Source organism: Rhineura floridana, chromosome 3, assembly GCF_030035675.1.
Source record: "Rhineura floridana isolate rRhiFlo1 chromosome 3, rRhiFlo1.hap2, whole genome shotgun sequence".
NCBI classification, from domain to species: Eukaryota; Metazoa; Chordata; class Lepidosauria; order Squamata; family Rhineuridae; genus Rhineura; species Rhineura floridana.
The window spans coordinates 116,340,508-116,484,686 of record NC_084482.1 but is presented as its reverse complement, the minus strand read 5'-3'; the positions used below and the strand labels follow the sequence as shown (position 1 = coordinate 116,484,686).

At 42.4% G+C, this 144,179-nt stretch overlaps 2 protein-coding genes and 1 non-coding gene across 4 annotated transcripts; 2 read left to right on the top strand and 1 right to left on the bottom strand.

Moving 5' to 3' along the window:
* Positions 1–53,600: 53,600 nt before the first annotated feature.
* MRPL22 (mitochondrial ribosomal protein L22) lies at positions 53,601–79,006 on the bottom strand. The gene is made up of 7 exons (XM_061617466.1): positions 78,403–79,006; positions 78,244–78,289; positions 70,608–70,743; positions 67,676–67,741; positions 66,073–66,150; positions 63,306–63,375; positions 53,601–53,881 (listed from the first exon to the last, which is right to left on the bottom strand). The coding sequence occupies exons 1-7, from the start codon at positions 78,425–78,427 to the stop codon at positions 53,670–53,672; spliced, it is 633 nt and encodes a 210-aa protein (XP_061473450.1). The 5' UTR covers positions 78,428–79,006; the 3' UTR covers positions 53,601–53,669.
* On the top strand, positions 55,245–55,316 carry TRNAA-CGC (transfer RNA alanine (anticodon CGC)). The gene has a single exon. It is a non-coding gene; the product is annotated as a tRNA-Ala (tRNA).
* Positions 78,291–141,755, top strand: GEMIN5 (gem nuclear organelle associated protein 5). Of its 2 annotated transcripts, none has more exons than XM_061617464.1 (28): positions 78,291–78,830; positions 80,979–81,133; positions 83,955–84,136; positions 87,222–87,373; positions 90,656–90,772; positions 94,125–94,257; positions 94,549–94,711; positions 95,643–95,855; positions 97,392–97,477; positions 105,305–105,387; positions 108,684–108,820; positions 112,979–113,052; positions 114,958–115,139; positions 116,776–116,915; positions 117,547–117,718; positions 118,091–118,321; positions 118,990–119,097; positions 120,549–120,677; positions 121,122–121,217; positions 122,110–122,247; positions 122,505–122,652; positions 124,089–124,208; positions 127,591–127,801; positions 129,361–129,618; positions 130,396–130,558; positions 131,893–132,424; positions 133,747–133,843; positions 140,976–141,755. In XM_061617464.1, exons 1-28 carry the CDS (start codon positions 78,662–78,664, stop codon positions 141,141–141,143), a joined length of 4,557 nt encoding a protein of 1,518 aa, XP_061473448.1. In that variant the 5' UTR covers positions 78,291–78,661; the 3' UTR covers positions 141,144–141,755. The 2 variants fall into 2 exon arrangements, with proteins under 2 accessions (XP_061473448.1, XP_061473449.1); XM_061617465.1 differs by having other exon boundaries at positions 78,293–78,830; positions 118,094–118,321; positions 140,976–141,754.
* Positions 141,756–144,179: the final 2,424 nt, after the last annotated feature.

The following is a 144,179-nucleotide window of genomic DNA, read 5'->3' as shown; positions in this document are numbered from 1 at the left end:
ATTCTTTTAACAGAAGATAGTAGGAAATTGATCCTGAGATATTGTTATGGGTTTGGGGGTTGAGATAGATGATTTCTCTGAGTCCCCTTCCAGCCTCTGATTTGGAGCCATGCACCTGGAGCTGGGCTCTGTAGCTGAGTGGCCTGCTCTGTAGGTCAGATGAGTCTCTTTGGTTACCCTAATAGAGTGGTCAAGTGGGCTAATGGGTCTGCCAAGGGCCCATTAGTTGGTGAATGAGATCCTATTGTTATTGAAACTCTTCAGGAGAGTCCCCCACCCCAGGCCCTAGGAGAGGCTTGTGTTTTGAGTTGAGTCAGAGGAAAGGCTGGGAACTGGAGACATGCAGAGAGGCTGGCTCCCCGCACCATGGCTTTAGGGTGCCTCCTGTAAGCCTGGTGGAAAAGCAAGATATTGGGCTGCTGATGCTTTGAACCCCTCCATCTTAAGCTCAGGTTGGAATGTGTGTAAATAAACAAACCATATTTCATAAAGACACCACAGACTCCGCAGCCTTCCAAGGAAACCAAACCCTGGGTAACCGCAGGGATCCCTGGAGATCTCTCACCGCTTGGAGACTGGGGTGGCACACAACAATATTTTGCATGTAATCAAAGCGTATCTTCTACTACTGAAGTGTGGCTCTTCCCCAGGTACAGATGCAGGGTTCCAAGGCAATTGCCTATCCAAGCAGTAACAAGACCCTGACCTGCTGAACTTCAGCAAAGTTGCTTTAACATGTATTTTTCACACATAGAGAAACTGATACTGGGTTGGTGGCATGACAGTATCATGATTTAACTAGGTTTAATGTCTGCTTAAGGAAATTAGAAGATAATTTCAAGTTATCTTTGGCGAATGGGTAAGCTCTATCAGTTCTCATAATGCTAAGCCAGTGGACCATGGGTATTGTTCTTAAGATATAGTGAAACCAAAAGAAATGAGGCTTCAGACTGTTACAAGAGGCATGAATAACAATATCACTTTGGGGAATGCATTGAATCTCCCCATACATTCTATGGAACGGGGTGGGGGGAATGGCAGAATAGAGATGCATGATTCCGCTAGGACAAGTTCACAGTGTGCCCCAAATAAGAGCTGGAGCCACATGCTGCCATAATATTGCACTTAATAAAGCTTTGCAAAAGAGGCAGACTACAATAAAAATTGGGTGACCTTGGACCAGTCACTGCCTCTCAGCCTCATGAAAACCCTATTCATAGGGTCGCCATAAGTCGTAATCGACTTGAAGGCAGTACATTTACATGTTATAACACACCATATCTAACTCGAGGTGCCACAACACAGCAAAAGTCTTGGAAAATTGTCACTGGAGAGCAAGCCCTTTAATGCAAGAAAAGACAGGGAAAATGTTGACCTTTCATTGAAATGTTGTGAGGCGGCTCTGCCCTCCCTACCCCACCATGTCACTTAAAAATTGCCCAGAGTCTCAAGTCCTCCATCATGTTCCAGTGGAAAGGTCATGTCTCCCCTTCAATACACAAGCTGAGAAAAGAGTTCCTTCTGGCAAGGAAAAGCAGGGGGAAATCCAGGAGTAGTTAACTCTGTGACAGCCCATCTCCAAACTTTGCAAAAAAAAAGTGTTAAGCACCTCGAGTGCCTACCTGTCTTGTGAATGGCTGCTTAAGAGCCACCTGTGAAACAGAGCACAGCTGGGTCAAGACCCTTAACAGCTGAAATGCTGCTAACATTACACCATTCCTCTGCACTCCCTCACCATCTCTCTGAAGATGCTTGTGAGACCAGAAACCAGTTTGTAAATAGCCATGTAGATAGAACTGAAATATTTATTTTTAACATGTGCCTTTGTCATTTTGCCTGTGTTAAACCTTCTTTCAACACACTTCTTAAAATTGGCTGTTGGGGTTCTCATATCTGTTGGTGCTAGACTCAGAGGGTCTGTTCTCTCCCCTAGCTCATTTGGCTTCATGCTACATGTGTGTGTCTGTGGGATTTCCCTGAGAAAAACAAGCTCCTCTGCAGAGTGGCAGGAGTGGGCTACATGCTCCCACATCCTGTTCCTGACATTAATCACCCATAGCCTTGAGATTTGTCCTTTCTTCATCGTATGAGGAAAAGGAGGGCTGATGGCATCAAACTTCAGTTTTGAGAGACCCCAGAGCTGCTGTTTTCATGCACGGAGAAAACCCATAGCGTCTCTGTTACAAATGGTTCTATTTTTAAAAAAACAACACTTTTTGCCTGTGGGCCAGATCAGACATGACATTCAGTATTTGTTTACATATTATGTGAAGGGTGGCGGTTGGTTTTTAAAAATGCAAATACCATCTGCTGAGGGAGCTGATAATCAGGATCTCAGCAGACATGGAGGGGCAAGTAGCATCCCTTCTTCCTCTGCTGGAATCCTGAAGACAATCAATCTCAGAAGCTGCTATTTGCACTGAAAGAAATTACCTGTTGATGTCAATAGGGGGTTTCCTTCCAGTAGCTTCAGAGCAATGGTTTTCTAGAAAATAAGACTATAGCAGGGTTAGATTCCCCCATCCTACTACCTGTGGAGATCCTGATCATAATCAGCTTTCCAATCAACAGAAGGTATTTATTTTTATTTTTTTTAAGTTCATGCTAAATGCAAATATGCATTTAACATCACATCTACTTTGGCCTTGAAGCAAATGAATATGTTCCTCCATAGAATATGGAGTTTTCTTTTTTTAAAAATGCATCTTTCACTAAACTGGCTGAAGTAGAGTTTCTCTTCATAGCAGAGAAATTAAATTAAGGATATGGTCAGTCAGCAAAAATGGGATAATCAATCTCACTGTTGTATTACAGACAGAGAGGAATCACTGTGGAGGACAGCTTAGTGCTATGGTTTCCTGCCAGTATGCACATCTGTCAAAACATTTAAGTCAAAACAGTCATCCAAGCAAAGAGGGTCAATACACTGTTTATATACTAATGAGCCAGAGTTTTATATATGGTGGATGCCCCTTCTGATGTAATTTTTGGGACAACCTTCCACAGTGATCAAGGAACTGGAAACAAAGCCCTATGAGGAGAGATTGAAAGAACTGGGCATATTTGGCCTTGAGAGGAGAAGACTGAGGGGAGATATGATAGCACTCTTCAAGTACTTGAAAGGTTGTCACACAGAGGAGGGCCGGGATCTCTTCTTAATCTTTCTGGAGTGCAGGACATGGAATAATCGGTTCAAGTTACAGGAAGCAAGGTTTCGGCTGAACATCAGGAAAAACTTCCTAACTGTTAGAGTGGTACGCTAATGGAACCACTTACCTAGAGAGGTGGTGGGCTCTCCAACACTGGAGGCGTTCAGGAGGCAGCTGGACAGCCACCTGTCGGGTATGCTTTAAGGTGGATTCCTGCATTGAGCAGGGGGCTGGACTCAATGGCCTTAGAGGATCCCTCCAACTCTATGATTCTTTGAGTATTTAAGCAGCATCTTTGTGAACAGGAAAGTCAGGGAGAGTCTTAGTACAGTGGACCAGACAAAGATAGCCTCAGGTCTTGCTCACACTCATAACTTATTTAGACACATACTTCATTATTCTGCATTGTACTATTAATATGGTAAAAAATAAATTTGCATATTTGTCCTGAGGCAATCTATATTCCCAACAATACACTCACAAAGACCTTGCCAATATAATATAGCCCTTGTATTCTGCTATGCATACTTAGCTGCAATGACAAAACGTAGCACTTTTCATAATGACTTACAGAATAAGAGTCTACTTCTGAACTAGATCAGGGACTTATTTCAAAATAACAGAAGTGAGTCAGATAGTATATTATCAAATAAAAGCCATACCAGTGGGTTCTCAGATATTCTTGGTCTAAGAGGGAAACTATCCTATACACTTGGTAAAATATCTACACATTTAACATCATACCTTTATTTTCCAGTTCAGGAGATAAGATCTTGCTACCTGGAGCCATTTTGATGAGTCTCAATCTCATAGCTCTGTTTTTTTCTTTTTAATTTTTTTTATATTAAGAATAAATATAAAAAACAGATCAAGGTACAGCAATACAGTACAGAGTAGTGAAACAAATTCATGTCAATATCTAACCATATAATATTTTTCCTAAGCTGTCGCACATCACACTATCACACAGTGTCATGTGGGAGTGGGGGGTGGCTGCAGGGTGGCAAGCAAGGTGAGAGTGTGAGAGAAGCAAGGATGGCTGAACCTCTACTGCTGGGAGTTCCACAGTAGGGCCTGCCACACTACAGGCTTAATCCCTGGTGAAGGCCAACCAAACTTCAGAGGCATGGGAAGCCATCAAAAGTGCCCCATCAGAGGATCTCGGTGATCAAGGTGATCATCCATGTCCCCTCTCATATGACACTTAGCATGGCCAGATGCCAAGTGGTCCCAGGCTATGGTCTGAAGGCAGGGTCAGGTGTGATCAGTGCCTGGATGGGAGACCACCTGGGAACCATATGTAAGTCTCCTTCGGTTTCTATCATGAAAAGAAAGGTGGGGTATAAATTTAATAAATAATAAAGTTGGGTAGAAGAGGGGATTTCAGCGGGTGTACGTTGCAGAACATTCCGTCTCAAACACAACCATTAAAGATGCAGGAGCCCCTGTCCTCATTGGTACCAAGCCACCCTCTTGACACTACAGTTTGGGGAGAGGAGGAGGAAATAATTATATGGAGATTTCCCCATGACATGGGGTCTCCCTGTGCTTCCTGACATACCTAGCACTAGAAATAAAGCCTAAAAGTGACATTTTTTTTATTTCTACAGCCTCCTGATCTGAACTCATTTGCAGCCTGTCACCTGAGGGCCAAACTACACAGCCATTCAGGAAAGGGGCCTGGCAATCTGTCACCCCCCACCTGCTTTTTCACTTCCATTTGCGCTTCTCAAAGCACTTTTTCAAATTGGAAGAGTCCATCCAGCTACTGTTACATATGCTTGCATGTATGTCATCTGCTCATTCAAACCCTTACACAGCTGAAGTAAGCCCCATTGAGTTGAATGGTACATTCGCAGGTTAGTGAGAATAGGATTGAAACCTAAATTCTAGATCTAGGACACAGCTGGAAGATGCCACTGGTTTTTCCTACACTAAAGATAGCCAACTTTTGGACACTGGCTTCAGGGGATTTGCTAATAATCCTCTATTCTTTTTATGTGTGAAATATATTACAACCCCTCTGAGGACTGGTGTGATTTTTGAAAGCCCCTTCCCCCAAACACACATCTTTTAGATTTTCAGAAAAGATCAAGAGGCTGGAAAGGGAATGAAGTCAAAGGCAGAATCTATTCCAAGCATCAGCCATGCATCAGCACTGCAAAATAGCTGTTAATTTATAGAGAAGAAATATGAAGCTTCTTCTTCCAGAGCCATACATCAAAGCTTCCTCACACTGATACCCATTGTTATATGGCCTTCACAGTATAAGCCAAATGGGATTTCTTCCTGGGCTCCTTGGCAAGCATGAGACATTGTATGATTTATTCTTTAAGCATTCAAAATGCTATGGACATTAAAAATTTATTGTGATCTTATTACTTTTTTAAAAAACAACAACAACAAAGTAAATAAGTGCATCAGGTAAAGGTTAATGTAGCAAATAAAACAGATACAAAACAGAAAAGATGGAACCTCCAGATCAGCTTGCTTGTTAACTTAGGTATGAAGAAGGTTGTTCAGTGCATCTGCTGCTGCCCCAAAAGAAAAGAACCTGTTGAACGTGGGGTGGGGGAATCAGTCTGACAAGGGAGAGATGCAAGATGAAGAGGAACAGAAAGAGCCCTTGTGTGCACAAGTATCTCTCCAGCAGTACAAATAAGTCATAGTTCATCTTTTCTTTTTTACAAAATAGATGAAAAATAACGAATTCCTTTGCCTGTTGATTTCTGTCCAATTCATCCTTGTCGAACCAATGAGGTAGACAATCTCCATCAACATTAATGAGGGAACTCTTTGTGTCCACACATGCAGAATAAAGGGGCAAGAGACATATATGAGTAAACAAGAACCACAACTTTATTAACATTAACAACGCATATCATTAGTTGCGTAGGAACTGGCTGAGAAACTGTCATGGGTGCCACACACACATATAGAGCAACCACACATATGCACACACTCTCCCTCTCACCAGCAAGTGTAGTTGCTTTTTTCCAAACCTAATGGGTGGGTGTGTTTCTGAGGAGGTTTTTTGTCTTTCCAGAAGCAAGACAGACACATGTATAAGGTTTAAACAGGTTGTTTTTCTTAACAACATCCACCATTACTGGTTACAGTAGAAACAAGGATGAAAAAGGAAAAGAGAAACTAAACTCACAACTAAGGAAGGCCACTTCTCTTCCTGGGCTTAGGTACAATACCCAGTAGTATAGTGGCAATTTCAGAACTGCAGGGTCCTTTTATATGAGTCACAGTCACACGCTTCCCTCCTCTTTTTGCTGCTGGGTTGAGAATTAAATTCTTGTTATTGCCTTCTTCCATAATAACAGACATTCCTAGGAGCCAATAAGCATGAAAGCCACAATAAGCATGTTAGCTACTGAGAAGAGTCTTCTCAGTGGCTGACTCGCCTCCTTTCTCTCTGATTGGCTCCAATCAGTAGGAAATGAAAAGGAAGTATGTTATGAGACTCTTCTCAGTGGCTAGCACACCCCATTTTCATGCAAATTGGGTCCTAGAATGCTGGAGACTTAGGGACCCTGCTGGGACCTTGCTCCCAAAAGAGTAAAGGGTCTAAGACCCCCTGAGGCCCTGGATGACTACACCCCTGATAATAACCCTTTAGTGGCTTTTGCCTCTCAGTACAGTGGGTATCGATAATAAGACTGTTGCTTGTTCCAACAGGGAGGAGAAGGATGTGATCTTTCTGGAGAGTGCAGGTGGGGAGGCAAGAGTTATCCTTTCCTCCACAGCTGCAGTATCCACGAAGATTACGTCCCCATCCCCATCCACCCCCTCACCAACAATTAGGCTTGGAAAAAACCTTCTGTTGAAGCTAGTACAAAGCTTTTTTCAAATCTTACTCAGGAGGAGGATGGAATCCAGCGATTCCCAGGGAAGATTATTGAAAAGTAGCAGTAGATGGCATAATATTCATTTTATCAGTGTCAGCAGACAGTCATAGAGCAGTGAGCTGCCAAACAGTAGCGGTTAGCATGTTGGAATTTAGCTGGGGAGACCTGGGTACACAACCCTGGTCAGCTTGGTCCAGTCACTGTCTGAGTCTAGCTTGCCTAATAAAGCAATCATGTGCAAGGCCACCCCCAGTGCCAGATGTATGCTAAGTAAGTTACAGTTCAGGGCCTCAGCTTATGAGAGGCCTCTAAATGCAGAAAATTTATTAAATCTCACGTTTTATATAATTGGTTAAAAATAAAGGAAACAGGAAAAACAAGACTATCATTCTGATAAGACAAAAATATACTTAATGGCTACACATTTGTCATATTGTTTATAAATCTGTGCAGAAATATCTATAATAGATTCATATATGCTAATAAATTATAAGGTTTTTCATTTAAATGTATTTCATATTCAAATAAACTTATTGCAAGATAATGCGCTCTACGTTGAGCTGCCCTTGAAGACAATTCGGAAACTACAGTTAGTCCAGAATGCAGCGGCCAGATTGTTGACGCGGACAAGAAGGTCCGCTCATATTACACCCGTTCTGGCTCGTCTGCACTGGCTTCCTATTTGTTTCCGGGCTAAATTCAAAGTGCTGGTTTTGACCTATAAAGCCTTACACGGCATGGGACCGCAATACCTGGTGGAGCGCCTCTCCCAATATGAAACTACCCGTACACTGCGCTCAACATCTAAGGCCCTCCTCCGAGTACCATCCCATCGAGAAGCTCGGAGGGTGGTGACTAGAAATAGGGCCTTTTCGGTTGTGGCTCCCGAACTATGGAATGGTCTCCCCGATGAGGTGCGCCTGGCGCCGACGCTGCTATCTTTTCGGCTCCAGGTGAAAGCCTTTTTATATTCCCAGGCATTTTAATGCGTATTATTATATGTATTGTTGTATTTTGCTACTGTTTGATTATTTTTGTTTACCTTTGCTGGTTTGATTCTATTGTTTTATTGTATTTATATATTCCTGATTGCTTTATTTTATGTACACCGCCCAGAGAGCCCTTGGGCTTAGGGCGGTATATAAATTAAATTAAATAAATTAAATAAATAAAATTGCAAGATATATATTTTAGTTAGAATGTTAGGTTTTAGTTGCACCCTCACCTATGTTCTAGCATATATGCAAACATAAAAGTTTATTATTTCTATTTTCTTTATCCCTGTTAGGATAATGCACCTTTTTTTGTAATGCTACAGGGACTTTTAAACTTGACATAGCTTAGGGCCTCAGCATGTCTTATAAATATTTTTAGAAATAAATAATATCCTCTGTTGTTTCAAAGCAGGCGATAGGTATTTGGAGTAATGAAAATTAACATGCTCTCAATTAAAAAAAAAGTCTGGCATTTATTCTGCATTTCAATATAATGATCTTTTGTTTGTCCGCTGTGTAAAAACAAAAACAAAACACGAAACCTTTATGCCATCACAAGATCTGTATAGCATCAGCTAAGAAGGAATAATTAACGAAACCCCATTTTCTCCTTTGCTTTTGAAAAGACAGATTGTCATTTCCTTCTGAAGAGCTTTAAATTGTAAATGTTAAGAATCTGATGCTTGGAAAGGAAATCAGTCATAATAATGGAATGACATTTCTAAGCCAAAATGTATTTTTTCTACCATGAGGTCTTTGGACAAGAAGCTCTTCTGCCTGGCCTGGGGTCTCCATTAGGAAATCATATGTGCCAGGTGACAAGATCGTGCTAAATCTCCTGTGTTTTTATTCACTTTATAATCTTGGCATGTCAGACTTGATATAACCATTGGTTTTGGGCAGTAAACAAATCATCATCATGTGCCAAAGGCATATCAGATGGAGTACATCATTTTACCAGTCAGTACGTGTCACTAACTTCACATCTTGTTTTGTCCCCCTCAAATAACAGCATTTTGTGATATGGTGTATGGATTGACATTTTTATTTTATTTGTATTTGTTTAGCAAGATTTACATGCCATTCAGTAAAAAAAAAACACTAAGCAGTTTGCATAAAATAGTATAAAATATTAATTAGCAACTACAATAAAAACCGTCTTAGAAGCAGTAGACATAGGTCCAAAAGAGGGCTTTTTCAATTGTGGCCCCCATCCTGTGGAACTCCCTCCCAAATGATCTCCGCCATGCCCTTCTATGATGAGCTTCCACTGGACCTTGAAGACCTGGCTCTTTAGGCAGGCTTTTGGGGTGGGTTAGATTTTATCTTCATTGTTTTTAGATTTTTAATGCCTACATATTGTATGCCTATGTTGTACGTCGCCCAGAGTAGCTGGACAGCCAGCCAGATGGGCAACTAACAAATTCAATAAATAAATAAATAAATAAAAAATAAACTAACTGTGGCAAGTAAGCTACGTGATCAGATCTCACAATTTATAATTTTTTACTTAAAAGCAGCCATAAAGAGCCTCTTAACTGGACTGGAGAGGAGCACTGGAGAAGAGCACTGTGTCTTTCCCCCATCTAACTCACCCCATGCTGGTGGGTTAAACAAGTACCTGCACTTTTCACCAACAGGTAGGGGTGGGTGAATCTGCCGGTTTTAGTTTCTTATTTTTCCATTCTTAAATCCAGTTCTTCACATTTCCACAACAGTTTGTGGAGGAAAAATTGTTACAGCCCTCATGAAAATGTATCAGCATTTATCAGAAAATGAATCAGTGTGAATTTCTCCTAATGTACACATTTTTGTATGCAATATTACCTATATACTTATTTTTGCAAAGCAGATTGCCCTAATATAATACTTTCTGTATGTTACTTTCACTAATACAGGCATTTTAATGCATATTTAATGCACGATAGGGAAAGCATGTGTTTGCTACTGAGAATAGTCTTCTCAGTGACTGACTCATCTCCTTTCATTCTGATTGGCTCCAATCAGCACAAAAAAACAAGGAAACATGTTGTTAGCCAAGTGTGAAGACTCTTCTCAGTGGCTAACACACTCCCCTTTCATGTCAATTTGCTTGTGCACAGGGACCCTGCTGGGACCCTCTTCCAGAAAAAGTAAGGGGTCTCTGACTCCCCACAACCTCAGATGGCTGCACCCCTGAAACTGTCTGAACCAGGTACATTCACAGCCTATAGGCCAATGCACAGCCATCTCTGATTCGAAGTAATCATGTCACCAGTATTTTCAACAGTTACCTGTAAGACTATAGCCTCTACTGCCGTCTTCTTCAACAGCCATAGGTGCCATCATATTTGCACATCTAACTCTTATAACAAGGGTGGAAAAGTTATTTTTTAAAAGTACAAAACGTATAAACAAAGATTATTAAAATAATATTTAGAACAAGCATAGTATTTTTTTTATCTGATAAGAGTGAAAACAAGGTAAAAGGTTCCGCCCTGTCTTGACAAAGTTAACAGTCCAGTCCAGTGAGAGATAAATAAAGTTCACTTTCTAACAAATTAAACCTTCTGGAATTCCTCCTTTGCCCTTCTGTAATATGTCAGCTTGACTACAAGAGCAACTATCTACGCACATTTGTACCAGTACATTCTAGCTGGAGAGTTCCATTATTTCCATTCGGAGGCAATGTTGATTTTTGCTGTGGCCAATGAACAACTGAGCAGTTGAAAGACATTATCAAGGACAACATTCTTAAGTATTGCAGAAGTATACTTTTCAATTAAAGAGAAACGTTATTACCTATTCTCTCTTTAATTGTCTCAAAAATTTGTCTCCAAAAAAAATCAGTGCTGAAATACAAATCCAAATCATCTGCAGCACAAATCAGTTTGGAAATTGTAAAAATGTTTTAAGCAAGTTGCCATCTGTCAAGTAGCTATGAAAATGAATCCCCGCTTACCTGCGCAGCATGGATAAGTGGGACATAGTTGCAAGGAGGGAGCGATGCTGCCGCTGCCATCTTCATTAAGGGCAATGTCGAGTGTCGCAGCATTATGCGCGCGCGACGTGCGGTAGGGAGGGGCCATGGGCCTATTTAAGGCCAGGCCGCCCCTCCTACCTCCTCTAAATCACTATATCTTAAGTGAGCGATCCTTTTGCATTCCAAGTGTTAATTTCAGGCTATTTGTTCACTTTGAGACAGAAGAGGCATTTACCTGAATTGGTTAGGAATTGAAGGTTTAGCAGATGATAATCGGATTGATTGGGCAATAAGAATAAAGTGGAAAGCCCGATTTGCCTAATAGAGATCCCTCATATTACAGGATCTTAGACTCTTATTGACATGGGGGCTGCCTTTTAAGGTCCAGGCAGACTCTTCACCCCTTTACTGAGGATTGTGGCACCAACAACGAAACATCATTACCTGGAATTACATTTTAGTTAGGACTTCTGATATCACTACCTGGAATTACATATAGCATGCAACGGTTGCATTGGCTCATCTATTTTGATATGTGTTGGAAAACCTGCTATAGTGCAGCCACATATTGGTGACAGCAACACATCCTCAGCATCTGCTGCTCTTGGATTTATGATATCATTTACTAGAAAGGGATATAGGATGTTAACTTTGCGTTTTGGACATCTGTTATGATAGGTGTTTGGAAGCCTACAAGGGGGAGGCTGCTGCAGTGGGCCAAATATGGGTGGCAGCACCATATCCTCAGTATCTGTGCTTTGGGGAACTGGGTGCTTACTCATAAATGTTTTCCTTTCTTTATGTAAAACAGGGAAATACGAGGCCAGTGGCCCTCACAGCGGTGAGGAGAAGCACCCAGCAGTAGCTGCTCAAGGAAAGCATCCCTCCCCTGTTAAGCTCGAGGTACTGGGACCTTGCTTGCAGACTGCCCAGTTCCTGGGGAGGTTTGTTTTGTTATGGGGTTTTCTTTCAGGTTCTGGATCCCATATTGTAGTCTTGGGGCTTGCCTTAAGGGCCTGCACTCTTAAATTTGTCTTGGGCATAGATGCAATGGCAATCAGTAATGGCTTCCTACCAGGTAGTTAATGCACTGCCTATGGGAAAGTATGACATCTAATCTGTTTTTTCATCTACTATGGGGATACAAGGGGATTTATAGCTGCTGGATTTTTTGCCTTTTCAGTCAATTCTATGAGGTAGAGCATTACATATGGGCTGCTCTATTTCTCGCACGGAGCTCTTCAGCTCCTTCCTTGAAGGGGCTGTCAGGGGACAAGAGGGTAAAAAATTTGGGTGCATGTTAACACCTGATGTCACAGATTATGGAATGGCTATGTAGCTGGTTCATCTTAACGGCTATGTCAATGGACAATCCTGCCCGGTGTTAACCTTCCTGGGCATACCACCTAATTCACCACCAATCATACTCATGTGGTCAGTCAGTAATGGCTTCATACCAGTTAGTCAATGCACTGTACTATGTACTTCTTTGGAGTTTTTAGGGGCCAAGAAAGTGTTTCTTGTCTGCCCTCCAGGTATTGGAGGTCTTTTCCAGTGGTTTATGAGGTCATAGCAGGGCTTTCACAGCCGTACTACAGGTTCAGGGTTGTGGCTGTGTAATAATTTAATGCTTGTTGTGATCAAATATTGATCAAGAAATTAGAGCCAAACTGCAGGTTACATTTTATATTCTGGCCCAAATCATTTGGCCTAGTTTTCCCACACTCCTGGGGAAGAACAAACTAACGCTGTAGAATTATGTGACATAGCTCAGGGCTAGAGCATCTGAACTACAGGCTGAAGGTCCATAGCATCTCTCGGTAGGGCTGGGAGGTAGAACTGGAAGTCTGTGGATGCATCGGGGGTTTTATGCTGGCTGCAGGCTTGGACTTATAGTCAGTGAGGCTTGGGAACTCTCCCATCCATTTTAGTGGAATAACATGGTCATGGGACAGGTCTGTGACTTCCTCCTATTTCAGAATGGTAGGGTTATGGCCCTTGTCTGTTCCTTTGTCCTCTAGTGCCCAGGTTTTAATGTTTTCTTTTGGGGCATGGTAAGGTAGAGTATTGACACTGTCTTATTGAGGTGCTGTCATGGACTCAGGTGGAGCGGTTCAGCTGTGCTGTGCAACCGCACATTGGGAGATTGGGGAGCGGAATCAAAGATGGCCATAAGCCGGTCTGTCACCCCAGCATGCTCAACAGCTATCAAAATGCAGGAGGGGTTTTTCCCAGGACTTCTGGGCCGGCAAGGGCTATGCGCCAGAGTGGCCTATTCAGTGAGTCACCTGCTGGGATTGCCTAGTGAATGGCTGGAGACTGGGCCTCTCAGTCCAAGCACTTCAAGGTAAGCTGGCGGGACGTTCCTTCCTAGTAAAGGCTGATGATTTCCCCACTTATTCCAGGGACTTTAGAGTCCGCTGTATCTAAGCTGGGTGGGCTAGAGAACACCCTGCCACCCCCAATCCCCGTTGCCCTTTCTCACGGGATGTTTTATTGAGTATGGTGGGCCAGTGAAAAAAGTATGCTCCTCAAGCTATGCAGCCAGACTATTCCAGGCGGCAGCCCTTACGCTGGTTTTTGGAGCTTTTAGGATAGGAGAGGTGGTGGCCGGATCCAAGGGAAATTTGTCTCGACGGGCCCTCCAGCAATCAGATGTCTCCATGGAAGGGAGTTTTACCTGTATATCAAAGGAGGGGCCTGAGCGCCATAAAACCATTTACTCCAGAGTACAATACCTAACTGCGCCAATGAATAATTTGCATCACAAACAGGACGCCCACTCCACATGGATCTTTTTCAAAGGGGAATAGTTGTGTGTGTGTTTTAGCCCAATACAGAGTCCTACAGCATGCATAGGCTGATTCCCCCACCTGTCTAGACAGCTGGGGTAAATCTGCTGTCATCCCAGGTGATGTAATCTAAATATAAGGTGCTCACTTATACTGTGACAGACCAAGGCTCCAAGTAGCTCAGTACAATTTACTCTGGCTGGCAGCAACTTCCCAGGGTTTCAAGACCAACATATTTCCCAACCCTGTTACTAGAGAGCTTTTAAATGGAGAAACCAAGCATTGAACCTGAGACCTCTAGTTTCATACATGTCAAGCATCTGACCTATTACCCCTGATTTACCCCTGAGCTATGGCCCTGAGCCCTCTGCATGACTGGCTTCCTGCTTTCCAAGCAAGGGGACCTTATGTTGGGGAGATATATTTTTAGGGATACTCTCCATGTTACTGGTTGCATACTACAGTGTGCAACTTGGTAGACACACTTTTTATTCTTTTGTACTGCTTGTCAAATTCTGCAGCTACCTCCAGTTTCTGTTGCATACCTCAGGTTTCTCTTTGTCTCCAAGCAATGCACTGCCGTCTTCCCCATGGTGAGACCTTTCATTGATTTTTACCATAGGCCTCAAACCAAATACACAATGCCGCTTGCAATTTTTTAAAAAAGAATCTCACTCCAAACCAGTAACTCTATGTTTAATCAACAATATATTTATACACAATTTCCTCAAAGCACTTATGGGTTCTTAGCTGTGAAATAGCTGTAATTACCATCAAAAGTATGCATGAATAATATTAGACGCTCCCTTCACTTTTTAATTTGGCCAATTTGCATGAAAATATTTCCTGCTTTCCCACTGTATTTGCTTTATCTGAATGTGTGCAGTTTGGCTAATGCCTTCAGTGCCACCTTTTTTCCTAAAGAACAAAAGGATAACAGCCACCTTGTAATCTATAGCAAAACATTCCTATCTGGCATCCATTTAAAATTTCTATAGAGGAACAGATTGTCCCTAAAGTTATATTTTACTTACTGGGAAACAGATTGACTGCTTCTCTAGACAGGTACTCATTGAGATGATCAAAGGCTGTTTTAGACGTATATGACAACATCCAAACCAGCTGCACATACCTATCATTCATAAAGTAGATTCATGCGAGTTCCCAAGTTAATTTCATCCCTGAATGAAAAGTCGTTCTGCACCAGTAGTCTGCAACAGGCTACATGAAATAGATTTATTTACAATACAGCAAGGCCACAATAAGTGGCATTCCAACAGCTCAAGTTGGGCAAACCTTCCAGGAGACACTTTGCAATCTTCAGCCGAAGTTCACTTTAGTAATAAACAGAGAGTCAAGAATGCAATTGTTCTTATAACAGAAAAACAGTTCTATACAATTGCCAAATTTATTAAACACATTTGGGAAATGGGGTAAGCAGACAAGATGGAGAAATCTAAGAAGCTAAGAACCACTGCACTCCTTGCTTTTGGTCCTTGGTGTTTGTTTATTTTATTTTATTTGCATACCTAATTACAAAATACACATTATGGCATGTCTCTGATCAATGGCACATTGAACAACACATAAAAAAGGGTGGTATACATGGAAGCAATGTGTGATGAGACATGACTCACAACCCAGAGGCCATGCACTGTGTGAATGAAGACACGGTGAAGGACAAGGCTATGGCTCCATCCTTGGGAGAAGAACAGCCAGGAAGGTCTTTAGGATCCACCCAATCAGAGGAGAGAGTCTTGCTGCCCTCCTCTCATTCACATGAGAAGTCTCCCAAGGCACTCCTTTCCTCCCTAGCCCTGCAGAACCCTTTAACATCCAGCCAATTCCCTTTTGGGAGGCACACCTTACTGCGCTACAGGTCTAGACTAGGGTTGCCAGGTTTTTGGCCTGAAGCTGATCCTGTATCTTTAGGAGAAGAGAAAGTCAGCCAAGTGCAGGTGTTTTTGCAACTCTGTAATGAGAAAAACCACAAGGCGGAATTCTCCCTTTCCTCTGCACAACTTTTAAAGATACAGAAGACCTCTTGGTTGCTAGGCCTGGCCTCCAAGAGGTCTTCTGTATCTTTAACAGTTGTGGAGGGGGGGGAGAGTTCCACCTTGTTTTTTCCCATTACAGAGTTGCAAGAACACCTGCACTTGGCTGACCTCTTTTCCTAAAGATACAGGATCAGTCTCAGGCCATGAACCTGGCAACCCTAGTCTAAACAATGCATATAAGACTTCAGTTGGAGCTAGTGTTTTCAGAAATAACAGCTTGCCACCTGGTCCTGCAGGTGCTCTGGGTGCCTTGAGCTCCAAGCTCTCATAGAACAGGATACCATGACTAGGAATGGAACCCCAGAGTTCAGTCCTTTGGTTGGATCCAGATAAGCTTCCTCCAGAGGAAGTCTTCCTTTGTTGGAGGAAACACCCACCTTCGACAGATGAAGCCCCTCCGGATCCATCCCTCTGACCAGCTACTTAGACCAGCAGTGGCCAACTGGCAACCCAGAGCCACAAAATGATTTTTACAGGGGCCAATCCAGGTTGGAAGTGACTGACTTGACCAGCACAGCCTTCTTGAACAACTTTGCTCAGCAAGATGTTCTGGTTACACAAAGTTGGTGGCAGTCTTCCCAGCACAAAATAAGAGGAACTGACATAGCTCAGTGGTAGAGCCCATGCTTTGCATGCAAAAGGCTCTAGGTTCAGTCAGGTAGGGCTGGGAAAGACCCCCGTTTGAAACCCAATTGGTGTAGACAACAGTGAGCTAAATGGTCCAATATTTGTCTGCTCCCCATGTTGACAGAATGGACCTTTGAAACTGAAGCCCTGGAGGGCTAGTGCCAGACAATGTAGATTATGCTCAGAGAGATGAACCAATTATTAACTCGGTATAAGGTAGCTTCCAATATATTGTTGGGAAAGGACATCACAACAGCCTCTATATGATCACAAAGGACTCTGGGACCCTCTCATTTAGCATAAGGAAAATGTGTCATTTTGAAGCTCCAGGGTATATATGAGACTAGTGATATTTTGGTCAGGGAGGAATCTGGTCCCCATAGAGCCTGGTTGGGAGTGTTAGCTTCAAAAACTCAGCATCAGCTTAGATAGTGTTAGTTCATTCATATGGAATAAAAACATTACAAAAAGGAATTTTCATGCTATAGTCCTAATTCCAGTTGCTTGAAAGTCTAATCCCATTTTGAAAGGGTTTAATTGTTATTTGAAGCATAATATTGCTCTGCAAAATATAATAATAACAATAATAATATCTTTTTCTTAAAATAAGAGGCTAAAATGATCTGGTATCCATTATCTTTGATGGGCAAAACTCATTTGAAATTGGGTCTTAGACTATTAATTTGGAGCTACTGGACTTTGGTCTTTTTAGAAGAACAGATTGATTGTTCCATTGGTTCACAAAGTCTCATTCATGCTATATTGACAGAAGTTGTCCTATTTTTCTTCTTGCAGCTCAGCTCCCCATGAACTATGCTCTACAGAGGCAGTAGAGAGCAAATTCATTTCTGCTGTCAACACATCACTGGTTGGGGGGGGGTTGCACACAGTACCATACTAACTGTAGCTTTACAGATAGATTGGCTGGTTGCCACTCTTCCACCTTACCATTGTGCAGACAATGCAAGATGGAGAAATAAGTGCTATTTACAACCGTGTCATCATTTTAGAGAGTGAGAGCTTTAAAAAAAAAGTAGTTTGTTACTGACTAGGGATGACCTAAATACACTAACTGCTTTAGCCAGCAAAACTGAGCTGGAAATCTCCCCAGAACTGACTTCTGATTTTCTATGTTGCCCACATCAGCCAGAAACCCCATGAAATCAAATTTAGATATGCATCTTAATAATGAATATTTTATTATAAGAACAATAATGTTGTTATCGTTAACAATAATAACAATTGTTCAAACATTTCAGTTTTCTGGAATAGGTTCAATAAGAGAGGAGATTGGTTCTAAATCTGAACAAATGTGTTAATATGGGGTATTTTCTTTGCATACCTTACTTTGCCCAATGCAGTTTGCCAGTCTGCAGTGCCAAGTCATGCAAGATGGAGCTTGAGCTTGGCAAAAGAAACAGCTGGGTTTTTTTTCTTCTCCCATAGAAGACTATGTTTTCCATTATTCATCTAAATAAACTTCCTGGAGAGGTAGCAGTTTTGATTAGTACATCCCCACACATATTGAAAGAAAACTCCAATGCAGAAAGTGAAACTGCTTTGCAGCTTCTACAGACCATGTCTTAAAGGTCTTTTACTGAAATAGAGTTGCTCTGGTTTGATTTGTGATTCATTTTCTAATTTAGAGACCAGAAGGGCAGTGTTGTTGTTTTTGCTATTTCCCATGGGAGAGTGCTTTGAGGTATGCTGTATGAAAGAAGTCAAAATAGGATAGGTAGAAGATATTTTCTGCTGCCTTAGTGATTTTATTTTAAAAAGTAATGAGAACTTGTAGGGAATGACTGGATTACGGACTCAGGGCTAAACCAAACCCATGGGTGTTACAAAAAATGTGCATCTGCCTAGTTCACCCTGGGCTCCTACTGGGAGGAAGGGCAAGATTAGACAGATAGACTTACCTCTTGGTATGGTATCACAGTGTTTTGCATTTCCTTGTCCTTGCTCCAGATCCTTGGCTACCATTGGCAGAGAAACACAGAAGCACCTTGATACCGTGACAGAAGTTCCACTATGTGAGCTACATATATTGCCATGGTTTGCACATCACGGTAACTATGGCTTCTTGGGATCACACAAATGTGCTAACTCCCAGAGAGGAGCTCACAGCTGCTTTGCTCCTCCCTGGGCGTTTTAGATCAGCACACAGCAGCTGCTAAACCCAAGTTTGGTTTAGCATGTCATGCAAATCCGGGATTGTGGTTCACATCAAATCATTTTTTATTCCAATCAAAGAGCAGCATTCAAGAACAGCATAGAAAATATCTATAATATAAAATAGAATAAAAATAAGCAAATAAGAAAATATAGAATAAGATAACATGTCATTGGATAAAACAAGATATAGATATCTGCACAGAAATATTACAGAAATTCAGTTAAAATTTGTTGTTATTATGTGCGTTCAAGTCGATTATGACTTATGGCGACCCTATGAATCAAGAACCTCCAATAGCATCTGTTATTAACCACACTATTCAGATCTTGTTAAGTTTAGGTCTGTGGCTTCCTTTATGAAATAATGCATCTCTTTTTTGTTCTTCCTCTTTTTATACTCCCTTCTGTTTTTCCCAGCATTATTGTCTTTTCTAGATGGTAAACCACCTCTGAATACCTCTTTGTTGCGCTGCAGCCAACTCAGAAGGGACAGGAAGGGGGGAGGCATGAGTTTCAGGCGCCTCCGCAGCCAGAAGAAGCAGAGTTGGGGATTGTTGTGTCTGAGCAGGATCGTGTGGGAAGGGGGCAGCCTGCTCTCCAGCCAGTTCCCACGAGTAACGCCCTTTCCGAGGAGCCGAGTGCACCGCCCCCAGTTGATGCAGAGGACTTGTGGGGGGAAGCTTCAGAGACAGTGCCAGCTCCTCCTTTGCCAAGCAGTTCCCAGGAGGATTCCAGTGTGGCACCGCCCCCTGACCTCGAGCCCGTTGCTCGGGAGCAGGTGTCTTCAGATGAGCCGTTGGATGCGCGTCCCCTGTCTCCTCATTCCCGTTGCCGTGAGAAACGGACAGGGCAAAGACAGGAATTACGAAGGAGTCAGAGATTACGTTCGAAAACATTTCCTATATAAGCCTGCCGCTCCCAGTGGGGGGTCGTTGAGTCAACTTCCTTCACACGCTGCAGAGCATGTCTAGAGTATAGTTAGGGACTCTAGTGAGTTAGCATAGGGTTTCCTATGAAGCGCAATGCCTTTGATGTATCCATTACTCTAATAAAATGAGATTTACTTGCACACACACTCCAGCCTCATTCTTTCGGCTCTGGACGGGACACTCTTACCACAAAAACCCTATGAACAGAGTATCCAAAATTAAAATCTACTAACTCCAAAAAGTATGGTTATAGAGTGGCTAAAACTACTTCTTGACAGATTTTACATGCTTTGTTGTTATGTGCCTTCAAGTCGCTTATGACTTATGGCGACCCTATGAATCAGCGACCTCCAAAAGCATCTGTCGTAAGCCATCCTGTTCAGATCTTGTAAGGTCTGTGGCTTCCTTTATGGAATCAATCCATCTCTTGTTTGGCCTTCCTCATTTTCTACCCCCTTCTGTTTTTCTCAGCATTATTGTCTTTTCTAATGAATCATGTCTTCTCATACGTTCCATTTCTTGCTTGAAAATTTGTAACTTTCCCTGGTTCATGCTTCTCACATTCCATGTTCCTATTGTGTGTGTCGTACAACTTTGGACTCTCCTTTCGCATCTGTGCACATCAGCCTCTGGGCTTCCTTTCAGCTTTGACCCAGCTGCGTCATTAGTCACAGTGCTACTCGTACTTGTCCTTTGTTCTTCCCCAGTAGCTCTCTGAGTGCCTTCTGACCTGGGGGTCTCATCTTCCAGCACTATCTCGTGTTGCATTTTGGATACTCTGTTCATAGGTTTTTTGTCGTGAGAGGTATTGAGAGGTGGTTTACCATTGTGTTTCTCCGAGTTTGAATGCATCTTAGTCTGGTGTCTCAGCTTTGACCATTCCACCTTGGGTGCCCCTGCTAGGAGTCTAGCCTCTTGGTCCATACTCCTGATGGCATTGCTCTCAGCATCTTCAACACTCTCAAACCCCCTCACCACGTTAGTGCTACAGCACAGAATTTAGCTACATTGAGAGAAGTAGCTGCATTTTGATTGGAGAGAAGTAAGGAGACATAAAATGCATCCAATCCTCCTGGCAGTTTCAATATAAGGGGTTCAACAAAATTGTTGCGTACCTCTTGATAGTAGAGATAATACAAAAGAACATGGGTCACTGATTCAACTGCTCCAGAATCACAGGGACACTTGCGATCACAGTAGGAGATATTTAAGTTTCTTCCCTCTGAAACTGATGAAGGGAGAACATTAAGGCACACCAGTGTAAAGGCTCTACAATGCTTTTAGACTGAGAGTGTTTGTAGGTAGTTTGCTGATTTATTGCGCTGGAGTGCTCTGTCTGTTAGAAAATAGATGGAAGGTAAGCCTAGGTCTTGTTGATGTTCCACATCTGCCACACATTGCCTAAGGGTCACTCTGACCATTGCAAACCCCAAAGAAATAAGATGTTCCAAAGAAAAACCATATAGCTGGAGCTTTAGAGACAGAGTTTGCTTCCATACTGACTAGTCATCTAGTAGAGTTAAAGGAAAGAAGATTAACTTCAGCCAGAAGTGGAGAGCTGCAAACCAAATCATGGATTCAACTCTCTGAAGCCTAGCCTACAGTTGCAGGGCAGCATTTGAAACACAGCAAGGTACTTGTAGAGTAGCCCTCAAAAATGTAGCGTGAACTGCTTCCAAAGTGGTGAAGTTAGGATAGGAGTCAAGTTGTGCACTGTATAGAAGCTGGGTGAGTGATTTGGCCTCAAAAAAGCTTAACTGCAGCTGGTACTTAATGACCTCCTTTGGTGTAAGGATCATGGCTCAGGTCTCTCCTCCTTAACGATCATCTGTAGCCAAGCACATACTCAGAGGCTTACCACTTATTTATAATTGCATGACATGTTGCTCAAGGCCTGCCTGTCAATAGTTCTATTGTTCAGCTTCATATCTATCCAGGTTCTACAAATGCAAATGCAGGCTTATTTGTGCACACCCCACACTGGTTCAGGAACTGCAGGGGCAAAAAAAGTGCTATGTAGGCAACCATGTGGACAATCAAATGAATCATTTAGTGAAAGGGGGCACAAGATTTAATATCCTGGCCTTTTCTTTGGGCATCATTCCTGAAATAGAATGAACTAGTAAACATTAGTTATGCCCAAATCTCATTGGGATTACTACGCTCATTAGTCCTACAAAGTTTAATTGGATTTAGGCACATTATCCTTTACTAGGTTGCACCCCATTTCGGCCATCCTCAGTGCTTTGTTTCACTGAGTATCAAAGGGAGTTGGCGAATGAAAACACTCAAAATCTAAGCCCAAAGCCAAAAGTAAGATGCAATTTACATATGAGCAAACCTGAATGGGAGTGCAGTTAGCTATGTTTTTGGCAGCATTTCACATTTCAGGAGGAAGAGGGAGGCCAAGGTAAAAGATTTAAATCAGGGGTGGGGAACCTGTGGCTCTTCTGATGTTGGACTACAACTCTCATAACCCTTGACCATTAGCCATCATTCTTGGCCATTAGCCATGCGAACACATGGAAGCTGTGTCCAACAACTTCTTCACACAGTAGGGTTGCCAGGTCAGAAGCATCCCAAAACCTGAGATTTTAGAGGCGGGCCCGAGTGATGTCATGGGGCGGGCCCAAGTGATGTCATTAAGCATGATACATTAAGCATCAATCACAGTTGCTTGGAGCATACAATTAAAAAAAGATCTGATTGGAAATCAAGCTAGAAATCTTAGCTAAAAGATGGAGCCTGGGTAGGGAACATTTAATCTAGCCTACTTGCTTTCGGCAAGAAGGGTTTAAGTGCCTTCAGGCCAGGCCAGTCACCAGAAGGCCACTGTAGGAAGAAAGGAGCCTAGTGTTGTGGAGATGTTAGATGGGAGCATTCGGGAGTAAAGATGGATGCCCCTGAAGGCTGCAATTCTAAACACACGTACTAAGGGACTAAGCCCCCATAGAACTCAACAGGACTTACTTCTGAGTAGATATAGTTTGGATTGTGCTGTTGGTAAAGCTTGACTAGGGATCCTCTGCAAAGACCTCCATATCCAACCAGGGTTGGCAACCCCCTGCCTGGAATGCCCTGCCATTATCTTTTAATGTGGCTACTCCAAACTCCTTTACAGATTTGACCCTTCACTTCAGAAAGAGGTCTGAGAAATGAGTAAGAGTAAGAAGATTCTCTACCCTTTCTGTCTGCATAGATGCCCTCATCCTTCCCCTGCACCCAGCAGAAGCTCTGGGCCGGACGGGACACAGTGGCATCTCATAGAGGACACCCTCCCCTTTCCTGGGGTATATGATTTGTCCTGGCCCAGAGCAGATTTTGGGGTTGGCACCCCAGTTACTTATTTTTTCCTGTATGTTTTGGTCTGCTTTGATTTTGCATAGATGCCCTCATCCTTCCCCTGCGCCCAGCAAAAGCTCTGGGCCAGGAGGAACGCAGTGGCATCTCGTAGAGGACACCCTCCCCTTTCCTGGGGTATATGATTTGTGCTGTCCCAGAACAGATTTCGGGGTGGGTACCCCCAGTTACTTATTTTTTCTATGTGTTTTTGTCCATTTTGATTTTGTATTGATGCACCCGTGCATGCCCGGTTCCCAGCTGAAGCTCTGGGCCAGACGGGATGCACTGGCATCTCATAGTGGACACCCTCCCCTTTCCTGGGGTATATGATTTGTCCTGTCCAGAGCAGATTTTGGGGTGGGCACCCCTAGTTACTTATTTTTTCCTGTATGTTTTGGTCTGCTTTGATTCTGCATAGATGCCCTCATCCTTCCCCTGTGCCCAGCAGAAGCTCTGGGCCAGGTGGGATGCAGTGGTATCTCATAGAGGACACCCTCCCCTTTCCTGGGGTATATGATTTGTGCTGTTCCAGAGCAGAGTTTGAGGTGGGCACCCCCAGTTACTTATTTTTTATGATTTTATGACATCATTATGTATTTATGATAATATCAGAAGCCTGATGATTTTGATTGCATAAATGTATTGTTATTCTTGATGGGGAGAGTCCACCAATCACAGTGATATATCTTACAGGGTATCCCAACATATATTTTGGGGTTCAGAGACATGTTAAGTTTGGTTTGAAGTTGCTGTAGTTGTCAACTCTTCTTTTTTAGTGTTTTGAACTTTCAAGCAAATAAGGAACTGGGAACTAGGAACCAACTTCAGCGTCATATCAGTTAAATAGATTAAACAGTCACGGAGGGGCGGCTGATGTTTTGGTGTATATCTCGGGAACCAGACCACCTAGAAACTTTTTTTTTAATTGAACCTGAGAGTCTGGAGATTAAGCGGTGCTAGTTGGAGAGCCGGAGGGGCCCCCAAAAACCAGAGACTCCGGCCGAAAACCGGAGATCTGGTAACTCTAGTGGCGAGATGCAGGAGAGTATGAGTTTACCAGCCAGCGTTACCTGTTCATGTGTCCCAATGGATCCACCCTAACTCAATTGCAATGCTGGTCTCATGTTTCGGGGGGCCCTTACAGGCCTGTGGTGAGATGCAGGAGAGTATGCGTTGCATTCCTTTTAAATTGGAGCGGCAGCGGCCGCCGCCCTCATGCGCATGCGTCCAGATCGTATTCTGGCATATGAGACAGTGTTACCTCCTTTCCTGTGGAGCCTTGGAATTAGAAGTGGGGGTCGCCATAGCCTCTGCCCTTGCCCCCAGCATTCAGTGAGCCTACCAGTGTGCTTTTGGAAAATTCCAGGTGTTTCAAGCTCATAATGCTCGGCCTTTTGTTTGGCCAATTCCTGTATTTCATCTGCTGCAATTTATGCTTTATTTAAAAGGGCAAAATATTTCTGTTACAACTATAGCTGGACACCTCTCTGCACTGGCCTTTATTTCCAAGGCAAGAGAATTGCAGGATCATTCTGTAGATTTTAGGGTCAGAATGGTCCTTCAGGGTTGGTCGCGTTCTGCCCACAGGTCCACTGACCGGAGGAGGCCAATCATGCCTGATGTCCTCCTCCAGATCCTGCCTTTGTTTAATTCTATGTGCTCACCCCAGTATGAGTCACACCTTTCGCCGCAGTAACTCTGACAATGTTCTATGGTGTTTTTCACCCTAGTGAAGTATTAGTTTCCTCAAAGCGTTTTGTGTCCTATCGAGCCTTCTGCCCTGGCGATTGCACGTTAGGTGCTGATTTAGTGAGGTTCTCCCTTCGAGTCTCTAAGACTGATCAAAAGGGCCGTGGCAGTATGGTATCTTTACACAATTGCCAGGTTCCTGAATTGTGCCCTGTTTCTGCAGTGCATCAATGTCTTTCAGGCCTGCGGGCCAGCGTTATCTCTTTATACATGCGGATGGTTCTGCCCTGACTCAGTTTCAGTTTTGGGCCGTTGTTTGGCAGGCCTTGTTGGCCAGTGGTTGCGATGCTGGAGTCTATGGGCTGCATTCCTTTTGGATTGGGGCTGCCACGGCCGCAGCCCTCCTGGGCATGAGAGTGGATGATATCCAGTCCAGACGATTAGCAGGTGGCGTTCTTCCGCTTTTAAGTCATATGTCAGGTATTAATCCTAAAGTCTTTTGTTGTTTTTGTTTTTCCTTAGGCGTGCTGAGCCTTCCAGTCCCTCTGAGGATTGTCCTCTGTGGCCATTCTATTCTAATTTGGGCCCACTGGAGGGCCTTCTCGTCTCTTGCCGGGACGTAGCTGCAGCTTTCTGCTAGTGCAACAGTTAGCTGGGAGGCTCAGTGGGCTTGCTGTGGGATGCATTGATGCCTTTGGGGAGCCGAATCATGTCTTCGGCTGACTGGCCCTTTGTCTTGGTAGTTCATTTGGGGGAGAATGACTCGGTGCAGCGACCAGGTATGGATTTGCTGCTCAAGGTCACTCAGGGTTTCACTGGGCTCATCCAGTTGTATCCAGATACCATTTAGTATGGTGTGATATGCTGGTGAGTAGAGTGTGGAGGGGTGTGCTGCACCCCAACTGGATTGATAGGTCTTGAAAGTGGGTAAATGGACAGGTTGGGGACCTAGTTTTGTCTCTTGGGGCTTTCATTCTTCATGATAGGATTCAGTTTCATTCTCCACATTTGTGTGAAGACGATGGCGTCCATCTCTCGGAGTGTGGGTGTGATTTGTTATTGGAGGATTTTAGGTTGGGTTTGGGAGCTTTGTTTTCTTTGGGTTGAGGGGACCAAGCTTCAGCTGATCCCCTCTTGTGGCATGGAATTTGGGCAGGTGAGGTAATTGGGGTTAAATTTGAGGCGGTTGAGGCATTCTGGTAAAGGGCACTCCCTAGAGAACCATCAGGCTTACTGTCTGGTGTGGATCTGGGGAGTGTCCTTGTGGGACCGGCTTGCGCATCAGGGTGAATGCCTGTACGGCGGGGCCAGGATGTGGAGATTGGAACCACATACCTGACTCCAATAGCAAGGAGGGAAAAGTTTTCCCACATCCTTGACTGGGTGTTACAGTCCGATGTGACTGACTTGTCTTCTGTATTGGAGGGTCTGTTCCCTCACAGCTAGGTTGAGCCTCACCTGCCTGAAGTGTTTGAAATCAATTAATTGGTTGATTTGAATTTGATTATGTGTTATATTTTAATAAATATAACATTATTCCATATATGTGTCACGAGTCTTCTTTGGTGTGGTGGCAAAACAAATAGTCCTTAAAATATAAAACTTTCAGTGCTGAAAAGAGGGGGGGGAAATATTCCCAATCTACACACAGAAGGCCTCTAAGACGCAAGTATCTGACAGAAGAACAGATGGAGAGAGAAAACAAAGTAATCTATTCAAATCTAACTACTCTCACAGAATAAAGAAATGCAGGACCTGATGAGACGCCGATATGCTCCGAAATACAGTACAAAGAAATAATAGCTCATCTTGTTGCTGGTGGAAAGAGGCAGCAATTTCCAATTTTAAGGGTAATTCATTGAAAAATAAACCAGACTGTTGCAGTCCAGTCACTTATTTCTTTCTTTCTTCTTTTTTCTTTTCTTTCTTCCACCTCTGCATGTTTAGGCCATGATTTAGATCCAAGTTTAAAACTATACAGGAAAGACTATAAAGCCATTCAAGGGGCAGAGTGGAGGTAGGGAGAAAATAGGCACAGAAAACGCAAGTCAAAAACACAATTACCTGCGTACAAGTAAACAGGATCACAGGATTTTGCCTGAAGCTTTCAGAGATGTGAATGTAGCATGACAGAGCCTGAGTGGACATGATGTATAGCTTTCCTTTGCTCCCCCATGGCCCACCCATCTCACTATTGTCTCTGATCCCATGGGAGGGGGGGGAGGGTGCACACCATAGAAATAATATCTCCTTCCATCACAGTAGTTTGCAAACTGTATTCCTAAGAACCTCTGATACTTATCTGAGGTCTTAAATAAGAGGATTGGTGATGATAAACAAGCAGCCTTAAACACCTTCCCCTCCAATGCACAGTTGCCAGTCTCAGCCCTTCTCATGATTTTGCTCCGGAAACCTCTCCAACCCACCAGGCTTCCATGCCAGATGTTCAGGAGTTCCTTCTTTGGATACGCACACACATCCCTGCCATGAGCCAAGATGGTGGCAGAGGCTTCAGCCCCTTAGGGAAACCTCGGCCTCCATCTTGATTAAGGGCAGTGCTGTGTGCTCAACTGCACAACAGCTGAGAAAGGTAGGTAGAAGCAAGGGAATGATGGGGGCTCCAAGTTCTCGCCATGTGATCCGAGGCAAAGATCCTGCTGCGAATCACGGAAGGGGGGTGCCGGGGCCTGGGGCAGGCTTGCGCCCAAGGACCCCAGCATGTCTGGGGCTGGTCCTGTAGACAATCCAATAATTGTTAGGTCTAGGACTGCCAGATCAGAGCATCCCAAACCCTGGGATTTCAGGGGCAGGCCATAGTGATGTCACAGAGGCAGTCTCAAGTGGTCATGGGGTGAGTCCTACTGATGTCATTAAGCATGATACATCAAGCATTAACCACAGTTGCTTGGAGCATATCACTAAAAAAAAATCTCTGATTCGAAATTAAGATAGAAATCTTAGCTAAATAAGGGTGTTCCCAGGTCCAGCTGAAGTGACAGGATCATTCCTTCTCACCTGCTTAGGAAGCCTGGTTAGGGAACATTTAATCTAGCCTATTTGCTTCTGCACTCAGGAGTAAAGATGGATACCTCTGAAGGAAGCACATTTATAGTTTCCCTGTTTGAGTAAGCCACATTGAATACACTGGGGCTTACTTCTGAGTAAACATGCATAGGATTGCACTATTCCCGAACTATGGAATGCCCTCCCAGACGAGATACACCTGGCGCCTTCTCTGTTATCTTTTCGGCGCCAGGTAAAAACTTACCTTTTCGCCCAGGCTTTTTAAATTTTGTAAATTTTTAAATATTTTAATTTAACATTCTAAACTTAATATGATCTTAATTTATAAATCTCAATGGCAATTTTATTAATGTTTTATAATGTTTTATGTTGTACTATATATATATATATATATATATTTCCACACTTGCTCATATTTTAATTGTGATTTTATTTGTTGTACACCGCCCTGAGAGCTTTCTGCTATAGGGCGGTCTAGAAATGTAATTAAATAAATAAAATAAATAATAAATATCTTTACAGGTTATGTAAATAATAAACATCTTTGACAATCATGCTTATATGTATTTCTTCATACTATGTCCTGATAAGTATTTGATTTTTTAAAACCTTTTCCCCCCTCAACAATATGTTTTAACCCTTTTTATTTAAGATATTTTTAAAGAATGTTTTTAAAGTTGTTTTGTTTTGATGTATTTTAAGGTCTGTTTTTATGATGTTTTAAAGTGTTTTTACTGTTTTTGTTTGCCACCCTGGGCTCCTGCTGGGAGGAAGGGCGGGATATAAATTAAATGATGAAATAAATAAATAAATTTCACACTATGATAGTACATTATTTACATTTAAGTGTGCCCATATTTCTGTTGTTTTCATTCTGAGGAGCAGGTTAGGCTGAGAGATGGTGAGTAGCCCATGGTCACCAAGTAAACTTTGTAGCTGATTTCCATTTTAAAAATTAATTAAAATGATTTGCATTCAGACAGAGTTTATGAAGTAGATGTGTTGAATGTGCTTTAAATGAATGGTGTGGGCCTGCCCTACGTATGATGTGCATTTATTAGTGAATTTAAAAAATTTTTAAGATTACCCAGGGGCTGCAGTTAGTGCAGAATGCTGGGGCACGATTGCTGACATGAGTGAGGACCTATCAGCACATAATACCTCTGCTCTGAAATATGCACTGCTTGCTGATTTGCTACCAGGCCAAGTTCAATGTGTGCTTTCCATGTGACAGACGCCACATAGAACTTGCTCTGCTGTTGTAAGAAATCAGTCCTTTAGTGTGGCAGCACCTATGCTTTGGAACTCCCTGCCTATTGATATTAACAGGTGCCTTCATTGTACTCTTACATTCATAGAAGCAACAACAGTGGTTCCATGCACTCAATCTCCTTAAACCCACTGATGATGCACCTTGTTGTTTGCATGATGGTTTGTTTCTTGTCCAATAGTGGTAAAAGAGAATTCACATTCTGGGAAGTGTGGCTTCAATTGCTGTTGTTCCCAAGCTACTGCCTGGAAAGGTAGACCAAACCATGTGTGTTTTCTCTGTGTCAGTTATTACTCACTGGAATTGGATTGGCTGTCAAAGTGAGTTTATAGCAGCCCACAGGATAGACAGAAAAGGTTAGAGAATCTTCTTAACTCTTACTCATTTCTCAAACCTCTTTCTGGAGTGAAGGGTCAAGTCTGTAAAGAGGTTTGGAGCACCCATGTTAAAAAGCAGGCAGGGCATTCCAGGCAGGGGGTTGCCTATCCTGGTTGAATATGGATATCTTTGCAGAGGATCCCAAGTCAAGTCTTACCAACATCACAATGCAAACCATATCTACTGAGAAATAAGTCCTATTGAGTTCTATGGGGCTTAGTCCCTTAGTGTGTTTAGAATTGCAGCCTTCAGGGGCATCCATCTTTACTCCTGAGTGCTCCCATCTAACATCTCCACAACACTAGGCTCCTATCTTCCTTCAATTGCCTTCTAGTGACTGCCCTGGCCTGAGGGCACTTAAACCCTTCTTGTCAGAAGCAAGTAGGCTAGATTGAATGTTTTATTTATTTATTTAAAATATTTCTATCCCACCCTTCTACCCTATAATAGGGCACTCGGGGCGGCTTACAAAAATATAATCAGACATGTACATAATAAAATTGTAAGCAGTAAAATCACAAAAACATTAAAATAAATTAAAATACATAAAATATAATTAAAATTCACTAATAGGCAAAAAACCTTGCGGTTTAAGAACATACCTATAGCCCACAGCTATTCTATCAAACTTTAAAAAGCAGGGAAATTGGGCGGCTATAGTAAATGCACCAGGGGAGCAGGATACCTGAACTCCTCTCTGAGATATTGGACTGCCCTACAAATTGGTCAAAATGCAAACACCATTTGGGTTGGTCTTTCACAGTCCAATCCACTTCCTGTGTAGCTTGGGAGAATTTGGTAACATGTGCCTCTGAGCATATGGTTAGTGGTGGCAACACTTGCCATCTCCAAAGATAGAGAATTATATTTTTGTATGTTTGCTGGTGTTCTTCTTACTTTGCTTCTTTCCTGTGTTATTAATGTTTCTACAGAGAATCTACACTAGAAAATTTTATTTCCCTCATTATTCATTCCAGAAATCTGTGTCAAATTTATTTTTATTAATTTCAAAGCCTTTTTATTGGTCAGTGTCATATGATGGTGAAGACAGTCTTTTGTGTTTCAAATTGGAGGTTATGTTCTATTTCTATTTTGGGTGCATTAACAGTGGAATTTGGACCTGCAGTTTGATGAAAAATCAGACTGATTCCAATATGTTGCTACTTCAGCAATGACTCCAGCTGTTGGAAAAAAGAGGATGCATGTTTTCAGCCTGCTATGTTTAAACCACTTCATTTAAGGCAAGGTGGGCACAGTCAATTAAAAACATAGAGCACACCTAGCATTTTGCTAGAATATATTTCACCTCCCACTGTTTTATCTTGTGCAAATTGACACACTCCTGAGGTCCACTGGAGACTATTCTGCAGAAGTCAGTGCCATTATTCCACAATTACGTTTGGAGTTTTTTTAGTATAAATTTTGCAAAGAGTTGCTGTACTTCACATATTCACAGAAATAGAAACAAAAAAAAATGCTTTCCTATAGAAAACGTCACTAAAATTGCAAAGGAAATCAGACATATTCAAAGTGACCATCTGAACTATATCAACTGTCTTAATAATGTTGCTTCCTCCCTGCTAAAACAAGATCAGCACAGCACATGTCTTCTTTCTATTATTTGGGCTGATTGCAGGTGTTGCCACCACTCACCATATGCTCAGAGGCACATGTTACCAAATTCTTCCAAGCTACACAGGAAGTGGATTGGACTGTGAAAGACCAACCCAAATGGTGTTTGCATTTTGACCAATTTGTAGGGCAGTCCAATATCTCAGAGAGGAGTTCAGGTCTCCTGCTCCCCTGGTGCATTCACTATAGCTGCCCAATTTCCCTGCTTTTTAAAGTTTGATAGAATAGCTGTGGGCTATAGGTATGTTCTAAAACCGCAAGGTTTTTTGCCTATTAGTGAATTTCCCTGCTGTTTAATCCGGGAGGTAAGAAATGGGATCCTGTCCAAGTTTACTGAGAATGGATGGATCATTTGCATGCTTATTGAGTTCAATGGGATTTACTCCCCTGCAATCACGCCTAGGATAGGTGAAACTGACCACAGAAGATGGGGAGGGAAGGAGGAGGAGGAGGGAGGGGAGGAAATGCAGAGGGGAGGACTGGGAGGGGAGGAGGCAGGATGGAGAGGGGAAGAGAAGGACAGGTTTGATAATTTGCATGTTTATTACATTCAGTGCGATTTACTCCCGTGCAATCATGCTTAGGATAGGTAAAACTGACCGGGAGAGGGAGGGAGGGAGGGCTGGAGTGGGCAGGGGAGGAGGAAGGGAGAGGAGAGGAGAGGGGAAAAGCAGGTCTGATCATTTGCATGCTTATTTTCAATGGGATTTACTCCTATGCAATCTTGGTTAGAATAGGAAACACTGACCATGGGGGAGTGGGAAGGAGCGTATTGGAGGGGGGCAAAGGAAGGTGGAGGGGAGAGCAGGTTTGATCATTTGCATGCTTATAAAGTTCAATGGTATTTACTTCCGTGCAATCATGTTTAAGATAGGTAAAACTGACCATGGGGAGGAGGAAGGGGAGGAGGAGGAGGGGGAAGGGGAAGGGGAAAGAGGGGATTGGAAGGGGATGGGGAGTGAGGGACAAAGGAAGGGGGAGGGGAGGGGCAAGAGGAGGGGATAGGAGGAAGGGGAAGGGAGGGTGGGTTTGATCATTTGCATATTTTTTTAGTTCCGTGGGATTTATTTCTATGCAATCATGTTTGAAAATGAAAATGGACTGCCTTCAAGTCAATCCCCACCTATTGCGACCCTTTAAATAGGGTTTTCATGGTAAATGGTATTCAGAGGTGATTTCATCATTGCCTTCCTCTGAGGCTAAGAGGCAGTGACTGGCCCAAGGTCACCCAGTCAGCTTCATGGCTGTGTGGGGATTCGAACCCTGGTCTCCCAGGTCGTAGTCCAACACTGACCCAGGGAAGGGGCGGGGAATGGGAGGGGAGGAGATTGGGTGGGTGGGCACTTGGCAGAAGGGAAGCCCCTTTCCTTTCCAAAAGGAAAACATTGTAAACAGAATCATTCTTTTTCAGGCTTTCCCCCACCTTTTTATTCTACAGCAGACACATGTAGCCTCCCACCCAAATTTAAACCAAAGCTTTCCCTGGCCACATCCACACCAGGCCTTTATTTCACTTTGGACAGTCATGGCTTCTCTCAAAGAATCCTGGGAAGTGTAGTTAGTGAAGGGTGCTGAGAGTTGCTAGGAGACGCCCTGTTCCCCTCACAGACTTTCAATCAGAGTGGCTGACTGTTAAACCATTATTTCAGGGGAATACTCTCGTGGATGTATAATACATAAAATACTGATAAAATCAGTGTCAGGCTGTACCTTCAGTCCCTCCCAAAGGCTCTCCGGAACAAGATCATTTTCAGAAGTCTATGGAAAACCAACGGGGAAGGAGCAGAGCGAACTTCTTGGGGTAGAGTATTCCAGAGCTTGGGGGTCACAGCTGAAAAAGCTCTCTCCCATGTGCCTGTCAATCTAACATCTTTCACTCCAGGCACACAGAGGAGACCAGAGGCAGATGGTCTTAAAACCTGGACAGGTACATATGGTCATAAGTGGTCCCTCAAGTACATTGGTCCAAGGCTGTTTAGGGCTTTAAAGGTCAGCACAAGACTTTGAATTGGGCCCGGAAACAAATTGGGAGCCAGTGGAGTCGATAAAGCACAGGGGTGATATGTTCACTGCACTGTGCTCCAGTTAACATTGTGGCTGCTGCATTTTGAACCAACTGCAATTTCCAAACCATTTTCAAAGGCAGTCCCACATAGAGTGCGTTACAGTAATCAAGCCTCAATGTCACCAATGCATGTGTCACTGTGGCCAAGTCAACTGCCTTCAGGAACAGACACAGTTGGTAGACCAGTTTGAGTTGGCCAAAAGCACTCCTGGCTACCGCAGCCACCTGTTATTCAAGCAGCAGGGCAGGATCCAGGAGGACTCCCAAACTGTGGACCTGCTCCTTCAAGGGGAGTGCAACCCCATCCAGAACAGGTTGCAACCCTGTCCCTGATGCAGTTTTTCGCTTGACCAACAGTACTTTCATCTTGTCTGGATTAAGTTTCAGTTTGTTAGCGCACATCCAGCCCATCACAGCCTCCAGGCACTGGTTTAGGATGAGCACTCCTACCTGCAATCAGGTGGACGGGAGAGAGAGAGCTGAGTGTCATCAGCATATTGATGACATTGTACTCCAAATATCCAGATGACCTCTCCCAGAGGTTTCATAGAAATGTTAAAGAGCATGGGAGACAGAATGGAACCTTGTGGTACCCCACAGGCCAACGGCCAGGGGGGTTGAGCAGTAGTCTCCCAGGACCACTGTCTGGGTCCTGTCTGTCAATTAGGACCAGAGCCACTGTAAAACAGTGCCTCTCAAATGTTCCCTCCCTAGGCTCCCTAAGCAGGTGAGAAGGAATTATTCTGTCACTTCAGCTGGACCTGGAACACCATCTTTTAGCTAAGATTTCTATCTTAATTTCCAATCAGAGAAATGTTTGTTTGAATTGTATGCTCCAAGCAACTGTGGTTGATGCTTAGTGACATCACTAGGGCCCACTCCATTACATCACTAGAGTCCACCCTTCGACATCACTAGGGCCCGCCCCTGGAATCTCAGGATTTGGGATGCTTCTGACATGGCAACCCTAGCTGACAGAGCTATGCATTGTCATTCATAATGCTTAATAGTATTACTATTACTGTTATTACTATCATTACAATATAATTACTATTACTATATAATAATAGATTTATATACACTTACATGCCATAATGGCTTTTAAGCAGTTTACAAGCATAAAATCAATGATAAAGTCCATACATAATTAAAATACATAATAAAAAAATCCACCAAAACTTTTTAGAAAAAACATATTTAAAATAAACATTAAAACAAACCTATTAAAATCTTAACAAACAGTTAAAAAGCAATGGCTTTATCCAAATGCTGTGTTCAGGAAAATCCTTGCCAAACAGGTATATCTTCAAGAGCCGGAGGAATGCCAATATCATGGGGCCTCTTGTGTTTCATCAGAGAGGGCATGCCACAACACTGGCACCACCAGTAAAAAGCCCACCTCTGTGTTACCTTAAGTCAATAATCATCAGGTTGTGGCAAAAACTAGCCGGGTTCCATTTGCTGATCTTAATGTCCTTACTGGGCATTTTTTAGGTAATCTGTTCCAGAGTTATTTATGGCTTTATATGGAAGTAGCAGGACCTTCAAACTGGCTTAGTGGCTAATAAGCAGCCAGTGCAGATTCCTTAGCGCTGGTGTGATATGTGCTCAAGATGGAGCACCACTCACCACATGGGATGTGACCTTCTGCAGCCTCCAGACCAGCTGCAAGGGAAGCCCCACACTGAGCACATTACAATAGTCCAAGCATGTTTACTAGGAAATGGTATACATAAATAGAAATATGAATTGTGGTATACTGAATGTATCTCAAGGGTCTAGTAATGGAACAATCCAGTTTCACCTCTGATACATGCTTGGTGTGGTTTAGTTCTACTTGATGTAGCTCTCTGTATGTATGCTCGAGCAAGTGGAAGGCTGCTTGAGCTGTTCTGCCTTATTGAAAGATAGATCATACCACACATACATCAAAAGCACATCGCTTCCCCCAAAGAATCCTGGGAACTGTAGTTTGTTAATAGTGGTAAGAACTGTAGCTCTGTAAAGGGTAAACTACAGTTCTCAGGATTCTTTGGAGAAAGTCATGTGCTTTACATGCGCTTTAAATGTATGGTGTAGAGATGTGACTGTTTCTCAAACTACTTGAGTGCTGACCTAAATGCAGAACCTGCTGGGAGCAAAGATGCCTGAGTAAGTACTGCACCTCTAGGACCAAGAGGCAAGGATTTTATATTTGTATATTATTTATGTAATACAAAAGTTACTCGTTTCTCTTCAAAGAACCAAGACATATTAATATAAATACAGCACAGGTCTTATACCCTCGGTAAAAGGTGGTAAGATTCAAGTCCTTGCATCATGGTAAGCTGCAAATGCAGAATCTGACTGTATATTACAATTAGAAAAATAAAGGTATTGGAGGTAGGCTTGTTAATACCTACTCCATTTTGAAAGATCTTGCACAGCATGAAGCAGTATGGCTCCTGCTCTCAAGCTGTTCTGTTATGTCTGATTTATGACATGACAGCCCTTGTCCTAACCCATAACCTTGAGCTTGTAAAATGCACAGGGGGAAATTTACTAACTACAGCATTCATCTTAATGCCCTATTGGGAATTACTGTAGAGAAGGAGAAAAAACTGAGAGAGGTACAAGGTGTGCAGACACCTTCACCAGTAAATTATGAAGAGCAGTCCTCTAACAGCCAGTATCATGGATCATGTAGTCTATTTTATCTTTCATTTAATTCAATCTTTATTTACACAGGCAGTGTACGGAAAGAAGGGATTGTGTTTCCATCTTCTGAAGCAAATAATGAGAAAACGTGGCACTCATGGACTAATCATCCAGGTACAGAAGTACCTTAAATGGTTTTTGTCCCATTCTTAGCAGAGGTTCAATGAAATATATGTATGCACACATGTATGTGTTCATTCACACACATACACACTTATGAGTTGGATGTGAATAAAATGAAATAAAATTAAAATTTCCAAGAAATTATTAGAATAAAACAAGGTATGTGGTGCAGTGTTTACTCAGAGGTAAGCCCCGCTGTGTTCAATAGATCTTATTGTGTATAGAATTATATACCAATCACTGAAGTAGCTAAAAAACTAAAATAAAAGCAATAAATAAATGTAAAAACATCTTAAAACATGCTGTCAGCAATTTCAGTGATAACCAGCTGGAAATGCAACTCAAAAGGTTTAAACTAGTTGGCAATAAAGATCAAGTGAAAAGGCTGAGTGGACTTCTCTACGGATAGGTCCAGAAATTGGGTAGCCAGTTTGTTCTGGATGAGGTTCACCATGAAGGAACTGGTGTGTAGCTTGGGGGTTCTCCTCCATTCAAAGTTGTCACCGGAATTAGATTGCCGTTTATTGGGAAAGACAAGGTAGTGGAGAGGTCAGCATGGTGCAAACGTACCAGCAGAGCCAATGCAGTACTCCTGCTAGTGCCTTTGTACCACCCCACTGTCTTTGCCACCTCACGCCTTTCCCTCCCAGTAAGCAGCACTGACTCACCTGCTAGGAGGTTAGGTAAGTGCCACGCTGTCCACTACTGCTGTCACTAGAGGACCAGGTGTCAACCACCCATTTCATCCTCCCATTCTATAACAAGACCAATACTTCAGCAGGATCATCAGCTTTCTCCTCTGGAAGATCCCCCAGAACATTCAGGAATCCACCAGTCTCTGAGGGTAGACCATCCAAACAGATCTACCACCCTTGCAGAAGGGAATTGCCGCCACCAGTCCAAATTTCACCAGATGGTGGTCAGATTATGACAACAGGATGTACTACACCATCACCCCTATCTTCAGGCCAGTTTTCACATCACTTGGGGCAAAGATTATATGAACAGAATGCCCTGCTCAGTGTGTTGAACTGGTGACTGTTTGAGACAGCCCCATGGTTGCCATAGAGACATGAGGTACTGAGCCTGACCAATATATATTTTGACTACAACACAGGTTATGGAACTCTCTCTCAATGGATGTTCATATGTATCCCACATTACACTGGTCTGCAAAGACCACTTTTATTTCATTGTGCTTTTGGTTTGGAATTATCTGTCCTCTAGTTCGTATTGTTTTATGGATATTCTATTTTGCGCTGTGTGCTTCAGGGTTTTTTTTTTAATGCATTATATTTTGTTTGATTTTAAGTTGATTTTAAATTGTTTACTTTGTAAGCCACTTAGGAGGCCCTCAAGTTGAAAAGCAGCTAGAAGTATTAATGTAAATCAACACCAGCTCTTCATGTGAGGGCTTGTATACAGATGTGTATACAAATATGGCAGCAAACAGAATTTCAAGCTGTACTTGCTGACGACACCACTGGCAGGCTTGTTGACTGATGTGCCAGATCTGAGGAAAATCAGCAAAGAGGTGCTTAGGCAGAGATTATTTTCCTCAGTGAGAGACTTCTGAGGTAGACTTCTGGGCAGACCATAGAGGAGAATGCACAGCTGTCCTGTGCCTGCTCTTTTTCTATGGCAGCCTGCCCTTTGTATAAGGGCTTGAATTCTTGTTGATGCTGTCAGCAGAATATAAAATCAGGCCTGTTGATGCAGTGCACACCCCTGAGATATTCTGGTTCTTATTTGAGTGTTAATGTTCAACATATCAGTATTTGGCATCAGTTCCAAAGATTTACATTTTGTTGTTGTTCTTTCCCTCCTTGTAAGTTATATTTTCCCTAGAAAAGGCTCCAAGCAGTGACTTGGGTAATGACCAAAGCTGCTTATTATTGTTATTATAGGCGCACTTTTATTTCTGCTTATTGAGTAATTATTTTAAATTACACGTGGTTGAAGTGCTGCTAGATTAATGTGGCTCAGTAATCAGGATTTTGTTCTTGAGTGAGCCAACTTTACAGGAAAATATTTCTAGAGAGGCTTACAGCATAATCCAAACCCAAGATCCACCAGGATGACTGCCTTTGGAATTGGTGGGTCTTGGACTGTCCCCGTTCAGCTGGAGGTATGTCAGCATAACTCCCTTCTCTCGGCTCAGCCAGGGAATGGGATACACCAGCAAAATTTCTTCAACCTGGCTGAACCAAGGCTATGGTAAGAGGTGTACTGGAGATGCAGCTGGGGCAGGACAAAGCAAGGAGAAATGTATACCTATGCCAGCTCTTTCAGCTCGTCAAACTTGTGGAACTTGCACTGGCAAAAAGGACGGAGGAAGTCAAACTCTATTTTTAAAGATTTGTTTTCCGTTTGCCAGGTTTGGGCTGGCTCACCTGGTAGTACCCTTGCTCCTGAATGGAGTTTGGGATAGGGCTAACTTGCACTAGTTTAACTTAAGCTGACATAAATTTCTCTGGCTTCCTATATTTATTATTGTTTTGCCTGAGAGTATATGGTGAAGGATGTCATACTTGAACTCTATTGTTCATTGTGGATATTTGAATTGAATCCTGTAATCAGGGGAGTAGTTTTCTAGGGTCCCAGGGGGTCTTAGACCCTTCACTTTTTTGGGAGCAGGGTCCCAGTAGGGTTCCTATGTCTCCAGCGTCATATGAGCCAATCAGCATGAAAAGAGAATGTGTTAGCCACTAAGAAGGGTCTTGCAGCATGCTTCCTTGACCTTTCCTACTGATTGGAGCCAATCAGAGTGAAAGGAGATGAGTCAGCCACTGAGAAGACCAGGGCAGGTCCCAAAGCGCGGCCAGGTCAGGCCCTGGCCGAGGGCCCCTGGAGCCACAGAAGCCCCTGAGGGGTCTCTCAATAGGATGGGGGAGGAGTAGCGCTCCTTTTCCATTATCTGCCACAGATCACAGAGAGGGAGCTTCTTCTGCCCACCTATCTCTTCTATCTTTTGAGGCTGCTTGGGCAGCACATGCAGGACTGCCATTAACCAAGATGGCAGCTGAGGTTTCCCTAAGGGGCTGAAGCCTCCGGCGCCATCTTGATTGAAGGCAGCAATGCGTACGCATAGCAGCCCGTGAGCCGCAAGAGACAGGAGAGACAGAGACAGCGGGCAGGCGGAAGAAGCTCCCTCCCTGTGAGAGACAGGTAGGTGCATGTGTGTGTGTGTGTGTGTGTGTGAGCATGTGTGAGCACGCACATGCACGCTGGGGCCTGAGGCAAGCTGGTGACCAAGGGCTCCGGCATGTCTGGAGCCAGCCCTGGAGAAGACTCTTCTCAGTAGTTAACATACTCCTCTTTTATGCCGATTGGCTCCTAAGAACATCTGTTCTTGTGAGAGAAGGCATTAACAAGGATAGAGAAGCAGAAAACAATATTCAAACCTGGCAAGGTTATTCTATAATATTAGGTTGTATGATCTTAGAAAGGGTGTGGCCATGAGGGGGTGTAGCTGTGACTATCATGAACGGACCCTGCACTTCTGAATCTGGCACTATACTAAAGGAAAAGGTGTCCCCGCAATTATAGTGCGAGTCGTTTCCGACTCTTAGGGTGACGTCTTGTGACGTTTACAAGGCAGACCGTATATATGGGGTGGGATTGCCAGTTCTGTCCCCGGCATTTCTTTACCCCCCAGCATATGCCGGGTACTCATTTTACCGACCATGGATGGATGGAAGGCTGAGTGGACCTCGACTCCTTTTACCGGAGATTCGACTTCCTCCTTCCATTGGAATCGAACTCTGGCCGTGAGCAGAGTTTCGACTGCGTTACCGCCGCTTACCACTATGCGCTTATAATATTGGGAGAGAAGCAAATGTTGGGGGGCCCATGAAGGACTGAAGGAAAGAATATAAATATTTTAATAATAAATATTTAATAAATAAATATTACATATTACCCCCTTCTTAAAACAGCTACACTAGTTGGCAATTGTTTTCTGGGCCCAGTTCAAGGTACTTACTTTAATGTTTAACAGTGCAGTCCCATACCTATGTACTCAGAAGTAAGCTCCATTGGATTCACTAGGACTAACGCCCAGGTAAGTGTGTATTGGATTGCAGACTAAAGCCCTAAATGGCTTGGGACCCAAATATCAGGAAGGACATCTTCTTCCATATCCATCTACTCATGCTCTAAAATCATATTAGGTACATCGAGTGGGGGACTGAGAAAGGGCCTTTTCAGTGGGGCTCCTTGTATGTGGAACTCTATCCCTACTGTGGTGCATCATTTGTAGTTTTAGATGGCTAGTTAAGATGCATCTTTTTGGCGGGAGTTTGGCAGAGGAGGGATCTGATTGCTTTTAGCTGCTGCTGTTAGTAATTTTTTTTTAGGGATTTTTCAATGTTTTTACAAATGTGTTTTTTAAAATCTACAGTATTTGCCTGTTGTAAACTGCCCTGTGGCCTGTGAAAAAGATGGTAGATCAGTTATCTAAATAATAAATAAATAAACAAAATGTGAAATGAACTGTCTGCTGTACCCTAGGCTTACTTCAAGAAGGGTTGAAAAATGTGCTGTTTCAGCTGATATTGAAACCATGGCACTCAAATCGTAACACCTCATATACTACAAAGATAAATAAAGAGCTTATATAACGTTTTATCATGTTTGAAGAGTGTTGCATACATTATAACCACCTGTCAAGTAAATTGGTATTATTATTCTCATGACTGTTGGGCTGAGCAAGATTTGATCCCAGGCTACCTGATTTATAGCTCTGTCTCTTGGGACATTTTCTACAAACATATGTAACAAAATCCAATAGCCACTGCAAAGCAGTTTTGTGTGAGGGGGCACTCTGAAGCAGACAAGCTGTGATTTTGCCCCTGCACCTACACACACACACACACAGAGAGAGAGAGAGAGAGAGAGAGAGAGATCTGCTTTTTCTCTGCAAACTTAGGGTTGTCCTCACAAGCATTCATCTAGAGAAGGGGAACTGAAGTGTGAAAGCAGCTGGTATGTAAAAGGTTTTACACTTCATCCTGTGTATGTGTACTCATACAGTTTTGGTTTCCATGAGAAACCTGCAACTCTGTGCCCCTCAGTCATGCAGCTACATTCATTTTTAAGTGTGCTCTCAGTGTGTTGAGAGTGTCCCAACATAATTCATTGGCGTAGAGTTTATTTCCCACTTGTAAACAGACAACAAGGCTGAGAGACTCAGTGATGTGGCCCCGGCCACCAAGTGAGTAAACCACCACCTCCTCCATTTGAGGAAAATGCCATAGCACTGTGATAGAGCACCTGCTTTTCATACAAAAAGGTCCCATGTGCAGTCACTGGTTATCTTCAGGTACGGCTGGGGAAGACCTCTGTCTGAAACCCTGGAGAGCCACTGCCAGTCAGTGTGGTCAACACTGAGGTAGATGGACCAACCATCTGATTCAGTATAAGGCATGTATGTCCCTTTATATCCTAGAAGAATTTGGGACAGTAAAGAAAAGCAAGGCATTATGGGGAAACTTGGAACTGAGAACAATTTACAAGTTGCTGTTGTTTTCTGACTCTACAGGCAAATGTATGCAGCTCAGGCTGAAGGTTGCCACAGGATCCAAGCAGTGCTTTGCATTCTGTCATCTGATCCCTTAGGATTCTGTAAAGCTGTGCCCCTCCACTCATGGGAGGCTCTTCAATCCATTGGAGGCTTCTGTCGATGGAAAGGGTGTGTGATTTTGTTGATTTCCCCTTCCCTCTCTAGCTCACCCCCAGATCTGCTCCAGAGGGTTGGGGAACTCTCCAGAATAGTATGGAAGGTAGTACAGAGGGCTGTGGTAGAAGTGAGGGATTTTCAAAAATCACCTTGCACCCCCTTCCACTCACAGAAGTCAACGCTGCAACAAAAAGGCTTCCATGTGTGAAGGGGCACAACTACTGGATAGAACCTGTGGCATCATATGCAAGATCATAGAATCATAGAATAGTAGAGTTGGAAGGGGCCTATAAGACCATCAAGTCCAACCCCCTGCTCAATGCAGGAATTCAAATCAAAGCATTCCCGATAGATGGCTGTCCAGCTGCCTCTTGAATGCCTCCAGTGTCAGAGAGCCCACTACCTCTCTAGGTAATTGATTCCATTGTCGTATGGCTCTAACAGTTAGGAGGTTTTTCCTGATGTCCAGTCGAAATCTGGCTTCCTGCAACTTGAGCCCATTATTCCGTGTCCTGCACTCTGGGACGATCTAGAAGAGATCCCGGCTCTCCTCTATGTGACAACCTTTCATGTACTTGAAGAGTGCTATCATATCTCCCCTCAGTCTTCTCTTCTCCAGGCTAAACATGCCCAGTTCTTTCAGTCTCTCCTCATACGGCTTGGTTTCCAGTCCCCTGATCATCCTTGTTGCCCTCCTCTGAACCTGTTCCAGTTTCTCTGCATCCTCCTGGAAGTGCGGAGACCAGAACTGGATGCAGTATTCAAGATGAGGCCTAACCAGTGCTGAATAGAGGAGAACTAATACTTCATGCGATTTGGAAACTATACTTCTGTTAATGCAACCTAATATAGCATTTGCCTTTTCTGCAGCCACATCACACTGTTGGCTCATATTCAGCTTGTGATCAACGACAATTCCAAGATCCTTCTCACATGTCGTACTGCTGAGCCAAGTATCCCCCATCTTATAACTCTGCATTTGGTTTCTTTTTCCTAAGTGTAGAACTTGGCATTTATCTGTTGAATTGCATTCTGTTGTTTTCAGCCCAATGCTCCAGCCTATCAAGGTCCCTTTGAATTTTGTTTCTGTCTTCCATGGTATTAGCTATGCCCCCCCATTTTTGTATCATCTGCAAATTTGATAAGCATGCTCTGTACCTCCTCATCCAAGTCGTTAATAAAAATGTTGAAGAGCGCTGGGCCCAGGACCGAGCCCTGTGGTACCCCACTCGTTACTTCTGCGCAGTTTGAAAAGGAACCATTGATAAGCACTCTTTGAGTACGACTCTGGAGCCAACTGTGGATCCACCTGATAGTTGTTCCATCCAGCCCACATTTAGCTAGCTTGCTAATCAGAATATCATGGAGCACTTTGTCAAAAGCTTTGCTGAAGTCGAGATATATTATGTCCACAGCATTCCCACACTCTACAAGAGAGGTTACCCGGTCAAAAAATGAGATTAGTTTGGCAGAATTTGTTCTTCATAAATCCATGTTGGCTCCTAGATCCACCCAAGCCTTCTTCTCATTCCTTATAGCCTAAATCACTGTCATTATATACATGTGTGGATAAACATGTAGTCACACGAAAATTTAGTGATTGGTGTCAGACTAAGTGTAGAGGGGGAAGCACAGGGAAAATGCCATCAATAGGTGTCTTCTCCATAGACATACCAGCTCTCAATATTAGGAATATAGGAAGATACTTTCTATCAAGTCAGACCATTAATCTATCTAGCTTGGCATAATCTACACAGACCGGCAGAGTCTCTCCAGAGATTCAGAGATCTTTCCCAACCCTACCTGGAGATGCCAGGGATTGAACTGAGATTTTCTGCATGCAATGAATGTGCTCTACCACAATTTGGCCCTTCTTGAAATTGTACTAGATGAACTAGCGCCTATTGAATTACATATGCATTAACAGCTGCACATGCATTAATTAATAACTAGAAAAAGGATTTACATTTGATCTACAAGAAGTAGTACTGAAACTCTTGTACATCTGGTGGCTACTCACTAGAGCAGATGTAGATATATGACCTTTCTCTATGGCTGAGCTTTCACATTTCCTTTCCAGACACAAATGGTTTATATCCTTGGATCCTGTTACTGTCAGTCACAGATATGAGCTGTAATCAAGTAAACCAAAGACAACTCTTAAGGCCGGTTCATTTACCCAAAAAATTCAGTGCTAGCTGCCAAGTGAATTCAGTGTGCATTAGAGCTTGCTGCACAGCTGAGTGACTATCTGATTGCTCCTTTGTGTGGCCAAATTGATTTTCAGCCCATGACAAAGTGTGTGGAAAATACAATCAGTATCATTACCAGCTGAAGACCAATCTGGCCATGTGTTGTGCTATAATGTGCATTGGGCTCTCTCCACAGCCAAACCCAGTTTTCAGCTACTGTGCTTATTGGCCCTTAATTAGACAGGCTCACTAAACTTGAACTGGAGTCCTCGAGTACTGCTCATATCCAACTTATTTGGGTTGTAGCTATGATAAGCAATAGAAGCATCAGAAAAGCAGTTTAAAGACTGTCAGTGTGTTGTGGTCCACCCACACCTCCTATGGCACCCATGAAAGGTTTCAGTAAATATCCTCTCCAAAATCCACATTCAATACAAGAGAGAATGTTTGCTCTTCCTGCTCAATTCCTGTTTGCGCTGCCTCAGTCTTTCCTACATTGACCATGCCCCCTTAAACAGGACCATATTTCACTGGATATCAGGACTGGATGCCCACCCTCCCATCTGTTCCAAACAGAGGAGAGGTGAAAATAACTCCCTGGGTGAGAGCACAGTAGGGGCTGATGTAAGTGCTTTTTTATCTATTGATTGCAGGGGGAGTTGAGACCATTTTGTAGTCTTCTTTTTCTGCTCTTTTAGATGTGCCACATTTTATGTTATAGCATGCCCCACCACAGCCATTTTGTAACTGGCACCCATGGCACTTTCTCAAAACTCCAAATATGCTCACTGGCCCAAAAAGACTTGCAACCCCTGCATTGCCCCAATGCATTGTCCTTTCTACCCTAGCTACCTCATTGGGTTGTGGCAAGAATAAAATGGGATAAGTCTCATGTATATTAATGTAATAAATAACAATGATTACCATTTAAGAATTAAAATTTGGTGAGATATCCAAACTGCGTCATAGTAAGAGCAGACTCACTGAAATCAATGGTCTTTTGATTTCAGTGGGTTTAGTCTGAGTATGACTAAAGCTAAACATTCTTGATCGTTGTTTCAGTTGGTAGGAGATTAGCAGTGCAATCTTATGATGTCTACTCAGAAGTAAGCCCCAAGTTGAGTTGGACTTCCAGGTAATTGTGTTAGCTACAATTTGGTACGCACATACTTGGGAGTAAGCCCATGCAGTACTGAATGCAGTATCTTGATCCTTTTATAGTATTTTAAAGTTGGAAACAGACTTCAATGGAAGTTTCACTGTATTTAATTTCTCCTTCCATTACGCTTCATTATACCAAGATTAACCTACAGCTTTAATCTGTCCCTGCTCAAAAGCTAGTCTGCCTTCACGCATGCTTGGTCTTCAATTTTTGTATGATCAGCAGATATAGATAATGCTGAATCCACGTTGTTCTCTGCATCTGATTAATACAATTAGTATGTAGTAGAGACCCAAAACACTGACCCCAGTGGGATCTTTCTCAAAATAACTCCTTAATTGGAGGTCACGCTATTAATAATCATCTTCTGCTAAAGGCCTGTTGTTACCATTCTTAGTGGAGGACTTTCTTCCATAATTAGGACTCAGATACCCATTTCAAATCAGGTATGTTAATAACCAGGAAATCAAAACAGTAGGAAAACTATCTCTGTGTTATATCACTCTACAGCCTGAATTATATCACAAGGGAGTGAAATATCCAGAACAAGATTCAGGATAGCTTGTTCCCTTGAAAGTTCCAAGTCTTCCCCACCAACTGTCTGGCTGAACTGGCTATGCTTTGTCATTGCTGGATAAGTTCTGTAATTCAGTTCCTCATTTTGAACATTACACAGGAGCATATTCATCAGGAGGGCAGACCATGTGTATACATCCCTTATATTTATTGTCTATTGTCTTTATTTATATCCCAGTGTGATCACTGAGATCTGGAGGGGAGTCTCTGTAGGTGGTACTCCATGGCTCTGATGCATGGCTTGTAATGACTAGGAGCCATGTTTTCAGTGTAGCGGGCCTAAGCCTGTGCAACTCCCTCCCAATGGAAATTAGAAAGGTGCCTTCCTTGTTGAACTTCAGGCATATGACTAAAACTTTCTTTGTCCAGCAGGCATTTTAAGGTAGTGTTTGGTTTTATGTTTGATTTTATTGTTCTGTTGTTTGTTATATGTATACCATTTAGAAATGCAAATGATTCAGCAGTATATAAATGTTTAAAATAAATAATAAGACAAAAAAAAATTCTCAAAATGCAGTTGCAAGATTTTGGACCGGGACCAAAATCTGTGGGAATACGTCTCACAGATTCTTAAACATCTTCATCAGTCAATGGATACACTTCTGTGCACAATTTAAAGCACTCATGTTTACTAGTAAAGCCCTGCACAGCTTGGATCCAGGATACCTGAAGGAATGCCTGCCTCCACATCAGCCTGACCATACACTGAGATCATCATCTGGGGCCCTCTTTCAGCCTCAGAAGTGAGTGGATGGCAGTTGGAGAGAGGTCTTTCTCAATAATGGTACTCCATTTATGGAATTCTCTGCCCAGGAAGGCTCATCTACCACAGACTTTGTTACCTTTTTAATGCCAGGTGAAGACCTTTTTATTATTATTTTCCAAGGTTTCTGATTATTAAACCACAATGATTTTATTACTGACAGTTTTTATTCCTTTTTTGTGCTTTTAAATTTTGTCTTGCTACCTTGTCATATTTTTCTTGTGTAAGTTGCCCTAAAAATATAGCACATTTTAAGATAATAAATACAATAAAAATATCTAATAAGGGATGTTGTCACATGCTAAGAGGTTCCCATCCTACCACATGCAAGATTCAGGAAGCATTAGCATCCAAACTGTATTTCACTCATTTGAGTCCCATCATCATTCCTAGGCTTTTCATATTACCATTTTAGACAACTATCAGTCTTTTCATGCCTTGTATATGCAGGCAAACCCACAGGGCAGTACCTATTTCATTCAGTCCATTAGGTTTCATTCTTGTGCAATGGAACTCTACCCCCTCTCCCTGCATGCACCCTCCCTAAATGTGCTCTAGAGGGCTGGGGGAACCCCCAGGACAGATTTAGGGGGCATGTGGAGAGGAAAAGGAGGGATTCTGTTGTGCAAATGCAAATCCTTACACTAACTGAGTTATGTAGTGTCAGTTGATACAACCACATTCTGGTAAGTACATACAATTTACAAAATAATCGGATTGTGTTACATAAATATCTTTGCCATGTTGAATATTTAAATGTTAGCTAAACTATGGGTAATAAATTACTGGTTGGTAATTCTGAACTGACCAACGTAACATTTGTAAGCTTCTTTACATAATATTTTGTGTTTTAGCTAATATTATTTGAACTCCAATTAACATTAAACTATTTGTTAACTGCATTGATCTTCCCTACAAAAGTAAATCAGGAAGTATGCCACAGGTAGTTTACATATTTCCTTTTTATTGTTTTCAAAGATGTACCAAAGTAACAATTTTGCAACCTGAAGAATTTATATGTATCTTAGACAATTGTGTTCTCTAAAAGTATGAATCAAAAAATAAATTCCATTGGCAGCAACACATATAAACAGCCAATGTTTCATGGGCAAGTGTCAAACTTGTGATAATGTTTATTTGAAACTGGAAAAAAGGGTTTTCTGGCAAATGATCTATGACCAACGTAATGTGAGAATTCAATGGCAGAATTTTAAGAAGAGGATTTAATATTATCGAACAAATTTTCACAACACATTTTCAGCAATAAATGTTCTTTTCAATTTCCTTGTCTCAGACTCAACAATAACAAAGTTGCCAATTGACACCAATACCCCAATGGATGTTTCTGTGCTTTCTTTCAGGATAATCACAGTTCCCATAAGGGCATTATTCCCTGTGTTTGTGGTGTTTATTTTAAATTATGTGAAAAATTAATTTGTGTTCAAGACTTGCCTTCAACCTTCTACCTCTCTGATACAAGGCAAGAGACCTTCAGCTCCTGAGGTAAATTTTTGTATCTCTAGTTGAAGGCATTTTGGGGGTTGCCAACCCATCACCCGTAGGTGCAAGGGCACCTGCAAAGCCTTCAGTGGCATGCCCAGCAGGAAGCCCAGAATCCAAACTTTCATTTTTTTAAAAAAGTAAGTATCTAGCCCTCCTGGAAAGAAAGTTATGGTAGAAAATGTGCATGTACCCTTCAGCTTGACTATGTTCTTATTTTGTGTTATGCTACTCCCCCATGGCAGCCATTTTAGGATGGGTGCCTCTAGCACTCTCTCAAAATTTGAAATGTGCCTTCTGGTTCAGAATGATTGGTGCCCCTTGGCCCCACCACCTTAGCTAAGGAGAGCCAGTCAGGACAGACTTGTTTCCTTGATACATCTGAAAGGACTCTGGTAGAAACTTCTACATGCTTCAAGAAAGTGGGTGGGGGTCTAGTAGAGAAAATCAGTTCTACATTTTTGTAAACCATACTAGGTTGAAGCTTACTAATAATCAACCTAAAAGATTATCTAATTACTAAAAATATTAACATGTAATTATATTATATTTCATCTCTGTCCTCCCTGCCTTTGTTTGACTTGTCTTTTAGATTGTAAGCTTCTTGAGGGTAGGGACCTTTCTATATTTGTTAAAACTTTGTAAGATGCCCCACACTGATAGCATGGTACAAATGATATGCCTAGTAATTATTAAATTATGACAGTCTTAAAAAAGGATTTAAATGACACACATAACACATTTATGCTATGTTGCACATTGGGATGTTATGTTGGTAACAAGAACTGTTGCATGTAGAACATATTTCAGTTAACATTTCATCACATTCTCTTAATGCTTACAAACTCGAAGAAGAGAATAAAGTTAAAACTGAAAGATTTTTCTTTTCATTTGTTGAGGTGGAAAACAAGTGTATGTTTCTGTGAGCAATGTAACACACTCAACCAACATGCTTTATTTTCTTAAGCTCATCTGATTTTGTTCGTAACACAAAAATTATTCTCAGTTTACCAAATGAGAAAGCAAAACTATCAATACAATAAAGAGTCATTAGCCTATTGAATATTTTCCTAGAGAGGTCTATAACTGAAATCTGGGGGGAAAACAGAGGAATTCTGGGTCATCTTGCATGTCATGATTCTTGTTGTTTTACTCATGTGTAAAATGCCATTTTGAAAAACTGTTGCCAGATGATAAAACTTTGGAAAATTATCTGAATCATTTTAGACCATGTTAATTATATATGAAAATGAAAGAATGGGCCTGTAGATTGACATTTTCATGGAATTACCCAGTTAATCAAACCTTATTTGCCAAACTGATGACTAAAACTACACTTTTTAAATGCATAAGAAGCATTTTAGACAACTTTGTTCCCTTGACTAGAGGATATTAAGAAATGCTTTAGGCTAAATGGGTTGGGTAATCTGATGGAATATGATCCTGTTCCTCTGAAATCACATCATACTGAAATTTCTCAAAGGTATAAAGATATGGCAATGTAAAATGACACGAGAAAGGTTGGAGCTTCCTATTTTCAGTTTTTTAAAATGTATGTAAAAATACAATTTGAGGCAGAGATATACTTGTTAGGTGAAGGAATTTGAGCTCTAAGGACACACCCTGAAAGCCAATTATTTCCATCCTCAATTTGCTGCTGGAAGGATCTTTGGCACCAAAACCGGTGGTGGGGATAGGAGGATTTGGACTCTAGGGACATACATCAGAGGGCAAATATCCTCAAACTCCTCAATTTCATGCAATCTTTTTTGTGAAAAGGGCAGGTCACCTTGTTCCTAAAGCAGGAGTGGTTAATCTGTGGCCATCCGGATATTATTAGCCTCCAACTCTCATCAGCCCCAGCCAGCATGGTCAATGATCAAGCATGATGAGAGTTGGAAGTCCAGCAACATCTGAAAGGCCACAGGTTAGCTACCTCTGCTGTATAAGACCAATAGGCAAGAGGAGTTGGAAACCTTTCACCTAGTGGCTGATTGTGTTGGCAAAGTGGAAAGTGAGCATCAGACAGCACAATTCCCCCATTACTATACTCTTAACATTTTTAATTTTTTAAAAAAATATATATTTAAAATAAAATTTGTTAAGTTTTTCCAACAGTTACAAAAGTAACAATATAAGGGGGTGAAACACATGGTACAACTCAAAACATAATCACTCAATAACATTATGCCCAATGTGTTCATACTGTCTTCTGCTGCTGGGGATAGTTTGGGGTTGTGAAGAGCTTGTTTCCACCTATTTTCTTCTGCAAGGGCAATAGGTCTCAAATGAATCAGGTGACTCAGTGGAATGCAAAACAGGTCCCTGCAGTCAGTAACAGACTGGATGAAAGCTAATAATTCAGCTCACTCAAGATGAAGGTATTGTTGATTGATTATTTGATGGGCTTTAGAGTAGTATTCAATTTGTTCCTGAGGTACAGTAGGGCCCGACTCATATGGCGGGTTACGTCCCGGACCCCCACTGTAAAACAAAAACCACTGTAAAGCAGAACTCATTGAATAGAATGGCGCGCGATACCTGAAAACTGCTGTAAAAGTGGAACAAGCGCTGTATTAGTGGGACTTTAGTCTAATTGCATCTAATTGAGACCGCTGTATTAGTGAATCACCGTAAAGCGAAGAGCTGTAAAGCAGGGCCCTACTGTACTGAAGTTTCCCTAGGATCAAGTATGCTACTTGCAGATGCTTTAGATAACCAAATAAAACCCATGGCACAAATTCCCCCTCATGAACACAGGTAAGTCCTGCTATGGCTTTCCATGGCCTAGTAACATCTAAACTGGGGACGGGGAAGGGTTGACCTTGAAAGCTATTTAGAAACAGAACATGGCAGCTAAGTTACTAATTGGTGCTGGCTATTTGGCTTGCCAGTATTAAAATATCTTAAACTGGCTTTCAACTAGTCTCTATTTACAATTCAATACTGGTTTTGACTTATAAAACCCCACACAGCTGAACCACCTCCTAGCCCATATGAACCTGCCAGCTTGTCAAGAGCTGCATCAGAAGCTCTGTCCGAGCGATGGGGCCTTTTCAGTGGTGGTGCCTTGGTTGAGACTTGCCTGACAATGACTTTGGTTTTTGACAGCAAGTGAAGGTTTTTTAAAAATAAATTGCTTTAATAATTGGGGGGAAAAAACTGGCAGTGAAGATTCTGTCCCATCATTGTCTTCCTCCTGTTTAGGCAGCAGAAAATCCCACTTTGCACCAGGGCTGTGGAGTCGGTACGTCAAATCTTTGACTCCAACTCCGACTCCTCTATTTTTCTACTGTCCGACTCCAACTCCACCCAAAATTGCTTCCGACTCCACAGCCCTGGAAAGGGCTGTAAATGTCTTTTTAAATTGGAAGCTCTCGTAGGAGCATTTGTATTGCTGCCTGAATATGCGCTGATCTTGGCATCACAGCATTTGTCTTCATCTGGGTCCTGTGTCATACACTGGCACACAAAATGTTTTCCATCTTGAGTTATGGTGAAATGCTCAGCTACAGCTGACTTCATGGGAAGCTTCTTTGACATTTTGAATTTATATTTTTAAAAATATGTCTATCAAAATTTATTTTGAAGCCGGAGTCGGTACATTTCTACCGACTCCACCCAAAATTGCTCCCGACTCTGACTCCACAGCCCTGCTTTGCACACAGACATCCTGCTTTACTGATTCACAAAATGGAGGGCTATTTCAGTGTCTATCAGAAACCTAGAAAGTAGCAAGGGAATAATTCCTTCCCCCTCAGGCTTTCAGAGGTTGGATTGGTTAGGGAAAATGAAGACGACGTAGGGCAGCTGACAACTTTGTTGGGAACCAGTATCGAGCTTGAGGTTGCAGGCAGGAAGCAAGGAAGTAAATAGAAGAGAGGGTGGTTCTGGCATGGAATATAAAAAGCTTACAGTGGAGGGATGAGTTCCTGCTAGATGCCCAGCAAGCTCGGTGGGAACAGGGTGAAACAATCTGTGCTTGTTCCCGCTGAAGCCTTTTTCACATGCTGCCTTTGGAGAACTAGTTAAGTCTGAAGGGAGTGTGAAATCCTCAAAAGTCAACCCAGGTGCTAATAAATACAGCAAATAAATTTCACTACATACAGTGATCCATTCCCTATAAGCCTGCTGGTATGATTACATGAAAAACTAAAAATAGATCATATTGCTTCTTCATCTAATACAGGGATGGGGAACCTTTTTTCAGATTGACAGCCACATTCCCTTCCAGGGTTGGGGGAGGGGAAGCAGAGGCAAAAGCAGGTGGAGCAACAACTGTCACTTTTACCTTCGTGTGATAGGCTAGTTTCTTCACAAACTCATCTCTATCCTTCGAGACAAGCAAGAGGCATTATCAGAGTTCAAGGGCACATTCCAGCCTTGCAAAAGGTTCAAAGTAGGGTTGGTGAAGGGTATGCCCTGGGGAGACGGAGTGTGGCTGAGGTGGGGATGTGGCCTGGGGAAGAGTCCTGAGGGCCAGATGGAGAAGCTTGATCTCCAGGCCTGAGGTTTCCCACCCCTGACCTACAACAAATGGTATCAATATCCACTTTGGAATGGGAACAGAAGACTGCTCTATAATATACAGCTAAGAACACAAAATGCATACACAATAAGTTGTTTCCCATCAAAAATAAGGAACTTTATAAGCACCAGTTTCCTTTTGTAGTTTAGGTGCACATGCTCGGCTATCACTGCTAAGCATTTGATTTCTTCAGAGATTAACTGGCTTGCACACATATCAAGGAGTCTTAATGCAACTGTGAGTGCCCAAGGGCAACTTTAAAGGGTTGTAAGTTTCCCATATTTCTTTATGTACTTCCAGAAAATGAGCAGTAGTGCCATCTGCAGTCCCATTTTACTGAACTGAAAATTCATGTCATTGTTTACTGTGCAGCTGCCCAGGATCATTTTTCCCTTTCTGTGATGCATGAGAATATATCAAAAACAATCATCACACCAAATGTATATTCCCTCCAATTTACTGTCAGTGAACAAAACTGACTGCCCATTCTATATTCTTTAATGATTTATTATGTAAAACAAAATGAAAGAAAATAAATAATGAAGAAAAGGTAATTCTAATATTGGGCATAGTTATGCCCTGCCAAAGATTTGCTTGCTTCTTAAACATGGCCAGTTTGTTTATGTATTTATTTCATTTATATCCTACATGTCTTGATGGAATTCAAGGCAGGGGTACATAAGGTTCCCAGATGGTCTCTCATCCAGGCACTCTGCATACTCACCAACTCCTTAACTATGTCATGCTTCAGACTATGGTGCCTTTGTGACACCCAATCCTTGCAAATTTTTATCTCTCTGCGACCATACACCCTTTGTTCAGCCTGGGAAACTTTAATGAAGTAGATCTGTAATGCTGTGTTTCAACTACAGGGTGGAGATCTAAAATAGCTACAAACCCAAAACACCATTAACTGAACTAGGACAAAATCAATTTCCTGACCATCATTCAAGTGCTTAAAAGCACTTCTGTCAGTGCAAGCCCCCTTTAAATTGCTATCCCATTCATTTTTTTCTTGCATTCTCAGCATATGCTAAACTGTACTTGCAGCCTAAAAGACCAAGAAAGACTATTCTCTCAGTAAAAATATTATTTATTATTTATTATTTTTAAAACTTATATACCGCCCGACTAGCAATAGCACTGGGAAAGAAATAGTACTGGGAAAGAAAGAAAGAAAGAAAGAAAGAAAGAAAGAAAGAAAGAAAGAAAGAAAGAAAGAAAGAAAGAAAGAAAGAAAGAAAGAAAGAAAGAAAGAAAGAAAGAAAGAAAGAAAAACCAGACTGCAGGTTCCTCAACAGAACCACTTGCTCCCATTTTCTCATGTATGATCCGTGAATGAGGCAATGTACTTGTCTTGCCTAGCGCTTGCCATTCTTTCCTAGTCACCATACACATTTTATGTCTCTAGCAGAAGTCTGAGCACAAGTAGAAAATTATTTCGAACATGTACTTTATTTACACGGTTATCAAAAAAGAAAAGAAAAAATACACAGTGGGGAATATTACAATGAGTTAGTAATGGTTCGGCTACGAAGCTGCTGCACATACTCCTTAGCTTGATCAAACCCAGTCATGGGTACCTCTGGAGGTGGAGGTGGGCCTTCTACTAATTTCACAAAGTAATGACACTTAACTTTGTCCATAATGCCAAAAAAGCCTTTGCCATGGTAGCGGATCCTTTTCAGATAGTGCCCTTTTCCAGAGAAGGATTCAGCTAGAAGACATAAAAGTTAAAATAAATGGAGAATCCAGACTAGAAAATAAATCTAAAGAAGCCCTCCACAGAACCTCTCATTCACTGGATGGATTAACAGACCTACATTCTTTTCTTAATGTGTCACACCAAAAAATACGTGATTCAGAGCCTAAGTCAGCTACCAAACCACTGACATGATCCGAGGACAGTGTCTAAGATTAATGGATACGTCTTGAAACACATAATAGCTGCAGTCCTGAATGAATAAAGCAGGCTGCAGAGAAGGCTTTAATAAGAAACCAGTAGCCTTCCCTTTCCCACCAAGGGATCTCTGCACACTGCTGTTGGGCCAAGAGTGTTGCACTTATGCCACATGAGACTACTGTCCATTTAGTTTAGTATTGTCTATGCTGTCTGCCAGTGGCTTTCCTAGCCCTATCTGGAAATGCTAGGGACTGGACTTGAGGCCTTGAGGCAAAGCACATGCTCTACCACTAAGCTATGGCCCATTCCATCTGTGCTCACTTGAGAGCATTCCACAGCCTGCTCTTGTCCAAGCCCTGCATGCAGCTTTGCACCTACTCCTAAGAGAAACGGCTGTACATTGATGCCTCAAGGGGGAGAAATGAAGGTATCTCCATTTAGAAGGATGGCTCTGTCAAGATATAATGCATTTGACGCACAGCAGCACATTGAAAAGGGAAAGGGGGGCACCTACATTCACTTCTTACCAGAGGTTGCTCTGCACCAGAGTTCCCCAACATGTTTTGATGGAAATTGTGTTCCAAAACATCAGGAGGGTATCAGCTTGGGTAAGGCTTCTCTATACACTCCTTTACTTGCACAAAGTACTACTGGCAGCCATTATCATGTGCAAAATGTAAGACAATCTTCTGCTTTTGGGATCTTATGAACAACTATCAAAGGATTGGGTTGTGTTTTTTTGTCCCCTCAGTTTTAGAAACATAAGAAAGCATTCATAAGTACTTACTGTACACAGTAAATAAATCAGTCACAACATTTGGTACAAGGCAAATGTATTTTATACAGACACCTCCCCGCTAAAGTGGGAGATATTAGTACAAGTCTGCAATGAAATACAGCTCATTAATCAAAGGCCTCCATTTCTAAAATCCCTGTAAACTGTCTGCAACTAGATGGTGCAAGGGCCACTGAGAGTTCCATATGTGATGTGATCACGTTGTGAGATAGCCCATCTCCATACCATGTCACCGGCTGCTTCTTACTGGGACAGAGAAACCCACAAGGTGGTGTCATTAAGTTACTTGTTTCGTTTTACAAGGTGAGGGACAGGAGATGCAGTGGCAGCAGTGAAGGACTTCTGCTTTGGTGGCAACCAGGCACGTATAGGAAAGGGAAAGGGCCATAGCTCAGTGATAAGAGCATCTGCTTCGCACGCAGAAGGTCCCAGGTTCAATCCCTGGCATCTCCAGGTAAGGCTGGGAGAGACCCCTGTCTGAAACCCTGGAGAGCCACTGAGCTAGATGGACCAATGGTCTGATGCCGTATAGGATTGTGGTCTACTGGGGCAGTTTCCAGGAGACCACTTACCACCTGCTACTGTGACTAGGCGGACCTTGGTCTAATCCAGCAAGGTGCTTAAGTTCTTATGCAAGAGAACATACTCAGGATCACTTAACGCAAATTAGTTATGCTTTAACCATTAAGGAAATCCTGAGTGTGTAACTCTTGAAAGTAAATTTAAACAGGCTGGTATCCTAGGAGAAAGAAAAGATGCCAAGGGAAGTATAAAGTCAGCCCATCACGGCCTTAATGCCTATTTCTGGCCTTAATAAATAATGAAAATATGTTTGGCAAATGTTAGAGTCTTTGGTGCCCAAACCATAGAACAGTGTACTAATCCTGTTTATCAAGGCCTACAATAAAGCCACATGTAAATCCTTTAATTTCAGGATTTTTTTTTATTTAGGCAGACTGCTAACTTACTTTATTAAAGAAATGTGCTAATAACATGGCATAGAAGAAATTATGCACAAAAACAAAGCAACAGAACTTTTTGAAATAGCTGAAAAAACAGGACCTGAATAAAAAGAATGAATGAAAATTACCATTGCCTATTAATTACTCATTAACAGGTATTTCAGCAAAGTATTTCTTCTAATATTATAAGATTAGTCAATCAGAGGTTTTTGTGGGGGGAAACCCACCCCACCATTTTTAAAGCCTTTTCCTGGAAAGCTTAATTCACTAGGCTGGTCAGTCACTTTCCTCTAGAATGTCCACTTGAGGTGCTATGAATCATTATGAAGTAATATTTTATTTCCCCCTTTGGTAGAAGCCATTTCTATTCTGCTTTTTGTAATCATAACTTTAAAAGAAAAATGAGCTTCCTATGGCAGCAGCTTCATAGGAGAAAGTTAAAAGGATCAATTTAATATGGAGAAGTCAGAAAGCTATATCTAAATGCCAGATCTAAATGCACTTAATTTAGAACCTTTTTACCTCAATTAAAGGTTGACAGATGGCCAGTTGCTGGAAAGTGAAGTGTGAACTGCTGGCTAACCTGCCACAGCAAAATGAATTACTGTATAAACTACTGAAATGGGCTGCTGATGAAAAATAGTGCATTATGTTTAAGACCAATATAGAATAATGTTGTTTTTCATGTACACAAATGCTGGGGCAAGTAATGCTCAACATGTATGTTGAATTACTTTTAAAAGGTCTACTCTACTTTTTATGTAGCTATCAGTAAATGAAGTTGCAATTTCTACAGTTGGTTATAGAAATTGCTGCTATCTCCAGCAACGCCAGGAAATTAGATTATGTTTCTACTGTCTTGGGGAGCAATCCTACATCAAGGAAGCCAGCATATCTTAAGGGCACCATCCTATAGGTTAACTTAAGCTGCCTTAAAGTATGCGAGATCCTAACTCTGTTTAGGAGCCATTGGGAGGGGAGAACACCAGCTGATCCAGCACAGCTTTTTCCCGGCTTAACTTAAGCTAGATCTGGAGGTCCCATAACCAAGCTGAATGAAAGCAGGATATTGCGTAAGTCCCTCTGCTGTTGGTCCCACACCCACCATACCCCTGGAACATTCCTTTTTTGGGGTTTATGCCAGCCTTAGCTGAGCTGGGTAAGGCTGGCTGAGCCAGGATGAGGGACTAGCCCATCTAAGCCAGACCCAGCCACCTCAGCCAGAGATCTGCCACAACTTGTATCCCCTTAGCCCAGCACAAATACCAGTGAGATTGCACCCCTGGAGATGTCATCAGGTAAATCTATTCTTTGCCAGAACTTGAGAAATGAAATACATTTGATACAATGAACCTGGACTTCATCAAGAAAATGACTAATATGCCACGAGCTGCCTTTGAAAATGGATGCATTCAATATCACTTGTGTAGTCTTGTTTATACAGGTCATCAGTGCACATGACGCTTTACACATGGTGTTGATTAACTATTTTCCCAATCTAAACAAACAGGTAACAACGAATGGTACAGTTTGTACTTACCGTAAACGGTGTTTCTTCATGGATGACAAGAGGTCTCCACATGGGTACTATAGCTCCCCCTACAGCTCGAAGACAGGAAATGCTTCAGGAAATGTTTTTTGCTCCTCCCTTCTTCTTAGGCTCAGTTTTCATTCTGGTAAAGCTCTGCCAACAGCCTCAGCTCATCACAGAATATATAACACATCGAAAAAACACAATAGGTGTAAGAACATGGAAACAGTTAACCAGTCTGGAAGAGTCCCAGAAATGTGTGTAGTCGTGGCACCCCATAATATCGTCCCATATAGCCAGCCAGGTTAGGGAGGGCCGTGGAGACCTCTTGTCATCCATGAAGAAACACAGTTTACAGTAAGTACAAACTGTACCTTCTCTCATGGATGTCAGAGGTCTCCACGTGGGACGTACTAAAGCTACGACCTAGGGTGGGTCAGGTGGAGGCAGGACCTGTTGGAGAACTCTGCGACCAAATGAAGCCTCCGCTCATGCACATAGGTCAATTTTGTAATGCCGAGTAAAGGTAGATGGGGATGACCAAGTGGCTGCCCTACAAATTTCTTCTATGGAGGCATTAGTGGAGAAGGCCGCCGAAGTAGCGGCTGATCTGGTGGAATGAGCCGTAAGGTTCAATGGAGAAGGTCGGTGCAGAGCTTCGTATGCTAGAGATATACACACCCTAATCCACTTAGCCAAGGTTTGTGAGACCTTGTTTCCTAAAGTAGGCAGATGGATGATACAAACAAGGAATCACATTTATGAAAGGACTCAGTTCTAAAAAGGTAGACTTTCAGAGCACGCCTAACATCTAAAGAGTGCCACACTTTTTCTCTGGGATGAGAGGGATTAGTACAAAAAGAAGGTAGGATTATTTCCTGCTGCCTATGGAATGGTGAGTTCACTTTGGGAACAAAGGCTGGGTTAGTTTGTAGCACCACTTTATCTTTATGGAATGTACACAGATGTTTTTGCTTGCAGTTCAGATACTCTGCGGGCCGAGGTGATAGCTACGAGGAATATCAATTTGAAGGACAGGACCCTGAGAGGAACGGATGCAAGCGGCTCAAAGGGAGGTTTCTGAAGAGCGCTGAGGACGGTATGCAGGCTCTATGATGGAAATCTATGCAGTACTGGAGGACTTAAGGCAACAGCTCCTTGCAGGAACTTTTTGAGAAGAGGATGTGCAGCCAGAGAAGTATTGCTGGTAGGTAGCAGGATGAATGAGAGAGCCGATGTTTGTCGTTTTAAAGTATTTGGCCGCATGCCCTTTTTCAGATCATCTTGTAAGAATTGCAGAACTTGAGCGGCCACTGCTGACTCTGGAGAGATAGCTTGTGTGGCGCACCATGAGGAGAAAGCTTTCTATGTAGATTGATAGCTTTTAATGGTGGAAGGGCGTCTCATTGACAGGATGGTATTCACCACTTCAGAGGAGAATCCTAACGCTAACAGCCTATTGCACTCAATCTCCATGCGGTTAGTCTGAGCCATTGTGGGTCCGGGTGTAGGAGAGGATCCTGATGGAGCAGGTCGTGTTGTGCTGGTAGATAAAACAGTGGGCCTTGTGCCAGGCGAACTATGTCCGAGAACCAGGGGCGTCTCAGCCAATAGGGGGCCACGAGGACCACGTGAGCTGCTTCCGTTCTGATTTTCTTCAGTACTCTGGACAGTAAGGGAGTCGGTGGGAAGGCGTAGAGGAGGCCTTTTGGCCAACTTACTGCCAGAGCATCTTGTCCTTCTGCTCCGCAACTCCTGAATTGGGAGAAGAATCTCTTTGTCTGGTGATTGTCGTCCAAAGTGAATAGGTCTACTTGGAAGTTGCCAAACTTCGTTTGGAGAGACTAGAATACTTCCACATTCAGAGCCCACTCGCCTGGGAAGAGCTGCTGTCTGCTCAGCCAATCCGCAGTTATGTTCAGGCGACCCTGGATGTACTCTGCTGAAATTGAGGACAGGTGTCTTTCTGCCCACAGTAGCATTGAGGTAGCCTCTAGGTTCAGAGTCCTTGAGCGGGTACCTCCTTGACCAGGTAAGCATGAGTTGACGTGTTGTTGGTGCGAATGAGGACGTCCGGAAAGGCGAGGATTGGCGCGAACTGCCGAAGAGCTAGGTGAGCTGCCCTTAACTCTAACCAGTTGATGTTTCTGGTCGCCTCTGCTGTCGACCAGTGTTCTTGAACATATTGCCCCTGGCAGTGCGCTCCCGAACCATGGAGGCTGGCATCAGTGGTGAGGACTGTTCGGGGAGGATCCTGCAGTGGAACTCCTTTCGATAGGTTCCGTATTTCCGACCACCAGGTGAGGGAGCATTTGACGGAAGATGGAAGGAGAACATGACGATGGTTGTGTAGTGCAATGTCTGACTGGAACTGAAGTAAAAAGGTTTGAAGTGGGTGGGAGTGCAGGTGCGCCCAGGAAGTGATCCCTATTGCTGATGCCATCATGCCCAGTAGTTTGGCAAGCAACATCACGTCTGGGGATCGAGTTGGGACAAAGTAGTTGCCAGTGAGGCAATGTTCTAGACCCTCTGTGGCGACAGGGCAATGAGCTGTTGAGCCGTGTCTCTAGTCGCCCCAAGATGGAGCAGCTGCTGAGAAGGGCATAGATGGCTCTTTTGGGAATTTATGAGAAAGCCGTGACCTTGCAAGAAGTCTAGTGAAACGTGGACGTCCTGTTGGGCTTGACTGAAGGAAACTGGACCGGATGAGGTCATCTAAATATGGGTATATGTGCAAACCTTGCATCCGAAGACCCGCTACTAACATCACCATGACCTTGGTGCATAGTCATGGAGCCGAAGCCAGACCAAAGGGAAGGGCCCTGTATTGAAAGTGGCGGCCGTTGTAATAGAAGCGGAGTAATCACCTGTGAGATGGGAATATGGGGATGTGCAGGTAGGCCTCTTTTAAATCTACTGATGCCAGAAAGTCGCGTGGAAGAAGATCTTCTCTGATGGACGTAAGGGTCTCCATCCTGAAGGTTCTTTGGGTCACAAATTGATTTAAGAATTTGAGGTCAAGTACCCCGCGCCAGGATCCGTCCTTTTTCCTGACCAAGAAGAAGATGGAGTAAAGACCTGTGAAAACCTCTCCTGATGGTACTTCTTCTATGGTGGAGATATCCAACAGGTGATGAATCTCGCCTAATATTGCTTGGTGTTTTTGGATGGGCTAAGGGAGAGGGAAGGAATCTGGTGGGCGGGTACTCTAAGTTCTATCCCATACCCCTCGACGATGGTGAGTACCCACTTGTCCTGGGTCATGTGTTGCCAATGGGAAGCAAAGTGGGTTAGGCGACCTCCTACTTGTGGTGTCGGCGGTGAGTCAGAAGCGTTGTTGGTTCTGACGTCCTTGTCTAGTTTGGTTGGGGGAGGGCCTGGAAGAAGTGGTCTGAGACTTCTGTGGAAATCTCTGCCTGGTCCAGTAGGAGTGCCCGCTTTTGAAGTCATGTGCCCTGGTGGTGAGCCTGGAGCCACGAAAGGACTGGAAAGGGTAAGAGGAAGAGGCAGGACGCTTAAAAGTACGCCTATCCTCTCGCTTTTGGGATGGCATCACTTTCTTTTTATCTCTGGTCTCTATGAGGACTTCCTTGAGAGCCTCATCACTGAAGACGTTGGTACCTGAGAAGGGGACAGAGGCTAGGTTGGCACGTGAAGCTTCATCCACATCCCAGTGGTTAAGCCAAAGATGTCTTCTAGCTACAACTGTTGTTACCATTGCTCTGCAAGAAAATTGGGCAGAGTCCATAGCGGCGTCTGCTATGAATGCCAGGGATCTAGATATCTCGAGTAGAGTCTTTCTGAGTCTAGCTGGGTCTCTGTTAACATCGTCAAGCAGGTCTTCAGTCCATAACAGCGCTGCTCTGGCAAATACGGAAGCCGAAGTAGAGGCTCTTATTGAGAGCGCATCAGCTTTGTGAGAGCGCTTCAGAGCTGCGTCAGATTTGCGCTCAATGGGGTCCTTTAACTGAGCATCTCCGTCCTGCGGCAAAAGGGCATGGGAGAGTAGAGCGGAAATGGGCCCATCCACAGCTGGAGTGTGAAGCTGGTTCATAACATCAGTATCTAGGACATAAAACCTATTGGCATAGTTAGTACCTTTTCTGCATTGGAGAGGCAAGTCCCATTCTAACTTCATAATGTTTTTAAAAGAGGTAGGCAAAGGAAGGCTTAGGGACGGGGAGCACTAGAGAGCTCTTAGATAAGGGCTCCTGTTGTTTCTGGGTCACATTTAAGTCCAAAGCTGCCACTACTTTACAGAAAAGAGGGGCAAAATGAGCCTCTACAAATAATCTAGCAGACTGAGTGTCATCCATATCTGAGCCTTCGATCCATTCCCCTTCTTCAATATCAGGATCTCTGTCGTCATCAGACTGGCCTGCGTCTAAAGAGAGGCCCTGCTGAGTGCTGTGGCCTCTAGCAACAGCACGTGATGAGGGTGAAGGTACCCTATCAAGGTGTGGATGCACAGTTGAGGGTCTTTTGGAGGCTGGGGGTGTTACGTCTGCATTTTCCCGTATGGAGGGAGAATGCCTTTTGGATGCCCTGCCGCTTGCTAATTCTGTAACAAGCTCCCCAGTCATGGCCTCATTAAGCTGTTGCAATACAGCAGGAGATAGCAGATCAGGCTGGGATGGGGGGGTAATCTGCATACATTGAACTGGGGAATCGTACCTCCTTTGCTCCTCATCTTCAGATGAAAGACGCTCCAGTTCCCTAGGGCCAATAGGAACAAGGTGGGGGGTTCTGGGGAGCGTGGAGGTCGTGTCGCCAAGAGGACCACAGCGCTATTCTCTGGCAGGAGTAAAGGCAAGTCATGGGAAGCATCTGCTTCAATAAGTGCCCTTTTTTGTTGTAGCGCAGGAGCGGCCTGAAAAGCAGCAGGCGAGTGCCGATCCAAAATGGCGGCTGCCTCATGTTTGTCGGACAAAATGGCAGGCACGGCATCGCGAGCGGCCGAAAACAGCTCCGCTAATAGCCCCTGCGGTAAGGAGGTAAGTGGAGGGGACTCACTGACTCTGGCAAGCTTGCGGGGAGTGATGGAGTCCATCCGAGAAGAGGTGCCTTCAAGAGGGTTGTCTCCGCCAATAAGCAGCTGCTGCTGAACATTGGCGGGAATCTGGGGCGGGTGGGAGCTGACTGCAGCCGAGGCTGAGTACTGCCCTGCCTTTTTTGAATATTTTTTCTTCTTCGAAGAGTAAAATGCCGTCTTTTCCATGCTTGCAGGGAGCGGAGGGCAGAAGAAATGAAAGTGAAACAAGAAGGACAGGGAACTAAAGGTAAGCAAAAAAAATTTTTTTTTATTATAAAACAAGTAGAAAAAATAGATAGCTGGAAAATAGGCCGAAAAAACCTGGAATATAGGCAAAAGGGAGGAGAGAAGCTAGGCCAGAAAGGAAGACAGCCAGAAAGGGTGTGCTCCGAGCTGAGACAGGAAAGAAAACTGAGCCTCAGCAGGAAGGGAGGAGCAAAAAACATTTCCTGAAGCATTTCCTGTCTTCGAGCTGTAGAGGGTGCTATAGTACCCATGTGGAGACCTCTGTCATCCATGAGAGAAGCATACAATACCACCAGTCATACTAGATAACTTTATAGTTGTTAATATTTTTTCAAGTGACTATCCCTAGAAAGCTGGCATATATCCTCTTATACACAGCTCTCCAGGCATGTTAAATTATGTAAATTAACAATTTTCAGTGCATTTTCTTATAATTTATGAAACAACACATTTTTTGAAATGGTAACTTTTCTGTGAAAAAATACAATAGTAGAACATTTCCATTATGGAAAATATTCTGCTGCATAATATGAATTAGTATACAGAATAACGATACTGACAACAGCAGCTGTATAATGTCTAAGAATAGTTTACACCAGGTAACATTCTAAATTGGTTCATACTTTTGCTGCCTGAAATTGCAATCAGAATTATAGAAGATGTCTATTTACCAATGTATAAGTTGGATTTAAATTCCACATTATGCTTTGTCACTGCCATTTCTTGGGCTTCTAGAAGGACCTATAATGAAAAAGGAAAAGTTACAAATTAAGATTATGGAATTTTTAAATTCTGGAGTGATTTAACCATAGTAAAAACTGCTCACTTTTAAATTTAAAACCCCCCAATGCATTGGCCTTAATGAGAAGAACTGCATAGTGAAAGCCTATTTCTCTCCTTCACAATCTTATGCATGCTTACTAGGAAGTAAATCCTGTACAGTGAGGCTTACACCAGATACAAGTACACAGGATCACTGCCTTAGGGCACAATCCAATTCAGGGGAAGCCAGCATAATTTGTGCTGGAGCAAGAGCGCCGCATCCAACTGCCATTCAGGAGCCTCTGGGTTGGCTGAACACTGGCCCAGCCAGGAGCTGCATGCAGGGACTAGAAACTAAAAGCCTGCTCTACTGGAGTGTAAACCCTCTCCACTGACATCTATTGCAATTATTTTCTTAAACTGACCTTTTTCCCCAGCATAACTTTTCCCTGGATTGGGACCTGCAGGAGCACTTCGAACACAAGTTGGATGTAGCCTAAGTCCCCTCACCTCAGTCCTTCCCCTGACATGCCCCCAACACGCCCCTTTTTGGGGCCTTATGCCAGCTTATGCTGGCTCCCCTTGCACTGGCCTCGGCTCAGCTGGCTAGGTCCTGGCTGAGTCTCGGCCGAACGACTTATGCTGGTATAGCCTAGCTGAGCTGGGACCCAGCCGGCTCAGCTGGAGATCCACCACATCCACCTCCCCTCAGCCTGGCATAAATGTCAATTGGATTGTGCCCTTAGGCTGCAATCCCAACCCCACTTACCTGGGAGTAGTCTCCATTGAATTTAATAGAACTTACTTTTGAGTAGGCGTATAAATAACCTTTATTTATGTATTTATAAATAAAATATTTACAGTATATAGTACCCTCTTGCAAACAGGGTGGTGACCAACAACATAAAAACATCTAAAAACAATACAAAACAATCATAAAAATGACTGGCTACTCAAAATACATTTTAAATGGCTGCATAGGCCTATTGGCACAAACAAGTCTTCAAGAGATGCTTGAAAGTCAGAAGCAAGGATGCCTGCTGAATCTCTGCCAGAAAAGCATTTCACAGCAATTGGGCCTGTGTAACACAGGGAACAACTAACAGCACTCTGGATTATCTCAGTAAATTGCTTTCCTATGAAGCATCTTGATGAGATTTCACAATACAATAAAAACATATATATAAAACTACATACATAAAAACAATTTCAAATCCAATACAGGGGAAAGTCCTCAACAGGCACCAAAAGATAATAGTGACACTGTCTGTCTGATATATGATGGGAGGGAGTTCCAAAGGGTAGGTGTCACCAACATTAAAAGCATGATTCTGACATTGTGCAGAATGGACATGCTGATATGACGGTAGCTGCAGGATGCACTCTCCTGCAGAGTGCAGTGACTGATGGGTGTACAAGTGAAGCCTGTGAAAGTGCAAATGAAGCCCTGAACACTAGGAAAATGTAAGCCAAAATGTACCACTGGTAGGTATGGAATGATCAGCACTATTAACAGAATCACATCCACTTATAACAGTGATGATGAATGTCACCTGCCTAAGATGAAACATCTGCAGACTTAAGTCAGTAGTGCTATTTCAGTCTTGACAAGACAGAGGCAAACAAGCAAAAATATAGATTCCTTAGAAATCCTCTTTCAGTTAAATAACTTATACCTTGACTCCATCTGTTACTATCTATGCACTGGCAAGAACCTTCCCGGCAATATTTTAGATAATGCAGTTTTAAATTTTCTGTTAGTTTTGCTGAATCTGCACTCTTATGCACCTGTTACCCACACAGCACAGTAGGACTTACTTCTGAGGAATCATGCTTATAGGCCTGCACTAGCTAAAATCCAGAAGGCCACACACGTTCCCAAATGTCTTGGTGCAACTTTTTAATAAGGTGCTCACAGAGAATATCCATTCCTTCCTTTCCCACAACTGCTCCTTTAAATGCTTGATTTTTTTTAAAGAAGCACTTTCGAGATGTATGTGTGCCATTACTCAGACCCTATTCTTTCCTCCCCCCCCCTTCCTTTTATAACACTCTCATACAATATCCCCGCACAGCCTTTGGTTGGTTATTTATTTATTTATTTATTTATTTATTTATTTAATTGCAGAATAATTTATAATGAGAATCTATATACGTCTCTTTAGCAGTAGGTCTCACTGCCTTCAACAGGACTAATCCTCAGGTAAATGTATACTGGACTGCAGCTCTAAAGAGCAAGAAAGAGGGTTCTGTCTGTAAAAAGGGAGACATACAAGGAGTGAGTGGTTAAACTGAATGCCGAAAGCAATTAACAAGACTTTTAGCTGTGGCATATTAAACATCACAAGCTAGCTCATTATGAAGTGGCCGGCCCATGTTATCTAGTTGTACATTACTGACTCATCCAACTCAATATTTCCAACTGAAAAAGGCCTTTGATGTAAGATAATCAGTCCATGTGTGAGCTAAAGGGGTGTACATGTCAACAATTTAAGGCTGCAGTTCTATATCCACTTTCATGGGAGCAAGCCACACTGATCCAAGGCCTATACAAGAATAAACTAGTTTTAAACAACACAAACCAGCACAGAAACATCCATCTAAAAGCCAACCCAGACATATATGGATTTAACAGAGACTGGAAAAATAAATTCTAAAGCTCTATCTACAACATACCTCTTTGATCACTTTTGCTCCCTTTTTATCATTGAATTCCAATTGAGCTAGTGCCTGATCTATGGTCATTCCTCGTATCTGAAATGAAAAACAATTGGAAGAGATGGGATAAATTCTCAATATATAATTCATATATAGTAAAATAAGCTTCATAGCAAACATCAGTTTCATTATTTGTCAGACCGTATCTCCCCATATGAGCCTGCCCGGGCGTTGAGATCCTCAGGAGAGGCCCTTCTCTCAGTCCCAACACCTTCGCAAGTGCAATTGGTGGGGATGCGAGATAGGGCCTTCTTGGTGGCTGCCCCCAGGTTCTGGAACTCTCTTCCTAGGGAAGCACGAATGGCCCCTTCCTTGTTATCCTTCCGTCGGCAGGCAAAGACTTTTTTATTCCAACAGGATTTTGGACCAGAAGATGTTTAAGATAGGGCCTCATAAGGTCTGTTGTATTATTCTATGGTCCTATTCTTAATGTTTTAAATTGTCTTAGTATCTTAAGTGTATGTTTCATGGTTTTAATGTCGCGAATAGTTTAATTCTATTTTAATTGTATATTTTTGTATGTTTTTTTACCTATGTGTAGTTTTTATTTGTAAGCCGGCCTGAGTTCCAATTTTGGAAAAAGGGCGGGGTAAAAATAAAGATTCATTCATTCATTCTTTCATTGTAAAAGAACTATACGGCGCTAGGCTGCTTTATACAAGTTTATGCAACTGCTGTCGTAAAGAACTCTGGCAAATGGCATTAGGGACTACCAAATCAATACAGAGAAGAAAATTCCTAATCTCAAGTCACTTTCCACCTACCACTGCAAAAAGGAAAAAAAATCCTGCTACAAATAAGATTTTCAAATCTGTTTTGCACATTTCAGATCAGAAGTGGCTAAACTGTGGCCTGCCGGTTGCTGCTGTACTACAGCTCCCATCATCCCTGACTATTGGCTATGCTTGCTGGGGACACTTCAGGAAGGCTGCCTGAAACTGCTTCCATGTGCAGCTGCGTGACACAACAAGCTATCCATTACTATATGAGCAACCCCCACAATAGGGTTTGTCTTCACCTGGCATAAATTGCCATCAAGAATGGATGGTACAAAAAAGAAAAAAGAGAACGTATGGCACAATAATTGGCAGTCTGCTGCAAGAAGCCAGTTTCAAATGGCTTCCACACAGCAACTGTATCAAGGGAAAGCCATAGCCAACAACTATAGAGGACCTGACGTGACCTACACTAAAGATGCAGCAATGCTTTTTGCTTCTCAGGAGGAAAGCTAGGCAATTCTTCATTTTTCAGTATTTGCTACTCCTTGTATTCCACCAAAAGTTTATATTATCTACATTTTCTGTTTCCTTTTTTTCCTGAACAAAAAAGCAAAGCAAGACCTGCTTGCACTGTACCACAAAATATTCCCCTACTTCTTTAAGCAAAGCTTATGTAATGTTTTATCCAGAGCTTCTGGAAGGCAGGACTTTTTTTAAAAAACCACACATATTTCAAATGCAATCATATGCACATGTTGAGAGAGCACTGAAATACAGCAGTCACTGAGAAAAAAATTCACATATGTTAACTAAATGAAGCCTACAAAAATTATTCCTCTTACCAATTTTGCCAGGTACCACATCTTGTCCTTGCTGTATTTAATAGCTCTTCGACAGTGGTATACTTCCTATAGAAAAGAGATGTTTATGTTCCAGAATTAGTTTCAAGTAGGATGGTTACAATAAATCAAACATATCCTCTACTACTCTGAAAACTCCCCACCACCACCACCTCCAAAAACTGTGCCTAACATAAACTACACAAGACAAACTGGAAACAGCTAGAACTGGAAGCCCAACTACAGTGTCTTGCAAAAGTAATCAGACTCCTAACCAATGCTCTCCTATTCCTGCATCACAAATGGTACATTGCAACATTTCCCAACATAAAACCAATGTCCCCTTACAAAAATTGATTTTGAGTTTCAGTGTTTCAAAAGAAGATATCATACAGAATGAGATTACAATGTACCCTTGTAAGTCAGTAATATGAGAGCATTGGTCGGGGGTCTGATTACTTTTATGTTATTTGTATCTCACCACATAATTTCACATGGGCAGCTTTATGGTCACTGACTATAGCTTGGCTGACATGTTGCTACCTTTAATCTGCAGTAAGGCATGGCGGAGTGCTGTGTAAAGTGAACACAGGAAGGTGTCATATGCTGCATCCGATCATTGTCCCATCTACCCCAACACTGTCTATCTCCACTGGCAGCATCTCTCCAGGATCTCAGGAAAATATAGTTTATGGCCCTGCTAACCAAGATCCTTTTCACTGGGGATTGCCAGGAACTGAATTTGGGACCTTATGTATACAAAGTATGTACTCTTCCACTGAGCTATGGTCCCTCCTCAAGTGGGCATGCATACTCTATGTTGGAGAGATGAAATTTAACTCAGCCTTGCAGATAACATAGGGAACAGTTGCCCAGCCCCTTGCTTTGCCCACCTGCGCTGTTATGGCTCTTCCCTACTACTATTACCTTCCACTCCTCTTTTCCCACTAGTGGGCCTGCTGTTTCTCCCCTTTCCTAGCTGCCGGCTACAGAAGGAAGGGCTTCAAGTGTCACATGCACTTCATTAACCATTGAAGTGACTGTATACTCTTCATTTTCCAAGTACATAAATTAGGGCACAATCCAATTCATATTTCCGCCGGGCTTGGGGGAATTGGATGCAGTGAACCCCCAGCTGAGTTGGCAGGCTCCTGGCCCCGCTGGGTTCCACCAGGCTCCACCAGCAGAAGCCCCCCACCACGGCACCACAAGGACCCTGCCCGTGCTGTCGGGGGGTCCGCCAGGGATAGCCAGCCTGGTGGATGAAGAGCCATGGGATCCCTGAAAACGGGGCATTCCGGGGGTGTAGTGGGGGAGGAGCTGCAGAGGGGGGACTCAGAGTGCTCCCCTCGGCCCTGATCCCCACGATAATTCCACCAGCTAATAGACCGGCACAGTAAAAAAAAATACAATGGTAGCCAACAAATAATAGCCTATTTCCTGGTAGGCCTGATTGCAGGAGTTGACTCTTCCTGTCCAGCTTCCATGTGCAGATGTCAATGAAGCTGGTGCTCAGCCAGGCCTGTGGCTCCCAAGCAGCAAGTAGATGCCGTAGAGATTTCCACCGGCAACTCTGCCGCCGCCTTCCCATCATTTGGATTGCTGTTAGTGAGCGGGCCTTGGACACCAGATAAGCTAGTAATGCAGAGATTGTTCTAGCATTGCTCAACACGAGGCTGTTCAATTATTATACTAATTCTCAGCTACTCCTGATGCAGACTTCACAGGTGAGATACATTTCATGAAATTAATGCACATAATATGCCAGTGCAGGTTAAGTTTATGACTGATTAAAATGCTGCTTCTAATAAATTCTTCACAAACAACCATTGTTTCACTAACACACACACTGGCCAGGACCAACTAATGAATGTAAATGCACTTAAAAAAAGCAGCTTTTAAGAAGAAAAACAAAATTCACACAGACCCATTAGTCATCTGATAACTGAAATTTCATGTATGCTTTGTTGTAAAAATATATAGTGTATATACATCAAATATTGCTCGCAGAGCCAATAAATGCACACAGAAGATTAAAATGAGGAACTAAAAAAACTGTATTTGTCTGCAGTGAAACCATTTTTCATTTTAGCTGTGCTCAGCAGCAAGCCAAACTATCTGACAGTAAATTCATTATTAAAAGGTAAAGAAAAGCTGTAAGACATGCAAGACCAAGATTATTATACCTGGTGGGAAAACGTGAAAGAGTTTTCATACAAGTCTCCCAAGTGGCCCCATACATCATGCAACCAGCTAGCGATTTAAAGCTCTTTTTGTAAAAAAAGCATCTCTTTCCTGCAGTGACCAGCCTTTTAATATTTAATTTATCTAGTTCTATATACAATAGAAGCTGACAAGGGTACTGCTACAGCTACAGTTTTCTAACTACATGATCAGCGACAAAGTAGCCCAAGGGAGGAGAAGGGTGTGGCCATAGTGAAATTCAGGCCAGAATAAACCTATCCGCTGAACACAGTGTACAGAAGGCTCAATTCCTACAGAACTGGAGTTACAGGTACCTTATCTTTTGACGTTTATTCAAGATTCAGCATTTATTTTGTGTCGCAGAAAGAGGGGATAAAATAAATGATTCTTCAAATGCTGACTGGCTGTTAGACAGGACCCCCCCCCAAGAAAACTAGAGGAATGGGAGGTAGACTGGAGTATCCTGGAAGAGGGCATGGCTGGCTGGCTGGCAACCTAAACAAGATACCCCTTGTTATGTTTTATTTCAGATGTTAATTGTGCCAAAGAGCTGCTGGGCCCCAAGCACTCTGAGGTAAAATTTACTTCTAAATGTTAAGCCTTTGTGTTTGAAACAAATGTGGTGCCAAGCTTCTTCTCAGAAACGGCAACCTTGCAAAGATAGAACAAAAACACCCTGTGATGATTACTATTTGTGACATACAGAAAAGAGACCCAAGTGAATTCTTACTGCAAGTCTTCGAGGTTCTCCTGGTTGCTGTGGAGGATAAACTATTCTGTTCTTCTTTTCCCATCTTCCAAATTCCCCAAGACATGTACTTGTATGGATATTTGACTGACGAGGATCACTGCCAGATGCTAGTAACCTGAGAGGCAAGATTTTGTCATTCTATTAAGGCTGAACTCTATTGAGAGTATAATAATCACTTAAGATATTGCTTGCTAAATGCTACTCCTCCCAACTCTCCATGTATGTGTACCATAGTCTTATACTTTAGCACGTCTCTAAGATGTGTAATGTTCACCTCCAGCCAACAGCTACAGCAAGCATCATAGTGCTATTCTATGTTAACAACAAGCCACAGGCATGACAACTGCATGCACAGTTCCTTATTGTCCCTTCTAATCAAACAGTAACTTACAATTAGAAGAGAGCACAAACCTTGGGAGCAGGCCTATTATTTATTTATTTATTTATTTATTATTTGATTTATATCCTGCCCTTCCTCCAGCAGGAGCCCAGGGCAGCAAACGAAAGTACTAAAAACAGTTTAAAACATCATAAAAACAGACTTTAAAATACATTAAAACAAAACATCTTTAAAAACATTTTTTTAAAAGAAGCTTTCAAGAAATCTTTAAAAAAAGGTTAAAAGCACATTTAAAAAAAACAAGGTTTAAAAACATATTAAAAAGCCATTCCAACACAGACGCAGACTGGGATAAGGTCTCAACTTAAAACGCTTGTTGAAAGAGAAAGGTCTTCAGTAGGTGCTGAAAAGATAATAGAGATGGCGCCTGTTTAATATTTAAGAGGGAATTCCACAGGGTAGGTGCCGCCACGCTAAAGGTCCATTTCCTATATTGTACGGAATGGACCTCCTGATAAGATGGTATCTGCAGGAGGCCCTCACCTGCAGAGCGCAGTGATCGACTGGTTATATTTCACAAGACCGTCTTATTCCTTAGATACCCAGTCAATCACTGCGCTCTGCAGGTGAGGGCCTCCTGCAGATACCATCTTATCAGGAGGTCTGTTCTGCACAACATAGGAAATGGACGTTTAGTGTGGCGGCACCTACCCTGTGGAATTCCGTCCCCTTAAATATTAGGCAGGCGCCATCTGTGTTATCTTTTTGGCGCCTATTGAAGACCTTCCTCTTTCAACAAGCCTTTTAAGTTGAGACCTTATCCCAGTCTGTGTTGGAATTGCTTTTTAACATGTTTTTAACCTTTTTTAAAAAAAGATGTCTTGAAAGCTTTTAAAAAATGTTTTTAAAGATGTCTTGTTTTAATATATTTTAAAGTCTGTTTTTATGATGTTTTAAAGTGTTTTAGTGCTTTTGTATGCTGCCCTGTGGTCCTGCTGGGAGGAAGGGTGGGATATAAATCAAATAATAAATAAATAAATTGCCCTGCTGGTTTGAGAGGCAGTTGGCCTAGGGCTAGAAAGCAGGCAAAGACAGCCCAATATGCAGTATCCCATTTATATACTATGGAGGTATATCAATCATATCTTCAGTATCAGCTCCTAAAGTTGTATAGATTCAGGGTTGTACCCAATGCCATTCCTACTCAGAGCAGGTCTGTTGGTTATTGGACATGACTAACTTAGATTCATTAATTTCAATGGGTCTGATCTGAGTAGACCAGCATTAGATATAACCTTCAGTTCATAACATTAAATCCTTGAGGGATGGTGGGCTTGAAGTAACCAACACATACCCCTAATTAAAGTGTTTTACATTGAGTAGATGTATACTAGTACTCCTCCATTGTCCCAAATAAGTGATGTAACCTCTGGATCGGGATTGTGGATAGCAAAATAAGAAAGCTGGGTCTTTCGGGGCGGGGGGAATGAAACAACTGCTGTCATTAGTTACTGTCAAAATTAAGCTCTGTGTATTTCTTTGAGAATGATAACATACGGGTTATTTGAAAAACATTGAAGCTGCCAAGTTTTCATAGCATGATAAAAAGGCAAACTCCCAATGTGTATGGAGTTTCTCCTTTAGAGCTGCCAATGAGTAATATGTGTAAGTTTATTTATAATTTAGTTCAGATAATGACACACATACCTAGTTTTAGCTAATGATACAAAGTGTGCATGGCATCTTCTCAAGACTAAGCCCCCTGATGCTTCCCTCTGGAACACTGTAGGGGGACCTTCTTGATGCCCAGCAATGACTTTACACAAGCATTCAGGCCCTGTTCTTATTGCAGGGCTACATCAGTCTTTACTCCTTGAGGAATAAGAAAAAAATCCCTAGGCTGGATAATTGCTCACATGAGGTCAGATCTATTTCTGCTATTCTGTTAGAACAGCAGAATTCCACTTGCACAACACAACTTCCCCTTTCTCTTCCCAAGTCCTCTGTGCCCCCTTAAACTCTGCTCCAGGATCCTTCACAGCAGATTTTGAAGGTGCATGGGGAGATGAGAGGAAGGAGAAGTCTCAGTATGCAAGTAGAATTCCGCATATGCAGTGTTGGGTACCATCCATGCGCAACAAGATCCTTCCAAGAATTCCATGTTACCTGTTCACACACCTATCATCCACAGTGCATAGGGGCAGCTAAGGCTTCTCAAATCCAGTGGGATGTTTTTTTCCTTCTCCTTGAAGCACAGAGGCCCATGGAATACTGCAAAATGCTTTTTAAACTCCCCTCAATTTCAAAAGCAGGATGCCATGTGGCATAAGGGGATTTCTGTCTTGGAAACACAAGTTGAAAGCCCCATTGGGCACAAGAATATTTATGTGTTTCTTTAGATCCTGCCTACTGTCTCCATATCAAACCACATTTCAGCAGGAACAAGTTTCCCATGTGGAAGCAGGTATCTAAATTATAAAGCATATGTTAGGTGATGGTACCCTCTAGTGTTCAAGGCTAAACATGTACACACATATATACATACACACACACCCTATAGAGAGAACATAGGAAATTCACTTGCTTACTGCTGTCCATATTTACAGATCCATTTCTTTTTTAAAAAATCATCTTAATAAAGACATTTGATAGACCTTGGGTCACAAGCAGTACTATCAAATCACGTTACCATCTGTAAGAAAATAAGGTATCTTATGAATTAATTTTCCCAACTTTCCCAAAATGTTCAGTTTTTTTCCATTTTGGGATGTCTGAAAATATGCATGTACATTTGTATTCTGGGTCTTCACATTTCTATTCAAACACCAAAAGAGAGCCTATAAGAATTAACTGCAGGCATATGCTACAACTGTGGCCTGCCTCCTAGCATAAACCAAGTTTGCTAGACTATTGTTTTGGTTGGACTGGTAGCAGCAGTAACAATTGAAAGAATTTCACCTCTGGAATTAACTTCTCCAAAAGAAACAAATGTAAACCTATTGCTTATGTTTGCCATTAAGTTGTGAAATATTAGCTTTGGGTGAAAAACATTAAAGCCACCTTAGCTCTTTTTTTAGCTCTGGTTTTAATGTGCGTAAAGGATACAATTCATGAACCATGCACAGAACTGTAATCCTGCTAAAATACAAAAAAAGTATGCGCATGTGTTCGTATAACCCCCTAATCTTTCCCTTATGACATTCTTCATTAATGAAGATCAGAACTACACTTCCTCTGTAATAGTCTGCTGTAAATGAGATGCAAGAATGGCTTTTCTATACAGTAAAATTGTGCCCTCTCCCGGTCAGCTGATTAAATGCTTACCCACACTTTCTTTCCTCCTAACTCCAGAGTGACAACCCCAAGTTGGTGAGACTCATTTAACAGAGACACAAAATCAAGCCTTCAGTCATTCGCCCAGTTTTCTGAAATGCTCTGCCAACAGATATTTAGTAGGCACCTTCTGAAAGCACCTTTAATCGCTTGCTGAAAACCTTTCTGCTCTGCCAAGCTTATGCAGGCAGTTAAGATGATGTCTTTTTGCAACAGTTGACCTTTGTTTTTATTGTATTTTTAATAGAATGGGGTTTTTAATATGGGGTTTGGGTTTCTAATTTTTTTGCTCGTTGTAAGTTGCTCTGATGTTTTAAAATGAAATAACAGTATACAAATATGCTTATAAAATAAACAAGGGGTCAAGTTTCACAAACATTTTGTTATCTACTCAAAAGCCCCACCTTTCAATTATTTTTGGAGAGACACAAATGGGTACCCTTGCCTAGTAACCCCCTACTGCACTTCTCTAATAGAAGCACTCGGAGAAGGGTTTCTGATGTAGATCTTAGATACATGTGAAGACTTGCAATCCTTTGGTTCCAAGCTGTGAAGGGCTTTATATTAAGCCGAGAAACTGATAAGCATCCATTGCAATTGAGCAAACACTTGTATAATACACTCAAAACACCTGGCCCTACTTGGCAATTTGGCAGCTCTATTGTGAACTAAAACAAGTTTCTGGACTATCTTCAAAGACAGCCATATGCATTGTATTCAGCTAAAGCTGACTCAGAGTAGACCCACTGAATTTAATGAACTTAGGTCAGTTATGTCTGTTAACTTCAACAAGTCTACTCAATGAGAGTAGCATTGAATACCACCCTGCCTCTATGTATAAAAGTAATCCAGTCTGGAGGTTACCAGGTCACAGTATCCAAGACAATCTGAGGGTGAGGACTTGCTACATGTTCCTTCATTCACAAATACTATCTGTCCTTGAGCACAATCTGCTCTCCCAAGAGGGTGCTTAATTTCACCATCAGGTGGTGACTTTCTAAATATTTATTGCATTTATATACTGCCTTTTTGCCAAGGCATATAATGTTACTATTTAGGAAGGCATTCTCTAGATGTTGAGGTTTTGTGTTCTATTGTTATGTAATTTTCCATTCATTTCTGCTTGAAAATTGATTTAAGATCTATGGGTTTTAAGCAGACTTTGGCTAATTTTTTTTACCAAGTGCGTTATAGTCCACAGATACTTACTCCACAATGAAAAAGGTGCTACAAGATTCTTTGTAGATTTTGACATTTAGCCCTCTCAAATTTATTTGTAGTTTGATTGCTGCCTGGTTTTTAACTGAGGTTTACTCGATCATTTATATAATTTGGGTTTAATATTGATGATGGTTCAAGTACTCTGCAGGCAGGGGCTGTGAATAATAACATTAATTAATGAAAGGAATAGGGCAGGGTGGGGAACCTCCAGCCTGTGGGCCAAACCTGGCCTGCTAGGGCTTTAAATTTGACCTGTTCGATAGTTTTCACCAAACAATGTCTTCTTGCTCCCACCGTAGAGATGTGGCTGCCAGTGTGCAACTGGGATCTTAAAGTGCACTCCCAATTGTGCACTGGCAAGGGAAAGCAGACTTATCTGTATGAATTCAAACATGTCACTAGGCAACAGGAAGTAATATTCAGGGAATACAGCAAGACCAAGCAAGCACAAACAAATGCTATTCATTGTGGTAAAAAATATTTTATCTTAAGAGATAACATATTGGCAGTTTGCTTCTAATTAGCATCACAATGATTTGTAATTTGTTAAGTTTTTTAACTAAGGCAACTGAAAATGTCCAACTTCAAAACAGATTATTAAGGGGGAGACAACATCTGACATTTAAAACTTGGATAAACAAACAAACGAGCAGTCTATCTACCTGTTTCTGTTTAAATAAATGAACTTGTTTTTAACTGGATTTTTTTTCTTGAAAACATGAGATTTTCAATGAGTATTCAGTTGATAAAATGGGACGAATGATTCTCTGATGTTGTCAAACTCTGAGGTGGAGAATTTGGTTTATTACAATAACAGAAAGTAAGAATAGAAGAGTAAGGGAGAAATCCAACTTGAGTTTACACCGGGCTGGAAAGAGTTGGATGTGGCAGACTCCCAGCTGAGTGGCAGGCTCCCGGGCGCTGCCAGCAGAAGCCTCCATCCAGGCTGAGCCACAGCAGCACTGGGAGAGCAGTACAACAGTGGAACCATTTACCTAGGGAGGTGATGGGCTCTCCAACACTGGAGGCCTTCAAGAGGCAGCTGGACAGCCACCTGTGGGGTATGCTTTAACTTGGATTCCTGCATTGAGCAGGGGGTTGGACTCAATGGCCTTATAGGCCCCTTCCAACATTATGATTCTATGAGCCTACTGGTGATTCCGGGGGCCACCGGTGACAGCCAGCCTGGCGGCCAGAAAGCCGGTGGAAGCCAGCGACAGCCCTGAAAACGTGGAGTTCCAGGGGCATGGCAGAGGAGGACTTAGGTGGCATCCAAGTCCCCCTCAGAGTACTCCTGTGGGTTCTGATCTGCATGGGAATTCCACCAGCAAAAGGTCGGCAGCGGAAAACAACTGAACTGTGGGTCAATGGGGACTGCTTACTCCTCAGTAGTGCTATTCATAGAAGCCAGATCTTCCCTTCTAGCTCCCACACATAGCTCCTAACACAGCCTGCATGGTGGCTCCCAAGCAGCAAGTGGGTACCGCAAAGCTTTCCAACAGCTCCTCCTCCACTGGCTACCCCTGAGTTGGATTGCTTTACCCAGCTGCAATCCTATACAACACTTAAAATTAAGGTACTTTGAATTCAATGAAACTTACTTGCCTGGGACTAAGTCCCACTGAATTCAAAGTGACTAACTTCTGAGTAGAAATGTATAGGATTACACTGTAATTCAAGCAAAATGAGGAACAAGATATAGATAAACTGGTCTCCCTCTCTGATCCATCAGCTTTGAAGTTATGGAATTTAGAGGGGAAGGGACAGGGACTATACCTCAATCACAGAGGGTGTACCTTAAGTTCAGAAGGCTCCACAAAAAAGAAACAGGTAGTGGATGATGGGAAAGGTCTCTGCCTAAGTCAACCTTAGAAAGCCATTGCCACTCAGAGTAGACAATACTAGATGGACAAGTAGTCTGACCTAATATAAGGCAGCCTCTTATATTCTTTAGAGAGAAACATAAAATATATAGGTGTGCAGTGGCAGGCATCCACAAACAAGAGAGGAAGGGCATAGTTTAGAGATCTCAATCAAGCAGTTAAAGTTATGTCCCAGAGTCAGTGGACAGAAGAATGCAGCAGTAGGTACCAAGAGCCTGCTTAGTCCGAGCAGATCTCGGATCATCACAGTCTCATGGCATTGTCAGCAACATCAGGTTTGGAGGCTTGCTGGAGTTTGCAGGCAAAAGAAGCCATGGAAAGCTGTCATTGCTACAAGGCTGAAATCCTCAGCCAGGCAACTTAGCAGCTGTTGATGGCAAATGTTCTCTGTTCCTTTTCCATTCAAGAAGCCAGATACAGAGACCCTGGCTTGAGCCCTTTTGCATCCATTTGAAGGTATCTGTATTCAATAAGGCACAGCTCCTGCAGGGTTGCTAAATCTACTGACTGACAGAGCAAACAGTATTTCAGAAGTCTTTGGAAGATCAGTTAGTTAATCTCAGTGACCACTGGTGGTGATGTGGTTGACTTTCTCTCCCACGGCTACATCCAAAATGCTACTTTTTTTTGCCATAACCTTGCAACAACTTCCATAGATCTAAGTGCCTTTTGTTGCAGCAAACACGCAAAGGAGTCTTGTAGCATCTTAAACTCTTCACGCTTTTTAGTGTTTTTGTACGCTACAAGCCGTTTCATCATATTAAGGCATACTGCGATTATGCAACAACAACACCTAGTGGCATTTAAGGGACTATCCAACGCTTACAGGGCGACTCACCTCCCGGGACAGACCAAACGACTGAGGTTCCACGCTCGGGCGATCCCTGAAAAGAAAAAAGGGAACATCAAAGGCAGGAAGCTTTATATAAATAACCAAAACTACTCAGCACATTTTCATCGCCGTTTCCGCCATCTGCGTTCTGTCCACCAGACTCACCACCAAACATTGTTGGCGCCGCCATATTCGCAGCCCTTCCCAGCCAACCTAAACTATCGTCTTTACGGCACAGATCTAAGAAAGGCGTTAGCTGGATTGTCCTAATACGGCCGCCGTATCTCCACGTGAGAGTTGGATTGCTTGCGATAGCACGTGAGGTAGTAGTAGAGCTGCGCTTTACGGCGGTGCGTGGCGACAGCCGCTGTAAGCCTCATAGTAGCAAAACGTGAGACGGGGCTCTGAGTTAGAATTGGGCGAGATGGCGGCAGCGACAGGTTCTGGGGCGGCCGAGCGAGTGTTGCCGGCCTCCCCCAACTGGTACTGCAGCCGATGCAGTGACACGTCTAAGGACGGGCGCCTCTTCGGTTTCGCAGCTCGTAACAGCGTGTGTCTCCTGAAGGTTTGCTTCACCGCGCCCGCTTTCCACGGTACGGAACCTGGGCTCGTGACTCTTCTCCGTCCTGTATAGGTCGGCGAGCGGGCTTCTCCTCCTCACCCCCGCCTCACCTTCGTGGTCCTTAAAGCTTCGGGCTTTCTCTGTGCATAAGTTCTTAGGGTAGTCGCAGGAAGAGTGATTTCTGGAGGAGCCGTCTCAAAGCAGCTTCCCCAAGTCCTGCCCCCCCAATACCTCCTTGTTTATCGTGCTGGGGACCATAATCAGCGGATTATGTGCTCCAGTGTGCCGTGCAGTGCAGTGCAGTCCTAACCGCACTTAGTATTTGCCTTGCCAGCCTTTTTGGAAGATCTCAGGTAGGGCTGGAGAAAGCTCCTGCCTAAAACTCTGGAGACCGGCTGCTAGTCAGAGTAGACAATACTAAGCCTTGATGGACCAAAGGACTGACTCGGGGTCAAGCAGCTTCCTAAACTAAAAAGCCCCTCTGGGTATTTATGAGCTTCCTGCAGGGGCATCTGACTGGCTGCTAGATTATGTAGATGCCATAACGTTGCTGCTCCAGGCTTAGAATACTGTTAAATGACTGTGTAATCAGATGAACATCGCCGTTTTATTCATATGCTCGTATTCATATAATAAGCCCACAAAAGTTACTAGTGTAGAAAATAATCTAGCCTGAAAGCAGCCCACCCCTCCTGCATTTCCCTCCCCAGGGTGCCTGCTTGGTTTCTGTGCAGGGTTCAGAGGGGGGATGTTGCATCCCAGCCCCCCCCCCCCGCTCACTTGCATGCATCCATGTAATTGCTTGTTGCCCCTTGGTACCATGGAAGTGTTTTAATACAAGGCTGTACATGTACCTGTTCATTCTCACCACCTAAGTGGGCCAATTAAATTTGCCCTATGCAAAAATCTTGCAGAACGTTGCATTGGTTTAACACGGGTAGCATTGTGGTACTCTCCAGATGCTTATTTCATTTTGTTTACAAAAATATTTGTATACTACTATTTTGTTAAAAACATCAAAGTGGTTTACAACATGTTTAACGCAACAATCATAGAATAAAAAACATTAAAAATACAACAAAAACAAAGGTTAATTGTTACCCCAAAAAAAGCATCTTCTTAATTGCCTGCAGTAGCCTGGTGGAACAGAAAGGTTTTGAGCAGGTGTTTAAAATTTAAAACAGAAAGCTCCTGCTGAATCTCTGTTGGCAGAGCCTTCCAGAGATTTGGGACGATGACACTGAAGGCTCAATTTTGTGTCAGTGTTAAATGAGCCTTGCCAAAGCAGCTCCTGCAGATGATTTCAGTGGTCGAACTGGGATATAAGGGTTCAGGTGGTCCCTAATATGTTGTTGGACTCCCATCAACCCCAGCCAGCATAGTAATGGTCAGGGATGATAGCAATTGTAGCCCAACACCTTCTGGAGGGCACCAGATTGGCTACCTCTGGTTTAACATTTAATTCAGTCTTGTATTGTGCCTTGTTTCCTGGTTGTAACTGGGAATTATTGTATGCCTAACGAGAGGTCTGAGCAATGTATTCAGCCAACATCACTGCTGCTTATAAATTCTTATCTACCAATGAAAGACAATCCCAAAATATGGCATCCAGAATGTTTGGTTGTGTGCATGTAAAGTAAGATAAAAGGAGCTGCTGTATACCACAATCAGATCATTGGTCCATCTAGCAAAGAATTGTCTCCTCAGAGTGGCAGTAGCTCTTCAAGTCCTGGGGAGAGATCTGTTCCATCTTAGACTTGCCAGAGATTGAATCTGGCATCTTATGCATGCAACACTTGTCCTCCAAGCATTGGATTATATGATTCCTCCAGACTCCAGTTGGATGGCTGCTTCCCTCTTGGTTAGGTGGCATAAGACATCTCCTGTATACAAAATTAGGTAGACCAATGTGGGAAAAGTTTTATTTTATTATTTATTTATTTATAACTTGATTTATATCCCGCCCTTCCTCCCACCAGTTAAGGTATGCTGTATGAGAAGCCCCCTCAAACACCTACTAGAGTAACAACATACTTGTGCCTTTGTTAGGAGATGTGATGCAACTTACACGTGTAAAATTGTAATAGAAATTAAGATAAATAAAGTGCAGAAGTAATGCTAAAAGAGTTTGAAGACAAAAGTTGATTTATTTTATAACTATGATGCTTTATCATCGCAGGGGAGCTAGTTGGCCACACTGAAAGAGTCTCTGGTTTCTCATTTTGTCCCTACCCTGGTCAGAACAACTACTGTGCCAGCAGCTCTGACGATGGAGCTGTGAAAATCTGGGATACACAGACATTAACGGTCATGACTGAGCATATGCTGCATCAGGTAAAGTAGCTGGCTGGGGTGTGGCATAAAATCTTCTTGATTCATGGAAAGCTTTCCATTTATTTGACAATGCTGCAGACTTTAGTTTACCAAACACTGCAGTTTTTTGTGACCATTGACTAGAAGGAACATAGAAACAAACAGTGTTTGATTTCAACAAGGTTTACTTCTATGTAGGTGTGGTTAGGACTGCAGCCTTTGATTCTGCATAAGGGTTGCAGTGAGTTTTGCTGTCTTGTACTCGTGTTGCTTTTGACTTTATGGTCTATATCAGTGGTTTCCAACCTTTATGAGCACGGGACTCCCTTTGTAACCTCAAAATCTTTTGTGACCCCCACATGTTAATTGTTGCTCCTCCTCCTCCTGCTACTCTGGCCATCATCATGATTTCCATGCAGGCGGAGAAACAGAGGCAGAAGAGAGAAAAATCCATCTGGCAGGAAATTAAAGCCCAATAAATATATAATAAATTTAAACACATGGTTCATGCAAGCCTATAGGCAAAATCAAAATAGGAGCAAACTTGCGTACCTGGGGGTGGGGTCTGGTGAGTGTGGGTGGGCAGAGAGAGAAGAAAAAAAGAGAGAAAAGTAATGTGAAGGGAGGGGACAGGGTTAGAGGGAGGAAAGGCATGTGGGGGAGAGGTTTGGTGGCTCAAACGAAGGCAGCAAGTAGGAGGCGGTAGTGGCTGGAAGAGTGAAGAGGAGCAGCCACGTGGGAGGGAGGGCACTCAGGACATGAGGGGAGGGAGGGTTGGAGTAAAGTGGGCTGCATGCCTGTTCCAGGGGCTTCCTTTCTTGGAGTGACCTATGGTAGCAGGGAGACCTCGAAACAAATGCACATGGTCCCACTCCTCTTCTTTCCCTCACTCCTGCTTCCTGTCCCCTTACACCAAAGCGAGAAGAGGGAAGTAGATGGTGAGTGTGAGGGTGGAATCCTCCTCAACTGCCACCTCTTTCTCCCCCTCTCTTTCTGAGGCAAAGGAGTGAGTGACCATCCCCTTCTTTTCTCTCTCACCAGCCCCCCAGTCACCACCACCTTCAACTTAGCCTGGTAGTGGCCTGTATGGGTCTACAGGAAAATGCACATGAAAGGGAGAGTGTGCTGCCACTGCTGCATGCTTCTTTCTGCCTTGTTCTCATTGCAGGAGTCTGGTGGGTTGTGGGAAGGGGTTGCGAGAAGGCCAGAGGACATCCCTCCCCTACACACACACACTCCTCCCAGTCAGTACATGTTTGCAGCCATGCCTGTGCTCTCCTCCTTCTGTTGCTTCCGCCGCCACTGGTCTGCACAACACGCAAAGGCTGGGGCTGTGCTTCTCCATAAGGGGTTAAGGAGCCAGGAGCTCAGGAAGAGCAACCAGCAGCTGGTCTCCTTGAGGGGACAGGTGAGGAGCCGAGAATGGAAGTCACTTGCACTTGCTCAATTTGTTTTAGCCATCCTGAAGACTTTTTAAAATAATAATAATAAATAATTCCTCTCTTGGGTCTTTGCGCCCTCCCTGGATGAGGTCCTGGCCCCTTTGGGGGTTGTGGACCCCAGGCTGGGAACCACTGATCTGTATTTAAATTGTGTTTATACTAATTTATTGTAAGTTGGCCATAGAACTGTTAGATAATGGCATACAAATGTTGTTTATAATAAATAAATAAAAATAAGAGCAAAACTGAAAGTCTATGTGCATGCCCATCTCCCCTTGTGCTTTCTGGTCAATATAGCTATACTGAAGGAGTCAGTTCTCTTGCTGGATTTTTCATGCAGCATTTCAGGAAACTTAAGATTGTGTGAAACTTTAGCCCAGGAAATCGCTATTATTATTGCTTTTGCACCCAGAAAGGACCATAGTGCTGTTTGCACTGATGTAGACACTGGGTGATATTCAGTGTTAGTCATAGTCAACCCATTGAAATCTATGAACTTTAGTCCATTGGTTTCAGTGGGTCATAAAACACCCCAGGGTATGTCTTATTGAACTCAGTGGGACTTACTCCTGAGTAAACATACATAGGATTGCACCACAGTCTTGGTCCCATTACCTTCTTATAATTTGTAGGCTTGCAATAGAAACCTGAACTACTTAGCTGGATAAACTGTCCTTAAGTTAGTTGTATGAGGATTGTTACATGTTTTTGTATTTTCATTGCTTATTCTGATGTTTTTTTTTAATGAATAGTGCTTCTGCATTCCTTGTGGTAAGTCAGGGATGGGGAACCTGACTTACCACAAGCAATGCACAAGCACTATTCATTAAACCTCCTGGGGGGGGGAATGGAAAATTAAAAAAAAAAACACAACCTTTCCCGGCTTATTCTCAAAGCCTTTTTTGTTTCCCCCCCCCCTGAAAAATTGGGGGGAAATGGGGAAAAGTCCCCCCCTCCGCCTTTCACATCTCTGGGAACCTGTGGCCCTCCAGAGGTTGGACTAAAACTTCTATCATTCCTAACCATTGGCCGTTCTAGCTAGGGCTGATGAGAGTTGACATCCAACAACATCTGGAGCACTGCAGGGTTTCCATCCCTGTTGTAAATTATCCTTTTAATATTCTATATGGTGGCTGACACCGTTTCCCCTGAGGTCTGCTTTAAGAATAAAGTGAAAGTTAGAAGGCCAGTGCTTCGATTCTTACCCTTGAAAATGGTCTGTCAGAAAGTTCTGTTGCCACTGATGCTATTTTCTCCACACTTCTTTTGACTGGTTTGCAACTGGAGAGCACAATTGGCATTCTCCACAGAGACTGTTGCTTACTGCTACACTACACAAGTAGTCTAAATAAATCTTCAAAAAAGGATCCATTTTTAATTTAACCTCATTTATTTTTCAGAATACAATTTCTGCAGTGCACTGGTCACCCAAAGTGAAAGAACTGGTTGTTTCTGGTGATGAGAAGGGAGTAGTAATTTGTTACTGGCATAATCGAAATGATAGCCAGCAGTTCTTTCCAGAGCCCAGAACGGTATTCTGTCTAACCTGTTCTCCACACCATGAGAATTTGGTAGCCATTGGGTAAGTACACTAAGGTTGTATACATGATTTGCAGTGGAATTCTATTGGTATCACTTCAAAAATAAGTCCCGTTGGTTTATCTGAGAGTAAGCCTGATTGAGCTAAGTAGCACTTTCTCCTGAAAAAAGCTGTGTTCATGACCAAATACTTTTCTCAAGCTACATTCTAGATAGCCTTATTTATTTTGCACTTGGTTTTGGCGTAATCTGTAGACCATAATGAAACTTCTCAGAATTAACCCATACTGCCAGTTTACCAAGTGGCAAATATGGGTTGTTACAGTTCTTTCCTTGTTTTCATTAATATATATGACAAACCAAAAACATATGACTTGCTAAGATGGTCACCTCTTTTGGGCCAGTGTTTGGTCAGATTTTGAGTGAAATTATACTACTAGACATTTTTGTTTGTTTAGCTTAAAGCAAGCAAAATCGTCTGGGCCAGGATAGTAAGCATAGCTCCAAATAATCCTAAGAAATTAATTGTTAAAAACAATCTGACAAACCAGAAAACCTAAGGCTGCAGTCCTATCCATTCTTAACTTGGAAGCAAATTCAATTAGTCAAAATGGGACTTAACTTCCACCTAGGTAAACATGCATGGATTGAGGTGCAGTGTGATGGAAGTGGGGCAAGAGCAACTCCTGTTTGGGTCCTTTTGTTGCTATTCCAGAAGGAAGATATTTATTATTTATTTTATTTATTTATATTTCGCCCTTCCTCCCAGCAGGAGGGTGGCAAGATAGAGCTAGGGTCCTTCAGCTGGCTAGGCTTGCCTACCTTTACCTGTGCTCTTCTCCACCTAACTTCCTTCTGTTGTAAACTGATATGATCAGGGAAGCTCCTCTGCCTCTCCTTCCTTTGTTTTCTTCTTTGACTGTCCGAAGACAGAGGAGACATCTCTGTCTTTGTTCTTTCTCCTGAGCCATGAAGGCAATACCCAAGTCTGGGCATTGCACCTCCAACTTAGTTAGAACTAGGAATGCCTTTCCTATCTATTATGTATTTCTATAAATAAAGTAGCTTTTTCTTATTTTACTAAATCTTATGTCGCAGTGATTTAAGTGCAGGGTAAAAGCCTGCTTCTTAGGTAAATCCACACACTGTCACACACAGCTAAGAATGCTGAGTTACTCTGCATATGTATAACCCAGTGTGTGTTTGTAGCTCTCCATGAATTGACTCTAATATCGGATGTTGCACTGTATTTAGAGAAGCTTTTTTCGCTCTTAAAAATATTGAAATTCAAATTTGTGGTGCATTTTGCAGCTAATCCATTAATCCTCTTGAGTATCTACTTCAACTCAGGGTTTCTATAGAAGTATACAATAGCTGTAACAAACTTAACACTTTACCTCGATTTAATAAGAGCATGATAAATGAATGTGGAGGCAGTTGTCATACTGTTCTATAGAAGCCCTCTTTGGACCCAGAACATTGTAACAATGACTGGTCACTAATATGCATATAGCTCCATTTGCCTTTGGAGTGAGATTAGTTATTTGGATCAGTTTTAATCTGGTTTCACTCCAGTTTCTGGCACAGGAACTGCCTTGGCCACCTAATGGATGGCTTGTGCCAGGAGAGACACTGAGTGAGTGTGACCTGCTAATTTTCCTAGATTTCCCACCATCCTTCAATATCCTTCTACATAGAGGATCTAGGTTGGGAATTGGGGGCACTATGTTACACTGGTTTCATTTGGTGGAAGGCCTATTTCAGAAAGTGGTCCTGGGAGATTACTGTGTGTTCCCTTGGCATTTATGCTATACGATCCCATGGGGCTTCATCTTATCTCATACACCTCTTAACATCTACATGAAGCTGCTGGGGTAATCTGAGGATTTGGAGTGATACATTACCATTATGGCAGATGTAGGTGCTTACTTTAAAGCTCTACATGGCTTGATAGCTGGAGGATTACATACTGCAAAGTGTGTCTGCTTGTGAGCTTAGCATCTTCTCAGGGTCTTCTCTGAAGTGAGTTGGGTGGTGACTGGGGAGAAGGCCTTCTCATTTGTGACACACCATTTATGGAGTACTCTTGTCAGAGAACCACACCTTGCACCTAGTTTGTTATTTCTTCAGCACCAAGTGAAGACTCTTCTCTCAGGTTTTTACTGTGTGATGGAAATTATTTTAGCTGCTACCTTTTTATTTTATTTTATTGTTTGGTGTGTTATGCTACTTTGGAAGGGATATAAATTTATAAAATACTTTATTACATTGAGTGTATATGTATTCCTAGTTTTACAGTCAAATGTCATTCTCGTTTCTTGCAATGTTCTGCCTTTCAAGAATACTGCCAAATCCAGAAGTTAATTTATGGGTATTGGTTCTTATATTTTTCTTCAGATTTATTGCCATACTAATACTTAATTTTTCTCTCCCCCCCCCCCAGTTATTCGTTTTATAACCAGCCAGTATTCCATATTTCATTAGGGACCCTACTGCTGTCAGAGATCGTACTGGTTTGTCAAAAGTCAGAATGACATCACACATGTATAGGTTTTTTTACACTACTTTTATTAATTTTTACACCTTTTATCTTTTTCATCCTCTCTCTTACTGTTATAACCAATGGCTCCAAAGGGGGCATAGCAATCTAAAACTCTTTACACCAGCCTAGAGTAGAGAGTTTGGATTTGGTGAATTTGGCTGCCACCAGTAAAGTGACTGCTTCCTCCAAACAGACTTTAAAGGGGCTTGCTAGAACCATCAATCAGCTCATCAGCAGTTTCATAAAGTATCTAAGAAGGTGCTCCCCCCAAACCAGTAGGTGTGCCTTTAAAAAAAGTTACCATGACCACTGGTCAACAACTTCCTTTGAATTTTGACAGCTGTCAGTCACCAGACATTGTTATGAATGCTCACCTATCAAAGTTGGCCTGTAGAGGAATCATGCATTCAACCCGCTGGCCAGATCCAATTCCCTACCCCTGCTCTAGACGGGTGTGGGTGTGCGTGTGGGTGGGTGGCTGTGCGTGCGATGAAGAACAGATTACACAAACGGGCATAATTCAGCAGAGCATTATTAGCTTGAGAATTCAGGTATCTCTTTCTTAACATAAACCTTTCCTTTTAAGCTATAAAGATGGAATTGTGGTTGTTATCGACATCAGCAGAAAGGGAGATGTTGTTCATCGCCTGAGAGGTCATGATGATGAAATACATTCCCTGGCTTGGTGCCCTGTGCTTGGTGAGGAAGGTATATGCAGTCGACCAGAAGATTTCCAAGGTATGTTTGCATATATGGGGCAAAAGAATAATGTGTATTTTTGTAGTAATCCTCCTGTATATATCAGCTGCTCTAAGGGAGCCTGAAGACTATGTCAAAGAGCTTTCATTTTAAAATAAAATTGTTATGTGCCTTCAAGTCAATTATGACTTATGGCAACCCTATGAATCAGCGACATCCAAGAGCATCTATCATGAATCACCCTGTTCAGATCTTGTAGGTTCAGGTCTGTGGGTTCCTTTATGCAATCAATCCATCTCTAGTTTGGTCTTCCTGTTTTTCTACTCCCTTCTGTTTTTCTCAGCATTATTGTCTTTTCTAGTGAATCATGTCTTCTCATGATGTGTCCAAAGTATGATAACCTCAGTTTCATCATTTTAGCTTCTAGTGACAGTTCTGGTTTAATTTGTTCTAACACCCAATTATTGGTCTTTTTCGCAGTCCATGGTATGCACAAAGCTCTCCTCCAGCACCACATTTCAAATGAGTTGATTTTTCTCTTATCCGCCTTTTTCACTGTCCAACTTTCACATCCATACATAGAGATCGGAAATACCATGGTCTGAATGATCCTGACTTTGGTGTACAGTGATATATCTTTGCATTTGAGGACCTTTTCTAGTTCTCTCATAGCTGCCCTACCCAGTCCTAGCCTTCTTCTGATTTCTTGACTATTGTCTCCATTTTGGTTAATAACGGTGCCGAGGTATTGATAATCCTTGACAAGTTCAGTTCAGTGTCCTCATTGTCAACTTTAAAGTTACATAAATCTTCTGTTGTCATTACTTCAGTCTTTTTGACGTTCAGCTGTAGTCCTGGTTTTGTGCTTTTAACTTTCATCAGCATTTGTTTCAAATCATTACTGGTTTCTGCTAATAGTATGGTATCGTCTGCATATTTTAAATTATTGATATTTCTCCCTCCAATTTTCACATATTTCTCCATATTCTGTCCTTATAGTAGCCTCTCGTCCAGAGTATAGGTTGCACATCCGGACAATCAGATGCTGTGGCACCCCCATTTCTTTTAAAGCATTCCGTAGTTTTTCATGATCTACACAATCAAAGGCTTTGCTGTAATCTATAAAGCACAGGGTGATTTTCTTCTGAAATTCCTTGGTCCATTCCATTATCCAACATATGTTTGCGATATGATCTCTGGTACCTCTTCCCTTTCTAAATCCAGCTTGGACGTCTGGCATTTCTCACTCCATATATGGTAAGAGCCTTTGTTGTAGAATCTTGAGCATTACTTTACTTGCATGGGATACTAAAGCAATAGTTCGATAATTACTGCATTCCCTGGGATCCCCTTTCTTTGGAATTGGGATATATATTGAATGCTTCCAGTCTGTGGGCCATTGTTTAGTTTTCCATATTTGTTAACAAATATTTGTCAACATTTGGACAGATTCAGTCTCAGTAGCTTGTAGCAACTTTATTGGTATGCCCTCTGTTACTGGTGATTTGTTTCTTCCAAGTATTTTAAGAGCAGCTTTCACCTCACATTCTAAAATTTCTGGTTCTTCATCATATGGTTCCTCCGTGAATGAATCTGTCATCCTTGCATCTTTTATAGAGTTCTTCAGTGTATTGCTTCCATCTTCATTTTTTTTCATCTTGGTCAGTCAGTGTGATGCCCTGTTGATTATTCAACTTCCCTACTCATGGTTTAAATTTCCCTTTCATTTCTCTATTCTTTTGGAATAGGGCTCTTGTTCTTCCCTTTTTGTTGTCCTCTTCTATTTCTATACGATAACTATTGTAATAGTTCTCTTTGTCCCTACGTACTAGTCGCTGTATTGTTGCATTTAGGGTTCTGACTGTTTCTATCTCCTTTTCCTTCTGCTTTCCTTCTCTCTTTAACCATTTTAAGAGTTTTTTCCATCATCCATTGTGGTCTTTCTCTCTTTTTAACTAGAGGTATTTTCTTTTTGCATTCTTCCCTGATAATGTCTCTGACCTCAGTCCATAGTTCTTCTGGTTCTCTGTCAACTAAGTTTAAAGCCTCAAACCTGTTCCTTGTCTGATCTTTATATACTTCTGGGATGTTATTTAAATTGTATTTTGGCATTATGATTGCTTTGTTCTTCTTCTTTAGCTTTACTCTGATTTTCAATACAACCAATTCATGATCTGTACCGCAGTCTGCTCCTGGTCTTGTTTTTGCAGAAAGTATGGAACTTCTCCATCTTCTGTTGCCTATTATATAATCAATTTGATTCCTATATTGACCATTTGGAGATGTCCACGTGTACAAGCTGTCTTTTTGGTTGCTCAAAAAATGCGTTTGCAAGAAACAAATTATTGGCTTCATAGAATTCAATAAGTCTTTCTCCTGCTTCATTTCTGTCTGCTAAGCTCCATTTCTCCACCATTCCTAGTTCTTTTCTGTTCCCTACTTTTGCATTCCAGTCTTCCATGATTATCATAATATCTTGTCTTGGTGTGTGATCGATTTTTCTCCTGTACTTCTGCATAAAATCTCTCCAATTCTTCTTCTGCATTTGACTTTGGACTTGAATGGTTATGTTAATAGGTTTCCCATTTAATCTCATTGATATCACTCTCTCAGACCTTGCGTTCTAGCTCCTAATTGCTTTTGCTATATCACTTCTCACTATTAAAGCAACCCTGTTTCTTCTTCATTTCTCATTTCCTGCATAAAATATTTTGTAGTTGCCTGATTGAAAATGTCCCATTCCCATCCATTTTAAGTCACTCACGCCAAGTATTGTAATGTTAATACATTCCATTTCTTGCTTGACAATTTCTAACTTTCCCTGGCTCATGCTTCTCACATTCCATGTTCCTATTGTGTGCGTCGTACAACTCCGGACTCTCGCATCTGTGCACATCAGCCTCTGGGCTTCCTTTCGGCTTTGACCCAGCTGTGTCATTAGTCACAGCGCTACTTGTACTTGTCCTTTGTTCTTCCCCAGTAGCTCATTGAGTGCCTTCTTGACCTGTGGGTCTCATCTTCCAGCCCTATCTCGTGTTGCATTTTGGATACTCAGTTTATAGGGTTTTCGTGGTAAGAGGTATTCAGAGGTGGTTTACCATTGCCTTCCTCTGAGTTTGGATGCATCTTAGTCTGGTGTCTCAGCTTTGACCATTCCCCCTTGGGTGCCCCTGCTAGGAGTCTAGCCTCTTGGTCTAGACTCCTGACGGCATTGCTCTCAGCTTCAACATACTCAAACCCCCTCACCACGTTAAGGTATGCATCCTAAAGGAGGTTAAAATAAAATACTGCTGCTTTAACTTGATTTCATGGTACTTTTAGAAGAAGATGCTACTGTTGGAGGCGTGATAGAAGAGGCAGCTGTAACAAAAGGCTATTACTTGGCCTCAGGAAGCAAAGATCAGACCATTCGTGTGTGGAGCTGTACTAGGAGCAGAGGTGAGTCTATAGAATTTTTTATCTATTTTTCTTTTGCAATGCAAGTATAGAGTATGTGTGTGCTTCTCAGTCGCTTGCTTCATGCATCACCATTTTTGAGTGTTCACAGCGCAATGCTGACAAGTTGTAACTACATTTAATACCACCCAAATGCAAGGCTTTGGCACCTTAAGCAAGTATGAGAAAACATCTTCTATTGTCATGTAACATTTTGCACTGTTGTCATCTAAGTCTGCAAGTCCGGTGCTAGAGGACGGCCAGGTTGGGCACTGGCTGAGGGCCCCTGTGGCTGAGAGGGGCCCCTGCTGCTGGGGATGGGTAGTTGTAGCTCCTGTTCCACGATCCATGCTAGCATTGGGTCATTGACCATGCACCCTCAACACAATGCTGGCATGGCTCCTGGAGTGGGAGCCATCCTTATTTATTTTATTTATTTATTTATTTATTTATTTATTTATTAAATTTATATACCGCCCGACTAGCAATAGCTCTCTGGGCAGTGAACATAAAACAGCATAAAAATACAATAAATAACAAAACAATACTAAAATACAAGCAACAATCCAACACAATAAACATTTTTAAAATTAAATCAGTGTAACTTAAAATGCTTCAGAGAATAGGAAGGTTTTGACCTGGCGCCGGAAGGAGAGCAGAGTCGGCGCCAGGCGTACTTCCTCAGGGAGACTGTTCCATAGTTCGGGGGCCACCACTGAGAAGGCCCTAGATCTTGTCATCACCCTCCGGGCCTCCCTGTGAGTTGGAACCCGGAGGAGGGCCTTTGTAGCAGAACGTAGTGCACGGGCCGGTTCATATCGGAAGAGGCGTTCCGCAAGGTATCGTGGTCCCGCACCGTATAAGGCTTTATAGGTTAATACCAACACTTTGAATCTAGCCCGGAAACATATTGGCAACCAGTGCAGGCTGGCCAGAACAGGTGTTATATGCTCGGACCGCTTGGTCCTTGTCAGCAATCTGGCCGCCGCATTTTGCACTAGTTGTAGCTTCCGAACTGTCTTCAAAGGTAGCCCTACGTAAAGCGCATTACAGTAATCCAAACGTGAGGTTACCAGAGCATGTACCACTGATGTAAGGTCCTCTTTACTCAAATAGGGACGTAGCTGGGCTACCAACCGAAGTTGGTAAAACGCATTCCTAACCACTGAGGCTACTTGAGCCTCAAGTGAGAGGGAAGAGTCTAAAAAGACTCCCAGACTACGAACCCGGTCCTTTAGGGGGAGTGTAACCCCGTCCAGGACAGGGTATATATCCACCATCCGATCAGAGAACCCGTCCACCAACAGCATCTCAGTCTTGTCTGGATTGAGCTTCAGTTTGTTAACTCTCATCCAGTCCATTGTCGAGGCCAGGCAACGGTTCAGCAAATTGACAGCCTCACCTGAAGAAGATGAAAAGGAGAAGTAGAGCTGCGTGTCATCAGCATACTGATGACAACGCACTCCAAAACTCCTGATGACCTCTCCCAACGGCTTCATGTAGATATTAAAAAGCAGGGGGGACAAAACTGACCCCTGCGGGACCCCATATTGGAGAGCCCGCGGTGTCGAGCAATGTTCCCCAAGCACTACCTTCTGGAGACGACCCGCCAAGTAGGAGCGGAACCACTGCCAAGCAGTACCTCCAACTCCCAACTCCGCGAGCCTCTCCAGAAGGATACCATGGTCGATGGTATCAAAAGCCGCTGAGAGATCAAGGAGAATCAACAGAGTTACACTCCCTCTGTCTTTTTCCCGACATAGGTCATCGTACAGGGCGACCAAGGCTGTCTCAGTGCCAAAACCGGGCCTAAAACCCGATTGAAATGGATCTAGATAATCAGTTTCATCCAATAGCGCCTGGAGCTGGCCAGCAACCACCCGTTCCAAGACCTTGCCCAGGAATGGAACATTCGCCACTGGCCTGTAGCTGTTAAAATTGTCTGGGTCCAAGGAAGGCTTTTTCAGGAGTGGTCTCACCACTGCCTCTTTCAGACAGCCCGGGACCACTCCCTCTCGTAAAGAGGCATTTATCACTTCCTTGGCCCAGCTACCTGTTCCATTCCTACTAGTTTTTATCAGCCAGGAGGGGCAAGGATCCAGTACCGAAGTGGTTGCACGTACCTGTCCAAGCACCTTGTCCACGTCCTCGAGTTGAACCAACTGAAGCTCATCCAACAAAACAGGACAAGACTGTGCTCCGGACATCTCACTAGGATCTACTGCTATAACTTGAGAGTCTAGTTCCTGGCGGATACATGAGATCTTATTCTGGAAGTGATCGGCAAACTGATTACAGCGGGCCTCCGATGATTCCACCGTGTCCGGAGGGTTTGAATGGAGAAGCCCCCGGACAACTCGAAAGAGCTCCGCTGGGCGGCAAAGAGATGATTTAATAGTGGCAGCAAAATGATGTTTTTTAGCTGCCTTCACTGCTCCTACATAGAGCTTAGTCGAAGCACTAACCAGCGCATAATTGTATCCGTCGGGAGTTCGTCTCCATTTCCGCTCAAGCCTCCTCCTATCTTGCTTCATCGCTCTCAGCTCCGGAGTATACCATGGAGCTGTATGAGCTCTACACAGGAGAGGGCGTGCAGGAGCGATCGTGTTTACAGCCCGGGTCATCTCCGTATTCCACAGAGCGACCAGGGCTTCAGCAGGAGCGCCAGTCTTATCAGCCGGAAAATCCCCCAGAGCCCTTTGAAAACCTTCAGGATCCATTAGTCTCCGGGGGCGGACCATTTTAATAAGTCCCCCACCCTTGCAGAGGGAAGAGGTTACTGAAAGTCTAAACTTCAGCAAGCAGTGGTCTGTCCATGACAAAGGGAGTGTTGTAAAACTCCCCACATCCAGATCACTTTCTCCATGCTCAGTAGCAAAAACAAGGTCTAGAGTGTGCCCCGATACATGTGTTGGACCACTAACATATTGAGACAGCCCCATGGCTGTCATGGAAGCCATGAAGTCCTGAGCCGCGCCAGACAAAGTGGTCTCGGCATGAATGTTGAAATCCCCCAGTACCTTGCCTTCCAGGCAACACCCACCCACCCCCTGCCGGCATGAGCTTAGAATAGGTCCTGCTATGCTACTTCCCATGTTGCTGCATTAGTGTACCAGCATGCTGTGCCTCCGCTGCCGAGGGCCTTGTACAGTCTGGTGCTGGCCTGGTACATCTGAGTAAAACAGGAAGGAAGGGCATTGCCTATGTTCTTAACAAATGGAAAGGGTCACCCTTTGATTGTGGAAAATAGTTGTGTTTTGAGATATTCTTCTCCCTTGTCCTCATGTCAGTGGAACGTGACATTCTCTAGTACTCATGGGTAAGCATTCTGCAACCATTTCTTCTGTTTCTGTAGTGGTAATGACTCTGAAGTTGCCGTTTTTGAAAAGAAGAGGTGGAGGTGTTGAGCCAGCTGTAAAAGAGCGCCTCTGGTTAACATTACACTGGCCCCAAAGTCAGCCCACGCACATCTTATCCAGCTGTTTTGGGTGAGTAATTTCTTGGATTAACTTGGGTGACTGTAAGGCAAAGCAACAGTAATAGAAAAGCCTATGTGAGCATGGGATTTGGGAATGGTTCCTTGGCATTCTGTAACCTCTCTGCTTTTGGAAATTTACTCATTTCTAGGCAGTATGATCCATAAATAGAATATGATGTGTGACACTTGGTGTGCTGCTGTCTTTCCAATTAATAAAGATCCCTTGTACATTACCATTATTTTAGTTTTGCGTGTGCACGTGTTGTGTATTCTTCATGTCTTTCTATTCTTCTCTTCACAGAGGTGAACTACTGCAGTGGGATTTGACCCAACCTGGAAAGCGGAAATGGGAACTTCTGGGAGCTTCATCTGAGGGACAAAACCACTCCAGAATAGTGTTCAATTTGTGTTCCTTGCAAGTAGAGGACACACAGCTACTTTTCTCCATTTCAATGGACAGGGATGTAAGAACCACATGTCTTTTTAAAAAATACCCTAGAATTTTATCGATTTACAGGGTTCCCCAAGTGCGCCTACCAGGGTGCCATCAGTGGGCATGGATCTTTTCCTAACAAGCACCTGCCAATTCCAGCAAAGGGCCCTTCCCCAGTTCTTCACATATAGCAGAGAGCTCTGGGAGAGGAGGGTGCACTTGCTATTTGCTGGGTAAATTAATTCCATGTCTGTCAGGGACATCTTGATATGTCGTTGCTTTTCACACTTCAAACCTTGGGGCTTTCTGTTCCTTCCTCTTGTTGCCCCATCATTCACTTTGATGCACTTTCCAGCTTTTTTTCATTGTCCCTGGACCTCTCAAGATTTTCTCTGTTTTTTCCTGTCTTCAGCCTTCAGTTGTTAGCCCATTGGTTCTCATTGCAAATGAATGTCTTACTTGTGTGTGTGTGTTTGTTTGTTTCATTGCTTTCCATCTTGTGATAATTTGTTTCCTTGGAAGTGTCAGTTTTATAGAAGCGAAGAGTGCTTGAAAGTCCTGTAATTTTGGAGTTTTCAGCTGCTAAGTAATCAAACTCAACTTGTGTTCTGTGGAGTCTGGGAAATTATTTTGCGGTGTAGATTCCTAAAATTCCAACTATTTATTTATTTATTACATGTATACCCCACCTTTCTTTTCATGACAGAAACCCAAGGTGGCTTACATATGGTTCCCAAGTGGTCTCCCATCCAGGCACTGACCAGACCTGACCCTGCTTAGCTTCAGCAGGCAGCTGGCCTTATGTGCCTTCAGACCATAGCCTGGGACCATCTAGTCATCCTTGGAGCAGATACCTGCTCATCAACACTGCTCCCCTTCTGGAAAGTGCATGCTTATGGAGAAGTGCTTTGTTAATTCTCCCCCCCCCCCAAAAAAAAACAACCTTTCTCTTTTGTTTTTAGGTGAAGTGTTGGGATCTAACAACTTTAAATTGCTGCTGGACTATGCCCACACTTGGAGGGTTTGTTTACAGCCTGGCCTTTTCCCCTGTGGATACAGGCTGTCTTGCTGTAGGAGTTGGGGACAGCATGCTCCGTGTGTGGAACACCTTGTCTATCACCAATCACTATGATGTGAAAACCTTTTGGCAGGGCATTAAATCCAAAGTCACAGCTGTAAGTATGCACTTTGCTGATTATGTTCTTCAGTGTATTTTTTTTTTTAAAAAAAGCTTTTGATTCCCAGACTGATATTAGTGATGGTGACCTGAATGGGGTACCATTAATGTTTGCTGTACCGTGAATGCTAATAACAGGCTGTTTCTTATGCCATGGTCTTCTGGCAAGAGAACAGTGGCCTCATTTCCTAGCAGTCCAGTGCTATAAGGAGCTTACAGTCACAGAGGTTGTAGTTTGACCCTAGATGAAACTAACAACAAAACTTTTTAAAAACCAGAAATTCTTTTTTTAACAACTGATGAACAACAGTGGAGGAGGGTGCTGTTCAAAGATAATAAGATAATAAAATGTTGAGCATCTCTCTTACAATTCAGAAAAGTTAATCTTATAAGTAACTGCTTTGGCCAAGAAACATTGGATTTGTATAGCACAATCGATTTCCATTTTTGCAAGACCTCGTATTAAAAATGTAAAAACCTAGAATGATATTTACTTGACTTGTATGAGACTTCTGCAGGAGTAATAAAGAAGTCTTGTGTAAAATCTCCATATTAAAATGTTAAAACCTGGTTGTATATGCTGCAATTTGCAGTACATAAAGCACAATTGTCCAGAAGCCCCCATGTACACTGTGTGGAGATCATAAGAGGACAGTTCAAGCATGAGGAACTGGTGGAATGAATGCTGGAAGATTCAGGACAGACAAAATAAAGTACTTCACACAGTGCATAGTTAAACATGGTTGGAGGCAGTATGCTTCTGAATACTAGTTACGGGGAATCACAAGCAGGAAGAGTGCTCTTGAGCTCAGGTCCTGCTTGCAGGCTTCCCATGGGCATCTGGTTGGCCACTATGAGAACAGAATGCTAGACTAGATGGGCTATTGGCCTGATCCAGCAGGCTCTTCTTATTTTCTTAAACAGTGTTGAAATGCAAGACATGCCTTTAGCATGCAGAAATCAATGGAAATACACTAGCATTGTTTAGGCAGCCAGAAACAAAGTGACTAGCTTGTGCTGAGGAGTAGGAGCAGATGGAAGTAGGGTGTGGTGATAGAGACCACCCACCACAATATCACCACACATGTGACAACCCCCCCCCCCCCCGTGTGCTAAGGGGCTTCCACACCAGGAGGAGTGAATGTATAACAGGTTATTCTTACTTATCCAATTTATCTCACTAAGCATTAAGGGGAAATCTGAATTAAATGTTAAAAAAAAATCGGGCTGACATTTTGTTGACAACTTCATGGGGGCACTGTGAAAAACCTGCATGCATGAGCTGCTCTATTCTGCAATAAAGTTTCTTCTGGAAGCCCCAGAGTGAAAGGGTGAGAAAGCTGGCAGATTTGTAGTAGACAAAAAAAGAAGACATTTCCCAAATGGCAAATCTGATTAAAAAAGGATTTTCTACCAATTTAAAATTTCATCTTTTGATAACCTGACGAGTCTGAAAAGCAGCACTTAAATGCATGTAAATTAATCCCAGGCATCCACAAAGTGTTGAAATCGTTATGGTTCTTTCTTTTTGCAGTTGGCCTGGCACCCAACAAAAGAAGGCTGTTTAGCCTTTGGAACAGATGATGGGAAAGTTGGTATCTATGACACCTACTCCAGCAAGTAAGAAACTACTCTGCTTTTGTTAGTCAGTGTGAAGAACCTGGATCATAACTTAACTTATATTTAAAGGGGGGAAATGTACTTTGCAAGATTTTAGAAGGTGAAGGCTACGCTATTGCAAGCTTCTCTAATGTATCAGACAGACCATAAGGCATTAACCAAGGCCTGATCAACATGTGAAGTACAGAGGAAGCTGGTAACAAATTCCATGTGGCCCTGATTACGTGGCAATTACATTTTCATGTTGGCATCATGCATTTCCAGTGGTTGCTGGTGCTCAGATGGAAAACTCCTCATAGTGTCAGGGCAGTTAGCATGGTCAGCAACTTTATATGTTTAACAGCCCTATCATGGAGAAACAGTGGCGGTAAGGTCAGGGGAGAGGAACCAGACAAAGAACGATCTAAGAAAGTCCTCAACGGCATAACAGGCGGAGGATAATGTGTATGTTACAACTGCTGTGAAGGCAGATGAAGGCTGCAGCAGATAAAAGACTTCCAATCATTGTGGTACCCATGCCATTCGATCAAAGCCTTTTTCTGTCAAGATTGTGTGTTGATCGTCGTGCACCGATCTCCCCACATAAAACAAATTCACACACAGGCGTCTTCCAACCAAACGTCCCATGGCAATTGGCGAATGGCAACGGGGGCAGGACTGTGAAATCCGGAAGCCCCTAGTCATGGACTGGCACATGGGCGGTGGATACAGACTCAGTCGTCCTGGATCAAGGACCGAAGCAGTTGAGTAGTTCGTCAGCTGTATCCACGACTGAGCAGTCCTATTCAGGATCCACTCTGCTCACCCCGTATGGGGAGGGGGCTAGAAAAGGTGCCCTAAACATAGTCTGCCTCATCTCTCTCCCTGACTGGATCACCGCGTCCAGTGGGGTCACCACTTAGCCGTCACAAAAGACAAATGAACTTTGGAACGTAGAATATACGGACATTGCTGGACAATACAGATAGTGAACATCCTGAATACAGGACTGCCATCATCATGAGGGAGTTGAGACATTTTAATATTGACATAGCAGCACTCCAAGAAACTCAAAGAGCAGGAGGGGGACAACAGAAGGAAGAAAAAGGAGGTTACGCCTTCTTCTGGAAAGGACTGGCTGAACAAGAATGACAAATACATGGAGTAGGCTTTGCTATTAAAAATGATCTTGTGAAGCTCTTGTCAGAAGTTCCTACCGGCATTAATGAACGACTTTCAACTCTCTGATTAAAACTCACCAAAAACCAGCAGGCAACTATTCTAAGCGCTTGTGCACCAACATTAGACACTGATGAAGACACCAAGGAAAACTTTTATACCCAGCTGGACATCATCTTATCAGAGATAGATAAAATTATCCTCCTGAGCGATTTCAATGCAAGAGTTGGGTGTGATTTTGATTTATGGCGAGAAACCATTGGGAAAGAAGGAGTTGGCAATAGCAACCTGAATGGAATTCTACTTCTGACTAAATGTGTAGAGCATAATCTTGTTATCACAAACACACTCTTTTGCCAGAAAGATAAATTTAAAACATCATGGAAGCACCCTCGGCCGAAGCACTGGCATCTCCTGGATTACGTAATTGTCTGTGCCAGAGATCATTGTGATGTACTCCTCACCAGGGCCATGACAAGTGCCGATGACTGCTGGACAGATCACCGATTAATTCGATCCACTATGGCCATTAATATTGTTCCTCAACGTAGGCTCCAAGGAAGAAAACCAAGGCGTAAAATGAACATCCACGCCCTTCAAGATCCTATTAAGCGAGCTTCCTTTCAGACAACTCTCAAGAAACATCTACCTATGGAATTCCCTGAAAACGTTGAGGAACACTGGATTAAACTGAAGACTTCCATTATTGCAGCATGTGAACAAACTATTGGATGCCAAACTAAGAAACATCAGGACTGGTTTGATGAGAATGATCGTGAGATTGAACATATCATTGACAAGAAAAGGAAAGCCTTCCAGATATGGCAAAAAGACATTAACTGTGCGGCTAAGAAAAACATCTATGCCAGTGCAAAGGCTGAGGTCCAAAGAAGAACTAGAGAACTTAAGAACGCCTGGTGGATAAAGAAAGCTCAAGAAATCCAGCATTTTGCAGATGCTCATAATGCACAGGGCTTTTTTAATGCCACAAAGGCCATCTACGGACCAACAAATTATGGTACAAATCCCTTACATTCAATAGATGGTACCAAACTTCTAAAGGACAAAGAATCTATTGCACTACTTTGGAAAGAGCATTACCACAACCTCCTTAATCGTAACTCTATTGTGGCTGATGAGGTCTTCTCGCAAATCCCACAACAAAAAATTAGAGATGAGTTTGCAGTGTCCCCTAATTTGAAGTCAGTAAAGCCATATCACGCCAGTGTTAATAGATCTTCACTGGTTACCAGTTGTTTACCGGGCCCAATTCAAGGTGTTGGTGCTGACCTTTAAAACCCTATACGGTTTCAGCCCAGTCTATCTGAAGGAGCGCCTACAGAATCACCAAATATGCTGCCTGACAAGATCAGCCTCACAAGACCTTCTCTCGGTCCCACCGGTTAAAAGAGCTAGGCTGGTGCGGACCAGAGAGAGGGCATTCTCAATTGTGGCCCCCACCCTCTGGAATTCCCTTCCTTTTGATCTCCGACATGCTCCCTCCCTGATGGGTTTTCGCCAAGCCTTAAAAACCTGGCTATTCAGGCGGGCCTATGGGATTGGGGAGGATTAATTTTATAAGGTTTTAAATAGAAATTGGTTTTAAATTGATTATGATTGTGTTTGCTTGTATTTTATTTTGTATTATGTACTGCTCTCTATTATTGTAAGTCACCTAGAGTGTCCACTAACCTGGACAGATAGGCGACCAACAAATAAAATTTATTATTATTTTATTATTATTAATCAAATGAATAAAAAAGTTAGTGGACCTGATGGGATTCCTGCTGAAGTCTTTAAAGAAGGTGGGCCTGAACTTACACAACAACTTCATAAGCTCATCGAAAAAATCTGGATGAGGGAGGAGAGCCCAGAAGACTTTAGGGATGCCATAATTATCACTCTTTTCAAGAAGGGTGATAGAACAGATTCTGGGAACTACCGAGGCATTTCTTCTTGTTACCGCAGGTAAAATCCTTGCAAGGATCCTCGTAAATCGCTTCCTACCTATCTCAGAAGACATCCTCGCTGAATCCCAAAATGGTTTCCGCCCTTCCAGGGGGACAGTGGACATGATCTTCACTGCATGACAGCTTCAAGAAAAATGCAGGGAGCGACTTCCGGGAAGGGTGACTTAGCCTGTGCCTGCTTTTGAGACGGGCTCCTGCCTCAAAAGAAGCTTATTCAGATATATCAGTCAGATTTTTTCTTTTTTTTGACTGATTAAACTTCTCCCGGGTAGGGAGAAACGAAGAGATTAACCTCAAAGCCTATTTTTGTTGGGACGACCAGATCTCATTAATTTATGGGACGAGGTCCAGCCGACGAAGGTGGGACGGATTTTTAACAACAAGCTCTATCTGGAAAAGCGAACGTTCATCTTATCTTCTAAGAGAGAACGCACTAACAGGCAAGCACCCTTCTTTCTATATTTTTCTTTTACTTGACTTAAATTGTTGCTGTTTAAAAGAGATTTGCCAGATTGATCGGTTTTTGACATCTCACTGGGGAGCCATAACTTCTCTCTGCTACTCACTAATTAATAGCTTATCTCTGTTTTTGTTGCAAAAAGCTGTCCTGGATTTGCATTCTAAAGATATACACTGAAGAGGGATTTCTATTCCAGATTTTTATTTTGAAGAATATTATATTGCCTGAGACTACTCTCTTTTTGGTCTATTTTATTTTGACGAATCTGTTTTCTGACGACCGCCATTAATTGTTTCGATCCTGGGAACTGCATTTTGTTTACTTAAGCATGGAGAGATAAGGCTGTCTGCTCTGTTTATACTGTGATGTCACCAAGTTTGGAGTATTAACCCAATTGTTGCTGAAATAAGAAGTGGTTTTCCTATATTTTTCTTTTAAAATGGCAATTAAGAAAGTGGCTGAGAAGCTGGAAATAACTATGTTTCAGAAAATAATGGATGAGATTGAGATAACGAAACAAAACCTGCGACAGGGTTGTAAGGAGCTGAAAATTGAATTGAGTAAAATGAAGCAGGAGATTAAAGATATAGGGGTCCCTGTGAGAGAGGTGACCCTGGAAGGGGTCCCTGTGAGAGAGGAGACCCCGGAGATTGGAACAAACGTGGAACAGGAAAAAGATTTGGAGTCTATGGACTTTAGAAACAAAATTTATTGTTTGGAGACACAGGAGATTAAAGACATAGGGGTTCTTGTGAGAGAGGAGACCCTGGAGACTGGAATAGGGGTCCCTGTGAGAGAGGAGACCCTGGAGACTGGAACAGGGGTCCCTGTGAGAGAGGAGATCCCGGAGATTGGAACAAACGTGGAACAGGAACAAGACTTGGAGTCTATGGACTTTAGAAATAAAATCTATTGTTTGGAACTCAATGTTATCTCTGAAGAAATTAATGAAGATTCTAGAGATAAAGTTATCAATGGCATGGATAATCTTCTGGACTGGAATGATGTGATGGAGCCCAATATAGAGAAAATCTATGGAATTAACTGCAGCCATGTGACAATGGAAAAACTTTCAAGAGATGACCCAGTGTATTTTGAAAAAAAGAACAGAGATATGATTTTACAGCAGTATTTCAGCAACCTATTCAGAATGGATGGCAAGAAAATATTTGGGATAGAGGTAATTCCCATTAGACTCTTACTATATGACTATGGCTTTGACAGCAAGATTATTATGGAATACTGATAATGGAAGATTGGATACTGAAATTACTGGACTTAACAAGACTACTGAAGAAGGAAGATGGAAAATGGAACTAATAGGGATAATAGAACAATGGCTACTGAAATTATTGAACTTAACAGATTCTGATGTGATGGATTAATTGAAATGTTTATTTTGACTATGGTTATGACAATAAGATTATCATAATTAGTAATGAGATGGATTAATCGATATGCTTATCTGGAAAAAAAAATTGATAGATATATTTCTTAAAGAATTGAAACCTCTCTTTGACTTTTTGTGGAAAGAATAAAGTAATGTTTATGAGATTTGATGATTAAGTAAGATAACTACTGGAGGAAAGTGATTTTATAATATGACTTAAGAGACAGGATTGTTATATATTATAGACTTATAACTGATTTGATCTTTGACAAATGGGAAGTCAATATTTTACTCTTTATTTTTTATTTTTGTTTTTTTTTTTTCTTTTTTTCTTTTTGTTTAACTATTTTTGATTTTGTTTTTTGTCTTTGAATGTTTTATGATTTTGTCTTGTATGTTTTATGAAAATCTGAATAAAAATTATTGAAAAAAAAAAAAAAAAAAAATGCAGGGAGCAAACCCGACCTCTGTACATGGCATTTATTGATCTGACTAAGGCCTTTGATGCTGTAAATTGAACTGCTCTCTGGATCATCCTTCTGAAAATTGGATGCCCTGATAAATTTGTGAATATTTTGCGACTCCTCCATGACAACATGACGGCAACAATTTTGGATAACAATGGCTCTCAAAGTGATCCATTCAAAGTGGGATCAGGCATCAAACGGATGCGCCATTGCTCCGACCTTATTTGCTATTTTCATCGCCATGATTCTACACCTTGTTGAGGGGAAACTTCCCACTGGCGTGGAAATCAATTATTGAACAGATGGAAAGCTTTTTAATCTCAGTAGGCTGAAAGCAAAAAGTAAGGTAATTACAATCTCTGTCATAGAACTTCAATATGCCAATGATAATGTAGTCTCCGCACATTCAGAGGAAGATCTTCAAACTATCCTAAATGTCTTTGCAGAAGCATATGAAAAGCTTGGCCTCTCGCTTAACATCAAAAAACCCAAAGTGCCACATCAGCAAGTGCGAACCAATCCCTCTGTAGCACCATCAATCCAGCTTAATGGTGCGACGCTGGAGAATGTCAATCACTTTTCTTATCTTGGCAGCCATCTCTCTGTAAAAGCTGACATCGATGCTGAAATTCAGCATCGTCTGAGCTCTGCGAGTGCCTCATTCTCCCGAATGAAGCGTAGAGTGTTCGAGGATCGGGATATTCACAGGGAGACCAAAATGCTTATTTACAAAGCCATTGTACTACCGACCTTACTGTACACCTGTGAAACATGGACCATCTATAAACACCACTCCCAACTTCTTGAAAGATTCCACCAATGCTGCCTCCGGAAAATTCTGCAAGTTACTTGGGAAGATAGGCGTACTAATGTTAGTGTATTGGAAGAACCAGACCACCAGTGTTGAAACAATGCTCCTCCAACATCAACTTTGCTGGACCGGCCATGTTGTTCGAATGCCTGATCACATTCTTCCAAAGCAGCTACTGTACTCCCAACTTAAGGATGGAAAACTGAATATCAGTGGTCAGCAAAAGAGGTTTAAAGGTGTTCTCAAAGCTAATCTAAAAAAATGTAAGATGAGCATTGAGAACTGGGAAGCCTTGGCCCATGAGCGTCCCAATTGGAGGTAGGCTATTATCAAAGGTGCTATGGACTTTGAAGAAGCACGAGTACAGGGCGAAAGGGACATCAAGCAAATCCTCATCATGACCATCTTCCATCTGGAAACCTATGTCCTCACTGTGGGAGGCTGTGTGGATCCAGAATTGGCCTCCACAGTCACTTACGGACCCACCGTTAAAGACCTTATCTTGGAAGACAATTTTACTTGGCCACGAGTGATCGGCAATGATGAATGATGATGGAGAAACAGTAATACAAAAGCTACTGCCAGCTATTTCTACACAACAAGTGGCTTGGCCCTAATTTGTCCTGCTCCAGATACACTTCAATTTTCATTGGGTATCACCAGCAAATTTCCTTATTCATTACAGTGCAGCCTATCTTCTTCTCCAGTGCATAGTTAAATATTGTAGAGCTGCACTGTTGGAAGGGGTTGTTGGGCCCCTACCCCAAAGGATCCTTTGCAAAATAAGCCAAAGTATACCATTTTATGTGTGTGTGTGTGTATTGATGTGTTTGCTGCCCTGGGCTTCTTCAGGAGAAAGGATATAAATTGAATGACTGAATGAATTAAATAAATAGTTGCATAGAAGACATGAGCCTGCACGCACATTTAAGTAAGATTTTGCTAAGGTGAATGGTGCAAGGGAGGAAAATAAGTCTTCAAAGATCTTTAGCCAGTTTGACCTGGGAGTGAAGTACACTGCCAACTTTCAGATATGGTATCTAACGTACCCTAGGTATTCTCCACAAAAGAATTTGTCTGGGTACACCTCTGTGCCCCTAGGGTGGGATGGGTGAAATCACATGGGAGACAGAGTGGGGGAAAGCCCCTTTTTGAACATAGCAGGCCACAACTGGAGAAGCAAAGTAGAATTGTAAGTTATCCTTCATATGATACCCACAAATTCCCTTCCTTGCATTCTGAGCGACTTGACTCGGAGATCTTCGATGGGAATTGCTGCTGCCTGCCAGCTGCCAGCAAGGGAAGACTTGCCTCCATCATAGGCTGAGTGAATTCCAGCTTTTCAGTCCTATTCCCTTAAAGGTCCTCAGTGGGCTTGCTGCCTAGCTAGCAGTGGAGGAATGCAGAAGGATCCTGAAAAGTGCTGCTATTATAGCTTTTGCATACTGATTTGCTTTAACTATTTTCATACTTCTGTTTTTATTTGTAATTTTTTTCAACATTGTCTTTTTATCAGACTATGCATGGTCAGTGAGCTTTATTTTAAATATGATACCTATCATCTCCACTAGGCCTCCACAGATCTCCAGCACCTACCACAAGAAAACAGTGTACACATTAGCCTGGGGACCTCCTGTTCCTCCAATGTCTTTTGGTGAGTCTTGGGACTTGGGAATCCCTCTATGATAGCTGATATAGCCTTTTATTGGCACAGGTGCTTTGGTAATGCTGTAGAAATAACATGATGCAGTCAATGAATCTGTTTATAGGAAAGGTTGGAAGTGTAAAATAAATGTACTGTCTAGTCTGATATGGAGCAACACCTATACTTTAACTGCAGGCCTCATGCTAGACCATCACATGGAACGTAATGGTGTGTATTTGTTTACTTAATTTATATCTTGTATCTTCATAGCTAAGAAAGTAATAAGAGACAATAAAAATAGAATATAATAAAGTAATCCATACAAGCTAAAATAACAACAGCCCAGTTCAATAGTGCACTGTCTGAGTTTAAAAATGGTAAAATTACATGTTTGCCTGGCACCTAAAGGATAGTAACAAAGGTCCCAGGCAGGCCCCCGTGGGAAGGTATTCCAATGGTGAGGCACAGCAGCTAATAAGGCACTCTGCATTCACCACCTGCCACAGTTCAGACAGTGGGAGTATCTAGAGAAAGGCCTCAGATGATGATCTCAGGCAGATTGATGGAAGTAAAGATGATCCAACAGGTCCTAAACTCTTTAGGGGTTTAAAAGTTGAAAATTTTGAATTAGGTTTTATAGTAGGGAAAAGGAAGTTTCCTTAAAATTCCTTTGCTTTGTTCAAATGGATTTGAAATGAGCCAGTCTTCCCAGATTAACTTTGGGTAACAGACTTGTGTGCTGCCTAGATATGTCAAAGGTAAAAAGGCAATTTCTTCTATTTTTGTAAAGGCTTGGTGTTTAGGGAGAAGCCCTGATGAGGTTGAGGGAATCAGTGGATAGGGCTTTCGCACTTGGGATTCTGCCTCCCTTCCTCTCTAGTATAGTCTGAATTGTTAATGAATCCTTAGTCTAATTGGTATAGTGAACTTAGAGATATTAAATAATCTCCTCTTCATCTAAAATGAATCCTAAATGCATGTAGCTGTGCTTGTTGCATTTTCCCTTGTCGTCCTTGCCTCTCCTCCCTCTGTTGTCTCCCCTCCAAAGTCCAAATGGAGTGTAAGCTCACTGCTCCATCTGATTCAGTATTGGCAGTACTTTAACTGGCAGCAGCTCATCCGAAACCTCAACGAGTCTTTCCCAGACTTACGCAGAGATGCCAGGGATTGACCTGGGACCTTTTGCAGGCAAAGCATGTGTCCTCTCACTGACCTACGGCACTGCCTAGTACTAACTAGGAAATGCCATGGAAATTTGTATCTGTGAAGTTGTTATCCTACAAGATTGTAGAGGATTCAAGGAGTGCTGAATATTCTGTGTAGTTTGTCCTTGAAGGGTAAAATGATTTAGTAGCAGGATTAGAATCTTTTTCAGCCCAGGGGCTTGCATTAACTCATGGGGTATCTTCCAGGGGCCTCATGCCAGTGGTGGATAGAGCCACATGGGCAGAAGAGTGAACGTGACTCTTGCCTTTGTATAATAGGCTACATTCCAGCCACGCTAAAGCACACCCATGCTACCTTCCATCCAGTTCAAGGTCATGTTGCAGCCAGGCAAAAGGACTCACGGAAGGCATGGATCCAGCCAGCGACAGGTGTATTCTGAGGAGGGGTGCAGTCTGGGAGAATCCTGAGGGTTGGATAGAGTGGCCTGGAGAACCGCATTCAGCCCCGGGACTGAAATTCCACACCCCTGGATTAAAAAAATCTAACTGGCAGACAAAAGGATCTACAGGGGGAAACTGATCACATTTTCATACAAAACCATCTATTTTTACTTTGGGGCTCTAGCACTACTTTAACACCTATTGCTTTTGAAGCACTTTTTGTTCTCCCAAAGGCATATTCATCTGAACAAAGCTAAAGAGATGAAGCTTGCTGAAGATGGTACATGAAGCCAATGGCAGATTGTGACCATCCTGTTAACTCTGTCACTGCCCCAGTAATTAAGTGCAGAGTTACAGGGTTTTTGACACAAACTAGACCTACTGTTGTATGCAAAGAAAACTTGTGCTTTCCAGCCGTTTATTTAACACAGCCTTCCCTAACCTGGTGTTCTCCAGATATTTTGGATTACAACTCCCCTGGCCTCAGTTAGCATGGCCAGTGGTTGGGTACTATGGAAATTGTAGTCCAAAATATCTGGAGGGCACCATGTTGGAGAAGGCTGTTACAAAGAATGAAATGTAGAGTACCCGGACTTCAGATACATTATATGTCTGCCTTTTCTCTGTGTTCTCTAGTCTTACTGTGTACGAAGGGAGAAATTTTGAGTTTGGAAACCTTTATTCAGTGTGCTGTTCCTTTTGTTGGAATAACTCCCATGAGCCACCTCTATAAATTTTGTCATGCTATGTGGATCTCTAGTCAAGAAAATCACATTTGCACATTAACGAACCTTTTAAGTTGAGACCTTATTGCAGTCTGTGTCTGTGTTGGGATTGCTTTTTAATATGTTTTTAAAACTTTTTTTAAAAAAATGTTTTTAACTTTTTTATTTAAAAAGATGTTTTGAAAGCTTTTTTAAAAAACATGTTAAGATGTTTTGTTTTAATGTATTTTAAAGTCTGTTTTTATTATGTTTTAAAGTGTTTTTAGTGCTTTTGTTTGCCGCCCTGGGCTCCTGCTGGGAGGAAGGGTGGGATATAAATAAAATAATAAATAAATAGATAAAATTAAATATATGATGGTTGTGCAGCTGGCTTCATTCTTCAGTGATTTTGTTCTAATTATTAGTCTAGCACTGTAGAGACTAGATAAAAGATCTGACCTACAGCAGCTGCATGCTTGGACAGCCTGAAAAAAACCCTGTTTCATACATTGTTCCATACTCTTTACAGACCCATGCTTATGGATCAACTAAAAGTGTAACTTTTGAAGCATGTGCAGGTCTCTGTTTTTCTAACCTCTTCCTTGTGTCAGTGGAGATGTTTAAGTAGATACACGCATGCCCACTTAAAATCTTGATACATGAAGCATTCAACAAGGAAATACATTTTCTTGCCATGCTCAGATTTTGTATTTTTGTTAAAGGGGAATGCATTTTTGTTAAAGGGGAATGTTACAGTGGTGTGATTTGGCCATGGTTCTGTGCATCATTAATATTAGGAAATCTGTGTCTTGGGTCATAATGTGTAAAGCTTCCTTATGCCAGAGTCTAGAGGATGATAGAGTCTTACTGCAAAAAAGCTTCACATCTTACATGTTTTGCTAGGCAATTTAGCAAACTTCTTTTTGCCAGTTGTATTCAAGGTGTATGCTTTTAAAAATAATAAATGGTTTGATTTATTTGTTCTCTCTTGCAGGAGGAGATGGTGACAGACCTTCAGTAACCTTGTATAGCTGTGCAGGAGAGGGGATTGTTTTTCAGCACAGTCCTTGGAAACTTAGTGATGAAGCCCATGACATCAACAAACTAATCAGAGAAACTAATTCAGTCAAAGTGAGTAAGAATTTCTGGGCCATGGATGGAAATTACTTGTTTCATCTTCTCCCTCTATAGTGGCTGTGACAGTGAAGTTTCTGATGCTAATGGGCTGAGTCGGTGTGGTGGCATGGTATATTCAGCTGGACAGGGAACTGAACTGTTCACACTACAGTTTCTGAAGGACAGAGAATTGTCAGTTCATTTTAGCATGTGTTTTTTAAATTGTGTTTTAAATTGTTTTTAAAAGTTGTGTTTTAAATTTGTATATTTGTTTTTAATGTTTTTAGTTACTGTAAACCGCCCAGAGAACTTCGGCTATGGGGCGGTATACAAATACAATAAACAAATAAATAAATAAATTTGGGATTAAAACCTCACACAGATGGAGTCTGTGGCCAGGAAGAGTGTCCAGAAGGCTAGGAAACTAAGGGACAGAGTCCCAGAGGCAAAAAGGCTGAAGAAAAAATGGAGAGTATGCACTTGGCTAAAATAATAGGAATCCAAGTTGTGATATGGGCTCTGAAGGAATTTCACACAGTTAAGATCAGGAGGTCATTAGAGGAACTGGAACAAAAATCACTAATAGGCAAAAAACAATGCAGTTTAAGAACATACCTATAGCCCACAAATATTTCTATCCAACTTTAAAAACAGGGAAATTGAGCAGCTATAGTGAATGCACCAGGGGAGCAGGAGACCTGACCTCCTCTCTGAGATATTGTACTGCCCTACAAATTTGTCAAAATACAAAGACAATTTGGATTGGTCTTTCACAGTCCAATGCACTTGCTGTGTAGCTTGGAAGAATTTGGTAACATGTGCCTCTGAGTATATGGTGAGTGGTGGCAACACCTATAATCAGGGGGAGGGGGAAGGGGAAGGAGCGTATTGGAGGGGGGCAAAGGAAGGGGGAGGACAGGTTTGATCATCTGCATGCTTATAGAATTCAGTGGTATTTACTCCTGTGTAATCATGCTTAAGATAGGTAAGACTGACCATGGGGGGGGAGGAGGAAGGGGAAGGAGGAGATTGGATGGGGGGGCAAAGGAGGGGGAGGGAAGGGGCAAGAGGGAGGAGAAGGGAGGGTGGGTTTGATCATTTGCATACTTTTTGAGTTCAGTGGGATTTATTTCTGTGCAATCATGTTTGGAAATGGAAATGGACTGCCTTCAAGTCGATCCCGACTTATGGCGACCCTATGAATAGGGTTTTCATCGTAAACTGTATTCAGAGGGAGTTTACCATTGCCTTCCTCTGAGGCTGAGAGGCAGCGACTGGCCCAAGGTCACCCAGTGTGCTTCATGGCTGTGTGGGAATTCGAACCCTGGTCTTCCAGGGAGGGGAGGGGAGGAGATTGGGTGGGTGGGCACTGGGCAGAAGGGAAGACCCTTTCCTTTCCAAAAGGAAAACATTGTGAACAGTATCATTTTTTTTTCAGCCTTTCCCCCACCTTTTTATTCTACAGCAGGCACATGTAGCCTCCCACCCAAATCTAAACCAAAGCTGTCCCTGGCCACATCCACACCAGGCCTTTATTTCACTTTGGACAGTCATGGCTTCTCTTAAAGAATCCTGGGAAGTGTAGTTAGTGAAGGGTGCTGAGAGTTGCTGTTCCCCTCACAGACCTTCAATTAGAGTGGCTGACTGTTAAACCAGTCTGGCCACTGGAGCTCTGTCAGTGGAATAGGAGTCTCCTCTCAGCACCCTTCAGAAACTACACTTCCCAGGATTCTTTGGGGGAAGCCATGACTGTCTCATGTGAAATCAGTCTAGTGTGGGTGTGACCCAGCAGCTGTGAGTCTGGCACAACTGACAGTTGGTTCTTCCTGAGCATGCCCGACATTATCACTGAGTTCCAGCCAAAATTTCTTAAATTAATTAAAAATCAGCCAGGCATTTTTTTTAACTTTTAAGCTACAGAAGATGAAGGTCAGAGTATGGGGCAAGGTCAGTAATAGGATTACAGGTACTCTGTGATCATGTCTGATTTTTAATGAATTTCAACAGATTATGAGAACTCTCAGAGAAAAAAGTCCAAAAGGGCTCTGGGGTTTTTTCTCTCTCTTTTTAGACTTTGAATTCTCTATTCTCTCTGACTGTTTTGTGTATCGCCATGAAAATTGAGAGGGTTGTTAAGCAAGTGTTTCTGAGTTCAGGACTGTAAGTTTTGTAAGGTTTTATTATTTTGAAATGAGCTTATGGGAAGCATCAGAATGGCATGGGGGGTATTTTCAATTTCACATTGCGGAATGTGAAAAACCCATGCTGGCTATAGTATACAGCCACTTGTGGCTGTATAATACCCTGAAAATCAAAGATGTAAGAAAAGAATTGAGGGTTGAGGCAAGGAATTGAAAAAAAGAGAAGCCATGGATAAATAAGGAGGTGGGGGAATAATATAGGCATGAAGGAGAACAGGAGTTGTGTGTTGCTAGGAGGAAGGCAGTGGGCAGGAAAAGGAGGGAACGGATCAAAAGATTGCTAAGTTAAGAGTCCAGGTCTGGAAGGGGTGTTTGATGGAGAAAGAGTCAGAAATAGCAAAACCATGAAATGGGCATGGGGCTTTGAGGGGGGGTAGCAATCTTTTCCTTCTTGGTGAGCAATGAAGAATGAAATGAGAGAAGAGGTGCTGGAAGGAAAGCTGCCATAGGTGAAGTGAAAGGTGTGTAAGGTAATAATGGTGAACCTTTGTGGAATGGATAACCTTTTGGCCTTGTATACTACCTTTTTTCTGAGTTAGACTTTATTCTCTTTGCTGTTTAATTTTAAGCTATTAAATTAAATTTATGTGTTTGTATTTTATATAATGTTGTAGGGATTGATTTTTTTTCAAAAAAAAGAGGTGTTTTACTTATTTCCTGTGTGTAAGAGTGCGCACATGCATTCATTTGATGTGAGCCATCTTGTGTAAAAGTGGCATACAAATAGATGAATGGATGACAGGAGAATTCTGCTAGTTTTGCAGTTTACTATTGCTGCAGGGTTGTGACCTCGTAGTCCTGAGAGGATTACAGTACTACAAGAGCAAAGTGGTAGTAAGAGGATGCTGGTGAAGGGGCTGGATTTCACACTGATTTGAACTTACCAGCTAACTCTCAAGCTGCAGGCTGCTAGTTTGGTTTCTGTTCCTTGCTTAGGCTACAATCCAATACACAGTTAACTGGGAGTAAGTCCCATTGAACCCAGTAGAGCTTACTTCTGAGTAATTGGATTGCAGCCCTAATTACAAATCTGTTGTAGATTTAACATACTTGAAATTCCAATCCGTCTATTATGAACTTAAGATGTTTTAAAAACCTCCAGCATAAATTGAATTCTTAGCACATCTGTCCTTCTTCGAGCTCCCTTTCCGCATTTCAGGATAGTGAATTATCTCCGATGGTGATGCAGCCATCCATTTTTCTTATGCTGCTTTGACTCATTTGCACGGGAAAGCTTAACTAAACAATGGATTTGGATTTGGCTTTGGCTTTTAGGTCAGCCATATGTTGGCTGGTGCTGGCCTAGAGCTTTTCATTTAAGTTTAATTTATAAGGTATTGTGTATACCTCCTTCTTGGGGTAAGTGTCTTCAACGCCATTCTACAGAATTAAGGGACTCAGGCAGGGAATAAGAGGGCACAGAACAGGATAGTAACACAGAGGTTTTGAGATTTCCCTTTTTGGGCTTGTCCATGGAGGCAACACTGACAATGGCATATCTCCCAAATTTGCCCATTTCCTTTTGACGTTGTAAACCTGTCTACTTTTGGGGAGATATTGTAGGGTTCACGTTTCTTTATGGTAATATGCATGGCTTGAACTGCTCAGAGGGTTTTTTTCAGGTTCCAGTCCCATTAATGGAAGAACAGTCTGGGTCACTTGTATCCAGCTACATATGGAAAAACATATTCAAATTGTTTCAGGAGATTGTAAGCAGGTGGTAGTTATACAATGACAAATTTTTTTTGCACTTGACTGTCTTATGCCAGACTGTTGGAATGTTGGCTGATTTAAATTGTTCACTTGTGAAAATGTATACAAGAAATAGAAGTACTCTCATGGGTCCCTGTCTCCTCCGTGTGCATTTGCTCATGCTCTCTCTCTCCCCCCTATGTATTTTTACTGGATTTATGGAAATGGGTGTCAGAAGTATTAAGGTAATTCCTCCCTTTTTTTGTCTCCTTTCTTTTAGCACAAATTACCAGCACACACAGAGATCAGCTGGAAACCAGATGGCAGTATCTTAGCTATTGGCAATGAAGATGGGTATGTACTAAAATTTAAGGTCATGCTAATGTTATATTTGCAGTAGGCACGGTGGGTTTAAGGTCGACACAGGGTGTACTTAACAGCCTTCCAGATTTAATTTATTTTTAAATCTGTAATCTTCAGGTTTGTTAGCATTTTGAAGAGAAATCCATTTGTTTTGTCAGTAAAACAGCAGCAGGCAGAGGCTACTATGATGAGTTGTTTTAGTAGAGGCAGGGCATGATCATTCATTGGCAGGAAAAGAAATAAAACTTGTTCATAGACAGACTAGGAATCTCCAAATTAAATATTAGCAAATCTGAAGACAGCAAACCAAAATGCTTTGTCCGAACAGCTGTCATGGGGTATTTTGAGGCAGATTGTCTTTGAAGAAACACTGTGTCCCATCAAGACCACCATTCATAAAGTCTGGATCTAGTTGAGGTCTATTTGGCCATAAATTAAAGAGCAAGAGAGTACATGATGGGTAGATGAATGGAAGGGATAGGTCCTTAACATAGGGGTGGACAGACTTCTGGCTTTAAGGATCTGTTTTGTTTTTTACTAGAATCCCAAAGTCCACCAACCAGAGCCAGGTTTAAAATAGTGGCTCAGCCAGGCAGACATAGGCTAATAATTAAGGACTGGGGTACTTCTGAATATGTACCAAAACCATACCAATACCAAAACCAAGCTCTCAAGTTGTTGCACACAAAAATCCACACTTGGTTTTCCTCCCGAGCATTTTTTTTCAGCAAACTACTTTTTTTGGTGGTGGTGGGTCTTAGTTCTTGTTTAATTGTTAGGCAACTGGGAGACAGAAAGCCTGGCAGATCTATTGCACATCAACCAGAGATATACCAGTAGATCCTGATCTAACTTCTGCCCAACCCTGTTGTAAGTTACCACTTCCTTGTGTATAACTGCAAGAAAGTATATACGTGGTACTGGGATTCTAAGTTAGCTAGACTGTGGATCTGACTTGATAGCTGTTTGCGTTCCTTTTCTCTATCTGATAGCATTCTATCAGGTTACTTGACAAATTGTCTTCTCTCATATAGACCTGCCCACACACTGACGTCAGTAGTGATGACCCTTCTGGAGTTACAAAACAACCAGAAAAAGGGAGTTTACGTTAGTAGCGTCTATCTTGTAAACAGTCTCCCCAAGAAATGCATACACCATCTATTGTGTTTCGCATGGATGTTAAAAACTTTTTGGTTGTATCCAATGCTGCATGAGCGGAGTTCCATTCACACAGCGGGACTTTCGCCTCCTCTCTTCTCCCCACATCTCCCCCAGATATGCTCTGGAGGGTCTTCCAACCCTTCAGAGCAGATTTTGAGAATGTGCAGGGGCTGCAGAGGAGAGGAGGGGCAAGTCCTTGTGCTCAGCAAAACACTGTATTGGATACAACTGCATACGTTCATCCAGATGTTTCCTGATTGTTGACACTGAATGCACATACTATTGTCTATTGTAGACTCAGTTTTAATGTGTCCACATATATTTATCTAGATTCTTACTATTTTTTACATTATGTTTATGGTTGTACATCGCTTTGGACACTTGATATATAAAGTTATATAAGAATGTTTTATAGTAATTCTATAATGGTGGTATGGCTTCATGCTCTGGAGCAAAGTTTTCAGGCCATTCATGTTCACTAAGCTTAACTTTATCTAAGCCAAATGTACCTAATAAAAACTACCACAACTCACATGCAAAGCATATATAACGCCCACTAGCAATGTGTTAGTTTACAGAAGTAGAGGTTGTTTATGTTAACGTACTAGGCCACTTACATTAGTAAGATATCTTAGGGAATTGTGTATATTGTTTGGGAAGACAGATGGCAAAAGTTCTTCTTTGCTACATGATGCAATTTGTGAATTGGTCACTCCTCCCCCCCCCCTTTTTCAGTTCAATTGAAATGCTTCGGGCTCCTGACTTGAAACTCTTGTGCACCATCCAGCAGCACCACAAACTTATCAATGCTATTCGCTGGCATCATGACCATGGGACACAGCCAGAACTGAGCTACATGATAGCATCTGGCTCAAACAATGCTGTTGTTTATGTACATAATATCAAGAGTGCCACAGGTAACTATTATTCATGCTTTTAGAACTTGCAATAAATCACTGTCTGTCCAGACAATAAACTGACAGTGATGCTGCTTCTCCCCTTGGTCATATTGTCGCCTTCATGGTTTCTCCATCATTTGTTTGAGTGATGTATGTGTGCGCCATTGCAGAGATCTGTGGTATAGAAAATTCTGTATTTCTGTGAAGCTAATTTCATTGTGAAGTTGATGTTCATTGGAAATGACAGAGTAGTCTGAACTATGATAAAATTTAGTCTTAATGTTGGCATGTCTTTTCTTGGCCTTTAGGACCAGTGGAACCAGTGGGATAACAGAGACCTGGATTCATGATACGAATGCAGGACTAGTATGTGCAGTAAAGTGGCAGAAACTGATTACTCAATCAGAAAACCCAGGTTTTACAGAAATTATGTTTCTGTGCCCCTACTCACTTTACTTGCCAACCCCACCTCCCCAGCAGATACAAACCAACCCCCCTTGCCACCCATCCCCTCCTTTTACTCCTCACTCAGGCCACCCTCCTTTTCCCCCTTTACAGGTTGCCAAAATCACCCTCCTCCTCCAGTCTTTACAGGCTGTCCAAGCCCAGGCCCCCCTCCCTTTATACCTGCTTTTAGCAGTGTGGTACTTACCTGTGAGGTAATGGAGCATGTCTAGGTGAGCAAGAGTTCCCTGCAGGAAGCCCTCTCATACACAAGCTTGACTGATCTCTCTTTGCATGAGCTGATGCTTGGGGAGGCAATCTTGTTGAGTGCTGGGTTTGAGTAACAGAGACACTCCCTTGCAGGAGGAAACAGGCACACAAAGTCAACTGAGTCCTTTGCAAGCTCCCCATGCAACTTCTTTCAACAGGAAATGAGGCTGTCCACATTGGTCCTCCTCTCCCAAAAAGTCCTCCTTTCTTCTTCTCGGGGGTCTCCCCCCCCACCAGCAACCCCTCTGCCTCCTTAGCAGCCTACCCCTCCTCTTTTGTCTCAACCTCCTCACCTCCTTCAGTCCCCATCCCACCTCCTGGTTTCAATTCTCATCTTGCCATCGTCATTTGTCCTGCCTCAGCCTTAGCCTCCTATCCTCCAGTCCCCGCTGCTTAATCCTAATTGTCATCACACTGTAGTTCACAGGGCTAGCACTATCTGTCAGCAGCCACGCGAATTACATTGTGACAATGCTCTTGCATGAATATATATTAGAGTAGAGAGGATCCTGGTCTGTTTATATACACTAAGATGTAACCCTGGATCTTGGAAGAACCAATTGAGCTGAGTGGATAAGATCAAAGGAGTGTATTGAGTCACTATAAGCTATGACAATATCCTCCTCTTCCCATTTGTTATGATGCGGCCTCCACCAGGTGGTAGTATGTTTTTTTGGTATAGAGTTCTGTTTAATTCACTAAAGTTAAACGCTTCAGTAACTCTGAAAGTGAAGCACGTTATAGTTGCTGTCTTGAGAGGACTAACTGTAAAAAAATAGTCCTTGGGGGGCTTTGTGAAAACTACTTAACAAGATAATGATGTGTGTGAGGATTCATAGAGTTGGACATTGTGACAAAAGATTGCAGCAATTTTTATTCTGCGAAATGAATTCAGTGGCATTTATCTGGCTGCTTTCAATATCATGTATTCTATCTTTAGAGAGCTCTCCAGAGAGGCCTGTGACCATAACTGAGCCTTTTCGTACTTTGGCGGGACACACAGCTAAGATCACTAGCTTGTCTTGGAGTCCACATCATGATGGAAGGCTTGTATCTATTTGCTACGATGGCACTGCTCAGGTATGGCTGTGAAAGAGCTGTGGTTTTCATTGAGTTTCTTCCCCCACTGCCACCACTAGTTAAATAGATAAGGAATTTAGGAATGCCTTTTTTTACTACTTGAAAAGTGGCTTCTGCTGCTACATTTTGTACTTAAGAATACAGAATACACAATATATGTGTACCTTGTTAAGTGTTAACCTATCTTGTGTGTAAATTGTCTATAAATGGAAATGGCTGCTCCAAAGGATCCTGCTTTTGTGTATTTCATAGGGGAAAGTAATTTTATAGACATGTGCATTCTTACATCCCAGCTTTCTTGTGAAATGTAATCAAAAGGAAAAAACTTAGGGTTTCTGCTTAAATGTGAACTGTACTGTTTTTCATTGTGTGTGTATAGTACAAATATGTATTTTGCAAAAAAAAAAAAAATCAAAGCCAGGTCCACATATGGGTTGGGGGATGCCTATAGAGACAGTAGACAAGAGCTTTGCATGGAATCTGCTGAACCCTTACTTACTATGCCCCAGAGTAGAGTGATCTGGAGAGTCAAGCACACTTCCTCCCAAGTGATCAATTTGCATGGGCCCTGCTTACTGAAAAGAGGAGGAGTTTTGATGCCTTTTTTTTTAATGAGAGGTTTCGTTTACAGGTTTGGGATGTTCTCAAGGAAGAGCCTTTGCATAATTACAGGGGACACCGGGGCCGGCTGCTTTGTGTGCAGTGGTCACCTGTGGAAGCAGACTCCATTTATACTGGAGCAGATGACTTTTGTGTTCATAAATGGATAGCTATAAAGCAAGAGCACAGCCGTCCTCCCCAAGGTCAGTATACCGCTGATGCATTGATACCAGGGGACCAGGAAGGGGAGGAAGGGAGTAGAGACATTTGTGTCTACATTTAGTTCATTGTTTCCCAAACATAGTCCTAATGAGTATTCCTAAATCAGCAGGAATTGAAGCCTCCTGAAGTGTACTTAAGATGAGAAAGGATTAATCTGGCAGTGTTGGCAAAGATCCAAGGAAAGAGATGGGGAGAAGGGGTAAAATACTAGTGGTGAGCACTACTTATCAGTACAATTGATTTGGTGCGTCATCTGCTGTGTTGCACTAATGCATCATTCATTCTGTGAAGGTGTATGAGTAATCCTCCCAAGTTGATTTTGAGTTTTTTCCCAGAACATTTCTGTTCTTTAGCAGGTAAGAAGAGCATTGAGTTGGAGAAAAAGAGGAGCACTCAGCTCAGACCAAAAGCCAAGAAAAAGAAGAAGCCTTCAGGGAAGTTGTCTTCAGCACTGGATGTGAGTGATTGGGTGAATGGTGGAGAGAACACAAAAGAGTCTTTCTTAGAGGAGAATGGCCTGTCTGACCAGGAGGGAGAAAAGCAGCAGCAGGAGCAGGAGACAGTTGAGAGAATTTCCATGGAAGGTATTTAACCTCTCTCTGTGCTTCCTTCTAGGAGGAAGGGCAGGTTATAAATTTAATCAATATTTTTTTCTTTTCACATAATCTCTACATCTTGACTAAGGAAGCAGAAAGCCGCTTCTGGTGTCCAAATGCTAACTCTGAAATGAAAAACGTTTAACCTGAAAAGATAAAAGTGATTATGAGAAATGTCTGCTTGCCTGCCTGTCATTTTGTTCACCTTTTAGAAAGGCAATTACTTGACTTTGGGCACAAGTGGAATCTTGTGTTGTTAATTTCTATAGCTCTGAAATCAGAATGTGAATCTTTGAGGCAAACTCTGAGCTGTGTTTGGTGCAGCAAGAGAGAAGAAATGCAGATGAATTTATACTGTGCTGCTACACTCCGCCCACTCCAATTCCTGAAGCCCAGAAAGTCTTTAGTTAGGTCACAGAAGTTGGCCTGCATTTCTCAGCTCTCTTACAGTTTGACTGTTTTTAACCAGTCTTTAAAGCCAGAGATCATTAGATCTTTCATAGGAATTAAGAAGCATGTGAGTACCAGTGCTGTTTTTGCCCGACATTTTTCTTTGGGTTTCTCTGCAGTTGTTTGTTTCTGTTTCTATAGGATGCATAAGGTTGACCATTTTTGGGCTAGACATTATGGAAGCATAGTTCTATTTTTTATTGTAGATCATAAGGATTCACCTGCGTGTCCTCCACTTGCCTGTGCAACAGATATTCCAAAGCCTTCCATGATCCTTAAGGCCCCGCTTGTGAGGAAGGATCAAATAAAACCAGGTTAGTATGCATCCTGTGTATGTATAGGAGTATCTAGGTAGGCTATTTAGAATGAGGAGATGTTATGCCTTCTTTGCTTTTAAAAGGAAAGACACTTACGCAGGTTAAGTCCACCTGCTTGACAGAGACGAGGACAAGCTGAAATGCTCTGTAATTTAAGAAAACAAAGAAAAGGAGACTAGGCATGATTTCATAGGCTCATAGATTGTCAGCCTATGTAAGTACTTCTGAGTTCCATTGATTTCTGTGGAACAGATTTAAGTGCATGCTTACTGGTCCCATTGACATGAGTAAGACTTACAAGTGCTTAACGTGGGTTGGGTTGTAACCATAGAGTTAGAGAAGGGGCCCAACACAACTTCTAATTCTCCAATTCATATTTTATTATTTCTGTGTAAAGTGCCTCCAGCACCATTTTGTCTAACAGGAATGTCTTTAGGTGTTTTGGCATGGGCTGCCAGAATTACTTCCTGTATTCAGCTTATGGGAGTACTGGTAACCCAGGAACAGTCAGAAGAGAAACGTTTTGCCCTCTTTTCCGTTTTCCTCACCCTGTTTTGCTTTCTGCAGTTTTAACATCTGGTACATATTAGGCTGCCACTCAAACCTCTAATTCAGCCTTCCCCATCCTGATGCCCTCCAGATGTTTTGGACTACAAGTTCCATCATCCCTGACTATTGGCCATGCTGGTTGGGGCTGATGGGAGTATTAGTAGTAGTATTCATTAAATCTCTATCCTGCCCTTCCTCCCAGAAGGAGCCCAGGGAGACAAAACAAGAGACAACTCAACATCTCAGAGACAAAACATCTTTAAAAACAAACTTAAAGAAATCTTTTTTTAAAAAAATAAAAAATCTTTAAAAGCAATTCTAAAATGGACAGAGACTAGGATGAGACCTCTACTTAAAAGGATTGTTGAAAGAGGAAGGTCTGCAGTAAAGATAATAAGATAAGAGATGGCACCTGTCTAATATTCAAGGGGAGGGAATTCCAAGGGTAGGTGCCACTACACTAAAGGTCCCCTTCCTGTGTGTTGTGTGGAATGGACCTTCTGATAAGTTGGTATCTGCAGGAGGCTTTCAACTGCACAGCATAGGGATCGACTGGGTATATAAAGGGTAAGACAAACTTTCATGTTTCCTGGTCCCAAGCTGTACAGGGCTTTGTACACCAAAACCAGAACCTTGAACTTAATCTGGCAGCTAATGGACAGCCATTTTAGTCCAAAACATCTGGTGGGCACCAGGTTGGGGAAGGCTGCTCTACCTCTCAAATGATGACATCTTGCCATAGACAGATTTGAAGTTAATTTTTCCCTCCCTATGAATACATAAGCATGTCTTGCCCATATATCCTGTATAACATGTTTTGAAAATGGATTTCTTGAAGTTTGTGCGTGGAGATTCCCATTTGTAGTCTATTTATTATATTATAGCAACTCTCTTTTCAGGATCAGATGCTTCTACAAAGAGGAAAAAGCCTCGTTCCATCCTACCTCTCAGCACATCTATGGACCATAGGCCAAAAGAAGAACTACACCAGGACTGTTTGAGACTAGCGAGTTTCTTACACTCGAAAGGTATAGGCAGGAAATGAGAGTAGAGGTTTCTACCTTTTTCTGTGCCCAGGTAGAGTGTGAATACTGTTAAATAAGGTTTGTCCATGATGTGTAAAGTAGGCCAGAGTATCTTTAATATATCTTAATTATATGTGTGAAAAATAAACTGTCATTCCAGAGATTAAGCAGAAAATCTACTCGTACTCAATTTGAAGTCCTTCATTTGTAAGAAGGATGTGCATATATGAGAGTGGCATATATCTCAATCTGAGTGGCAGTTTGGAATCTATTCATGAGTTGTTATTAAAGTAATTGCAGTTTGGGATAGCAAGCTTCGCAGATTTCTTTCTATATTAATGGTGCTTTATGAGTAATCAAGAACTGTAAAACTATTTAAAACCTTTCCCTCATGAGGATCATGAATATGTACATGTGAAATAGAATTTTTTGTTTTCTTCCCAATAGGTTTGAATGAAAATTTATCCTCTTGTTCAAGGGATCCTGTCCATTTGGGGCTATTCACAGATAGACCAGCCCTGTACAGGATGATGGAAACAGAAGGTTAGTCCTTGAATCTTCTCAGGTTTTCCCGCTTGCTTTTGAGAGAAATGGATGAAAAGTATGGTGTGATATCTAGATGTTTGTGTGGTTATCACACACTATAGGTTGTAGGATGTGATTTGTAGCAGAATCTGATAGCTCCTAGATGCTAGTGAATCCATCAGGCTCTCACTTTGAAATAAAAAAGTTCTTCTAGAGATCATGCTGTTGTAGGCTAGGAAGTCTCAAGTTGAACCCATTCTGCTAGGGCTTTATAGATCAAAATAGTGCCTTGATCTGGGTCTGTGTATGGAATTCTGCAGAAAACCAGTATAGTCCTTGAATTACTGGTATATGTTTCCTGGCAGTCCAACTTCCTCAAATCAACTGCCATAATATATATCTGTTGAAGTTTCTGGGTGGTCATAAAAGATGACCCCAAAGCAAGAGTTGTACAGTGCTAAATGTATGACAAATTATGTAATATTATTCCAGCTACAGAAAACAAGAATGTAGCGCGTGTAGGGGGGGGGTTAAGTTGGGAGTGACGTCTTTTTTACCACAAAACTGAGGACCTAACAGTAGATAGCTGGCGATAGACTTTGTTTTCAAATGCAGATTTGAGGAATTTTAGCATTGCTCTTGTTTCGTTGTATGCATTGTTCAATGCCTTGTGTGATACAAACCAAGAAGCATTCTACCAATGCAAGGATTACCACTAGTGCAACAGGACTCCCCCCCCCCGTATGCACCCTGCACCCTCCCCAAATCTGCTCCAGATGGTTCGGGAAAACACTAGATTTCGGGGGTGTGAGAGGAGAGGGTAGAAAGTCCCGTTGTACAAGTGGAAGTCCTTGCGCTGATGGAGCCCTAACTTAGCACTACATTGAAGACAACCTTTGTTTCCCATCAGGAAAAAGTCACTTAGAGAATGGACATCCAGAGTTATTTCAGCAGCTCATGCTGTGGAAAGGAGATCTAAAAGGTGCTCTCCAGTCTGCTGCAGAAAGGGGAGAGCTGACAGACCAACTGGTGGCCATCTCACCAATGGGTATGCTATGGCATCCAAAAAAACAGTATCTGCTGCTTTGCTACCAAGCAAGCTCATTCCAGACCTATCGAAGCCAGGTTACCCAGGTGGTTTAGTGGGTGGTCTCTTGAGACTGGGTAATTCTAGTGCTTTCCCCCCAATAACTAAGACATTTGCATTGTGTTACATGCCAAGACAAGAATGGTTTTTACTATTTCTTATCATATGTGCTCACTTCATTCCTTTGTTGTATTATAATGTTGTTGTTACTGTTTTAGCTGGCTATCAAGCCTGGGCTTGGGCAGTAGAAGCCTTCGCAAAGCAGCTGTGTTTTCAAGAGCAGTATGTCAAGGCCGCGTCCCATCTCCTCTCCATCCATAAAGTGTATGAGGCTGTGGAGTTGCTGAAATCCCATAACTTTTTCAGGTCATTGTTCTCCTGTTGTTCTGATGGGTTTCAATGTAAAGAGATGAGAATCTCTTATTTGGAATGGGGAAGGGTCTGAATTGTCAGTTTGTCCTCTTGGGCTTGAAGGTAATGTTATTGAGCTACAAAATCGGAATGTCAAAGATGACAGAGTAGATGACGAGAAGAGATCACCTCTACTTTTGTATCAGTCTGAGATCTCCTTAGTATGTGGCGAATTGCTCTTTCAGTCTCTGTTACTTATTGGCACTTAGTTTTTATCTTTCTTATTTTTAATTTTCATTTTTATTGGCATTTATTTTTATTTTATTTATTTAGCTTGCTCTACTAGTGACTATGAAATACTCAGGGCAGCTTACAACAATTTTAAAACCACAGAGTCATAATAATAAAGTCCGAGTGGAAAGACTACAACAACGACACAGCTGTGTATGTGTGTGGGTCTCCTCAAATAGCTGTTTTTTGCGCCTTTTGTCGCATTTATATAATGCCAAATTAACTATGTCCTCTGTGCAGTTCATAAATTTAAAATAAATAAAATGTAAATACAAAGAATTAAAACAAGCTTCATTAGCACAAAAATTAGTGTAAAACCACATGAAGCAGCACAAGATCCATAAATCAGCGCTGAACCCAGCAAGAGAGAGAACAAAATATTTCTGAAAACTAAAATATATTAAATCTTAACTGCTCCTAGGCCTTTTAATAATTAACACTGTGCAGTCCATCTTCTTTTATTCCAACTACTATATTACACTACCTTCCCTTTTCACTTCAATTTCTGGATATATAAAGAAAGAAGATAGCCGTGGATTTGACAATCCAGTGGCCTTTCCATAGAATGTTTTAAGTGGCAGTAGACCCCTTGATGGATATCAAGTCTAGCGCAAGGATTTAATAAACAGTTGTAACAGTACTGTGTAAGGAGCTAGTGCAGTTGCTTTTCTCACCTTCAATAACAGCAGGCATTGTGTTCTTCTCTCCCACCCTGCGAGGATGCTGGGCCAATTCACACGCACACATGCATCACCAAAAAGTACTGTCAACTGAGTACTTGTTTGTGCATGAGCCATTGCAGATTGTCATAGATGAGTTGTGTTGCCTGCTATACACTCAAATACAATTCTTTCAGTGAAAATCATTCACATATTCAGGAAAGTTGTCAACTTTTGAGTAATCATGATGAGAGATCAGCTGATGTATATACTAGGGTGGCCTGTGATAATAATACTCAGGCTACAGATGACAAGTTATTCAAGTTAGAATATTGCTACCTTAGTGAACATCTTAGCATTCTGATTTGGTGGAACCAATTCAGAACCATTGTTAGTATCAGCTTCCTTTTGAAGTGAAATAGACTTAAGTTGAAGCATATAAGATTATGTTTTAAAAAGTATGGTTTATCTAAACATTTTTTCTCCCCTCATTTGCTTCAGGGAAGCCATTGTGATTGCCAAGGCTAGGTTGCGTCCTGAAGATCCAGTTTTGAAGGATCTGTACACCAGCTGGGCAGCAGTGCTGGAGAAAGATGGCCATTATTCTATGGCAGCCAAATGGTATTGGTGCTAGCCAAATGTTCTTACTTTAAATTAGACAACTGTTTTGAATCTAAGAGCCAAGATTCCCTGAAGCATGTGGTTGTTTTAGGAGGCCCTTCCTGGAGGGAATGATCAGTTAATTTTCAAAGGGCTCTGGGGGATTTTCCGGCTGATAGGACTGGCGCTCCTGTCGAAGCCCTGGCTAATCTGTGGAATGCAGAGATGACCCGGGCAGTGGACACGATCGCTCCTGCGCGCCCTCTCCTTTGTAGAGCTCATACAGCTCCTTGGTATACTCTGGAGCTAAGAGCGATGAAGCAAGATAGGAGACGGCTTGAGTGGAGTTGGAGACGAACTCCCGACGAATGCAGTTATGCGCTGGTTTGTGCTTCTACCAAACGGTATGTAGGAGCGGTGAGGGCGGCGAAGAAACAACATTTCGCCGCCACTATTAAGGCATCTCTCTCCCGCCCAGCGGAGCTTTTTAGAGTTGTCCGAGGGCTACTCCATTCTGGCCCACAGGACATGGCAGATACATCGGTAGCCCGCTGTAATGAGTTTGCTGAGCACTTCCAGCATAAGATCTTATGCATTCGTCGGGACCTAGATTCCCATTTTATGACAGTTAGTCCTAATGAGGTGTCTGGAGCACAGTCTAGTCATATTTTGTTGGATGAGTTTCAGTCGGTTCAGTTTGAGGACGTGGACAAGGTGCTTGGACAGGTACGTGCAACCACTTCGGTACTTGATCCTTGCCCCTCTTGGCTTATAAAAACTAGCAAGGATGGAACAGCCAGCTGGGCCAAGGAAGTGATAAATGCCTCTTTACGAGAGGGAGTGGTCCCTGGCTGTCTGAAAGAAGCGGCGGTGAGACCACTCCTGAAAAAACCTTCCTTGGACCCAGAGGACTTTAACAACTATAGACCAGTGGCAAATGTTCCATTCTTGGGCAAAGTCCTGGAACGAGTGGTTGCTGACCAGCTCCAGGCGCTATTGGATGAAACCGATTATCTAGATCCATTTCAGTCGGGTTTCAGACCCGGTTTCGGCACTGAGATGGCCTTGGTCGCCCTGTGTGATGACCTATGTCGGGAGAGAGACAGAGGGAGTGTAACTCTGTTGATTCTCCTTGATCTCTCAGCGGCTTTTGATACCATCGACCATGGTATCCTTCTGGAGAGGCTCGCGGAGTTGGGTGTTGGAGGCACTGCTTGGCAGTGGTTCCGCTCCTACTTGGCAGGCCGTCTCCAGAAGATAATACTTGGGGAACATTGCTCGACCCTGTGGGTTCTCCAATATGGGGTCCCGCAGGGTTCGGTCTTGTCTCCCATGCTTTTTAACATCTATATGAAGCCGTTAGGTGCGGTCATCCGGAGTTTTGGAGTGCGTTGTCATCAGTACGCTGATGACACGCAGCTCTACTTCTCCTTTTCATCTTCTTCAGGTGAGGCGGTCGATGTGCTGAACTGTTGTCTGGACGCAACAATGGACTGGATGAGAACTAACAAACTGAAACTCAATCCTGATAAGACTGAGATGCTGCTAGTGGATGGTTTCTCTGGTCAGATGGTGGATACATACCCTGTCCTGGACGGGGTTACACTCCCCCTAAAGGATCAGGTTCGTAGTCTGGGAGTCGTTTTAGACTCTTCCCTGTCACTTGAGGCCCATGTAGCCTCGGTGGCACGGAATGCGTTTTACCAACTTCGGTTGGTAGCCCAGCTACGTCCCTATCTGAGTAAGGAGGACCTTACATCAGTGGTTCATGCTCTGGTAACCTCACGTTTGGACTACTGCAACGCGCTCTACGTAGGGCTACCTTTGAAGACGGTTCGGAAGCTACAGCTAGTGCAAAATACGGCGGCCAGACTGCTAACAAGAACTAAGCGGTCTGAGCATATAACACCTGTTCTGGCTCGCTTGCACTGGCTTCCAATATGCTACCGGGCCAGATTCAAAGTGTTGGTTTTAACCTATAAAGCCTTATACGGCGCGGGACCACGATACCTGCAGGAACGCCTCTCCCGTTACGAACCGGCTCGTACACTACGGTCTACTACGAAGGCCCTCCTCCGGGTCCCGACCCATAGGGAGGCCCGGAGGGTAGTATCAAGATCTAGGGCCTTCTCAGTGGTGGCCCCCGAATTGTGGAATAGTCTCCCCGAGGAAGTACGCCTGGCACCGACACTATTATCCTTTCGGCGCCAGGTTAAAACCTTTCTCTTCTCTGAGGCATTTTAATTTAAGTTATTTATGTAATTTCTATTTTAGATGGTGTATTTTTATATTTGTTATACTGACTTTGTAATTTTATTATTGTATATGTTGCTATGTTTGCCGCCCAGAGAGCTGTTTGCTAGTCGGGCGGGATATAAGCTGAATAAATAAATATAAAATAAATAATAAATAATTGGTGCAGAGTACTATAGAACTCTGGAAAACTATGATGCACAGATTGGAGAATGTGGTGGCTAGCTTGGTGCTGCTCATTTCATCCTAAACTTTGCTGTCGTCAGTGAGGTCTGCAGTAGTGGACGTGGCAGATACTAATAACTTCCCATCAGCTTCCCTTTAGGGAGATGATGATGTCACAACTGTGTTGCCGAACACTGTTCATGTGTGTCTGCAAACAGTTTGGTTTGCATATGGACTTAAATCTCATTTTGACATTCAGGATTGGAAAAGTGTAAGCAATAATTTTGGTGATCTTAAACTTCAAGAAGACAGAATGAATGGAGTGAAAGGGACTGTTTTATTCACTTGGTATCATTTCATTTGTGAATTGCTTCCCAAAAAATATCCTCAAGTGATTTTTAATAATCAAAACATACATAATGTTCCCCCAAGCCCAATACAGATAGAGTGGGATAAAAATCTCCATTTAAAGAGCTTGCTGGAAAAGGCAAGTCTTTATTAGGTGCCGAAAAGATAATAGAGATGCTACCTGTCTGATACTTAACTGGATGGAGTTGCCCAGAGTAGGTGCCACCATGCTAAAGGGCCAATACCTACATCATATTGAATGGATTGCCTGATGTGATGGTATCTGCAGGAGGCCCCCTCTTGCAGAGCAGAGTGATTGTTTGTATATATAAGGAACAAGACTGTTTTTTAGGTATCCTAGTCCCAAGCTATATAGAGCTTTGTACATCAATACCAGCGCCTTGAACTTAGCCCGGTGCCTAACGGCCAGCCAGTGCAATTGGTTTGGCAGTGATGTGACATGATATTCTACCCCAGTTAGCAGTTGAGCCGCTGCATTTCCACTACCTTAGACTTAGTTTATGACCTGAGAGGTCAAAAGGTCTTGAAATGAAGTACATTGTGCCAGCTATATCTGTTGGTGAACTTAGAGTTTCCTTCAAACCAAAGTAACACTTTCTTAATGGTTCCTTTTTAGTTATCTGGGAGCTGCCTCTCCCTATGATGCAGCCAAAGTGCTGGCTAAAAAGGCAGATACGACCTCCCTTAAAGCTGCTGCTGAGTTGGCTCTGATAGCCGGAGAGAAAGATCTGTCAATGATGTTCTCCTTCAGATGTGCCCAAGAGCTTCTGTCTTCCAAGAACTGGGTTGGAGCACAAGATGTTCTTCAGCAGCATGAGAGCTTATTGGTCAGTGTGCATTACTACTACTACAGATTCATCCATGATGCATCACTTGTGCAATCCTATACATGTTTGTTCAGAAGGTGGTGCTGTGTAGCCTTGCAAAGCCAAGTGATCATTCCTACTCGGTAGATCAAACATGATGATTTTTTTTTTTAAAAAAAGCTGACTTTTAAAAACTGCTTTCAGACTTTTTTTTAATCTATATTTGTTGAAAGTGGGGCAAGAGCAACTCCTGTTCGGGTTCTTTTGTTTGCATTCCAGAAGGGAGATAGAGTTAGGGTCCTCCATCTGGCTAGGCTTGACTACCTTTACCTGTGCTCTTCTCTACCTAACTTCCTTCTGTTGTAAACTGATATGCTCAGGGAAGCTGGCCTGCCCCTCCTTCCTTTGTTGTCTTCTTTAACTGTCTGAGAAGAGAGGAGACATCTTTGTCTTTGGTCTCTCTCCTGAGCCATGAGGGCAATACCTAAGTCTGGGCATTGCACCTCCAACTTAGTTAGAACTAGGTATGCCTCTGCTATCTATTAAGTATTTCTATAAATAAGGTAGCTTTTTCTTATTTTACTAAGTCTTAAGTCTCAGTGATTTAAGTGCAGGGTAAAAGCCTACTTCTTATTTAAATACACACACTGGCACACACTGGCACATGCAACTCAGAATGCTGAATTACTCTGTATATCCATAACAATACTGTGTCCTTTAAAAACAACCTGGTTTAAAATGGTATCTGTATGTAACTCAGAGAACATACTAAAGTCATAATTTCTTAAAAGCAGAATCCATGACCATCAAAGATGTTGAGTTAAAGCCTGTGTCAGCTATTCAGCATGGACATCTACCTTCTATTTCAAGAAGAAATACTGTTCTATTAGCACTTGCTTATGGGATGTTCTAGGCACTTATTCTTCATGTAAGTGCTTTTACTTAGTGTCGTGTGCGTATATAGAACAAAACAGAAATCCTTAGACTATAATCCTAAATGTACTTACTAAGGAATACTCCCCATTGAACACAGTGGTCTTACTTCTGAATAAACGTGCATAGGATTGTGCTGTTAATTTCACAATTGCATCCCTAAAGGGGGAGAGAGATTCTGTAGAGTAAAAGGCATGTGGGCTGGATTGATCTGGAATTTTGGATTATATCCCTGAACAGTATCAAAGCTCTATGTAGTTGCAAATAAACATTTTTAATAGCAACCAATTAGAATGCATGCTTTAGTAAATATATTAGAAAATGGGAAACTTGATTTTAAATTGCTTTCATTTGACCCTTTTTCTCAGCGTTGTAAAATTATATCAGTGCCATCCTATACTTGCCACAGTTGGGAAAAGTCTGCTAGCAGGATGTCTTCTGCTGTTTTTTGACACAGCAGAAAATATTTTGGATATTCAGGTTGCTGAAAACAATGTGACATTACATCTATCCTTCAACCATATAAACATTGCATCAAGTTTTATGAGTAATGGTCTTTCCCAGTCTGGGTTTGTTTTTCTCGTTTGTTTGCAAATGAATTAGTTCTTGGGTCTCTTCTTCCTCATGACCATGCTTTTCATCTGTAGGGACACAGACTGGTATTCTGCCTTAACGAATTGCTTCACAAGTGCCTTTCTGAAAGGAATCTGGTGGAAAACAGAAGCCCATCCATACCTTTCTACCACAGCTGGATAGTGAAGCAAGACTGCTCTTTCACAGAAATGGTGGCCAGCGTATGGCAGAGCATATTTGGTGTCAATACTGCTGAGCAGTCACAAAACCTACTTGAACAGTTGAGAACTATTGAGTATCCTACTACTACTAGCAACACTCATCCCAGGCAGGTAATTTTGTGTATGAGGTCTGTAGACTACCAGTACAGTCTCCGTAAGAAGCTTTTTCTCCCACAACCCACTGAGTTTCCCTTCCAGTACACATTTACCTGGGAGTGAGGCCTGTTAAATGCAGTGGGACTTGAGTTTGAGTAGACATGCATAGGTTGATTCTGGATATCAGGCTGGTTCCTTGATTGTCTGTCCCTAAGTTAATGGTGCAAGCTACATGCAGTGTCATTGGGTGGGGTGGGGAGAAGCTTATGTGGTAATAGGTTCTAGGGGTGAGGTGACAGCTTGACAAATGTAGGTTCAGTTCCTAACTGAGCAGGATGTGTGTTTTCTATTTCAAAACCATTTTTACCCTTGTAAAAGCTATGCTTGTAAGATAACCTCTGTGATCACCATAGCTGAAAGCATCAACATAGACAACTGGCCACTATAGCAGGGGTGGCTAACTTCTTTTGGTCCGCAGGCCACATTGATGCATGCTCAGCCCTCCAAGGGCAAGGTGTCAGAGGGGGCACTCAGGAGCGCCCAAGTTGGCACCAAATGCAAACCCCTCTTGCTAAGGTTCCTGATTTTTTCTTTGGACCTGTGGCTTTTCCCATCCAATTCCTGGCATCATATGACACTAGTGATGGGGCAGGTGGGTGTGGCTTGGGGGAAATGGCCTAGTGGGCCAAATTTGGACCCCTGCTGGAACAAATTTGGCCCACAGGCCAGAGGATGCCCACGTCTGATCTACAGAAACCTTTTGGGGGTTTATGTTTCCTCTTCCTTCTCTAGCTTTTGTTCCATATTTCTCATGATCTTACCCTGGCACTTCTAAGCCATCAGACTGCTTCCTGGGAGAAGGCAGTGAAAGCCATTCTTGGAGCTGTGACCCGCAGTTATGATGCTGGAAATTTTAGACTTATGCAAGAAATCTTCAGCCTCCTCCTTCCGACAGGTAAAAACTCATTATTCCTTTAGCTCAGTTTCCATGGAAACAGATTGAGGGTTTGAGTGTCAGTTTGGCACTGTCTCCATCCTATCTCCTCAGCCCCTTTGAGGGAAGGCATTCTGGTAACATTCCTGTAATTTTTCTTTTCTTGGATCCCATCATCATTTGCCACCTCAGTCTTCATTTTGTACATTAAATTAGCATATTTCAATTTGTCACTTTACCAATATTGAACAGTGGCTGTATTTGCACGTAATGGAAAGGCAAGGTTCTTGACTGAAGAACTGATACTGTGTGCACAACTCAGTTACTCCCACATTGCTGCTCCCTGGCCTGAACGGTAAACAAACCAGGAAGGGGACAGTTGTGTTGTGTTGGAACCTGAAATCATGCAGTTGCATTCAACTAAATAATTGCATGTGCAAAACAGCTTCTGCTAGTGCAACAGAACTTACCCTCTCCCTATGTGTCCCCCAGATCTTCTCTGGGGGTTCCTCTAATCCTCTGGAGAATAATGAGAGCACACGGGAAATGATTTCTTTGGATACAACCCATGGTTTGTTATGTTGTCATAAACCATGATCAGTAAGCCAGCAGCAAATTAATATATAAGTCTCTCTCTGTGTATATATATGTGTATGTGTGTGTGTATTTATTGTATATATAAATTTTAAAGGCAGAGTACTGCTTAAGTCATTCAGGTCCCTATATGCAGATCATGGACAATAAGGGTCATGTTCCAGAGAAATTGTCTTCAATATTGGAAGCCATACATTGTGAAAACCAAGTCATTTCTAAAATATAAATTAACATTCCATGCATCTGATCTTCTTTCCTTGTTCCAGCTGCCCTTCTGATTTTAAAAGGAATCACTACACCATAATGTGTTCCTTTTCTCCTCTTGTTGACTGCCAGAACAGAATTTGGCATAGCATTTTTTTAATTGTAGGTTGAAGACATGTCATCATGCAGGATGCTATAATAGTAGACCCATTCTACGTGGGAGTAATGTTCCAATCTTATTGTGAATAGGCCTTTTAGGCTGGCATTGTGAGGCATCCTGAGGGCCATTTCTCCACTTCTCATGCTTCAGTTCCACTAGCTGAAGTAGAATTGGCCACTTCTTAGTGATGTGGTTGCTTTTGGTTCTGCCGGGGGGGGTGTATGTGTTTTTCTGTGTTCTACTTATTTCGGTTACTTTTTGGAGCTTTCTCACAGACAAAAAATGGAAGGAATCTAGAGGGATGTTATATTAATCTGCAAAGTTACATGGTCTCTGCTTGGCTGATAGTAAGAGAACCAATGTTTCATTCCAACTGTGCATGTATTTTGTTTGGCAGGATGTGATCATCTAAAAGACAGGCTGGACAGCACAGACTTGCAAAGTGTGGCAGCCTACAAAAGCTTGGAGGCATTTAGGGCTTATGGCCATCTGTACGATCTCTGGTGGAACCCGCCTGTGGATTCTCTTGTTCTGGAACAAGCAGGGCTGGCCTCTGAGGCTTGCCCTCCTGAGCTGTCCACTCTTGGCCAGAGTAGCATCGAAAACACTTCTTCGGTTGAAGACACTCCAACTGAGGCTGAAATCAAGATGGAAGATGCATTTTCAAGAGGACATAATAATGGCACACTCTCAGAAACTGATTCAGTAGTCAGCTCGGGCCTATTAGAGGAGAGGCAAGCGACACTAAGGGCTTGTAGAGTGCTCCTTTCAGAAGAATATGCAGCAATCCAGAGTACAAAGAGAGAGATCTCTAGAATTCAGCATATGTTGGCTGACATGATCAGCCAGCATCAGAAAAACAACCTCCACCAAAATGCCACCAACAGGCTGGATTTAGAAGCTGAATCCCCAGCAAGCCAAAGTCAGAAGTAAGACTTATTAAAGACTTGGGGGGGGAGTGAGGGTGAGAGGGAGCTATACATGCATTTTCATGATCATGGTAATGCTCAAAGCTGACTGTGGAAACCCATTGAACTAGGGCCCACTTCATAAGTTATCTGATGTATGATAGTTGCAAAACAACCCCTCTCACAGGGTTAGCAACTGCAGTGTGTGTCTGGCCTACATGTAAGGCTGCTGGTGTGGGAACTAACCCTGCAATTGGGCTGAACTGCATGTGCTCACATATGTTACTGTTGCCACGTAGAGCCCTGACACAGAAGTTTCTTTTAGGGGGCTGCTACATTGTAGCTAGCAAAATGAGGTTACTGCAAAGAATAGACTGGTTTTGAAAAATTGAAAACATATAGTGAGGTCTCCATTGGTCCAGGAAGGAGAACTATTGAATACTTGTAAGTTTTAACATTTTCTTCTGTGTAGTCTTAAAGTGCTCTAGTTTTGAATCCTGGGCCATATGAAGTTGCAGAAACAGTTCCTCTAGTAGTGGCAGACTAGTTATTTGTATTCATGGGTTCCACAAATATGGCTTGACTTATGAGGCAGTTCCCTACTAATCCCTTCCCCCAAAGTCCTCTGGCATTTGTAGAGGGATACAGAAAGGTAAGAAAATGGCAGGAGTGACTCCAGGCCAAAGCACAACAAGAGTTTAGGAGGAGGGATCTTTCTGCTGGGCATCTTTCTTGCCAGAGATCGAAATGCACTTGCCTCTGGTAAATGGATTTGTGAATTCCTGATCCTGGTATATGGCACTGATTTAGGGTTTATATTGAACTAAATCATTATATAAGCATGATGACTTTTGTGGGTGTAACAGAATTTCCCCTCCTTCTCCCCACTCTCAGCATATTGAGTGGGAGAAGAAGTTCTGTCGCACTTGAAGAAGTTGATCCACATGTGCCGTGATTTAGTTGGATACAATGCATTGTGTCCAATGTCTCTTGACCTATAGAATAGGCATTAGTATTTATAAGCTATGGACTTCTCCACTTGGTTATGAGCCTTGGAGGGGGGACCTCAGCTGTGAATATATGCTACACTAACCTTGAGAGAAGCCTCTGATGCTCTTCACTAAAACATTTGATCTGAGTTTTTGGCCTCACACGTATTGCTGGGTAGCTTCCATAGTGCTACTTATTATTGAGAAGTCAGTTTCAAAAAGAACAATGGCAGAAAATTGTCAAGTCTTAGAATCGCATTTTAATTTCTTAATCAGACTGGTTAAGTGGCAGGTAGAGAATATAAATCTTTTTTTGGTATTTTTGGAAATGTGATACCCTAAATTTCTTTACAGTAAAGAACAAGTGGAAGAACCAGTTTCTCTGCCAGATTTGACAAAGCAACTTACAGAAGCAAATCAGAAGTTAGCAGAGTTTCCAGATAGTATAAAGGTAAGACTTTAATATTGAACAAAATCCTCCTGCTTTGTTGAGTTTCCCTGCTTTGATTTAACATAGTCGTTTGGCAGTGACAATTTGGCAGCAGGAGCTTGTAGATACCTTGACATAAGGAAATCAGGAGGTTTGGGTCCACTTGGAAGATGCATTTGAAGACGCTTGTTTTCTTGCAGCAGGAGTGGCTAACCTGTGGCCTACAGATGTTGTAGGACTGTAATTCCCATCAGCCCCAGGAATAATGGGAGATGTAGGTCCAACTACAGCTGGACAGTAAAATCCTATGCCTTACAGGACTAGTGTGTTAAAATAATCTCTGTAGCATTCTTGTGTTTCAGACTACTCTTCAGTTACAGTCTTGATTCTGTGGTTGGCCAAAAAAACCTGGCTTGCAGCTAGTATTGCATTTATTCTCCTTCCACTTGCTGGAGTAGAGCTTCAAGCTGGAAAACTGATTGAACAGTCTTAAAATAAACCACTCTAGAATAGACAAGTGTTTGCTCATAGGCTATGTTCACTTGGCTCTGGCAGCTTTGTCAACACTGAAGGTCTGTACAGCTGAAAAGGAGCTGTTGGCCTTACCTGAACATAATTTCTCCTGGAGAACAGACCATCAGATGGGAAACAGCGACACCTAGCATCAGCAGGCAGGAATCATATGTTTTTGAGGAAGTAGGAACCCTCGTGAGACTCCAGACCATTCACTGACAAATGGCCAAAAGGATACTCCAATGGTGAGAACTTAATGCATGCTTAAAGGAGAAAGAAAATCAGAGACAAAAACAAGGCAAAAAACCTATACATTAAGCAATACTACTTCCTCTTAAAACCAAAAAAGACAACTAAAAAAACAGAACAAATTGTCATTTATTCTATGAAGCAAAGCCTCAGAAAATATCGAGAATAAAACACTTATCAAACGTCTTATATAACCTTAACGTGAACTAAAAAACAAATTAAAAAGAATTATGTTACTCACAACCTCAGGCAGCCCATTCTGTGATTACATACTTCCTCCAACAGGTGGGTCCTGATGGTCTGTTCTCCAGGAGAAATTATGTTCAGGTAAGGCCAACAGCACCTTCTCCCTGGAGAACAGCCCATCAGGTGGGATGTACCAAAGCATCCGAAGACAAATGTATTTTATCGTGCTTTATTGTACGCCGCCTAGAGTGGCCATTGGCCAGATAGGCGGCCTATAAATTAAAGTTTATTATTATTATTTATTAAATGGTGGGAACTGTCTGAGACTGATCAGGAAATCACATAGAAGACTATCAGATATGTGTCAGGTATAAATGGTAACATGCTGTAGCATGCGCTTGCCGAATGTAGCTTCTGCAGATGCATATTTATCTTGTAGTGGGAGATAAAAGTATTTGGGGACTACCAGATAGCTACCCTGCAAATCTCCCAAGGGAGCGTTGACGACAAAAGCAGCAGAAACCGCTGCCGCCCTACTAGAGTGGGCTATAACATGTGAAGGAACAGGAAGGTGCAAAGACTTGTAAGCCAAACTAATGCAAGCTTTAAGCCAGCCAGCGCGGGTGGCGGATGATACGCGCTTACCCATAGACTTTGGGTGGAATGACACACACAGCAATTCACTCTGTCGAAACTCTTTTTCATTGAACATAAACCTTGGTGCTCACCAGACGTCCAGCAAGTGCCACGCCTTTTCATGTGGATGGATTGGAGTGGGGCAGAAGGTAGGAAGAATTAGTTCTTGTTGGCGATAAAACACTGTGTTCAACTTAGGGATGAAAGATGGATCCGTATGAGGAATTACTCTGTCAGCGTGGAAAACACAGAGGTGTTTGGCCACTGAAATTAATTCAGAAATTCTCTGTGCCAAGGTGATTGCCACCAAGAAAAGAACCTTCAATGAGAGTATATGTAGCGATACTGCGTTCAAAGGCTCAAATGGTGGGAGCTGGAGTGCCTGCAGGACTTTATGGAGATTCCACATGGGGAAACTATGGACAACTGGTGGACAAGAGGCAGCTGCCCAACAAAGAAAAACTTTCACAGGTGGATGAGACCCAGCTGTTCCTGAGGTATAAAGTGACAAGCCCGAAGAAATCCTGAGACATGTTGGCATAAGGTATTCACTTTAAGGCCCAGTTGGAGGCCATCTTGCAAAAATTCCAGAACGTGAGGAATCTGTGCCTTAGAAGGATGTAGGTCCTTATGTGAACACCACATTGTGAAGGTTTTCCAGGTTGACTGGTATATCCTTCTTGTAGAAGACCACTGTGTTGCAAGGAAGGTATCAGTTATGTCTGAAGAGAGCCTAGAGCATCTCAGGAACTGGCACTCAAGTGCCATGCCATCAGTTTCAGCCACGCGGGTTCTGGATGAAAGACTGGACCCTGTGAGAGGAGGTCCCACTGTGGGGGCAGCCTCCATGGAGCAGCTGTTGAGAGACGGAGGAGGTCTGAAAACCATAGACAGCAAGGCCAGAATGGCGCTACTAGGATCAGCTCTGCCCTCTCTACCCGTTGCAATGAGGGCATTGGGGAAAAGGAATACAGTAGCCCCTGAGTCCAGAAACCCCCCAACGATCTGACTGCCATTGCTGAAAAGACCAGACTATAGAAGGTTGCCTGGGCCAGAAGACCTGGCCTCCTTGGCAACCCCCTTTAATCCATGTTGGACAGACTCAGGAGAACTGAACACTGTGGGCAGCTAGGTCAGTACAAGATGAGAAGTCACCAGGAGTAAAGAAGGCTAGGCATAGAGTAGATTGCCAGAAAAGTGTTAACTATCTCTACTTCCATCTTGAAACAGCTAGTGAAGGAGCAGGGAAAGACAAGTGTTGTGAATCAAGACAAACAGATCTGCAGATGGAGGACCACACTTACAAGCAACTGGTGGAAAACCTTGTAATGGAGTTTGCATCCCCATAGCCCCACTTGTTGCCTGCTAAGCAGGAACACTGTTAAGTTCCCTGCTTAAGCCAGTGAGAATTGTAGGGACGCCTGGCTCCAGGGACTAAAGGACTGGTTGAAGACTCGTCAGCAGAATACGCCCCTATGGGGGATGAGCCAAGTAAAGAGCAGAGTGATGTCTGTGCTACATGTTAAGCTTGAGGCCCAGTGAAATGATTCCTCTGAGCAGCTTAACTGTCTTGAAGAACACTACAACCAGATTGCATTAAGTAGATTGCAGAGGCGTGTCGGGCATGTTAAGATGGGACCATGCACACCAAGATGGTGGCCATTGTCACCCATTTAAAAAAACAAATTCTCAGAAGCACCAGTGAATCACTAGACCAGGTCTAGATGGTTCATAGGCCCCTGGGGTGTCTACTCAAGCCTGACTAAGATGCCAAAGAGAACCTTGAAAACAGCATGGCTTGATGCACTGGAAATGTCATGGTGGAGTAGACTCCAACTTAACGTTTGTAGCAAACATGGTTAACTGACCATGCTGCCTGACTAGCACTACATCATATGGTCACCTTGTAAAATTCAAAAACCATTTGAAGAAGAAACCAGTTGCAAGTTTAAACGACTTGATGAATTCTGAAATGAAAAGAACGTCTCAGACTGTTGCCCTCAGAAAACCAATCATAATTCAGAAAACCAATCGTAATTCCTAATGGAGTTTCTTCGTTATTGAGTTCCTGGCAGAAGAAGAAGAACATTGCACCTCCATGGAATCCACAAGTTACACAGAGAAGGAGCCAGCAGCTTGGCTGGGTCCAAGAAGAAAAGGGAAATATGTGGAAGGCAAGGCCAGCAGAGGTCACCAGATGCGATGAACGCTCTGACTGCAAAAATAGGGGCAAAATGCTTTGAAAGACCTTAGCCACCTGAAACTGTGAGGGCGCACTGCTGCACTCATGTCCTCCTTCCAAGCCTCTCCTGGACATATGGGGCTGCTGGAGAGTCAGCCACAGGAAGTAAGTATCCAGGGACATATTCTGATGAAGAACCTGTGCAGTAACCAATCCAGAGGACTACCTATCAGAATAAAAAGAGTAAAATCAAAGTTATTTATTTCTCTTTTAACCACTGAAAAACTGAACTGCAGGTAGGGAAGCCAAATGTCCTTACACATATGCCAAAGTGTGTAACCCTGAGTCAAGTTACACAAATTGAACAGTGAAGTAAGCCTTACCAAAGGCTGAATTGTTTTGATAAATTTAATATGGAATTTAAAACTGTTGTAAGTCATCCAGGGACCTGCAGATGAAGGTCACGAGTTGACTGAACAAACATATATGCCAAGGTAACTTTAAGCCTAGTTACACAAATTGAAGAACAGTGAACTAAGCCTTACCAAAGGCTAAATGGAATTTTAAATTTTCTTAAGTTACCCAGAAACCTGCTGGCAAAGGGCAAGACTTAACCAAGCAATCTGTTTAATTTACGATATCTTGCTAAGTTATGTTTACCCAGGAGGATAACCGGGAACCCCCTAGATCTTCCAAGGTTCCAAGGAAGTTCCTGGATGAATCCAGTTATTTACTCAGACAGTTATGAAGGGCTGCAAGTGTTCAGAGAAGCAAACTGGAGCTTTGCATTGATGCCCTAGAAATAGATAGGGCAGAAAACCTCATGAAACTCATAAGGCTGTATTCAGCTTAATTTACTTATCTTGCTTATTTATGTTTTCCCACTGGGATGACAGGAAGAACCTCCTCCGTAAGGAAGTCACTGAATAAATCCAAACATTTATACAAGGGCTGCAAAAAAATTACACAGTTATGAAGAGCTGCAACTGTTCAGAGGACAGACGAGCTTTGGGCTGAAACCTATAAAGCAATTCAAATACCCTCACTACGCTGAGCCCCCCTTATGATGGGCTGCAAAAATTTACACAGACAGTTATGAAGGGCAGCAACTGTTTGGAGGAACAGACTGGAGCTTTGAGCTGAAGTTCATGAGGCATTTGTATATCTTCACTACACTGAGGCCCCAAGAGGAGCCACCAGGTTATTCTACTGTTGCCTCTGTAAATGTCCTGCTGTTCAGGCCTAGGGAGAACTGGACCATTGAGCTGAGGCTCATGAGGCAATTCATATGCCCTCGCCACACTGAGGTCCTCTGGAGGAGCTACCAGGATGTTATAGTTTGCCTCTGGAAATGGCCTGCCACTGTTCAGTTCTTGGGACAACTGAGATTTTGAACTGAAGCCCATGAGGCAATCCATATGCCCTCACCACACTGAGGCCTCCTAGAGGAGCCACCACATTATTTTCCTGTTGCCCCTGGAAACAGCCTGCTGCTGTTCAGGCCTAGGGAGAAAGGGAAACGGGTCTCTTAGAAATATTGAACCTGCTGTTCTAGTGCTTCCAATAAAAAAGGCAGAAGTGGACCTTGAAGAGGTCGCTGCAGTAATTCATTTGAAAAGGCCCCCAAAAGGGCATTGAGCTGGGCAAGCCTCAGGAGACAAATGCAAAATTTGAGGATGGGGTGGAAGTGGAAGTGGGTGAAAGTCTCTGGCAGATGACTGAGGCAGGAGATGTTCAATGCAGTCTCCATCAGCAACTGAATGGCTGCCACATGCAGACTGTTCCATGGCTGGATGTTCTGGCGTGCCACTGTACAGAGCTCTCTTAGTGGCCTTGGTAACAGTGGACTGCAGTTGTGCCTGATGAGGTTTGTCATTTGCCTTATGCTATGCATTCTCAGTAGCGTGAGCACAAAAGGCACTTTGCCATGTTTTCTCTTTTTAAGTGCCTTTTGTGCTGTAGTGTGGAAGTTGAAGCAAACACCTTAGGGGTGTGTGCCACAGAGGTGGAAGACACTGTCCAGAAGAATTATGCTATTGGCATCATCTGGTATGACTGTGCCACTCTGGGCATCAGCGGCATGAGATACAGCTGCCATGACAGCACAGCTCAACTCACATGCACGGGTGGAGGGCACGGAGGAAGCTTATAATACTGGCTGCTCAACTCGCACACACTGGTGGGGTGTGTGGAGGAAGCGTATTTCAAGTGGCCACTAAGTCGGTATCGAGTGGATACTAATTCAGTCCCCCAGTTAACTTGTCCTGTGGCAGACCAGGAAGAATTGAGAAAGGAGGGTGTTTTGTTTTTTTAGAAAAAGAACACACAAGGGACAAGTCTGAGGGTTGTGAACACAGGAGGGACAGACTGGAGCCTTGTGATGAGAGGAAAAAACAGCTTTTTTTTAACCAAGACACGTTGGAAATCAGGTTGGAAATTAGGACCTCGCAGACAGTAAGACAAGCAAACTACAGAGAAAACAATGATTGGAAAAAGGGGGGTGAGTGCTTTAAGCGTGAAAAAGGCATGAGGTGTGAAAAACGGCTATAAGAATAAAATGGTATCCAGTGCGCTGCCAATCAGAACAAGCACAGGAGTTGAAAAAGAAGCCATTGTGTCGCCGCTCCACTGAGTAAGGTGGGGAAGGGGGGAGAAAGGAGAACTCAGAGCAAAACCCCAACAAGCTTAGGATAAGAAAGGGTGTTTTTTTTACCTCATATAACAAAGGGAAAGAGCTCACAAAAATGAAGAAAAGTAACTTCCCCAAGGAAAGATAACACAGGAGAAGGGGATATTGGGTTCAAATTAAACAGGTTTCAAAAGTTTAGAAAAAACAAAGCTAGTTAGGAGCGAGAGAATACAATCCACCTAGACACAGGAATGGTCTGGCGTCTCATGAGGGTTGCTACTTCCTCAAAAACCATGACACTAAGAGACACTCTTGCATATCTGATCGGCTGTTCTCCAGGGAGAAACTTCTTACTGCAGTGTTACAGGGGTAGCTTTAAATTCTTGTGCTTTTTGGAGTAGTACTAAATTTAGTAATGTCATTGTACCTTAATTGGTTATATTAGGCAGGTACCGTCACTGTACTCTTTTCAGTACTTGCTTAAAACATTGTGTGGGCAAGTCTATAGAGGCAAGTAGTTATTTCAATTTTAATCTCTTTAGTCTACTGTTAAGTGATTAAACATTTGAAATAATTAAAATTGTCTAACTGTTTATTTTAATCCTGTAAACTGCTTGGTGGTTTCATTAAAATCAAGCTGTATACAAGTTTCATTAAATAAAAATAAAATTATGTAAGACTGAGCAGTATGGTAAGGTATTACTTTACTTGGAACTGCACAATAGTTTCTAGTATGCAAAAATCTTTTTCTTTTACAGGCTTTTCCTTTCCCCGATGTATTGGAATGCTGCCTTGTTGTGCTTCACATGAGTGTCCAGCACCATCTAGATATGGTTCCAGAATTACAGCAGTATTCATTAGACCTCCTTAGAAAATACAGAGAAACTCACATCTGTAAAGAAGCTTGCAGGAAGTTCTTTACATAAATCTCCTGCTGCTTCCTTTTTTCCCCTTTATGTGAAGGACTGTTACATTTGAAGTATATTTCATTCAAGAATGAATGAGTAAGAGACTGTTATACAGTCATGCTGGTCTGTCAGTGGGATCTTAATGAAGCAATGTGCAAAAAAAGCCACCAAAAACAAACCTTTCATTTTTTCCAGTGCTGTCAGCTCATTTTCTACTTTAAGACAAAACTATACAGAGGGATTCTCTATTATACATAGTTTAAGTGAACTATCTGGCCATCTCTTCAAGTAGTAAAGGGATTGTGGACAATGTGTCAAATAAAAATAGTATATGTTCTAAAACTGAAGCTTACTCTTTTATTCATAAAAAGATTTGCAAATATTTTGAGGACAGATGCTGGCTACTGTGTAAAATGGAAATGGCAGAGGGACCCTGTAAAAGTGCTACTATGAAAGATACAAAGCAGTTGACCACTCATCATCCCTGCTATAATTGCAACTTTATGTGAAAAAGTCATGCTAAAAGTGGGACAGAAGAATAAACCCATGTAGTTGTGAAGTTAGTTTAGTGTAGTTTGGGTTAAGTCTTCATATTATACAGCCACGAGAGTGGCTGTATACTGTAGCCAGCGTGGGTTTTTCACATTCCGCAATGTGAAATTGAAAATACCCCCCATGCCATTCTGATGCTTCCCATAAGCTCATTTCAAAATAATAAAACCTTACAAAACTTACAGTCCTGAACTCAGAAATGCTTGCTGAACAACCCTCTCAATTTTCATGGCGATGCACAAAACAGTCAGAGACAATAGAGAGTTCAAAGTCTAAAAAGAGAGAAAAAGACCCCAGAGCCCTTTTGGACTTTTTTCTCTGAGAGTTCTCATAATCTGTTGAAATTCATTAAAAATCAGCCATGCTCACAGAGTACCTGTAATCCTAATAGTGACCTTGCCCCATATTCTGACCGTCATCTTCTGCAGTTTAAAAGTTAAAAAAAAAATGCCAGGCTGATTTTTAATTAATTTAAGAAATTTTGGCTTGAAGCCAATGATAAATCGGGGCATGCTCAGGAAGAACCAACTGTCAGTGGTCTAAAAGCCTCACAGCTGCTGAGTTTAGCTAATAGGGGCCACACCCACACCAGACTTGATTTCACTTGAGACAGTCATGGCTTCCCTCAAAGAATCCTGGGAAGTGTAGTTTGTGAAAGGTGCTAAGAGGAGACTCCTATTCCCCTGAGAATGGTTTAACAGTCAGCCACTGATTGAAGGTCTGTGAGAGGAACAGGGCGTCTCCTAGCAACTCTCAGCACCCTTCACTAACTACACTTCCCAGGATTCTTTGAGAGAAGCCATGATTGGCTTTGAGCCATGGCTTTGAGAGAAGCCATGATAAATTGTTTTAAATTGTGTTTTAATTTGTTTTTAAAAGATGTGTTTTTAAATTTGTATATTTGTTTTTAATGTTTTTAGTTATTGTAAACCGCCCTGAGAGCTTCAAATACAATAAATAAATAAATGATTGTCCAAACTGTAATAGAGGCCTGGTGTGGATGTGGCCAGGAACAGCTTTGTTTTAAATTTGGGTGGGAGGTAGGGTTGCCAAGTTCTGGGCCTGAGGCTGATCCTGTATCTTTAGAAGAGAAAGTCAGCCATGTGCAGGTGTTCTTGAAACATTGTAATGGGAAAAACCACAAGGTGGAATTCTCCCCCCTGCACAACATTTAAAGATACAGAAGACCTCTTGGTTGCCAGGCCCAGCCCAAATCTCCACACAGCCATGAAGCGCACTGGGTGACCTTGGGCCAGTCACTGCCTCTCAGCCTCAGAGGAAGGCAATGGTAAAACCACATCTGAATACCATTCACCATGAAAACCCTATTCAAAGGGTTGCCATAAGTCCGGTCGACTTGAAAGCAGTCCATTTCCATTTTCAAACATGATTGTACAGAAATAAATCCCATTTAACTCAAAAAGTATGCAAATGACCAAACCCACCCACCATTCTTCTCCTTCCTATCCCCTCCCTCTTGCCCCTTCCCTCCCTTTCCTTTGCCCCTCCCTCCTCCTCCCCATGGTCAGCTTTACCTATCCTAAGCATGATTGCAGGGGAGTAAATCCCACTGAACTCAATAACCATGCGAATGACCAATCCATTCTCTGCAAACCTGCACAGGATCCCATTTCTTACCTCCCAGATTAAGAAGCAGGGAAATTCACTAAGAGGCAAAAAACCTTGTGGTTTAAGAACGTACCTATAGCCCACAGATATTTCTATCAAACTTTAAAAAGCAGGGAAATTGGGCAGCTATAGTGAATGCACCAGGGGAGCAGGACACTCTCTGAGATATTGTACTGCCCTACAGATATGTCAAAATGCAAACACAATTTGGGTTGGTCTTTCACAGTCCAATCCACTTCCTGTGTAGCTTGGAAGAATTTGGTAACGTGCCTCTGAGCATATGGTGAGTGGTGGCAACACCTGTAATCAGCCCAAATAATAGAAAGACAGGTGCTGTGCTGATCTTTTAGCAGGGAGGAAGCAACATTATTAAGACAGTTGATATAGTTCAGATGGTCACTTTAAATATGTCTCATTTACTTTGCAATTTTAGTGAAGTTTCCTATAGGAAATCATTTTCTTTTGCTTTTATTTCTATGAATATGTGAAGTACAGCAACACTGCAAAATTTACACTAAAAAAAACGCCAAACTTAATTGACTTCTGCAGAATAGTCTCCAGTGGACTTCAGAAGTGTCTCAATTTGTATAAGATAAAACAGTGGGAGGTGAAATATATTCTAGCAAAATTCTAGGTGTGCTCTATGTTTTTAATTGATCGTGAACACCTTGCCTTAAACAAAGTGGTTTAAACATAGCAGGCTGAAAACATGCATACTCTTTTTTCCAACAGCTAGAGTCATTGTTGAAGTAGCAACATATTGGAATCAGTCTGATTTTACATCAAACTGCAGTTTCAGATTCAAATGCACCCAAAATAGAAATAAAACATAACCTCCAGTTTGAAACACAAAAGGCTGTCTTAGCCATCATA

Coding starts and splice junctions, on each gene's coding strand:
- MRPL22 (XM_061617466.1), bottom strand. CDS start 78,427: ATGGCGGCGCCAACAATGTTTGGTG. Junction 70,744..78,243: donor CGTTTGGTCTGTCCCGGGAG/GTGAGTCGCCCT, acceptor CTTGCCTCTCAG/GTTACTAGCATCTGGCAGTG. Junction 63,376..66,072: donor GAGCAAAAGTGATCAAAGAG/GTATGTTGTAGA, acceptor TTTTCATTATAG/GTCCTTCTAGAAGCCCAAGA.
- GEMIN5 (XM_061617464.1), top strand. CDS start 78,662: ATGGCGGCAGCGACAGGTTCTGGGGCGGCCGAGCGAGTGTTGCCGGCC. Junction 94,712..95,642: donor CCATTTCAATGGACAGGGAT/GTAAGAACCACA, acceptor TTTTGTTTTTAG/GTGAAGTGTTGGGATCTAAC. Junction 95,856..97,391: donor TTAAATCCAAAGTCACAGCT/GTAAGTATGCAC, acceptor TTCTTTTTGCAG/TTGGCCTGGCACCCAACAAA.